This window comes from Mus musculus, chromosome 14 (assembly GCF_000001635.26).
Source record: "Mus musculus strain C57BL/6J chromosome 14, GRCm38.p6 C57BL/6J".
In the NCBI taxonomy this organism is placed as follows: Eukaryota; Metazoa; Chordata; class Mammalia; order Rodentia; family Muridae; genus Mus; species Mus musculus.
In genome coordinates, this window is record NC_000080.6 from 37,066,726 (window position 1) to 37,210,904 (window position 144,179).

The 144,179-nt window shown below is 42.7% G+C and overlaps 4 protein-coding genes and 1 pseudogene across 9 annotated transcripts in view; 1 reads left to right on the forward strand and 4 right to left on the reverse strand.

Annotated features, from left to right (window-relative positions):
• Positions 1-7,018, forward strand: part of Lrit2 (leucine-rich repeat, immunoglobulin-like and transmembrane domains 2) — a 9,311-nt gene extending 2,293 nt beyond the window's left edge. The window contains exons 2-5 of one of the 4 annotated variants that reach the window (XM_030247792.1): positions 1,156-1,329; positions 1,751-1,817; positions 1,930-2,532; positions 5,148-6,108. In XM_030247792.1, the coding sequence (XP_030103652.1) occupies positions 2,217-2,532; positions 5,148-5,905 (1,074 nt within the window). In that variant the 5' untranslated portion in view covers positions 1,156-1,329; positions 1,751-1,817; positions 1,930-2,216 and the 3' untranslated portion in view covers positions 5,906-6,108. Of the gene's footprint in view, positions 1-1,155; positions 1,460-1,750; positions 2,533-5,147 lie in introns of those variants that run through there. The other 3 variants (XM_030247791.1, NM_001360134.1, NM_173418.4) reach the window with 3 other exon arrangements.
• Positions 7,019-11,123: 4,105 nt separating this feature from the next.
• Cdhr1 (cadherin-related family member 1) lies at positions 11,124-31,622 on the reverse strand. The gene is made up of 17 exons (NM_130878.3): positions 31,364-31,622; positions 30,537-30,632; positions 29,472-29,617; positions 28,330-28,380; positions 27,277-27,366; positions 25,218-25,304; positions 23,858-23,974; positions 22,642-22,785; positions 22,213-22,291; positions 20,652-20,752; positions 18,787-18,990; positions 18,199-18,351; positions 16,039-16,203; positions 15,419-15,486; positions 14,608-14,836; positions 13,737-13,994; positions 11,124-13,216 (listed from the first exon to the last, which is right to left on the reverse strand). Exons 1-17 carry the CDS (start codon positions 31,416-31,418, stop codon positions 12,680-12,682), a joined length of 2,580 nt encoding a protein of 859 aa, NP_570948.1. The 5' UTR covers positions 31,419-31,622; the 3' UTR covers positions 11,124-12,679.
• Positions 31,623-35,414: 3,792 nt separating this feature from the next.
• 2610528A11Rik (RIKEN cDNA 2610528A11 gene) lies at positions 35,415-43,376 on the reverse strand. Its single transcript, NM_001206684.1, has 3 exons — positions 43,254-43,376; positions 40,649-40,729; positions 35,415-35,966 (listed from the first exon to the last, which is right to left on the reverse strand). Exons 1-3 carry the CDS (start codon positions 43,321-43,323, stop codon positions 35,881-35,883), a joined length of 237 nt encoding a protein of 78 aa, NP_001193613.1. The 5' UTR covers positions 43,324-43,376; the 3' UTR covers positions 35,415-35,880.
• A 10,342-nt stretch (positions 43,377-53,718) lies between these two features.
• Positions 53,719-68,597, reverse strand: Ghitm (growth hormone inducible transmembrane protein). Of its 3 annotated transcripts, none has more exons than NM_078478.5 (9): positions 68,470-68,597; positions 66,908-67,078; positions 66,446-66,545; positions 64,813-64,924; positions 63,911-64,052; positions 60,862-60,970; positions 59,177-59,365; positions 58,435-58,606; positions 53,719-55,501 (listed from the first exon to the last, which is right to left on the reverse strand). In NM_078478.5, the coding sequence occupies exons 2-9, from the start codon at positions 67,037-67,039 to the stop codon at positions 55,417-55,419; spliced, it is 1,041 nt and encodes a 346-aa protein (NP_510963.1). In that variant the 5' UTR covers positions 67,040-67,078; positions 68,470-68,597; the 3' UTR covers positions 53,719-55,416. The 3 variants fall into 3 exon arrangements, with proteins under 3 accessions (NP_510963.1, NP_001346831.1, NP_001186051.1); NM_001359902.1 differs by having other exon boundaries at positions 68,062-68,529; NM_001199122.1 differs by lacking the exon at positions 68,470-68,597 and adding an exon at positions 68,240-68,414.
• Gm18834 (predicted gene, 18834) lies at positions 115,513-116,291 on the reverse strand (annotated as a pseudogene).

Consider the following 144,179-nt stretch of genomic DNA (forward strand, 5'->3'; position numbering starts at 1 on the left):
GCACATTCCTTGTTTGATTTATTTTTTTACCTTGAAAGTAACTGCAAAGATCTATCCAAATGTCGAGTTAGATTGCCTAGGAATGCCAGAAAGTACATCTGGTATGAGTGGGAAGCCTGGGATGTAAGCAGCTTAGCTGGTGACCCATTTCTGCCTTGCTGGTTAGCTACTAAGCAGATTTTTTTTTTCACTGAAGCCTTTTGTGGGGTATAATGTATATCATGAATCGTATGAGAACTCATAGAATTTTGGCATTTTCTTGATATGCTCTCATTTAATAAGAAAGGTGGCACTTCAGCTCATCTAGACTCTGTCACTTAGAGGGGATGAATTGTGGGGCACCTATTGTCCTAGGCACTGTGCATTAATTAATCTAAACATTTCCTGTCCAAAGCATGAAGTGTTTGCTGATGATTCTTGTTCTGTAGAAGAGACACAACGGCTTACACACTAGAAGATATCCCCCAAACAGCCAGACTCAGAAGCAGAAGCACAAGGAAGACTGAATGAGGAAATATCTATAGAGTTTATTTTCTTACCACTGTTGTGCCTAGAAAACATGACTTACAGTGAACAAACAATAAATAGTGACATGTGAAGAGAAATAGAGAAGTATCTTGTCACAGATGACATTCACAAGCCTGACATTTTGCTCTTTATGGTGTGATGCAGTGTTTTAGAAAAGTCAGGGAAAAGTCAGACCATTAAGCTACTTGCCCCAGACTGTAAAGCTTTGTCCTTATGTTTTTAAGCTTCCATATTGGAAGGACACCATGATGTTTCTCCAATTCTAGTGATATGGATTGTAGAAGCATTAGTCTTAATGCAGTAGAAGTATGACTAAACACATCACCCATGGTGCGGTGCTGGCAGACCGCAAGCAAGGAAAACAATCCCAGGGTTGTTTTGTTGCTCATCATCTGCTTTCCCTTCAAGAAAATAATTGGAAACTGGCATTTCAGGATTCCTTTGTGAACTGTAAAGTATTAGATGCATTCTGGCCAAATCCCGAGCTATGGTACTCAGGCTTGCAACACCTGATTGTTTCCCTGGCTTCTTTGTAAGAAGCTGAGAGACGGTAGAAACAGAATGGAGCTTGATGTCTGATGTATATTCGCCTTTGCAACCTTAAGAACCACAGCCTTTTCATTTTAGTTAAGAGACACAACTTCTCGACATGGACTTTTCCTGAGCCTGGGAGCTGGGCTGTAACAGACCTCGGGGCATTCAGTGCTTTAGTGCTGCTGTGCTGACCTACATCTTTATGGATTACCAATAATAGGATTTGCTACTCAGAAGCTGAGACCATACCTACCCAAACCACACAAGGTATTTGCCTACAGATAAATATGGCTTTTGTTTTTTACTGTTTCTTGCAAGTTCTGGTCTCTTGGGTTATACATGCAGTGCAGCCGTTCTGTCTGCCAGAGTGTACCTGTTCAGAGGAGAGTTTTGGCAGGTGTGCTATGCTGACAGGATTCCAGAGGGTGATGTGGGGGTGGAGGAGACTTTCTTTAAAAATGATATGGAGTGACACAGGCTTAGAGTTTGTGGGAAATCAGCTAAATCCCATGGGATTCATTTTAGTTGGTTCTGGAGTTTATGGAGCAGAACATTTCTACCAAAAGCCATCTCTTTTATTTTAAATTCATTATTTTTCATTTAATCTCCATGTCTAGTGACAGGACTCACAAAATACCAGTTATAGGTTCCTTGAGGCTTATTGAAGTTTTTCTGCTTTCTTATACAGGAGCCTTCAGTGCATGTCTATGTCTTTGGGAAAGATTCCAGACAACTTTCCCGAAGAACTCAAGCAAGTGAGAATTGAAAACTCACCCTTATTTGAACTTTCCCAGGGGTTTTTCACCAACATGAGCAGTTTGGAATACCTTTGGCTCAACTTTAACAATGTCACTGTGATCCACCTAGGCGCCCTGGAGGACCTGCCAGAGCTGAGAGAGCTGAGACTAGAGGGGAACAAACTCCGTTCAGTACCATGGACAGCGTTCCGCGCCACCCCTCTCCTGCGGGTTTTGGATCTCAAACACAACCGGATTGATTCTGTCCCAGAACTGGCTCTTCAGTTCCTAACCAACCTGATATACCTTGACATATCCTCCAACAGGTTGACAGTTGTATCCAAGGGTGTCTTCTTGAACTGGCCAGCCTATCAGAAACGGCAACAGCTTGGTTGTGGAGCTGAGTTTCTTTCCAATATGGTATTGTCGCTGCACAATAATCCTTGGTTGTGCGACTGCCGATTAAGGGGACTTGCTCAGTTTGTCAAGTCCGTTGGTCCCCCTTTCATACTGGTGAATTCGTACCTGGTATGCCAGGGTCCTGTCTCTAAGGCAGGGCAGCTTTTACATGAGACTGAGCTCGGAGTTTGTATGAAGCCAACTATTTCAACCCCTAGTGTCAATGTCACTATCCAGGTAGGAAAGAACGTGACTCTGCAATGTTTTGCACAAGCCAGTCCCTCACCAACCATTGCATGGAAGTATCCCCTGAGCACGTGGAGAGAATTTGATGGTAAGCCATTTGTACTCTCTGTATATATATGGGGGCAGTGTAGAGGTCTGTTAGGACTCTGCCTCAATATAGAGGTGTAAACGGTGCCTGTCATAAAGGATGGGTGCAGGTAAGATGGACATATATATGGATTAACTCCATAGAACAGAAAAGAGTTCAAGGTAGCATTCCACTATCAGCATTGTTTAAAGTGGGTACATGCAGATCTCATATATAAATAGATATATTGGATCTGATCATCTCTTATAGTATATAAATGTTAATAGACTTACAATGGGCAAATACATTGTTTGAGGACCTTCTGGGTGAAAAGCATAATACTAAAATTTTAGAATCCTAAAATTTCTGGCTAGAACTTATTATAGTAAGTGTTATTTATCTCCTAGACTTGCCTCACCAGAATTACATGGGGTGCTTATTGAAATATGATTTATAAGGCCCCACTCCAGAGATTTGAACTCAGTCAGTGCAGGGCCAACAATATGTATTGTTACATATGTATTTCTGTTGTGTTGCCCTGAGTGATCCCCTTAAGATAAGAATAGCAAGTCCTACATATCAACTGAATATTTATTACTGAATATTACTTCAAATTATTGTGTTAACCAGACAACATTAGCTCAAAATTATAGGGCCTAGAGAGATTAAATGACTTCCAGAGACCCAGAACTGGCACCTCCTTCCTTGGAGTAGGTCTTACCATTTCCCAAAGCCATGCAAGGGCTCCCAGGAGCATGTTGGATCTGGAAAGACAGCTGTAGGGTCTTAACTTGTCCTCTGTCTAAAACACCTGAAATGCAATAATATTTGGGGGATTCAACAAAGCCAGTTTTCATAGATAATGATGAGCCTCTAGGAGGTTTAAAAAAATATACAACTGACTGAAGTTTTTACTTTTCCCTTTATTTTTAAATCTTACTGTATTGGCAAGGTGTTAAATGCTAACAGCCGAGAGAGACAGGATTCATCATTCTAGTTTTCTTTTAAAATCAAGAAGAAGAAGAAGAAGAAGAAGAAGAAGAAGAAGAAGAAGAAGAAGAAGAAGAAGAAGAGGAGGAGGAGGAGGAGGAGGAGGAGGAGGAGGAGGAGGAGGAGGAGGAGGAGGAGGAGGAGGAGGAGGAGGAAGAGGAGGAGGAGGGAGGAAGGGAGCAAGGGAGGGAAGAAGGGAGGTAGAGAGAGGCAAGAAAGATTGGTGTCCAGTGATGCTCTATCATCACTATTTTCAAAAATGTTTTATTTATATATTTTATGTGTATGGTGTCTTACCCAGTGTTACTATTGCTGTGATAACACACTATGATCGAATAACTTGGGGAGGAAAGGGTTTTATTTGGCTTATGCTTCATCATCACTGTATTGTTTATCATTGAATGGAGTCAGGACAGGAACCTCAAGGCAGAAGCTAATTGATGGAGGTACGCTGCTTACTGACTTGGTCCACAGAGCTGTTGAGCCTGCTTCCTTAAAGAAACCAGGACAATCATCTTAGCGGTGGCCCCACCCCTCATCAATCACTAATTAAGATAACATGCTATAGGCTTGCCTACAGCCTGATCTTATGAAAATATGTTCTTAGTTGAGGCTGTCTCCTCTCCAATGACTCTAGCTGTGTCATGCTGCCATAAAACTGGCCTGCCCAATGAGTGTTTTACCTTCATGTATGTTTGTGCATCCCATACATGCCTCATGCCTGCTGTGGCCAGAAAAGTGTATTGGATTTCCTGAAGCTAGAGTGCTACCATGTGGGTGATAGGAGTCAAACCTGGATCATTTGTAAGAACGACCAGTATCATTAACTGCTGAGATATCTTGCTAGCCCACAATAATCACTCTTGATACTGTGTTATATCTAGAAATAATTACAGGTAAAGCTTTCTATAAAACTTGTAGAGTGTATGTTATTTAATTTTCTTGACAAGGAGATTGAGGCTAAGAGAACTTAAGTTTTTTCCCAGTATGGTGTATTTGAAAGAAGTGGGAGCCCAGTTATTTGATTTCTAGGTTCTGAGGAACTGCACATCTGTGAAGTTTGAGCTCCTTTGGTGCTCACAATATCTCTTTGTTTGTTTGTTTGTTTGGGTTTTTTGTTTTTGTTTTTGTTTTTGTTTTTTGTTTTTTGTTTTTGAGACAGGGTTTCTCTTTATAGTCCTGGCTGTCCTGGAACTCACTTTGTAGACCAGGCTGGTCTCGAACTGCCTCTGCCTCACAAGTGCTGGGATTAAAGGCATGAGCCACCACCACCCGGCTCACAATATCTCTTAATCACACCATTTTGAAGTCTCCTTAAGACATGGTATCAGGCTCAGTAAGGCCAAAGTGGGCACAACAAATGCTAAAAGAATATGGTCTCCTTAGATAAAAGAATGGGCTCCACATAATTGCTACCTCTAAACAAGCATGAATAAGTTAATCACCTGCTCCAACTCTCAGCATCTTATAGCAAATTAAATGTTTACTCTATAACACTTCAAGAAAGATAACCCCTGACACAGGAACATACTTAATAAATAATAACCATCCCTTAAACATAAGACCTAGCACTAGACTGAGAACTTTCCAGCTGTCTATCACAGAAATGCACACCTGTTTTGTTTTGTTTTGTTTTTTTCACCCAGTGTTGGCCTCGCCAATTGCAGAAGGTATCATTCTGTCTCAGCTTGTCATCCCAGCAGCTCAACTGGTAGATGGCGGTAATTATACCTGCATGGCCTTCAACTCCATCGGCAGGAGCTCCCTTGTCATCTTACTCTATGTCCAGCCTGCACAGGCCATGCCTGGATTGCATTTCCTTTCCACCTCTTCAGAGGTCAGTGCCTATGTTGACCTACGAGTGGTCAAGCAGACAGTGCATGGCATCTTGCTGCAGTGGCTCACAGTGACCAACCTTGCTGAGGAACAATGGTTCACCCTCTATATTACATCTGATGAAGCTCTCAGGAAGAAGGTGGTCCACATAGGCCCTGGAATCAACACATACGCCGTGGATGACCTTCTCCCTGCTACAAAATATAAAGCATGTCTCAGCCTGAGGAATCAGCCTCCAAGCCAGGGCCAGTGTGTGGTCTTTGTGACAGGCAAAGACAGTGGTGGGCTAGAGGGTCGTGAGCACCTCTTGCATGTCACTGTAGTCTTGTGTGCTGTGCTCCTGGCACTGCCTGTGGGTGCTTATGTCTGGGTATCCCAGGGTCCATACAACTTCAGTGAGTGGTGTTGGCGCCGTTGTCCTCTTCACAGGAAAACCCTAAGATGCCCACAAGCAGTACCACAGTGCAAGGATAACTCTTTCAAAGACCCTTCAGGTGTCTATGAGGATGGTGAGAGTCACAGAGTCATGGAGGAGGATGAGGAGGTAGAAAAGGAGGGTATCAGTTAACAACCCACCATGGCATGGAAATGAATAGACCTCTAGTTCCTGAATCCAACTTCCCATGACAGCACAACTTGGTTCCATCCATTTATCAAGCAAGGATTTCTTGAGCAGCCACTGTGTTCTAATTAAGGTATTTGATGAAGAGAATTCAGAAATAAGAAAGGGGACACAGTATTTATCTTCATAAAGCTAAAGCCAATAGAGCTCTGACCTATTAAACTATGCCTGATAGTGGCTAGAAAATAACAAATATTACTCTTATATATGCCTAGCCCTATAAGGTTTACACAGAACATCTCATATGCATTATCCTGCAAAGTATAAGATTTATTGTAGATAAAGAAACTTGATCTCATAAAGGTCTATCAAGTTTCTGTCCATCACTTATCTAGCCAGTGGCAGGGCACTGGTCTACAGAGGATGGATTCTGCTGTTTTACAAATAAGCCAACAACTGGCCTTACTACAAGCACTGTGCTCATGTGGATGCATTGAGAATCAATGACAGTTGAAATAACATTTTAAAAATTGGTGGCAACACTCATATTGAAATTAATCACCCTTCATTACTTTGGGTTCTTATATTTTTTTCTTCAAGGAAAAAGAATTAAACCTTTTAAAATGGAAATTCCCTGTGTGTGCTGGACAGTTTTATTTCAAGTCGACACAAGCCGAAGTCATATGATAGGAGGAAAAAAAAACTTCAATCAAAACTGCCTTCACAAGATTGGGGCTGTAGGACATTTTTTAAATTAGTTATTGAGGGGGGGTTGGCCCTGCCCACTGTGGGTGGTGCCATTCCCGGGCTGGTGGTCCTAGGTTCTATAAGAAAGCAGACTGAGCAAGCCATTTTGCAGCACCCCTCCATGGCCTCTGCATCAGTTCCTGGCTCCAGGTTCCTTCCCTGTTCGAGTTTCTGTCCTAGCTTCTTTCAACAATGTATTGTGACACAGAAGTGTAGGCCAAATAAACCCTTTCCCTTCCAACTTCCTTTTTAGTCATGGTGTTTCAGCATAGCAATGAAAATCTAATTAAGTCACTATTGTACCAAAAGTAGAAAAAAATTACATTCCTCCCCTCTGATAACTTCAATAAATTTTAGCATTTTCTAGTCTTATTTTGTCTGATCCTTTACATACATATTGTGTGTAAATGTATATGTTTGTATATTTGTAGATAGATAGATAAATAGATAGATAGATAGATACATACATACATACATACATACATACATACATACATACATACAAAGATTGCACTTTAAAGCTAATTCAAAGCTTCTCATTAGATTACCTGGAATACTTTACTGTTTCACAGAAGATGTTTAAAACAATATAACCACAAGATGATTGTCACTCCTTAAAATCCTATATTTTTATACGTATATTTAGATGTGTGCATATATAACAACACACACATAATATAGTAAAAATTTATTAATGAGAAATGTTCGATGGTACATTTTTTTAAAGCAAGCATCTGGAGAGAGGGGAAACCATGCTGCTCTTGGCCTGTTTATGATTCCATCTGTAGGAGTAAGAAAAGTTGGTATGTGAGATGTGGAGGATGCAATCATCACAAAGGGGCCTAGCACAGAGTGAGAGAAGATATAATGACCGTGGTGATGGCTTGGAAGAGAAAGCCGGGAAGAAGGAAGGGCCATGGAAAGAGAGAAAGCTGAGGAGTGTGTCAGGAGCATGTTGGTGAGATGTTTGCGGAGAAAGAGTGTGGTTTAGATAGGACTTCTTGAAATAGGGTATTTTTAAAGACTCTTCAGCTACCCCTTGGAAAGTCCCAAAAATTCACATTACATGTGATCATAGACTTATGGTTTTAGTTAACAGTTTTCAACATCAGATTTGTACAAAAGCAATACACATCTAGTAGAGATAAAATTGAATTTGAACATTGGGTTTCCCCCCCCCACCCCCGGGTTCGTGATATATACTGTGATTCTCCCTAGACATGCTGGGAATCCCAGGCAATGACTGCAAGAGAATCAGCTGAGATCACAGTATTCTGTGTTGCTAGGGTTGTTTGGTTGCTGTGCTTTGTTAAGTAAAGGGTATCAAAAACAGCTTTAGCTTAGAATTTTTAGTATATTTGTCAACATATGATGTTTTATTGGGACTGTAATCTCAGTGTAAGTCCAGAAGCATCTGCATATGTGATGTCATGATATCTATGCTGATCTCCTCCACTTCTTTTGCTTAATCCCTGTGTAAAGAATTCTTATAGCCTTATGTCTCATTGTCGTATTTGGGACATGTTATACTCAAAACAATTTCTAATTTGGACCATGTATCTTAGTTACTGTTCTATTGCTGTGAAGAGACAAACCATGACCACACCAACTTATAGAAGAAAACATTTAATCCAGGGCTTGCTTTCAGCTTCAAAATGTTAGTCCATTATTATCATTGTGGAAAGCATATAGGCATGGTGCTAGAGCTGTAGCTTTAAGCTTTACATCCTGATTTGCAGGCATCAGGTAGAGAAAGTGAGAGAGAAAATGAGAGGCGGCAGGGGTGGTGGTGGTGAGGTAGCAAGGAGACTGGGCCTGGCATGGATTTTTGAAAACCTCAAGCCCACACCCAGTGATATACTTCCTTCAACAAGACTATGCCTCTTAACTCTTCCTATACAGTTCACCAATTGTGGACTGAACATGCAAATACATGAGCCCGTGAGGGGCCATTCTCACTGAAACCACCACACCATGTAAGTGTACATGTGTGTGTGTGTTGGGAATAAAATATGAGGCCTTACCTCACACATGCTAGACAGGAACAATAAAACTGAGATGTAGATCAAGTTCCAGACCATGCAATTTTTAAGTAATTTTTAGGAGGAAGCCATCTTTAGTTCTAGAAAATCCAAGGATATTTTTTTCTTCTTCTATCTTGTTGGAGGCTATCTACCTCACAGACAGAGAACAGTCTGGCATGGATGATAGACTCTAAACATGTATGAGCACAAGTGTGACTGAATACATTATTGCACAGTGACAAGTGACTAAACCTCATTCAGCCAAAGAGATCCATTAGTATGGTTTCATAAAGGCATGCAAGCATCTCCAACACCCCATCTCTTAGTTATTTCTGACCCTCCAAAAGGGAACTCTGTGTGTCCATATACCTGGCAGATAGCCTTTGATCTTATGTAGCACCTTCCCTCTCATCTCAGCCTGTTTGTCCATCGCTCGAGTCTTTATAACCATCAGAGAAGAGTCAGCTTGCCAACTGATTCCTGCATCCATGGCAGGTTAGCTGCATTTTCTCAAAGCTTCCATTGTGACGAGCATAGAATCTATAGTCACAACTACTTGGAAAGCTGAGACAGGAGGATTATTAGAGTCCATGAGTTCAGGGCTACGTTAATTAGCACAGCAAGATCCTGCCTCAACAATACATCAACAACAAAGCACCTTTGTGTATGTAGACAGAATCCTTAGAGGTCCTGAGAAACAGGGACAGTAATCTCATTTGCACCTTTTGACGCATTTGCCAGCTTGGCTCTGAGGGAGAGCAACTGCAGGACAAAGTCCCACCAACTCTTTGGTGATATCTTGTCAGTTACTCCTTAGAGTGAAGATTATGCCAAAGCATGTTTCAGACAAATGATATGGTGTCTGCCTGTTTTCCTCCAATTCTTTCCACCTGCCCTTAACCCTTCTAGGAGGACCATCCATGTGTTAGGCTGCATACAAAGGTCCTTTACTTCAGGACACGTGCTCTCATATATGGGCCACAGAAAGTCATCTTCAAATGTATCCTATACAACCAAGAATAGCAACTGAACTTCTATCCGTAGCTACAAAGCAGACACTAGGTGTTGGCATACATTAGTTCTTGCTGTTCTTAGAGCAATAAGCCTTTGCACCATAGTACTGATGAGAAAAGTGAGACCCACATAGCCTTGGTCTTTTGCACAAAGTCACACTTAAGTAGTAAAACCTGAGTTCAAGTTACAACACTGTCAAACTGTGAAAACACCTTATTAGTTCATAAAATTAGAACACCTCATTAGTTCATAAAATTAGAACACCTAAGCTTAGAGGTTGCTGGAAGATAGCTGAGACAGTAAAGTGCTTGCTATGCAAGCATGAAGACCTAACTTTGATCTCCAGGACCACAATTTAAAAATCAGGCTGGCATGATGGAGCATGCTTGTAATCCCAGAAAGTCACACATAAGATGATCACTAGAGCTTGCAGGCCAGCTAGTCTAGTGGAATGGGCAAACTTCAGGTAAAAGCAAGAGGCCCTATTTTGATAAACAAGGAGTATAGTAATTGAAAGAGACATCTGCAGTTGACCACTGACCTCCTCATGTACATGGGTACCACCCCTCCCATGTTATACCTGCATACACACACAAGAATACACACATACATGAGCACACACATGTATGTAAGTTCAAGCTCACAGGGAAGGAGATATGGTTCCAGATCACTTAGAATCACTCCTATGGGCTGGTCATAGGGCTCCAATTGTAGACTTTACAAAGGGGAGGCCATTCCTACCTGCTGTTGCTGCCTTCTTCCTACCTACTAGGAAACCTAATATCAAGCTAGACTGTAGGTCTGGGCCTATCTCAGTGTACTAGAGTAGGTTGCCCTTCAGCTTGGCATATCCTAACGCTGTGAAACATGGCAGGCCTCACTCCATTGATTGGGTCTTCTCCAGTACTGACCACATTTACTGATCTTATTGGTTGGTCTGTTCTCCTTTTCCTCAGTAGGCGCATGTTTCCTACTAGGCCCTTTCCCCTTCCATGGTCAGTGGTTTTCCTTGGATCAAGTTCTTGAGTTTGTCCATAAAGCCCCACCATCCTGCTAAGGACTACAGTGCTGAGCGGAATTTCCAGTCCAGAGGTCTTCACTCCCCGTTCCCAAAGATGAACTGCTTTTCTGGCTGTCGCACACACTCAAGGCCTTACAAATCCTATTCCTGCTGGATTTTCCTACGAGTCATTAGTCCATGCTCCAGACCTATTTCTTCCTCCAAGCAATCGCAACTGGACTCTTCTTGATTGGGGGGAAAAAGTAGAATTTAAGTCCTGAACAAACAAGGTCTGCAATGGTACAGTAATGAAGATGTAGGCAGACAATTTAGACAAAATGTTGCAAAATCCCTCAGTGTCAGAATGGAGGTCAGGAGCAACATCACCCACTGAATGAGCTGTAAGTCAAGGATACATAAATACAAGAGGACCGGGAGGTCAGTTTATCCTTTGAATAATAGATTTTATTTACCATTTACAGAAGAGGTTAACAGCATGCATATTATAGGATGCTGAACTCCCTGTGGTGGCAAACATGATCCAGCTCAGCACTTTCCAGGCTGGACTTTAGCAGGTTAGGTCCTGTCCCTCAATACTACGTGGGCCAGAGACTACAGACCTCCAGATGAGGACTCTGAATGCTCGTATGTCTATGTAACGCCTCCAAACACAGACTGGGGGCGGTAAGGGGGGTGAGCAAGAAAACCACATGTTCATACAATCTGACCACATCAGTAACTCTGGAATTCTAGAGGGCTTCATAGAGTATACATATGATATCCTTAATGTTTTCTCAAAAGAACACCAAAATCCTCTGCTTTGCAGGATATCCCTCCTCAAGATTATTACATATGAACAAGATAAATCCCAAGAAGAGAAAAACAGTCAACAGTGTGGAATGGGGGGCTCTCAGACCAGATCCCTGCCACCAATTCACTGCATGCATGGAGTCAATAACCCTAGAGAGTCATTTCCCTGTCTCAGCCAAACAGACTTGGACTGGAGCTTACTGCCTGACTCTGGTTCTTTGTGACAATGACATACATGGTGGAGAGTGGCGAACAGAAGAAAACTTATGTGAGTTGAGGGAAAGCCATTATCAGGCTGGCTGTTCCCAACCTCATCATAGTCCTTCCTGGGTGCTAACACTTTCTGAATGAGATGGAGCCAGATTACTGGCTTCCAACAAATACTTTGTAATCCTAATGCTTTGCACTTGCTTAAAACCCCCAGACTCACCATTTTCCTGGGGTTTTCTTTCTTCATCTTACAGACAAGGAAGAAGACAATACGATGTTAACAGTATCTCCAAGAACACGTGATATGAGAAGAGCTGGATCAGAATGGGAGCCTTCCCTAAGCTCAAGCTTGATATCCACCTCGCCTTGTCTCTTCAAGGGAGGCTGGAGATTTCTGCTCTCTGTCTAGGAAGAGGTCACCTTACACCTACCATCAGGAGCATAGTCTTATCTAGATGCTAATTCTATAGCTCAGTGGCTTTGGGCACAGTCAACATGAGCTTTCAGAGCATTTTGGCCCTTTTCTTACCTGTTTGTATCGCTACATCCTACAAAGCTCACTGACTTTCAACTTCAGCTGAGAACAAACCTCCATTAACCTGTTGGTTGGCTGAAGCTTGGGGATCCAGATTCTTGCCACTCTTGTTACTTGTGGCCAGGGGCCCTACTTCTCAACTAAAGATGACAAGGCCCCAGGAGGACTCCAGTGATTGTGGGGTCTAGAGTTGGTGGGTAGAAATACACAGACTTGACTCCTTGTGGACTTCTATTCTCTGAAGAATAGAGAGCATTATAGATGTGTCAAGGATTTGGGCAGTGGGTATGTATTTGCCAACTGCATCTCACAGTCTGAGGCATCTCTTGCCCAAAGCCCTTTGTAGAGTCCTGCATATAGTGTTACAACATTATACAAAATAGGGGTGACCTTGAGGGTCAGAATTGGGGGAAGAGAAGAGAAAAATCATGGGACACACTCTAGATATAGGCCTTGTTGTCTAAACTCTTCTTCTCAAACTTTTGCTTGAGCTCAGACACCAAAGAAGACTGAACGGGGCCTCCCAGGGTCTTGGGTGTGGGTAACTGTGGGGATGGCTGTGGGGTGAGGGATCCAGAGACAGTAGGCACTGTCTGTTGGGCCACCATACTGGATGCCATTTTAGGGGGTGGTGGGAGAGCTGGAGCTCTTGGGGGCACCATGACTCCCACTCTGCTGTTATTGCAGTTCTCATTGGGAGAATCCTCTTTGAGTATAAACTTGGTAGCAGCCTTGGCCCTCCTGAATTTGAGCCACTCTATTCGAACTGTGTGGGGAGCAGGGCTGGGCCTTCTACGGAGCACACGCCGCACAGGCAGGACCTTGTTAGACTTCTTGTTACGCCAGAAGGTAGCCGTGGAGATGAGGACAGTTATGGCCACAACAATTGCCATGACACCAGCCAGTACACCTACGGCTTTCATGGGATTGTCCTTGGTCTGAATCAGGAAGGCAGCCATGGAACCTCTGGATAGCCTCTGGAAGAGAAAGCCAACCACTATGTTCAACTGCTTCCTCCTATCCCCTGGAGAGTAGTGGTTATGTGAGCTTCCCTACACCTGACAGAGTAAACATCCTTCCCCAAGGCACTGCTTTGAGAACCTCAGGTAAACTAAACTACAATAGACCACAATAGCCTCCTTCAGATTCCAAACTCCTATTTCCATGGAGTGTTCTCTTTAAGTAGCAGAATATTGCTCGTCTTTTGTTACAGGGAGACCCATAAACCTAAATGAACTAGGGACCTCATACGTGAAAAATTTCTAACAGATACTGAGCTGAGAACTACACACAATGAGTGATTTTACTCCTATCTTTCAACACGGAAAAGGTAATGGAGACTTAGATAGCCCAGAGTCACACCATTAGGTAACATTGTGACTAGAATTTTAACTTGATTCCCAGTCCTAGGGTTTGATTTCACAGTTGGTAGAACTCAATATCCTTTGACAGAAGTTGCTCTCTGCCCCTTTTTCCTGACCACAGCATAGTACTCACCTCTGTATCTGTGATGTCGATCTTGAGTAAGGCTGTTGTACTGAAAGATGGGGAGCCTCGGTCCTTGGCCTGCACCTGTAGGGACCATGAGTAGTCCCCACTGGGTGTGATGTTGTGTAGGGCCTCCAAGGAGCGGATGGAATTCTTGAGCCTAATTTCCCCTGTGTGTGCATCAATGTCAAACACGTTGACTGGCTCTGCACGGGTAATGGAGTAGTCTACCAAGTTGTTAGGCTCCTCTGCATCCTGGTCTGTTGCCTGAGAGGGAAAGAGAGGGGGAGCACACTTGGAATGATATCTGTGTGCATTGGCTAAATCAGTATATATAGTGGGGCTTTCTGAGTTGATGGGAAAGGATTCAGATCCTATTTGCAGTGGATGGAGTTGGGGAAGGAGAAAGCATGTGCTACTCTGAGCCATGGTCCATGTTAGGCCCTACTCTGTTACGTGGCTTCACTCCCAGAATAAGGCTATGGAGTGGGTGTTGGTGGCTCATTATAAATGCTAGGATGAAAGCTTGGATGCCAAATGGCTGGTCCAGGATGAGATGGAAAGGGGATAGCTGTTATTCAAAGTGAGTCTTCTGGGACTCAGAATGCATGCCTTTTCTGCATAGAGAAGATAGTGTACTGTGGGAATAGCACACTTTGAAGGCAGGCAGATCAGTTCTATTAATTTAGGCAAGTTCAACATTCAAGCCCTCTGAACCTTAGATATTTCATTGCTGATGTTTTCATTATTAGATGAATTTTCCAGCTGGGGTGGAGAAGAAGCTAAATAAAATGTCATGTAGTCTATTGCCCTTAGCAGAATATGTTGAAGTTAAATTCTTACGGCCCAGCAGGGGTGCTCAGCTGCCTCTAATACCTACCTCAATTTTCAGTGGGGTCCCCAGTACCATTGTCTTTTCCTGGACGCTCTGTACAAACTGGGGGTAGTGGTCATTGACATCCAAGAGAGTGACAAACACCTCAGCCAGGCTGTACCTTCCATCCATGTCTTCTGCCTTCACATAAAAGTTGTACCTCGAAGTACCCTCAGCATCCAGGCTGGCCCAGGGCTGAGTGTAGATAAGCCCAGTGGATGGGTGAATTAAGAACCTGTCAGGCATAGGAAGGAGAAAACACAGGAACGCATACACACTTGTACATTCATGCTCATGCTTCTACACACATATATGCACGCACACACACATATGAATGCCTACAGTAATAAGATGTACCCAAAAGTCCTTAAGGAGACATCGTGCAAGTTCTCCAAGGATCCCACTTGCTCCTCCCCATCCTTAATATCTGACTCTAAGAGGCAGAACTAGTTGTTGACTATTGAGGTCAACAACCCACACCTCAGTCTGTACTCCTTTACCCCTGACTTGCCACCTCTCCCCAAGACCCATGCTATTCCTGATCCCAGAAAACACTGAGACTTCAACATATAGTCCAGGCTATGACCACAACCTTCCCCTGTTCCAGTCACCTCAGTAGCATATTCCTTATCTTTACCTCAGGCTCTCCATGGCTTCCTTCCATTCCTCACCCCTCTACCCTGTAATCTTGGATGTTTACCTCCCTAATTTAGCTTTTATCCTCTACATCCTTCCAGCCATAAGCAAAGACTCCCTTCACCCAGAGCCTCATAAGCTCCTTGCTTGCATCTTTGTCTGGGATGCTGGATCTACTTACAGGTCTGACCCGGTCCCATAGATGGAATAGTGGACTTTGCCCCATGGTCCTGTATCTGGATCCACAGCCTGTAAGACAGAAAGCTCCTAATAGTTTTGGCACTGTGGTGAGGCAAATGGTAGTTCCTGTAGCTTAAGGCAGCTTGCAATGGAAAGCTGGCAGAGTCTGGGTGTATGTCCAGCCAGGGAAGAAGTAGCCTGAAGACTGCTCTGTACCCAGTTTTCTTCAGGGAGGTATCAAATGCGAGAGAACCCAGGAGCTTCATATCCAGAAGACAGTTATTCTTCTTTCATAAATGATGGGAAGAGGGGGATGGGCTTCAGGCCTTGTACTTGGAGTTTTCACATACATCCCAATTATCACCAGCAGTTATAGAAGCCTACTCATTTCTATAACTCATGGCAAAGGTGAGGAGATAGATACTCCTTCATGAATAGATTATGAGACTGTAACTTCTGCCACAATATAATACCCTTCTCTCATCTGGACCCTGCTGCAGAAGTAGTGAGGGAAGACACAGACTATCATTAGATGATGAATCAGAGACTAAGAGGGGGTGAAGAGCCTGTTCAAGATCACACCTAACGACTGTAGACCATGTTAGCCACTCCCCAACCTACTGTGACAGCCACCACGTTGGAGCCTCCTGGAGCATTCTCTGGGATCCTGGCAATGTAGTAGTGCGAGGTGAACTTGGGGACATTATCATTGGTGTCCAGAAGCTGGATCACAATGTCTGCTGTGGAACTGAACTTCTCTGGGGTGTTCACTTCAATGGCCAGGAGCTGGAGAAAGATCCAAAACACACTTGTCTGGGTGGGCAGTTACCCCACCAAGAGCCCCCTACCACCTGTCACCTTGTGACCATGTGCTCATCTGCTCATCCCTCCATCTTTTGTTGCCTTTTTGTTTTTTGAGTCCAGGTCTTACAAATACTCCAGCCTGAAATTTATAATCCTTCTTTCTCAGACTCCTGAGTGCTGAGATTGTAGGCTCATACCACCATACCAAATTTGCAATGTTTTCTTCTTCTGGCTCCTGGTGGGCTATCCCTGCCACATCTCCACAGTCTTCTGGTTCCTGATGGGCCATCCCTGCCACATTTCCACAGTCTTGCATCATCTCTCCTTGGATAGTCTCAATGCTAGCATTCTTATCACTCCCATTTCTACTTGGGCTTGGTGTCACCATTGTTTTCTTGACTTACAGACCTACGTATTCCATTATAATTCAAATTCCAGCTGTTCTTATAAATTTCTCCAGATACAAACTAGTATGATTTTATCACGTTTTCTCACCAAAGGAAATTCTAGGTAAGAGCTAACTTGGCTTGGCTAGCCATGGTAACACATGCCTATTATCCCATGACTCAAGATACAGAGATAGGAGGATTGTGAGTTTGAGGTCAGACTGGGCTACACAGTGAGCTCCCGGTCAGCCTCGGCTATATGACTAAGCTCTGTCAGAAAGACAATAACAACAACAACAAAACCAAAACAAAAAACCCACAAGCAAAACCAGCAAGGAAAAAGCATGAATTAATTGGATGGCATTAAAGTCTTCAATAACTTAGGGAGGATTTGCATTTTAAGGCCAGGGACAGCTTTCTATTCTTGGCTTCCTTAGATTCCTCTGTGAAAGCTTGCAGTTTTCATTAAGTTTTGCATCGTTTTCCTTAGGGTTAGTCCTAAGAATGTTGTAGTTCGTTTTGCAGAAATGTCTTTTATCCCATCATAGTCACATTCCCTGCCCCCTCCTCCCACTCCCCGCCCATTCCTTCCACTCCTCACTCCCTCCTCTCACTGCCTGCCACATGATCTCACTTTCCATCCCTTCCTCTCACTCCCCACCCCCTCCTCCCACTCCTCATCCCCTCCTCCCACTCCATAAGAAAACTGCTGGGTTTAGTGCTCTGACTCTGAGCTGTGATTTTGCTTTAGTTATGAGTCTTTCAATAGTTTCTATTTGATTTGTCTTAAGAAAACAGTCACGTGATTTCTAACAAGACAACAATACTACTTTCATCTCCTCTCTTCTAACATTTGCAGCTCTTATTTCCTCTAGCTGAATATGATGTCATTCTGAGCATTGAGCTAAATCGTCTTGGTGACAGCAGTCATTCGTGTTTATCCCAACTTCAGACAAAGGTTTTAGTATCTCACTTCTTACCGTGATGCTGGCTATGTACCCTGTGAGTATATAGAATTTTAAGTAATGATGAGTTAAATAATATTGTTGAAGTACTTTTTTTTCCCTTTTCATGAATATATTACTTCCATGTTAATATATGGTAGGCATTATTTATATATATTCATAGTTTTACATAATTATAAATGACATCAAAGGAGTATCATTCCTTACTTCTGTTCAGGTTGTTATTGAAACAGATGACAAATGCAAGTTCACATGAGAAACCCTATGTTTTGATAGCCACACAGTTTCTCTCTCTCTATCTATGATCATGGCACACTATATTGGTCGTGTACCCTTGACTCCCCAGTCCTTACATTCCTGAGCCAGTGGTGATTTAGAAGCTCAGAAAGGGCGTGGCCATGAGTGCTTTGCAGAAGCTGGATGTGAGGGTATCTCCACTCCCACCCTCAACCTACCTCCTATTGTTCACATGCCCATTGGATGGGCAGAGACTCTGGGGGCAGGGTAAGTAGCACTATTCAAGGATGGAGATGACAATGGTACCCCACTTTGAATTCAGAAAGTAGTGTGAACTATCCTTCTCCCAGCCCAACTTGCCAATCAGGGCAGTGCAAAACATAACCTACCTTGAAGGTCAACAACTTAGACTTTTCAAAGTCAATGGCAGCTGAGTTTTCCACTATGATGGTCACTTGGGCTTCATTCAGGACGGTCTGTGGCACCACTCGGAAGATGCCTCCAGGTCCCACCAGCCGTAAGTTGAATTTGGCATTGGCTCCCTGAGCAATAGAGTTTGAAGAGAGGAAATCGAAGATAAAGGAGAATTGGCGTGCGTTATGTATTTGGGCTAGATGTAGAACCCTTACACGCCCTTTACCCTATATACAATGTGTAATCTTTCTCTGTAAAGGTGATTTAGCAGGCCATGACAATTAATCAAGGTAAGAAATTAATAAGACCCGGTTCTGTGTTGAGCATAGGAGGAGGCAGAGACACTTACAGATGTGCAATTGAAAGGTCAGATGCAGAGGGCCTTTGCTTTGACTGGCTTTTACTTTGTAACTGATTACGTATGTCTAGGCAAGTAGTATGGGATTGATCCCTCTGCGAGTTACACCACACTGTGTTATTCATTCTCTGACTCGACTAGGCCCTCTCACTGAAACCTAGCATGGGAGACAGACCCAGTCACTTTCAAGGGCATGAAGACACACCTGGTCTGAGTCGTTGACAGTGATCTTGAGTCCACGGAGAATCTCCCCCTGGGGTGGGTGCTCAAACATAGAGAGCTCAAACTTGTTCTGGGGCCCACTCTCTCCATAGAAGGTTGGAGGGTGGTTGTTGAGGTCCACGATCCTGATGGTCACTGGGACTGTGGCCTGAGCAGCTGGGCTTCCTGGAGAGTTGACCTCTGTCACCTATGATGGGGACAGGTGGCTATGACTGTGTGGCAGGCACACTGTTACTGGTCCTAAGTGTGACTCTGCCGGACAACTTGCTTTTGGCTGACAGAAAAGTTAGATTACAAGAGATTGTAATTCCATTTTGCTAGCAGAAGTTCTCTTTCCCAAGGCTTTTGTGAAGCAGGCAGCTATGCTAGAGAAGCTATGGATGGGATAAGGAGCTACCTGTAACCCACAGATAACATCTACTAAGTAACTGAGTCATACCAAAAACCAAGTGAGCAGAAAGCCAGTCCTTCCCTCCCCAAGCCTTCAATGAGATACCAGCCCCAAGTATCTGATGACAGCTATGTCAATGACCTTGGAATCCAAGATCCAGCCAAGCAGGACCCAGACACTCTACTCCTGCACACTCTTATATACAAATATATATTGTCTTAAGCCACTAAATTTAGGAGATTTCTCATGAAGCATTACCTAGCTGATATAAGCTACAAAGTCAAGACTGAGTGTTCATAGGCAAGCCATGAAACTTGTGTCAAATACCCATTTTTGTGGCCTTGAGTATTCATAGGTACCCCACAAAACTTGTGACTAACATCCCTTTTCTAAGGCGTTCTTCCTGTGTTGTATAAGGATATTCTACTTCTAAGAAGATACTCTAAAGCAGTGTTCCTCAACCCTCCTAATGCTGCAACCTTCTAATTCAGTTCCTCACGCTGTGGTGATCTCCCAACCATTAAATTATTCTCACTGACACTTCGTAACTGTTACTGTTATGAATCATAATGTGAATATCTGTGGTTTCCGATGGTCTTCTGGGAGCTGTGACCCACAGGTTGAGAACTGCTGCTCTAAAGTGACCCTTCCAGACCCCATGCCACAACTGTCTGTAGCCTACTCCTCCTCAGAAGCCTCTACATGTCATTCCTCTACCCTACCCCGCTCAGGCCTCACCTGTCCCCACATAGAGTTCCCACACAGGCTTCCACACTGCATCCAGCACTATCACCTTAGTGTCAGAGGGCTCAGCACCCTAGGTTATGTGACTCAGTTCTCGGCAAGTTCTCATTGACTTCTTCAGTCCCTGCCTTTTCCTCCACCTGCTCCCCCATCCTCCTCTCCTTTAGTCTCTGATGCTCTGCAGATGTGGACTTTGCCAACATCTCCTCCCTTGACACAACTATCCTCTTGGGAGCGGGTGTGGGGTCTGGGGTGGGATATCTCGTTCCCTCACGGCTGTCCTGAATATCTTGTTCCCTCCACGCCTGTTCTACTTTTGCCTCAGTTGCTGTCACAAAAGACCCTGGCTAAAAGTAATGGGAGAGAAAGGGGTTTGTTCCTGCTCACTTTCAGGAACTGTCAATCACTGCTGAGAAGTTCCAAAGAAAGACCCTAATGAGTGTATGTGTTCATGTTGCTAGCCTGCTCCTGCTTAGGACACATGTAGCTTTCTCTTCTTGTACTGAGCCCATGACATGATTCTCCTTCTGCATTCTCAGTAACCCTGCTTGTACTCATGCTCCTCTCTGCAAGTGTCTTCTGCAGCCTGATGCAGACGCTCTTTGGAGGAACATTTCAGTCCTCCCCAGACTGAGCCCTTGCCTCTCATCACATTCACTGCTCTAGGACTGACTGGAGAGTGGTTGGGACAAACCAAACTAGTGGAGTGTCACCTGTACATGAAGTTCATACACCTCTCTTCGGAGCAGGGCAGGGCTCTGAAGGACGGAGATGGCTCCAGATGTCTCATTAATTTCAAAGATTCCGTCACTCTCTGTCACAGAAAAACATCCTATAGTTTAGCGTAAGGTCATAGGCAGGGGAGTCATACCACATAATTCTCTGGTATTTCATGCGGGAGGGAGGGTGGAGGGGAGCTTCTCATAGATTGTAATACTGTCAACTATCTGGGCCTTGCCAATGGGAAAACTGAGTCTCAGAGAGGTCAAGAAACTTATTTAAGGTCCTTCAGCCAGTAGAGAAGTACAGATCTGGATTCCAACATTTTTAATGCTCTCAGGATCTATCTCATGTCCTTTTCCTTTTCTTTTTTTTTAAACATTTATTTTAAACATTTTATGTATTTAAGTACACTGTTGTTATCTCCAGACACATCATAAGAAGGCATTGGATCCCTCAGACGATTGTGAGCCACCATGTGGTTGCTGGAAATTGAACTCAGGACCTCTGGAAGAACAGTTAGTATTCTTAACTGATAAGCCATCTCTCCAGCCCCTTGTGTCCCTTTTCTTATACAGTTGTGTGTGTGTGTGTGTGTGTGTGTGTGTGTGTGTGTGTGTGTGTATGTGTGTGTGTGTGTGTGTGTGTGTGTGTGTATGTGTGTGTGTGTGTGTGTGTGTGTGTGTAAGAAAAGGCGAACCAGAAGATCTAAGGAGAGAAAGAAATAAGAAAACAAAGATGGTGCAGAGAGGAGTGGAAGGAGACGAGAGAAGAAGACAGAAAACAGCTTGAAGAAGGTGCAGGAGATGGAGGGTGTAACAGAGAGGTGAGGATGGGGCATGGGGTGAGTGAACTGTTCCTGGGAGATGGTTTTAGGCGAGGGAAGTTGCCTGGAATAGGAGCCATGCATGAGGGATTTCTGGATGGGCATGGGCATGTTTTGATTTGAACTCCTGTGTCCTAGGAGTGTCTTCGGGAAATTAGAGCTATAAATGCATCTAGGATCTCCTGATCTCCCCAGTGTTGTAGAGCTCACCCCAGGGACATTGTTGGTGCTTAGCAACTGTCCAGTTATATTAAGAGAACATTCTAGAGTTATCTAACTTAGTAAAATCACGAATTAATCAATACCTATTAGCCCCTCTGAACCTCAGTTTTCAACATTCAGCCGTGGTGCTATAGAAATGCCACAACATCATTGTATCCAATGCATTTGATTATCTGTCCCAGTCAAAAAGAATAAGAACAAAACACATCCATTGTGAAAGTGTGAGAAATGTTACTATGCATGCCACTGGTGACTATGTCCAGGGCAAAGAGAATGCACATGGCTCTCAGGAGCCTGTGGTTCTCTCTCTCTCTCTCTCTCTCTCTCTCTCTCTCTCTCTCTCTCTCTCTCTCTCTGGATGTAATGACAAGCACAGATAAAGCAAAAGTTTGAGGGGACGGGCCCCACCCCCTGTCCCAGCTTCCTGTCATTCTCTTCTCATACGTGAGGAAACAAGGATCCAGTTGCCCAGAAAAGAGCTATGGTAGAGAATTACCCTCACTTACCATTCAAGAGCCTGTAGAGGATGTGGTTGGGTTTGCCTCGGTCTCCATCTATGGCAACCACCGTCAGCACCTCTGAGCCCTTGGAGAACAGGAACCACTCTCTGAGGCTGATGGTGACAGTGCCCCATCACGGACAGGAGGTATCATCCCACCCAGGAAAAGAGCTAGGCTTTTGGGTGCCCCCATAAGGTGACCCTGCTGTGTCCTGCTTAGGGCTCTTTGCATCTGGCCTCCCAGGGCTGAAGGAACCACCTACATGAACTTCACCACTCCCTGCCCCCAGGATCAAAGCATGAGTTTTCCAGAAACTCTTGGCCTCCTGACTAACTCCTCGCCATCTGCTCTGAGACTGTTGGCCAGTCCAGCCATCTTCAGGGTAATCCGAGGGAGTCACACAAGAAACATTGGCTAAGAGATGCAGCCACTCACAGGAAGGGTGTCTTCATACACGTAACCATAGTAGGGTGTACCCACGAAGATAGGGGCCGTGTCCTGAACATCTTCCACATTGATGGTGACGGTGGTGGTGGCTGAGAACACCATGTCAGCCCCTCGAAGCCTGCCCCCACCATCCTGGGGAAGAAGCAGTCCAGAGAAGGGGGATGAAGACAAGCTGTCCGAGGGGTGATAGACTCCACTTGAATGGGACGCCCACCTCCCCAGTTGTGAAGCCAGCTGGACCCTTTCAGTGTCTATTTGTTCTTGGGTCTCTGGAGCCCATTTCTCCTTTCTCAATGGTGTTGTGGATGCCAAAGCAATGACGCATGGAAGTTTTAAGTCAGGTGTCTGGCAGGTTTCTTTGGATACAGGATTAATTAACTCTCTGGGTACATTATGTGTGATTAGTGACTAGGAGGAAGAATCAGACCGAAATTCCTACTCCTAGCTGAAAACCAAGCCTCGGGTAATTCCCAAGAACTTTCCATATGTCCAGTCTACGCTGGGGACCACAGGATCTCAAGAGTATGACTTGGGCCTTCCTCTGTTTAAGAGTAAGGGAAGTGAGCAGCTAGCACATAGACTGGTACCCAGCCTCCTGGTACAGACTGTAGGAGAGTGACCTATAGGGAAGCAGTGATCTGAAAGAGAGCTGGTGCAGAAGAATCCAACAGGCCTAATAGGACAGCTGGGTTTTCCTTCTCCCTGGTGAAAGAGGCTTGTCTGAGACTCTGCTAACTACCAACTTCCCACCATGTGCTTCATAAACTGAAATGAGAGTCTTCAGTAAGCTTCAGCCATGGGAACATGAGGGAACAAAGTTCAGAGAAAGGAGCTGGCCACACAGCAAGAAGAGCAGCATGAGCCAGTCTGGCCAGCAGGAGAGGTGGCGGAGCTTGTGAGAGGGATGAAAATCTCTGTGTCATGGCTACCTCCTCTATGAAGTGTACCCAATATTTAAGTTTCTAAGGAGTTGTATGATCACCGCCAGAAGAAAATGTGGCCTCTCTAGCCTAACACCCCCAGCATTCCTGGAAAATGTGTTCAGACAGAAGAGATTCAAAGCAGTTGCCTCCTGGTCTCCCTTTGTCCACATTGTGTCTCTTGCTCTTGAAAATACCTGCTCCTTCATAGAACGTCACTGGGCTCCAACCTAGCAAAGGCTGACATTACCACTGGAAGTTCCTCTTATATCTTCCTTTGTTACCTTGGCAATCACAGTGATGTAATGAGCCCTCGACTTCTCATAGTCCAGTGTGGCCCCAGCCTGGAGTCTCAGCACCCCGCTGTGACGGTCCATGGAGAACTTGGAGGAGTGTAGGTTCTGTAAAGTTTGGGGAGCAGCTGAACTTAGGGAGGAAACAGGGCACACCAAGAGCTCTTGCTCTGACTACTGAAGGAGCTGTTGGTCTTCCTTGCAAAAACTCTGGCTTTCAGGCTTAGATTCCAGTTCAAGACTCCTGTTTGAACTTGCGGTTTTCCTTCATCAGTTTTGCTTGGGTTTTCTATCCCTTCAGTCAAAAGCATCTTATCCCCTCCCAGAAAATCCTACTGGATTGTAACAGGAAAAAACATTCAAAGAGTATTCTAACATGGCTGAAGCTGGAGATTAAGTGTAGTAGCAAAATAGAGAGAGCTGGGGGCTTCCAATCTACACCAGGTAACCGGCTTCGGTGATTATATGTAGTGTCTGACAGGAGATGGTTTGAGTAACCAGGCTACAAAAGCCCCTGCCTCTGGCAAAGTGCTAGGGGCCTCTTTCAATTGGGGAGGATCAGGAAATAAGATCCAGAGTGCCTAATGGGAAAGTTACATGTTTAATCCTCCTGATGGTTGACTAAGCAAACCAATGTTTCTCATTCCCATCTTAAACCTGAGAAAGCTGAATGAGAAGAGTTGAGGAATGTGTTGGAGGAGTATGAGTGGTCAGCATTGTGGGGCTCCTCTCTAGCTCCTGTGAGTTCAGAGGCTTTCTCTACCATTTGTAGGTTTAGCCATGAGGCTGTATTGCTTTGAGAATTCTGAGAGCAGTTGACCGAATATGGAAAGAAGAGGAGGAAGTGCTGCCCATAAGCAGCAGCCATGTGAGGGTGGACAGCTGTCCCTGGGAGACCAGGAGAAGGCAGAGGTACAGGGGAGAAGCCTCCATCTTTGCCAAAATAGTGAGAATGGATGGGAGTGAGGGCTGGGGCATCCCAGCTCTCTTTTTGGTGTAGTTCCTTCTCCTCCTTTTCTTATTGACTATTTCAGTCCTAAATGGACTTCTTGCATCCTTGGTGGATGCCAAATGTCCAGGATTTCTTTAAAGAAAGGAATGGGGCAACTAGAGAGCTGAGGGTTCCAGAATCCTAGAAGGGGGGCAGGGACTGGGACAACTATGCAGAAGCCAAGATGGGCCTATGGGAGGAAGAGGTCTTCTATTTCTTTCGGCTCTTTGAACCTGTGGAGTACCCTGGAGAACAGAAACTCTAGCAGGCATATGGGGGTTAGCTGGTGAAGGAGTGGAAGACACCCAGATGCCCTCTCCATCTCAAGGCCCTGGATGCATCCTTTGTGCCCCATCTTACCTGAAGGGAGTAGGTGACACTGCCTCCAGAGCCTGTGTCCTTGTCCTCTGCCTGGACCTTAAAGATGCTGCTCCCAGCAGGTATGTTCTGAGGGGTCACAGACAGAGAAGTGTCAGTGTCAGTGACAAGATGGTGGGAGAGGCAGAGGCATGGGGGCCATGGAACTGAGGGGTCATGACTGACTAAAGAATAGTGAGGAGCAGTGACAAACAAATCACCCAGCAAGAATGGAGAGGGACAGGGACAGTGGGCCTGAGGCAAAGGAGGCAAGGTAAGAAGTCAGAGGATGTCCTCAAGGAGAGAATGAGAAGGAAAAGCTAGGCCCCTAAGAGCTAAAGGATTTAAAAGAAAATATTAATTTATAAACAAAGACAAAGCTCATATTCAGGATTATAAATATAGACATATTTAGGGTCATCAGAGAACACAAACACAGTTAACAGCAAGAATGGAGTATCTTCCACCACTGACTTCTGACTTGACTTAGAAAACATGTTTTCTGAGGAGTGCTTATGTGCGCCTATGCGTGTGTGTCTTCTGTTCATATGTGTGTGTGTGTGTGCGCGCGCGCGTTTGTGTGTGTGTATGTCCACAGCACTTATATGCAGGTCAGAGGAAACTTGCAGGAACTGACTCTCTCTTTCTGCCTTGTGGGTCTCGGGGATCAAACCCAGATCATAGGACTTGTTGGCAGATGCCTACCCGCTAATCTATGTGAATGCCCCCTTTGTAAACACTAGAAAGGAGGCAATTATTCTCTTGCATCTTAGAGCAGAGGACAAACAAGGTGACCTTTTAGTCTTTTTCTTTTGGAAGCATAATAAATGAGTGACTCCTTCCAGAGGATCTGGGTTCAATTCTCAGCGCCCATATGGGGTGCTCACAGTCATCTGTAACAATGGCCTTTGGGGTCCTGTGCACATGTGGTACACAGATATACATTCAGGCAAAACACTATGCACATAAAAAATAATGATAAATTTTAAAAAGCATTTATGTTAAGTTACTCAGTACAGTAATTCAATTTTTTTACTCTATCTTAAGAATTCTTTTTGTACTAGGGGGCAAACAGAGTCTCAAGCATTGCTGGCTAGTTTTATGTCACTGGACTTTTACCGCCCAGTCTGGAGACAAAATGATCTTGAGTGGAGACTGGAGGACCAGAATTCAAGGCCATCCTTGCTACATAGTGAAGCTGTCTGTAAAACAAAAAGCCAAAAATCTTTTTGGTTTTGTTGACACCTTTTGGTGACCCTCTTGATTCTCAAGAAATAACACTACAGATGTGTACCACCACATCCAGCTTGGAAGCATTCAAAATTAAAGAGGGAAAACATGTCTGTATTCAGCTAGAAAAACAGCTCAGTGGGTTAGAGCATTAGGTCTTGCAAAGCACCAGGATTTAGTTCCCAACATCCACATGACAGCCAAGAGTCACCTCTAAGTCCAGTTTCAGGAGACTTGACCCTTCTTCTGGCATGTGACGGCACTGTATCTATGTGGTACACATATGGTCACATGCACATACAATAATAAGTAAATATTTCTAAAAGCTGTGCTTAAAGGTTGATCTTTTTATGGAAGTAGACATTTAAAGCTTAAGTAGAGAAGTCTAAGGGAATTCTTGGTTCTCTCTGTGTCTGATGGGCTGCTCACTTGACCGAAGCTATGAAAATGATGATGATGACCTAACTGTGACCCTGGAGGAATGGAATGCTCCTGTTATAGGGGAATGAAAAACAGGATACAGAAAGCATGTCTTTAGAATCACAATTATGTCAAACAAAAGGAGTAAAAACCACATATAGAAAAATACTAAAAGGAAGTACATCCAAATTTAGAGAGGTCTCAAAGTAGAGGGCTTTAAAAAACACATTTAACATTTCTTCAGTAACTGTGCATTTACAATTATAGTGATATTAGCAAGTGGGTGTAGTGAGTAATGGACAGGTGTGCTACACTCAGGGCTTTGTCCCCTGCACAAGTCACAGGGCAGCCTTGGGGTCAGGACTTGGACCCACCCGGGAGCTTTGTCCCTTCCAGGGGCTCTCTCACTTACCTCTGGAACCCGGATGATGTAAGGCTCCTGGATGAACCTGGGTGCTTCATCATTGGCATCTGTCACCAGTATCACGACTTTCTCTGCCACCTGTGAGGTAGAAGGGTCAGAGGTTGAGGCAGGGAGAACTTCTTGGGAGTAGAATAATGGCCTCTAATGCATCCAGATGCATGTATGTAGAGATAGCATTTAGAATGACAATGCAATGTATGAATTCTGAGAGCAATGCCCTAAAGAGAACCACTGGAGACAGTCTGTGCCGATAGCCTGTGCCAACATGTCCTTCATCCCAAATGCTATACCCACGGGCACTGCAGGGAGCCTGAATTGTGGTGGTGGACAACTGGGAGCCTGTGGGATAGGAGGTGTCAATCCTGCAGGGACTTTGCTAGGGTGAAGAGGCAGAAGCGAGCCAGGAAGACATGGTCAATGTGCAGAGCTGAGAGGAGAGAGACACAGAGAGAGTTCAAGTACGGGAGATGCTGGATGGCTGGATGGCAGGATGGATGGGGAGAAGGGTTGGGAGAAGCAGATGGTACCTGACAGGGAGGCAGTGTAGGGTGACTTGGATTTCATCCTGGGGGAGGTGAGGTCCAGCTGTCAGTGCTGGAGAGCCTCCAGGCTTATGTTCCGCAGTGAATGCTGTGACAGCACTTTAAACGCAGATTGGGTGGTCACGGAACCCCGTGGGGACTATTGTGATCATGTCAACCCTGAAGTGGCTGCCCGAAAGTAGTGGATGTGGGAGTGGGGGTGGGGGAGTGAGGAAGAACACCTGGCACTCAGGGGCCATGAGGCAGTGGCAGACAGTGGCAGACAGGGAATCAGTGGGTTTAAGAGGATGCATGGTGAAGTGAAATGAAGCCCAGCAGTCATGATCTCTACTTGTCTCTTGCCTTCCTTCGCCTATGGTCTCACTATGCCTCTCAGACGTGGGTGCTTTGGAGTAAGCCTTCACTCTCCTGGCCTTGCTTTGATCAGGGAGTCACACAGCCGGAAGGGGGAACCATGCACCATTCAGGCCAGAACACTGGATGAGGAGGACCGACTCACCAGGTTCAGGCCATCGGAAATGCTGATGATGGCTTCAATCTCATCTTCCCTCTGTGAGGCAAAGGCATGGAGTGAGCATCGAGATTCTGAAAAGCCGAGAGCAGCTCAGACTTGAGGCTGTGCTAAGCTGTAGCCCCATCAGAGAAGACTGCTTTAAGAAACCCAGGAGCTGAACAAGGTAGTGAGAGCATGCAAGGCCTACGAAGCCCCTTCTTGCCAGGCTTGAGAGCTTATCTGGGAAAGCTCTGTGTGTCCAGAGTCCTCACAGAACCAGAGGGTTGCTTGTGCCTCCAACGGATGTTTCCCTGCTAGAGAAATGGGAGGTGCAACCCCGCTGGACCCAAGAGAGGAGTCCTCCTTACTTCTCTTCTCCTCTCCCCTCCCATATCTCTCCACACCTCTCCACACTCCAGGATTTGGCAACAGTCCATGTTCTTGATGTCACAAGTGTTTCCTAGGACTCGGTGGGATCTCGGGAGGTTGCTAGATCCACACATATTCAGGGCACTGTGCTGGCAGCCCTCTGCCTTCACCACAAAGTCCTTACCACAGTGCTGAGCACTTTCTTTCCCCACAGCCTCTCTCCTGTTCACTCCACTGATCTGTGGTTAGTTGGTTTTACTATAGAACCAGAAACAGCAGTAGCTCCACAGCTGGGGTGGAGTTATGTTTGCAAGTGAAGGGAAAGGAAACCCAAGCCCCACCATTCCAGGGACTCAGGAATGCCCAGAATCAGGCTTGTTTTCCAAAGTCAGATGCATCCATCCTTTCAGCTCCTCTCTAGCCGGGGCAGTGGTGCTCCCTGTGGTTTGTGGGTGCTCCTCCAAGGTCACGCGTTAAAAACCCACTCTAATGAGCGCTATTTCAGAAACTTTTAAATGCAGGTTGTTTCTGTTTTGTTTTTTTAGTTAAACATGTTTAAAGATAAGCAAAGCTAACAGGTGCCATTGAAAGGATTATCACTGTTCACACCAGAAGAATAACGAAGTCTTTGCTAATGTGAAACCATCTAGGGGCAGAGCTGCAGTATGGGGATCACCCCCTCCCCCTCCCTTACACCCTCTTCCACAGGGAGCAGCACGGCGGTGGTGTCTGAACACTATCAAGCACTGGCCCAATTTCCCCCCTCTTCTTATGTATACTTCTCTGTCCAGCTCTTCCACCAGAGTGATGTTTCCAAAATTGGGATCAACAGAAAAGACACTTCTAGTGCTGGGGTCAAAGCTGATGTGGTAGGAGATAGGGTCTCCCTCAGGGTCTGTCCCATTTAGGGTGTACACATGAGAACCTGGAAGGAGATAAAGGAAGGGTTATCTGGAACCAGGGACCCAACTTTTCCTGATAATTATGATGCTCAGAGATAAGAGTCAACTATTAATATTCAGTGCCCAGGAGACAAGCCCCCAGCCGGCCTCACCCCTGCTGTCTGTTTCCTACTTATCCTTTTTCCTCAAAGTCATCAGATGTTCTCATCAGCCACTTTACAGATTGTGATCTGTAATGCAACCTATGGAGGAGGTGTCTAACACTATCGACTTTCCCTCTGCTTGGAATGAGCTCTCTCCCAAAACTTGAAGCTAGAGGGGTGCCTGGGATCGGGAGCTAAGTGGAGTGAGACATAGACACTCTGAGGAGGGGTCTGAGGAGGGTGTCAGCTGCCTCTCAGTGAGGGGACTGGCTCTTCAGGGATTTCTGAATGCAAGCATCTCTGTTCTGCTCTCGTCCCAGGAGCTAGACAAACAGTGACAAGGTAAAGTTCAGAGTATGAGCCGTCCCTCTCAACTCCCCACCCCTCTGCGAATCTCAGCTGCTTGGAAGTTCTTGGCTGGTTCTAAATCCTGGGTACAGTAGGCTTGTGGAGGCAAATATGTTTGCTTGGTCAAGGTCACCCTCTGAGGAGCACCAAGTTTCTGAGGAAGCCAGCCAACACCCATCTTTGGAAGACCCCATCCCAGTCTCGACAAGGGGTCCAATTTAGGTCACCATGGCAGCAGTGGCTTCCTGCCTTGCCATTACCCTAGGGCCTCAGAGCACAAACAGGGTACCCACGGGAGCCAACACCATGTGGCATGCGCATGCCATAGGCTCCGGAGGAGGAGTCACGAGTGAGTGGTGTCACTGAGTTCTGGGGAGGTGAGTTTGCCCTCTGGGGGCAACTCCCTCTGGGAGACCTGGAATGGCTGCTATGGCCAAAGCTACTTTCTTACCTACAGGAGTGTCTTCTGGGAGGCTGAACAGGGCCATGTTCCCGTTGGTGCTGCCCACTCCATTGTCAAAGAAGTGAGGGGCAAAGTTGGCCTGGGCTAGGAAAAGAATGAAGACAGAAGGACAGACAGACACCCAGAGGGAGTTTGACACCAGCAAAGTCGCCTATCTGGGCCCAACTAAAAAAGAGGAGCTTGTCTCCCTGCAAGGAGCTCCTCTGTGGGGACCTGGGCAATATACATGGTCTGAGCTCGAGCTTTTCAGGGACACATTTTATGGCAGTCACATAGAAACAAGCTGAAAGACAATCCCACCCCATCAAAGAGCTCAGAGAGAGAGAGAGAGAGAGAGAGAGAGAGAGAGAGAGAGAGAGAGAGGCGGTGTATCAGCTGGCTAAGGTCGTACTCTTTTAAAAATATTTATTTATTTATTTATTAAGATTTATTTGTCTCTGTCTTCAGATATCTGGCAGATGGCATTACAGATGGTTGGGAGTCACCATGTGGTTGCTAGGAATTGAACTCAGGACCTCTGGAAGAGCAGTCAGTGCTCTTAACCTCTGAGCCATCTCTCCAACCCCAATTTCCTTCTTCTTGCCTTGCCTCAGGCATCCAGGAGAGCAGAAGTTTGAAGGAGCCAAAGCTTCTAGTGGCAGAGCCAGGAGACTGCCGGGATGGTGGCTCTAAGTCTCTGGAGAAGTGCCCATCTTCCTGCCTCGCGGCAGGAAGCCTGCCACCTTCCCGAAGTCTGCAACTGGACAGTGCAGCCTCTGTCCCCTCATTCCCCTAGGGAGCACAGACACCCACCCTCCAGGGCCCTTGCTACTCACCTAGGTAAATGCGCAGCAGCCCCAGGACCAGGGCGACCCGTGGGCCACGCCTCATGTCTCCGCGGAAGGGTCGAAAGCCTGGCCACTGCCGAGGCCGGGTGCTGGACCTCGGAGCATGCCCTGGGCGCTGGATGAGAGCAGAGGGAACGTTGTGGGTGACTGCGGCGGCGGCGGTGGCGGAAGGGAGGGAGAGCGGGTGGTGCGAGGGCGTTAAGCGGATGACAGCGCTCACAGATCCTCACAGCTGGATGGCTCCGGTCAGGTTACTAATGAGACCAATTACTGGGACCAGCTTATAGCGGCGGGTGGGAGGGCGTGACAAGACTACCTCTCTCCTACCACGCCCAGTCTGCCCTAGCAACCCAGGAGCACCAGGTGCAGAGGTGGAGCTCTGCACAGAGAAACAAATAGGCATCCCCAGACTACTTTTGAGCAAGCCACCAGAAATTCGGGATTTGCTGTGGTTTGGTGTGGCTCAGGCTGCGCAGGGATTTTCCTGATTTGTTTAACTTGTTTTGTGGCTTTCACGGGTGCCAAGACCTCTCTGATCAAAGTACTCCTGGAAATAAAACAATGAGCAGAAAAACAGCTCTCTCAGGATGGAGGGGAAGACATTGGGAGAAAAGAAAGCGGCATTGCCTTGCCAATTCAAATACGTTCTTTAGTTTTGAGTCAGACCAAAAGAACAAGGGTAGAGAGTGATGTCCGAAATGGTGTAGGAACGCAGGAAAAGTCCAAGGCTCTTCCTGGCTTGAATCCTCCTTCTTCTCTAACACTGGAATGTGGGCGGAGATATCCCTTGTACCCTACTCCTTTTGGGCCATTCATCAATTGGGATGAGGTATTCCCCCCAACTTGAGTAATAACTTGAACCCAGGTTGCTTTCAAAGTTGCCCCTGTGATGCTGTGCCCTTAGACAAAGGAGACCCTCTGTAAGTTCCCTGGAGGTCCCAGAATCCTCTCTTCCTGGGGTACCTCAAGGAAGCAGAGCACCTATACCCCTTGATCCAAGCCTCCCAGATCAACTCTTAGCTTGAATTCAGACAGCAATTGGAGGAGCCGAATTGGTACACCAAGAAAGTGTGTTAAGTTGGGTATTTTGACCAAAAGCCTGTGTAAGGATTCTGCTGGGTCTTTGGCTGAGAATGTGTACAGGAAACCACACAAGCATTTCTGCATCTTTGCTTTTCAAGATGTTAGGACAAAGCCAGGCCCTACACAGAGAGTGGGAGACAGGTTTGCTGGGGATTACTCGGACTTAAGGGTTCCTGAAGCAGGTCTCTTGCTAGCGTGCTGAGAAGACCTGGTTCTCTCTGCATCTTTCCCACCATCGCTTCTCTAAGAGGCTGCTTCAGGCCTTTGACTTCTCTGCTCTCAGTTCATTCTACCAATGCACTTGCACCAGAGAGGGACAGAGATGTGTTGGACACACACTTTGTGAGTGTGTGTGTGTGTGTGAGTGTGTGCGTTTGTGTACTCACTCTCAACCACGTATCTCATTTAGCCTGCACAGTTTTCCTGGAATGATTCCCCACTCTTTACAGGGTAAACCTTCAAAGCCAAGTCACTTTCCTAGGCTCACCCAGCCAATGAGGGGCAGGAGTTGGAGTTTCACTGGATTTTAGCTGGCTTTCGAATTGAAACTCTCTGTGGTTTAGGTCCGTAGTCACATAGCTATGGAAGCTTTAGACTGATCGCTCTTCAGTCTATAGCTGTAATTTCATACTTACACTTTTTTTTTCTTTAAAGAGCCCGGCCTGCCCATAAATGTACAAAAATGTATAATAATGTGCTCTGTCAGAGGGTCTGCCAATCATCTGCATTTGTCTATGACTCAGGGGCTCTCAGGAAAACAAGACTGTCAATACTAACATCAAGCAAGTTTCAGGTAACTGGTATTGGTAGGTGACTGTCCTAACACCAGCTCTTCCTGGTGGTTCTGTTTATGGACCATAAACTTTTTTTTTTTTTAAGTTTTTGTTTTGTTTTGAGACAGGGATTCACTGGGTAGCCCTGGCTGTCCTGGAACTCATTCTGTAGACAAAGGATGGCCTTGAACTCACAGAAATCCACCTGCCTCTGCCTCCCAAGTGCCGGGATTAAAGGCACGCTCCACTGTCACCTGGTTTATGTACCATAATCGTGACCTTACAGTCTAGAGTGTTTGGAGGCTCCCTGGATAACTTGGTTTGATGTCTCTGACAGGAGAATCATCTGCCATGGAACTCAAGGATTGGTCCTTACCCTGGTTCGTGGGCAGCTTCACAACCCACAGATAAAGAACCGTTGTGCATGAGTTTGTTAAACCACAGTCTCTTTTCCTCATACATTTCTACAGTTATCTACAACACGAACATGAATTCGACTCCTGTTTGTAGACCCATTTGTATACATACATACATACATACACAAACATCACATTCATGAACATACATACCATCTGCATGTAAATATGCTCATCTACATGAGATATTTTTGGTTTTTGTTTGTTTTGTTTGTTTGTTTGAGACAGGGCATACTTTCTCTAATGACCTACTCCATCTTCTAAGTATGCCTAGGTTCTTCAAGGAGCTAACAATGGCAATATAAAACTTGTGGTCTCATTACTTTACAATTGTTTCTATATGCTTGGGTTTTCTCCCTAAGCGTGAGTAGCCACGTTCATTAATTTCCATCAGCCCTTCATGAGCAAAGTTCTTCACTGCATCTAAAATCTCATGGTGCTGATGCTGGAAGCCAGTGAAAGAGGAAGGAGATGCTTGGTCTTCATGGGGATCAGCATCCATCTCCTGGAATGATGGGCAAAGCCTGACACTGAGCTGAGTTGCTCCTGGAAACCAGATTTGGGATTTATTTTATTCTTTAGGGAAAGGGCAAGTGTGGGGTGGTGGTAGGCGGTAAGGAGCAAGTAGGTGCCAGATCTTAGCTCCTTTTGAGTTCTTATGACCTGAGCTGCCCTGGACCTGGTGGCCCTGGAAGGCTGATCTCCACCCTTTTCCAGGAAGTAGCTTTGAGCTGGCACACTGCAATCACTGCCACCCCCTGCCCTAGGAGCTGCTCCCCTTCTCTAAGGACCAGCTGTGCCCGACTATTACTTACTCATATTAACTCTCTTGTCCCCTCCCCTCAGGGATACTGGGGCTTCCATCATGTGCTTTTCATGTTGTGCCCATTTCCAGGATGGGATGGGCTTTGTCCTTAGACTCTCATCTTTCCTTCTCTAGCAGACGCAAGCACATATACAAACTCTAACTAACGTGCACGTGTTTCTTTCTGCAAGGGAGAATAGAGTAGAGATGAGGATGCGAGGTAGAAGCTACCATCCCTCTTGTTGCCAATAAGTCTGGTCACTGTTCTCCCTGGGAATGCATAGGGGAAGGAGTGAATGAATGAACGAGTGAGTGGGAATGCATAGGGGAAGGAGTGAATGAATGAATGAGCGAGTGAACAGCTATGAAAGGGAGGTGGAAAGTTGGTCCACGAGAAGATACAGGCTCGGATTTGCCTGAGAATGGCTGTCTCAAAGGATGCTCTGCCTATGAGCCTTGTACTTCATGGTCCTGGTGTTCTCACTCAGGCCTGGGAGTAATGCAGGAATGGCTGCTTCTCACCTTGCCGGGAGGATCGGAGGATCAGATTAGAGGGAGCTTTACTGAGACAAACCTCTTAGAGCTGAGCCACCTGTCTCCTCTGAGCTCCGTGCTCACTGTGGATATAAACACTACTTTAAGTTGAGACATTTCCTGGGCCTTTCTGAGCCTAGCACTCTGCAAGAACCTGTCTGTTTGCTCCTAAGTAGAGTCTTCCTGTCATTTCTATTTTATAGAAAATTGAACTGTCAAGCCTAAGTTATACAGAAAATCCTGGGCAGGACTAGGCTTTGTGTCCTGCTGTGTGGGACCCAAACACTTAAGTACTGTCCCTTTTCCTTACTGGTCAGGTTATTCTGTGATGAAGGGGTAGGCTTCAAGTTTTTACAGATGCTTTCCTTTTAGCATAACTGTATCTTAGGCCACATTACTAACTTTCTCAGACAAGGATGCTCCAGGCATAGTGTGTATGCTGATTTATGGTTTATTTCTTTTGGTATCCTCCTGATGATTTCATTAGGAAGTTACAGGTGTTGGTTTGGAGACCAGTGGTTAAGTGTTAGGGGTTTGGGGCTGACTGAGGGTTCCCAAGATGCTGTAGTCTCGGCTGATCACACTGAGGTCTTGCTTCTCTGCACTCTAGTCAGCTTGAAAGTCTCTGGATCTGTAGCTCCCACAGGTGGAATCTTGGACTTTTACTCTGGAGGAGCCATGGTGACTTGTGGGCTGAGCCTGGACCTTAGTGACTCTGAAGGTTGGTGACACCTTTGGAATGAGGACTTGGAATTCTGCAATCCATCCGCCCTGATGTCTGAAGTGAAGCATTCCAGTGTCACAGCTCATTGGCAAGGGGCAAGGCAACATAGTGTGTATGCTTCTGGTGTCTCCACATCTGGGCATCAACGCTTCATCTGGGCGGAGGAGGCCCTATATCTGTGGGAGAGCCCCAGGCACCACCCATGACTTGACTGGTAGCTTGTTTCTGCAGAGTCTGCAGGGCCTTGTGTGGTTTCCTGGGTATGAGTGACAACAGACACAAAGAAGAAGTAAGGGAAGGCAAAGTGAAGAGGGTAGAACACGGGATGTGGGGAGTGGGGAGAGGAGGAAGACATGATTAAGATTCATACTTACACCTAAAAATCTAAAAAAAAAAAAAAAAATCAAATAGAGGAATCTTACAGCCCACTCTGGAACCTAAGTGGGCCTTTCCCAGCATCAATTAAAATAACACTGAGCAAGTGCTTTCTGAGTGAGAGTGGAAAGGGTAATAAGTAATGGTGATACAATTATTCTTCTCTATGTCTCAAGTTTATCCCTATCTGCACTGTGACATGGAAATTAATGGCATGGAAACAGGAGCTGAATTGCTTGGATTCAAACCTATAGCACAATCTAGCCTTCAACTGACTACACCTTCAGCAAGTTTCTCTAACTTAATTTCTCTGCTGTTTGGCCCTGCATCCTAAAAACAACAACAACAACAACAACAACAACAACAACAACAACAACAACAACAACAACAACAGTAATAGTATTTAATTTTCAGGATACTGCAAGTGTTAATGGATGTAAATACTTATGTAAAGCAATACTTATTTATCCTCAACCACATGCAGTCATCACCAATTAGACGCGATCACCCTATCACAAACATGCAAACAAACAAATAAACGAACAAATGGATGTGATTGGCTAGGATGAAAGACAGAGCTATCTGATATGCAAACTATACTTACTGCTTTGGGTTACCCAGGGTGAGGATAGCTTACGTTGTAGACAAGGCTAATGAATAGAATTACAAGGATCAGGAGACATGGATTGTTTCCTCTGGTTGGACTCCTGGGCAGTAAGACTGCCAGCTCTGGCTGCCACCTCCTTTCTAGTGGTTATTGTTCTGGGTCTGCATGTTATACATCTACCCTGGTGTTGCTATCTTGAAACCCTCAAGTGACCCCTCTTTCTCAATGGGTAATCTTTATGACTTCAGTTAAGCCCCTTGTAAAGACAGAGGCAGCTGCATGGTAAGGGAATGGGCTCTGCAGCCTTCCACCATAAGTCTGGCCTATGCATGAACTCATTTTGTTGAGCTTTGAAACAGAGAGTGTGGTCCAAATCCTTAGGACCTAGGCTTGTCTCAGGTATCAAAAGTCTTTCTACCTGGCCTCCCAAGAGCTTCCCCTGGTGATCTTGTAAGATCACATGGGGTGAAGATGATCTGACAAAGGCTAATAACTTTGATCTGGTAGGATCTACGAAGCTATGAGTCTGACTTAGGCCAGTGTTGAGACCCCTCAATAGACAACTGTGTCAGTGTATTGAGTGTTCTTTTCAAAATTGCTGCCTGGACAGTATTGCTATGCAGCAGATCTCCCTACAATTATAAAACCGCTTTAAGAAAACTCTATCCTACTCCTTCCAGTAAACTGCTAAATGCAGTCACTGCAGTCAGCTATTCACTTATCATGTCAATTTTCAAAAGTGGTTTTGTTACTTTGGCACAGAATGCCAAGTCTTGCACATTGTGTCATTCCATGGTCTTAGCTCAGCAAGCAGACACAAAGCAGAGCTTGGGAAAGGTTTTAGGATGAGCGGCAGTCACTCTGAGGGCCTAATTCACCATCCTGCAGACAGTGGAGCAGGCACTTCTGCCTGTGAACCCCAACAGGAGACTAGATGACAGGAACATGAAACAACTCTGAAACTCTGCAGTTGGTTGCCCAATTCCCTGTTTCATCTTCTCATTCCTTCTCTCTGGATCTCAGGTCTGTCCTGGAAGATGTTGGGTGGTAGCACCAAGCCCGGGCAAGCATGTGCTCCGGATTAGTGTTGCATAATCAACAGCAGTGAAGAGTCAAGAGAGATAAGAGAAGTTGGAGGAAGGAGAGGTATACACACACACACACACACACACACACACACACACATACACACACACACACATACACACACACTCACACACATGCATGCACATACACACATGAATGCATACTTTCTCTCTTTCTCTCTCTCTCTCCCTCTCTCTCTCTTTCTCTCTCTCTCTCTCTCTCTCTCTCTCTCTCTCTCTCTCACACACACACACACACACATACCACATATACACAAACAAACACATGTACATAGAAACATATACAAATACCACATACTCAGTGCCTATGCGCTATGTAACTCCATACACAAAGATACACAATACACATGGCTTCTGAGTGAGCACTGCAGCCCTGGAAACCTAGCCTCCTCCACTGTGACGGGAAGACGGGTTCACAGGGTGTCATAGACTTGGCCTGATGCCGAGTGTTCTGTGGACATAACCCTACTGATTTCTGCACAGCAGCAAGCTGGATCCTGCAGTCACACACTTTCTACAGAGAAGGGAAATGCTAAGGAGACAAAGCCAGAACGTGTTGGAGCTCAGACCCCACCCTGAGGGCACTTTCCTTCCAGAAAGTTTCATCCTGACATTCTGTGGGAAACTTCCCACCAGAGATGAAGCAGCCAGTCATAGTGCAAAAACCCCACAGAGCCTGGTGTTTACATGGAAAGGGTCTGGTAAAGATGCTTGCTTCAGGCTTCTTGTTCTAAGTTGCTCATGAGTTCTGTCATGGAATTTTTGAAACATATGCTCAAAAGGAAATCCTGTCTCAACATTGGATCAGTGACTTAGGTCATTCTCCTATAGTATCGTATGCTCAACAAAAGACTGCACTTTTCCTGGATGTAATGAATGTATCTAGCCACATTCCACATGTGCAGAGTGCGATGTGTGTGTTTATCCATCCCTGTCTGCACATGTGTATTTATGTGCCCAAGTCTGTGTGTGTCAAGTAGCTATACGTTTGTGTATATGTGATGTGCATATCTGTATGTGGTTTTATATGTGTGTGTACATGCATGAATTTGTATGTCTGTATGTGTATAATGTTGTGTCTACATATGTAATAGGTAGTATATATTATGCGTTTGTGTGTCTGTAAGCCTAAATGTGTGATATTTATGTGTGTCTATAATGTGGTGTGTGCAGGCTTGGGTGTGTAATGTGAATGCTTTTGTGTAATTATGTGGTGTGCATGTGTGTCTGCATGCACGTACTTGCCTATGCATCTGTGTGGTTGTGCAGGTATGTGGGTATGTGTGGTGTGTGCGTGCACACTCCTCCTTCCCTCAGTTTCTCTTTTCTCTTCTGCCTTTGTGCATCTGTGCAGGGAGGGGCTAGAGGCGAGGACAGGTTCCAGCGAGCCCTCAGTAGGGAGCTGGCACCTCTCTCCCCTACATTTGCACTTTACTTCCCAGGCCGCTGTGGGAGCAGAGTTGCTGGCAGCTGGTGCTCATCCCCCACCTTCCCTAGGCGGGTGCCTCACACTTGGTTATCCACGAGATATGTGTGAGAGAAGCAGTTATTTTTACCCGGCCCTGACAGGGTGTGATGGCAGTATGGAGGAGGGGCTATCAGCCTTTCAGGGGTACTGAGGTTGGAGCTGTCCTGTCTTCCTCATTTTGTTTTCCAATTCATCTACATCATTGTTTCCTCTTGGAAGCCAGGACTCTTGGTAACCGGTCATGGGCTTCAGGTGCCATAGCCTGGAGGAGCGAGGGGAGCTGTAGTTTTGGACTCGAAAGAATTTGCATTGGGTCTTCAGAGAGCTAAGACACAGGTCCTAAGTTGAAGTTGGACTTCTCTGTCTTGAGTTCTGCAGCCTTTCCACAGCACTCTGCCTGTCCTAAGCTCTAGGACTCTGTACAAAAAATCACAGAAGTCCAGCATCCACCCGGGGACAGCAACTCAGAGCATCAGCCTGCTGCTGTCCTGGTGCTGCAATCTGTGTGCTTTGGGTCTGGACCTGGGCCTGTCTACCTCACTACTCACTCTCTCCCAGGTTTGGAGGAGGATAGCTTGGCTCTTGCAGGCTCATGATGATCATAGATCACAGCCTGATGTCAAGGCTGAGCCTCAGAGTCCCTGTCTACATCTTTGGGTGCAGCCTTGTCTTCTACCAAGCTGTTGTTCTCTGCATGCACATACCCACCCCCCCCCCACTGGCTGGAGACCCACTTACAGGTTCTGCTTCAGGTCTGTAGGTGGGCTATGGTTTGCAGGTACTCTGGACCCCTCTGTCATGTAGCTCCCCTGTCTCTGCTCCTTCTGCTTGCTCACACCAGACCTTCATGCTTGCTGTTTCCCCTGATCTCTTTTCTTTTCTATTCTCTCTCTCTCTCTCTCTCTCTCTCTCTCTCTCTCTCTCTCTCTCTCTCTCTCTCTCTCTCTCTCTCCCTCCCTCCCTCCCTCTCTCTCTCTCTCTCTCTCTCTCTCTCTCTCTTTCTTTTTGCTTCCAATGGAGACTAAACTCAGGGCTCTGAGCTTTCTAGGAAAGCACTCTCTTCCACTGAGTGAGCCACATACCCAGCCCCTGAGCCATAAATTCACTGGCTAGCTGGTCTCAAGAGTCACATTCATCTTGTGTTAACCTCTCTAATTCTGGGATTACTATGTACCACCATGCTTGGCCCCTATACCTACTTTTTCTTGACAGAAAGTGTCCATCTTTAAATGATTAAATTATTGCCTCTTCAGGGGACTCTAAACTCTATGTGCCTGAGATTGAAGGTGGTCCCTCTGTACTAGCACTTGAAACCAGGTGTCAACTGGCTGGTCCCCTGGCCATCCTCCCACTTCTAGCCCAGACAGGATGAGGTCACTTACCTTTCCAGGTTGTCAGCTTGGATCTAGGAGATAGGTGACAGCAGCGCCTGAGTTTCAAGGACTTGGCAGGATGTCTTCTCCCTGAGAAGAAAAGGAATATAGAGCCTTTTTTAGTGGGCCAGGACCAGCATGGGGCCAGTCTGTATAAGGATGACTTGGGGGAGCTTCTACTCCCAAGATTCAGAGTTTACAAATATTCATTACGTGGTGGTGCACACCTTTAATCCGAGCACTTGGGAGGCAGAGGCAGGTGGATTTCTGAGTTCGAGGCCAGCCTGGTCTACAAAGTGAGTTCCAGGACAACCAGGGCTACACAGAGAAACCCTGTCTCAAAAAAACAAAACAAAACCAAAAACAAACAAACAAACAAAAAAAAGCTCAGCAACGGTAGCACATGTCTTTATCTCTTTAGTTCCAGCACTCAAGAGGCAGAGGAGGTGGATCTGTGAGTTTGAAGCCACCCTGGTCTACAGAGGAAGTTCTAGGATTAGGCAGGATTACACAAAGAAATCCTGTGCTAAAAAAATCAAAACAAACCACCACAACAAAAAAAGAATATTTGTTAAAAAACAAACAACCACCTCCAACGACAACAAAATCAGGATGAGGTTGTCGAGGGGAGGCAAGAGGTAGCCTATGCTGTGTGGCTTTCCAGAGACAAAATAAATCTTGGAGGTCACTGTGCCCTCTGAGTATTTCTTTTCTCATGATGCTTTGAAAACACCTTAGCCCTGTGGAGAAATGTCTTTGTGCTTAGACGTTAATTCTGACTGATAACCCAGATCTGTAGTCTAAGAAAAACATCCTAAATCCAGGAAACATCGTAGTGTTACACAAAGCTTTTGCGACTGCATACTTAATATAGTGTGTGTGTGTATGTATGTATGTATGTGTGTGAGCACATGAATTCATGAATGAACACTCATAGGATGTCAAGTTGTGCACATACATATCTGTTGAGGAATGCTATACCCTGATGCTGCAGGATACAATCCTAAATGGGGGGAAAGGTTTAAGGTCAAAGGCACCATACCCATTGGATTTCCACTAGACTCAAATTGGTGACCTTGAAATTGTCCCAATATAAGGCTCTGTTAAATGGCAATGCTGTGGGCTGTGTTGAAGAAACTAGTCATTGTTTTCTTTATAGAAGTTGCATTTTCACTGTAGAAACTTGAGCAACAACAACCAATCAAACAACCAAAACTAAAAGCAAATGCTTTCCGTAACCCAACTACTCAGGGAGGATCCTGTACAGGACTGAAGTCAACCATCACTATTGTGAGTGATTAAGTAATATTGTGAGGGGAGTTTTTTTTTATTTTAATCTTTTATGTTCACTAAGAGTTAAAATCATAAGTATCGATATGAAAAAAGGAAATAGAGGATTAAGTAGGAAAAATACTCCAATACGCAGCTTTTAGAATGAACAAAGGCAGTAGGGGCATGGGGAGGTGACTCAGGCTTGAAGAGCGATTGCTGTTCTTCCAGAGGACCCAAGTCTGGTTCCAAGAACTCAAGTCCAGTGGCTCATAACCACCTGTAACTCCACAGCAGGAAGTCTAGCACCCACTTCTGGCCTTTGAGGGCATCCGCTCACATGTGGCATATCCGCATACAGTCACATCAATAAAATAATGAATCTTAAAGGCAGCAGGTATAAATATTCTTCTCTACAGGGATGAAAAGACCATGTATGTTCCCACACATATATCCCCCTATTGTACATAACTTCATTCCTTCTGCATGTGGAGCATTCTGTGCAGGATTTGAAATCCTCAAGTTTAAATGGCCAATTGTTCATTTACACTGTTACAAATGCAACACTGTATGCAACTTTATATAGTTGTCAGGTCCAAGGGAAACTCCACTCTCCCAAAAGCTGGCACTTGTTTTCCTCAACCAAAGCAGCCATTTCCTTATTACTTTCAGAAGAGACAAATGGCTGTCTGTGGAGCCTGCTAGGACACCAAAGTGCATACAGGCTCCAGGACTTCTCAGGGTAACAACTTCTGGCTCGTCTCAATTCTTCTCATCCTGTCCCTCTAGTCTCAATTTCTCCAAACCACGGGATTCTCTTCCCCAACTTTTCATTCCCACGTAAGCATGACATTTCAGCCATGCGTGCTGTCTATTGTCTTCCTCTCTTGGCCCTCTCCTTCTTGGCTTCCTTAGCCTAAATTCTCTGTCTTCCTCCTCTCTTGCCCTTCCTCTTCCCTTTTTCTCTCACGATCAAGTTCTGTCTGCTGGCTATGTTTAGTGTACTACTTCCTCTCTCTGCTCCAGACTCTTCCAGATGCCTCTGGCTGTACTTACCTTGTATCTACCGTAAGCACCTTCCCTTTTACTGTACCTTGGAACTGCAACGTCTTCCGTTTACACATCTGGTGCCAAAATTCTGTTTACACAGTAGGCCTGTAGCATCTTTGGGAACGGGAGATGCACATAAAAGCTATAAAGTCTGAAGTTCCCAAGCTATTCGTTAGGCACTGTTGTGAACAAAATATCTGCACAATTCACAGGACTGTCTGCTGGAACCTATGCCCCACTAGTTTCTGTTCAAAACCTTCCCAGACCACGGAGTCAATGCCCAGGGGCAGGTTACCTTCTGAGGAGAAAATGCAGAAACAGAGGAGCAGCATGCAGAGCAGACCGGAAAGGGCTAGAAGTCTCATAGTGAAGGAGCCGGAGTCTCACGCCTAGGGAGGAAGCTGTGCCACGAAAGACCTCCCTTTGGCCTCTGAAGACATTTATAAGGTGGCAGAAAGAGGCGTTTCCCCATAGGCAAGGCATCCCAGCCCTAGAAGTCGCATAAGTGCAGAGGGCCCCTCCCAACAGGATAATAAACCAGCTCTTCAAGAAGTCAGGAGGATTAGGTGACTTGCTGCACGTAGTGCTGAATGTCTAGCCCTGGAAGCTGTTCTGTGTTGGCCTCGGTGGTTAGAAAAAGAAACTCTTGTGTAGCGAAAAGGGTTAAAGGTTAACTTTTAGAGTGAGCAATAACTCCACCGAATGCAGATCTTCCTGCCCTCTTGTAAATGTGGCTGGGGAAGGGGCCATAAAAGCAAAGGCAAAGGCTCAGGGGGAGCCAAATGGCCTGGGTTGGAATCCTTTCCCTGACATTTATCAGCAGTGTTATCTTGAACTTGTCATCATTAATTGTCTCTGAGTCTGCTGTCCATCTGTAAAGTGGACACAGAGCGGCCTGAGGACATGTTCCAAGAAGTCATCTGTGCCAAGCTGGGTACTTATGCCATTGTTAAAGTATGTGGGGACTGAAGCTAGTCCTTGGGGAACAACTGTCAAAGTGATTAAATAAAAAGGGTCCTACATGCCAGCCTGAGCCAGGCATGGCATCTGGGAGAATCCCACTGGAGGAGTAAGGGAGTGTTTCCCAGCCACAGGAAGCTAGATCGCTCATCCCTTAGACATGCTCTGGACTGAGATGTGATACTGTGACTGACCTCAGAGACTGCTGTGCAAAGAGAGATGACTGCTACATTACATAGAACCATGCCAAATACCCATAAAAGATAATGTACAGCCAATTGGAGAAGGAAGGAGAGAAGGCTACCCAGAGATGGAGTAGATAAGGTTCGGTAGGACAGTGGGCCAGTATGGTGAGTCAGGTTGTGGTGGACTTCCTGGACCACAGATGAAAAAGGTAGGCCTGGTGTCTTTTGGCCGTGTAGGTAGATGCTGGACACTTAGGGCTCTTTTTTCTCCTAGGAATGGTCTGTGGTCTCTAAGACCACATGGCCAAAGCATAGGGATTGAATGGAAGACAGCTCCCTGTGGGACAGGGCAAGCACAATACTGTCTTTGTTAGGGGTTAACTGCTGGGAATAGACACCATGACCTAAGGCAACCCTTATAAGGACAACATTTAATTGGGACTGGCTTACAGGTTCAGACATTCAGTCTATCATCAAGGCAGGAGCATGACAATGTCCAGGCAGGCATGGTGCAGGGGGAGCTGAGAATACTACATCTTCATCTGAAGACAACTAGGAGATTGACTTCCAGGCAGCTAGGATGAGGGTCTTCAAGCTCACACCCATAGTGGCACACTTACCCCAACAAGGGCACACCTATTCCAACAAAGCCACTCCTCTTAATAGTGGCATTCTCTCTGCCAAGCATATTCAAACCACCACAGTGCCTTAGCAAGTGCCAGCCTCTGGTCTTGAGGGTTAGATGAGTCAGGGAATCTCCAGCCTGTGTGGGATAGATAGTATGTGGGCAATTGCCACACACTCTACTGAGCCTTTGCTCAGCTCTGCTCAAACTCTCAGCTCCTGACATAGCTCTTGTTCTTCTTCCAGACCAAGTTCACAACTATTCCCTCCCAAGCTTTCTCAGCACCTGGTGTGGTTGATGGATAGCTCTCAGACTTCTCTTTCCTCCCAGCAGCAAAGGTCTGGGAGACAAATCCATGAACCCGGAAAGCAAGAGGAGGGTAAGGCAGACACTAGGCCTGTGGCATCATTACAGTTCCGCTGTGAGTGCCACAGAGCTCTGTAATGCCTAGGTTGTGCTAAGAGTCTAAGGCACCCGTCACCTGTGCCCAGGTCAGGCTGTCATTCTGGAGATGGTTGACAATAAGGTGCTAATTCTGAGAGTCGCTGGAGAAAAACCAATTCCATCATTTTGAGCCAAATTTAAAGCAAACTCTATTAAATATTAAGCACTGACCAAGAGATGGACTTTGGTTAGGACCATTCCCCGGGATTTCTCAGCTGAATGGCTCCCGAGACAATTGCAGGGGTTCATAAAGACTGACTTATAGGCCACTGTACTTTCCCATGAGGCTTTGTTATTTTCTAAAAACTACAACTTCCAGCATCCCAAGGAGTTAACTGGTCACTGAGCAGATGGGGCTTACAGCTTACTTTTTGAGTATTACAAAAGCTTGAGCAAGAGGAGGTGAATTAAGAGAGGAAGAACTGGGTACATTACATACACCCATATTGGAACCTAAGGAAGGAGAGATTGAGGAGCTTGCAAATGTTCTTCAGCTGAGAGAGCGCAAGGACCGTGTGTGGGAGGGGTCTCCACAGGAAAGCAGTTGACTCTGACTTAAGAAATATGGAGTGTTGGAAGGTAGGCCAGCCTCCAGGAACTCCCCTCGGAAATCAGAAAGGTTTCTAGAGCCTTCATGTATGTGAAGTTCCTGTGTGAACACACATGGAATTTGAGATTGTCCTTACGGCAGGATGGTAACTGTCCTTTGCCTTGATAGGCTTACAATTCTTGGAATCAAGGAATGGATGGCTGGATCCTAACCTAGCAGATTCCATAGGGTGTCACATTCTACCCAACTCTCCAGGGTCCTGGCAGACAAGTCAGACATCTCTTGCTGCTGGAGACTGGCCCATGGAACGTACTCGTTCCTTGAGGCCCTGTTTGCTGCCTGTTAGAGAAGCAGTTTAGGCTCAGGCCCAAGATGGTTCAGTAAGAAAACCAATGGCCAGGGGACATTTTAACCAGTAGTCTGTGCTTTTTATAGATGTGAAAAAACTTTACAATTAGTTTACCCGAAGAAACTAGTTCCAGTTCCTTGTCTGTAGGACTGAAGGTCATGCCCTACATTCTGCCTGCTAAATTGTTCTTTCCTCTCTAATGCCACCGTAAGAAAAGACACAGCTTTGTTCCAACAGTGGCTGCCCCATCTCTCTCTTGGGCACCAGCCAGCTCTGGAGTTGTTCCTGAGCTCAGATCGCTCAGTGGGTACAGAAAGTAGGGTAGTACTGCCTAGATCTTTTGACCTACTAGGCCAGTCTCCGGTCATTCTCCCGGGATTTCGCAGCGCCCAACCATGGAACTGGAAATAGGCTTTTGACTCCTCGCACAGACTGTTCTTCAGTTCAGGGAAAAGCCACAAGGACACTGTTCAGTTAAGGGTGGTAGGAATCAGCTATCTTGGGGGCTTTTCCTGACACACACACAAGCCAGAATTCTCATATCTGCAGGTTTTGCTGGGGTTTCAGAGGAAGAACATATTTCTATGTTGGGATTCTGTTTCCTTTTTAAATGTTCACAAAAATATATTGAAGTAAATTAAAATAGTTTAGGGAGGGTATATAAGATAAACCCAGAGCACAGCCTCATTCCCAGGGGCAATGGCTGTTCTCGGATTTCCACATTTCCACTTTTTTTTTTTTTAAAGATAACTGTCAACCTCTTATTTTATTTTATTTTTTTTTTAAAGGAAGAAACACCTCTGGCTCTTCAGAATATTCAGAATCTCATGTTGAGCTGAAAGAGGTGAAAGTGAGAAGCATTTTAATGGGCACACCTGTTAATCTTAAACATATGCGGTTTTAGTATGGGGAAAAAAAAAAAAGAAATAACCCAGATTTGAGTGGTTTCCAAAGATGATTTTGAAAACCTGGCAGCCATCCTGAGGAGAAAGTCTTCGGAGACACACCTAAAACAAAGGGGATTTCAAATCAAGGGACGTTTCAAATCAAGTTTGTCATTTCTCAGAGCAGCAGTGAGGAAGAAGCGGTCCAAAGCTTCTCCACCCTACTTGCTCACTTTCTGGCCTGAGTCCCACACCTCAGGCAGTACTTACCTCTTCTTTATAGACCTCATGGTTGATCAGAAATGACTCTCCCTCCGGTGTATTTGGCAAGAGGCAACTAATGGAGGGTGACAGCAGGTCTCAGACCATAGCCTTCCTTTATTGTGACATCACATTCCCTCCCTCACTTGACCCTGGGCAGAATGTAAGAAGTCCTGGCCTGGAAGACATGAGGGTCTCCCCAGTGGAACTACGTTTGCCAGACTCCAAAGCTGTTGTTCTCACCAGAGTTCCAGGGTGTATGCACAGGGGAAGCCCAGCAAGAGGGTTTTAACAGTTCACAGCTAACTCGAGTGGAACTTCCTCAGATTCCTTCATTCTGTCCACATGGTCTTGAGTGCTTGAGGCATTATACTGCTGTGGGCAAGGCTGGTGTGTGCACTGGGGTTCTGGGGATGTTCCCTCAATCCCTGCTCTTGAAGAGGGCCTAGCCTCTGCTCTCACTGCTGTGGTGAAGCCTCCTGCTGGTACCTCCTATCTCCCTGCTGCCAGAGAGTTCTCCCACAGTCTTGGTTGTGGGACTACCCTGTCTTTCCATGGAGGCAGCAGTTGGTATTGGGGTTTCCTCTAATGATAAAGTTCCTGAATATTGTGTTCTCTACCAGCCCACAAAGGCTTGCAGGGAAATTTTTATTTTTTCCTTTCTCTGCTCTTCTATGGGCACTGAAGACTGGTGTTGAAGTGAGGATGCCAGTCTCCATGCTCTTGATGGAAACAGCCCACCTCCATTCGCTGCTTCGAGTTTAGTGGCTTTAGAGTTCACATATGAGCACATATCCCTTTTGTTTCTTTGCCTGCCTTGTTTTGCATTCAACACAATCCTCAGGTTGTTGTTTTTAAGGATTTGCCTTTTCAAAGTTTAGTAGGATTTCGTTGGATGTTCATTTCCCGCTCAGCCACTGATGCTCACTCAGGTTGATTTTCTACCTTGGCTATTGTCAACAGTGCTAGCATGGACATGAGTGTGCAAATATCTTTCAACATTCTGATTCCACTTTCTTAATTTGTATACCCCTAAATAGAATGACTAGCTCTTTCTATTCCAATAACAACCTGTCTCCAAACAGTATCCAAACACTGTGTTAAAAGACATCTGACGCTTCTTTAATAGGAACCTTCTTCTCTTGTGTGATGGTTTGTATACTCTTGGGCCAGGGAGTGGCATCATTTGGAGGATTGGCCTTGTTGGACTGAGTGTGACCTGGTTGGAGTAGGTGTGCCACTGTGGGTGTGGGTTTAAAATCCTCACCCTAGTTGCCTGGAAGTCAGTCTTCCACTAGCAGCCTTTGGATGAAGAGGTAGAACTCTTAGCTCTGCCTGCGCCATGCCTGCCTGGATGCTGCCATGCTCCCACCTTGATGATAATGGACTGAACCTCTGAACCTGTAAGCCAGCCCCAACTAAATGTTGTTTTTATAAAACTTGCCTTGGTCATGGTGTCTGTTCACAGCAGTAAAAACCCAACTAAGACATCTTGCTACACGAGGGATACGCTGCACACACATTTAGGTCTTCAAAGTTATAACAAGACAATACTTGCACATGTCGATTTTGGTAGATGAGAACAAGTAGAGCCCATGTGAGCCTTGGCAGGAAGGAGGGTAGTGACAGAACTGGAGAGGCAAAAGATTCTGCTTAAGACTCAAGAAGAGCAGGAAGGCAGGCTCAGGATGGATCTGGTTGGCATCTACCCTGTCCCTTGCTACTCGGCAGCAGCCTTTCCAGAAGAGGTGTTGCCTTGCTTCCCCAGAACTAGAAGCCCTAAGATAGAATGAAGGCTTGTGTGGTCTTGCGCGCGCTCGACTGGCCAGGAAGAACGACGCTGCAACAGGATCCTTCTGCACACGTTTATTGGGAGAGCTTGATTGTAGAGGCGAAAAGACCTCGAGCCCAGAACTGGTGCTGCTTTTATAGGCCTAGGAGGGGCGTGTCTCACACCCGGATTGGTTATGCACTAAGCCTCATTTGCATGTTCCTCATCTGATTGGCTACTCTCTCTCAGTACCTTACAGAACCTCATTATCATACCTCATTTGCATGTCTCACATCTGATTGGTTATACTCTCAGTAAGTACCTTACAGAACCTCATTATCATACCTCATTTGCATGTCTCACATCTGATTGGTTATACTCTCAGTACCTTACAGAACCTCATTATCATGCCTGGGCCAGGCAGTGTCTTTGCAAAAAACTTTACTGCATATGTACACATTGGTTGTTTGTCCAAACTTATACGTGGTGGCCAGCAGTAGTCAGTGCCACTCTGCAATGGCACATGTGGCTTCCCACAGTGTGGAACTTCTGGAGATGGGCAATCCTGGGGTAAAGTCAACTCAGCTGGAGGAGTAAAGGTTACAGACAAGGCATGCTGGGCCATGGGCGTTTGAAGGCATAAGGTTAGTGGGTCTTTCTGACCCATCTCCCAAGGAGCTTTTCTATCAAGTGTTTCAGTGTTCTTATTCTCCTAATGGACTCCCCATGTTTCTTTCCCATGGTGTATCAGTTAAGGGTGTTGGCTGCCCTTCCAGAGTACTCACAGTTGGCTTCCATATTAACTCCAAAGAGGGCACCGGGCACACCCAGGAGACACATATATACATGCAGGCAGAACACTCATGTACATAAAATACTACCCAGGGGCAATTATAATACACCAAAAAATATCAAACTCTGTTTCATTACCAAATGACTTTCTTTCCTGTCACTCAATTTACTAATGAAAAAAAAAACAACCTTAATTTCTGCAGTTCAGTATTTTTGTTACTTTTGTGCCTATGTGTGTGCACATAAACACACGCATGTACTTATGTGTGAGCTATGCCTGTGTGAGGATGATATTCTCACCTTCGACCATAAGGGTCCTAGGCTTGGGTGCCTTTACCCACCAAGTCATCCTGACAGTCTCCTCCCACCCCCACTTCAGCTTTAGGAAGCATCATTCTACTTACACGATTCAGCTGATTATTCTTAGTTTTTGAGATACCTACAGCGGCATTACTTGACTGCCAGTACAAGACAAAGTAGAGTCCTGAAGACTTTAGTTTGCATAACCACCATACAGAATTTGGTTAGGGTCCTGCAGTGAGCATAGTGGAGCTGAGTTCTTTAAGTAGGTCAACAGTCCCCTCACCCGCTGCCTGTAGAGATGAAGCTAGACTTTCTTGTTTTCAGCAGAGTACCAACACTTCTCAGAACTTGTTAAAACTACTTTCGATAATCCTTTTTATTCTCTGGGTGATCTTGAGTCACTTAAGTGTTACTTCCCATGATCTGTTACTTAAGAATATCTAATGGATACAGCAATTCCCTGAAAGTCATTTATGAGTCACTTGGGCGTGCTGATATCTGGAGTGACTCGAGCTGTTGAAGACCCAGAGTGTTGTCAACACTTCTTAACATTGCTTTCCTCCAGCAAGGTCTCTGCCTTAAGCACGGTGTGGTACAGGCCCAGTGTCTTCTTTCAAAACCAGTAGATCGCTCCTGGTTACTGGCAATCAGTTGTAGTGTTCAGAGTGACATGTCTTTCATTCTTTCTTTCCACAGTGGGTACCGAGATTTCCTTCAAGGACTCTCAAATTTCAGTCTTGAAAAGAGATCAAATTAACCTGTAAAGCCCTTAACTTCCATTCATTATCCAGTCTCTATCACTCTGCATTGCTAAGATCAACCTACTCAATGTGCTTTGACCTGTTCATGCTCTCCTCCAATGCTCTCTGAATCCTCATTGCCTTAAAATAACACACGAGTGGCACATATGAAAGTCAGAAGATAACATGTAGAAGTCTGTTTTCTCCTTCCACTATGTGAATTCCTGAGACCCAACTCAGGTCACCAGGCTTCGTGGCATGTTACCAGCTGAGTCATCTCACTATCCTACATTAAAAATAGGTAAAGGCAATTATGGATGCACAAGTAGCTCTCTCTCTGCAGTAGGATGTAACGCTTTGTTGGTATATGCTCAGGAGTGATACAACTGGGTCATGGTAATTCCATTTCTAGCTTTTGAGAAGCCTCCAGATTGATTTCCAGAGTGGCTCTCCTAGTTTACACTCAAGTGTCCAAAGATTCCCATTACTCAGAGCCAAGAAAGCCTTTGTCATTGATATCCTGATCTTGGCAGTTCTGAATGAGGCCTGATTCACAATAGCTAGGAAATGGCATCAAGATGTCTATCAACTGCTGAATAAGGAAAATAGTTCTCAGTAGTATAGAAAAATTATGAAATGTGCAGGTAAATGAACTAGAAAAAACTTAATAAAGTGGTTCCCCAGAGAAAAACAAAAGCCATATTTTCTCTCTTATGTGGATCCTAACTTTGAATTTTTTTGTTTAACCTGGAGTACATGTGCAAACCAGGAAGCTGGACTTGAGCCATTGGACTGGCTGCCTTAAGGGAGGGGATAGTAACACATAGGTAGACAGGGGCTACTGGGGGAAATGTTCAAGAAAGGAGGGGGCAGGGAAGGAGGAAATATGGTTGGCAAGAAGGCTCCTCAATGTGAAGGTGGCATGGCAGACATATGTGGCTGTATGGAAACCCAGGATTTTCTAATCAAAGGGAAAAAAGCCCCATTAGAGGGGACAGTAGAATTCAGGTTACAGGTAAAGAGGGAGGATAGGATTCTTGGGCATAAGTGAGCATACAGTGAAGTCTGTAAGGAGCATGTAGAGCGAGTTCTAGCCAGAAACTGAAGAAGCCTTATGGAAACCAACAAGTTTGTAACTGAATATATATGAAAGGAGTTTGAACAGTGCTGCTCCCCGTAACAAGCTGAGGATCCTTGAGCTGTTGGTCTGGAATGCCAGGGAGGCACCCCAAACAAGCTGTTGCCATTGCTCTTGGTTGCCCACCAAAACTAGATGGCATAAGACACGAGATGACATTGCACGAGACATACAAAAGCCAACTTTGAAATGGCTAGAATATACAAGTTGGCTGACTTACACAGTGTCAGAAAGTGATGTGCAGGCTGCTCCTCTTCTTTTATGCTGGACCCTGAATGCAACAATACTGAACATGGGCAAGATGTGGCCATTGGAGCAAAGACGGGGAAGAAGGTTTTGAAGGTAACCAAGGGCTTTCTGATTGAATATGAGGCCTGTGCCACGAGAGGGATTTCATACTTGGTACTAAAATCCTAGGTAGATGCTTTTAACTTGGAAGATCATAGACTACAGGGGATAATATTTGCTGTTTTTCTAAAATGTCAAGCTAACTCCCAAATATGTAATACACACAGACTACTGCAGCTTTCAATTTTGATCAGATAAGCTTCTTTTTGCGGTGGGTAGTGGTTAATGCTGATTCAAAAACAAAACAAAAACAAAAAAACCCACTGATTCCAAATGGCTAAAGCATTGAGTGTAACTGAGTGCTCAGCTGTGCACAGGTCATCTATAGCAATCTCCAACTATCCAAGGCTCAGGGAACTTCACAGGCTGCGCAAAGAAATGCCGGACAAAGTGCTGTGGACACGGCTAGTATATGCATCAACTCATAGCATGTGATTACCTGCACAAGATCCAACCAGTCAAAATTCCAGTATAAATGGAGGGACTTCTGAGGTCCCACCCTCCTAGAAGTTGTTGGTAGCCCAGGGTAGCTAAGGGAGAGTCCACTCTCCACCAGGGACATGGTTGTTGCTGAGTTACTCATGCCTCTGTGGGTGGTCACATAACCACATACACATGTGCAGCAGCAACTGAACTCTGAGTTATTAGTAACTATAAAGGGGACCAAGTGAGAGTACACAAAGGTGTGGGGCACTAGGAAGAATGAATGGCTAGTTATGACAAATGTGTAAAACTTTCCAAGATTGAACAAACAAAAAAGAATCCCCAAGCACAGAACAAAGGTGTTTGCCACTGATTGAAGAAACTGAATGTATATACCACTTTGACATTTGCATGCCTACAGGACTTGCCAAATGAACTGCAAAAACAAAACCCTTCTTTGCCTATGATATCAAATGATCAAATACTTCCAGTCTTGCCTAAAAAACTATCGTTTTGCGTGTGAACTTTATTCTGCGAGGGAAATAAAATCACACGCTCACCCAGTATATGTAATCAAGATTTAAGAAACCAGGTTTTCCCATTATCGTTTCAGAACCACTACCCAACTAAGTACATTTTATATAACTCATTTTATAGTCTTTATTGTTCCAGCAATGACGCTAGACACTGTAAAATACTACCATTAAAATAAAGCAACAGCCCACAGCAGGCAAACTGGCTCAGTGGGTAAAAGGTGCTTGCTACTCTGAGCTCAACAATCTGAGCTGAAAACTTGAGATCCATTGGTGGGAAGTTGTCCCCCAGGATACCATGACATGTGTGTACCCACAAATGTAAAAGAAGCCTCGATTTTATTAATTTCTACCCAACACCACTGTTGAAATCATACTTGTTTTATAACTATACAAAAATGAATGATTAAATGTTGGGTTTTAAACTGTTACTGAAAACAATAGGTCTTTTAAGTTTTCAATTTGACAGTGAAACTTTATGGAGACTAAAGACAGAAATTAGACACTTAGAGTTTTTTTTACTGCAGGGGAAAACAAAAACAAAAACCGAACAGCAACAGCTAAAATTCACACAATGCCCAGTCATGTCTGCATTCACTCCACAGGAGGATGTTGTCTCCATCTTACAGGTGAGGGAAGGTTAGGTCATTTGTCTAGGATCATATAAGAATCAGTCAAGATGCAAATGGAGGCCGGCCATCTAGTCACTGGTCTCCTGTCTTAGCAGACTGCAGGAATGCAGGCACAGGAAAAGCTCAAGCTGCTTTCGTATCCGAGACTCTGCTGAGATGGACTGGACGTATCAGGGAGAAAAAAGTACAGCAATAGCCACTTAGCTGAAACTTTTATTTCAGAAATTAGCATTCAGTGTACTTTAAAGTGATTAAAAGAATTACTTATGGATTACTGTAATAAATACTTCTCAAAAATAGTTATTTTGTAAATACATACAGACTTCAATGAAGAACCCCTCACCACAAACAAGTGATCTGTATTAAAATCTTATGTCACAAGGAAGCTGAGCACCTCCCCATTCCAGTTTTCATTCAAATACTTCCCAAGGTCAACTAAGTTTGCTTTGTTCATGCTTAAGCTGAGAGGGAACGGAGGAAGCCAACAGTTTTAGAAGAAAAACCAATCCTAATCTTAGCATAAGCCACAAAGAGGCTTTTCTGACAGCTGTCAAAGCTGTGATGAGAAAGCAAGCATGCTTTCAATTAGACACTGAGAAAAATATCAAAATAAAACAAAACCAAAAACCAAAACCTAAATCCTGTCCAACTGCATATACACCACACATCTGACAGCAAAGGAGTCTTGAGCTTTGGAGTAGTACATCATACCGAGCATAGCGGGTAGTGTTTGTTGTTGTTTGTTTGCTTGTATTAGAGACAGGTCCTTGTCTGGCTTGGAACTCACTTTGTAGACCTGGCTGGCCTTGAATTTAGAGATCTGCTTGCCTCTGCCTCCCAGATGATGGGACTAAAGGTGTGCGCCACCACCAACCTGCTTGTTCTAAAGACTTCATAGTAAAACACAGACATAATTCCAGCAGAGATTCTCTGTATGGTTAACACTCTGGACTGTCCTGACAATGAGCAGTCAACCTCAAGGACATTAAGAGCACAGAAGAAACATCCGTGTCTTTGTTAACCCCACATTTGGTGGTCCCTTGTTCCACATCTCTGATGTCTTTCACTGGCTCACCACAATCAGTGTTGTCCTGGGCATTCAAACTGACTGCAGGTGCCTTTTATCTCTCTGACCTCTATACAAAAACTTGTCACTCATGATGCCACTGAAATATTCTGCAGGCTTCCACAATATGAAGACACGCAAATTTGCTAAATTTTACTTATCCAATACATAAAACAATACTTGAAATCTTCTAAAATATATTTGTTCACACATTCATCAAAGCAGTTTTAAAGTATGAAAGCATAAGAGATGAAAATATATTTGGAAGACATCTATTGCATTTATTTTCTAAAAGAAAAGGCATGCCTGAAGGGTCGCATTACTGCACATTTTAAACATGGTGACAGGCTATCTTCTAAACCTCAAGGAATTCTGCTGATGCAAACTGTAATGACTATCTGCTCCTATTAAACAAGCAAGACATCAGTGAGCGGAGACATCACAAGCGGTTACTTCATTTCTTTCTGTTGCTTCCAGTTGCTAGCATAGTTGCAACTCGCATAAATATATTTAATGTATCCATGTAGATTGTCAACATCCTAGAAAAAATATTACAGATAGATATGATTCTAATAATAATGACAATATAGTTATATAGTTATATAGTTCAATATAAAGGAAAAACACTCGTTATTCCTATTGTTAGTTATTAAATGGAAATTAAAAATACAATGTTTAAGGTTAGTTAAAGTCCTAAACTAGATAACATTCAGACTTCCTTCTTGTAGAACCAATCACCTTTTAGATATGGACACAATTTTTAAAGGACTATCTGTTCTCTGACATCCTGCTGTGACTATCAAACCTGGGTGTCAGACAATGGAATAACCAAAAAAGTTCAAAGAAACACACCTTTAAAAAACTTGCAAACACAGTCTGGCATTTTCAAGTAGGATAAATATACCCACTTTACCCCCTTTAAGAAAGCTGCTACAAAACTACAAGTGTTATATTAACATTTAAAAAAGCGATTACATTATTTTTAGGTAAAGGAAAACGTTACTAAAAATGTGAGAGACACTCTGAAACTCTAGGCAGAATCCAAGAAAAAAGAAAGAACACTATTTTATATTATTGAATGTCAACACGAGTTGAGTCCGTCTAAAACACGCACAAGGAGAAGTGTCTTCAGGGCTGTTTTCCTTCCTTACACATTCCAGTTAATTATGTGCATTCCAACAGGTCGGACACGTAACTGACCCCTAAATGCTCTAGTCAGCTGCATTGTACTCAGTTTTCTACTGTCTACTCCAACAGAAGTAGCAAGATTTGACCTGCTGGAGGGACACCCAGTACTAGTCCTATTTGCTTATTTGGAAGTATGGTATTCAAAGATATAATTACAATGTAATTTGGAATGACATTATACTAGAATATGTCTGGTGGCCTTATTAAAAGACAGATATACAACATAGGGAGTGTCAGGAGCCATAATGGGACAAGCTAATAACTAGCAGGTGATCATCCTGAAGTGGCCTGCCTTGGATTATATAACCTGCAACTGGTGAGCTCTCATTAAGCAAGGCTGTGAGGGACTCATTTCAGGAAAGATTCCTGCTATCAATATGCTTTTCCTGTTATTATTACACACATATAACTGTCACTTAGTAGCACATCCCTTTGGAGCAGGTCTCTGCAGATCCACAGAGATGTGCTGTCTTGTAGTGATGCTATAGAGACAAATAGATGACTTAAATCTTAATGATGATCCTATAAGAATTCCTAAAATTCTATCTGTGATTATTAAGCTTTTTTATAATGGGACTTCTATTAGGTCCTTTTCTGATAGTCAAAGCTGCAATGAGAACTCTGCCAGTCTCTCAAGTGTCACCAGTTAGCTGCTCTTAGATGGTAACCAGACTTTCTCATACTCAGAGCACATTCCAAGAGGTTGTAAAACAATTAACCAAAGGTCATACAAAGGGAAATAATGGTTTATTATAGATGCTAGGACAGAAGATAAAATATTGACTGGGTTTATCTATGCCAAACTTCTCTTAACTTAGTTATAGTTTTAAACCTTTGGTGAATCTGTGGAGCTGAGACAAGTGATGAATCACTCCTAATGGATACGCATGTAAATATTCTCTGCTGTAAACTTCTATTTCAATTTATGATTTGATTTTCTGTGTGAATTTTGATGAACATTTTAACACGTGATCATGTATTCTGAATGATGTTTAAGAGCTGAGGACAAAGAGAAGAGTCAGAGCTGAGGGGCTGGGGTGAGAGGAACGGAGGTGAGAAGAACTGAGCTGAGAGAGCAACTGAGCTGAGGAGTTTTTAGACAGAACACTTTTTAGATTAGAAGGAGAATGCAGAGTGGAGTAACTTAGAAATTATAGGTAACATAAAATACTAAGAGAGCAATGTGCAGAATGCAGAGAGAAAGAGAAAAAAGATGATGTTGCAGAGAGAAGCAGGCAGGCTTCTCCTTAACCATAAGGCAGGTTTAGTCTTACTAAAAAGAAACAAAGCTTGTTTTCTTACAAGCATGGGTTTGATTCATTTAGCATTAAAAAGGTAGAAGCCTTTTCTTTCTCTATGTAATAAAGATTGGAGCGCATTTTTCATCCAAAATGAGTGAGTTCTTTCTGCACCAGTGCTTGGTCTTTTGCTCCATGTGTCTGTGGCAGTATGTAATTGTGAGAATGAATACGTGTGTGTTTGTGTGTAATTGTGAGAATGCATGCAAGCTGGGCCCAACTGGGTTTGAATGAAAATGAATAAATGAGCATGAATGAAGCTGAATATGAATTTATGTGACATTATGCATATTTGTTTATGTAAAAGTTTTTCCTTCTGCGAGTGTTATTCTCTTCTCCTGGTTCAATAGAAGTTTATTGCTCCAAACTTCCCTCTAGCCTGACAAGCAAGAGGCATCTGGGCAATAGGGAAAAGGCTCTAGCAATTAATCCTTTACTTAATCTCTTGCTGTTTTAGGATGGGGTACTAAGTGCCTGAGACTGCAGTTTCTGGCCTCAGAGAAACACAGAAGGCAGGTCAGCTACAACAGCATAGTAACTTAGACTTAGATAAGTAAACTTTTTATTATATAGCAACCTTAAATTTCTTGTAAGACAAAGTCTTACCCCAGAAACTCGTAAGACAAAGTCTTACCCTCCGCCTACCCTCTTCCCCCTCTGCAGCCTCAAGAAGAACTGACAAGAAAGAAGAAACACCACATGCTGGGGCTGGACCCTGGCAAGGAAGAATGGCAGATGAAGGTCGAGGTGGCTATCTACTAGCCAAGGATCACCAGCACTCATAAGCAGCTGAGAGACAGAGGACAGATTCTCTCTCAGAGCCTTCAGAGCTCCCCATCCTGCCTAATACTCTAGCCTCAGAAACTGAAGAGAATAAATTCTAAGCCACCTGTCTTATGCTACTGTGTTATGGTGGTACCCTGTGAAACTAATACACACAATACAAAACACCATGGAACACAGTAGTAACAATAAGGATTACTTACGAATTGATGGGATCATACTTTTGAGCTCCATACATGGGTGTTATTTCTGCACGTTTGATTACTTTCTGAGTATCATACAGAAGGAACATGCTGAAAAGAACTAATCCACCATACATTGCCACTGAGTACAGAGTGGCACCAGCCACAGAGGTAGGGGGAAGAAACATAGACCCTGAAACAAGAAAAAAATTACATATATATATATATATACATACACACACACATATATATATTTTATAAAAAGGAATCTCCTGGGCTAGAGAGATGGCTCAGCGGTTAAAAGCACTGACTATTCTTCCAGACGTTCTGAGTTCAATTCCCAGCAACCATATGGTGGCTCACAACAATTTGTAATGGGAGCCGATGTCTTCTTCTGGTGTGCCTGAAGACAGTTACAGTGTGCTATTCTACATAAAATAAATAATCTTAAAAAAAAATTCTCCTACAACTGGATTTATAGTTTCCATTATTTAAGGCTACCTTTGTATTTCTTGACATTTGAGTAGGTACTTATACATTTTATGGGTAGTCATTTCTCCAATGGGTTACTTGTGAACATTAGAGCAATTTCCAAGTCAGCTTGATCATTTCCAAGTAATTTAATAAAAAGAATAGTTAACTATAAGCCAAGATTTTATGATGCATTGAAATAATCAAACCCCAATCAAATCTTTTAAATAGCTTTAAAAACTAAATCTTAATTCTTCAGAGTACCTGAACCCTTTAAGGCATAGCAGCTTACCCAGAGAAGACGCAAAGACAAGACCCAGGCCCACTCCCAGGGGTGCTCCCATGTTCAGAAACTTCTCACTAGGCGCACACATGGCCACAGTAGAGAGGCCTCCCACAATACCAGCGGTGTACCATGCGGCTCTCAGGAGAAGAGGCCCCCCTAAGATCGTCAGAGGAGCCACAACTGCACCCATCACACCTGGGGAGACAACAAAGTCTTATTGAATATCTACTAAATGATCATCAAGGAGAAGATCTCACTGTGAAGGTGATCCTTATGCTAAGCAATGTAAACACAACAAATTTTACATTTAGGTAGTTCTATATTACCATCTAAATTATACAATTAATATATATGACTATACAAACTCTCTACCACATCAATACTGGGTCACAATTCCAACAGTAGCCTGCATTTTTAGTAAGTTTGTAAAAGTTACTAAAGGCCACTATTTTGATCTTAGACCACTACTGGATTTCACAATTATTAAGACAGAACTCACACAAAGCAGACAGCTGAAGGTCAGACCTGCTGCTCAAAGGGAAGAACTGAAAGGGAAGTGTGTGGTGGAACTGAAATGTAGACAGGCAGACACTGAATTTGCCTCACCTAATAAGGAACACAGCTCTTTTCAACCTTTAAGAAGAAAGCTCAGTTGTCAGGATTTACAAAAATCTTCCTTACGGATTACAGGGTAGGCAGGCATAGTGGTACCTGTCTTTAATCACAGCACTAGGAAAGCAGAAGCAGGCGGATCTCTTTGAGTTGGAGGCCAGCCTGTTCTACATAGTGAGCTCCAGGACAGCCAGAGCTACATAGTGAGACCCTGTCTTGAAAAAACAAAACAGCAAAATATTACAGTGGCATATTATTTCCAATTACCAAACATCAACAAAATCTCCCCAACTGGACGATCCTACATTACAAAATTATTTCAACAGAGGAATAATGTAAAGTTGTTCCTTTAGTTTTCATGATGCCAGGAATCAGGCGATAAGTGTGTGCAGCAAGCCTAATAGCACTGAGCTACATACCCTGCACCTGTCTTTTGGGAGAGGGTCCAGTGTTACTAGGCTGTCTTTAATTTCCCTGACTCATCCTTGTAAGTAGCTATAACTAGAGGCCTATACTACCAGACCTGGCTCTTGTTTTAAGTTACTGCTGTAAAAGCATTTGTGCATAGAGTGTATGGAGAAATACATGTAATGCTGTGGAGGTCAGAGGACAGCGCTGTAGGGCTACTTCTCTTCTATCTTTATGTGGGGACCCCACCAGGGGTTGAACACAGGTCGCCAGGCTTGCACAGCAAATGCCTTTATCTGCTGAGCTACCTTGCTGGCATCTCAGCTCTTTTCTTATACATAGTTTATCTCACAGCATAACCTCAGAGCTATCTTCATACCAACCTTCAATACCAATACTTTTAAAGTGAAGGCCTGGCAATAATGTACCAGCAGTGACTGTATGAAATTGTGTTTTCCAAAAATGAGGTTTAGTAAGTCATTTAAAACTGAAGAGCCACTCAAAAAGGCCACTATTTAAAAGTCTGCTGTGTCAAGAGACTAACACAGGAAGGTAGGAAGATGCAGGGCAGTCTGGCATACCTCAAAAACTGAAAAGGAAAATAAGTCAGACAAATAACAGGAAAGTGAATAATATACAAGACAATTTAATAAGAATTTAACAGAACATACCAGAATGCAGCATCCAAGCCAGATGCTTTGGGCCTGGGCTCTGCTCATATGATATTGAGTGTACAAGCATTCCAGCTCCAATCATGGCTGCAAAGGTCGCACCAATTGTCTGGAAGACACACATAAGAGAAACAGATCCTTAAATGAGAGGACCACACATTCAAGTACAGCTAATCACTTTGAAGAATACTAAACTGAATCCCGTGAGTTTATCCAGCACAGTTTGGCTTCTGTTTCTAGATCCTTTCAGCATTGACTACATTAGCAAGAGCGCCCTCTACTGCCACAGACACATCATTTCCAACCTGACAGGAAAATAAAACAGCTGGGTTTTATGGAAGACAAAAACCAAAACAAACTGATGCTGAAAAACATAAAGGATTCTACCTCACTGTTTTCTAATGGAGAAACAATGACTAAAAACTGCTTCCCACACCGTTTGTTCATAGAAATTCCTAGTTGTATATCTCAATTGTATATTTTTCTTTCAAGATCCTAGTATTTTGCTTTTTATCTTTCTACATTCTACATTAGTGATACTGAATGGGTAGGATTAGAAAAATACTCCCAAACCTCACACTTCCTTAACTGTATCCACTGTGCTTCTAAGAAGTCACTGTGGGGCTAGAGAGATGGCTCAGTGCTTAAGAGTACTGAGAGAGTACTGAGAGAGTACGTCAGCCAGGAGGGCTCAGTGCCAGGTGGGAACTGAGAGATGTAGGGAGAACCTGGTGGTCTGGTCTATTTTGATATGTTAAATAGACACCTCAGCCATTTGTTCCAGGTTTGAGACCTAACATCTTGAAGTGCCATTAGGATGGGACAGATCTGTCACTATTGCGCAAAGAGCCTACCCGAAAAGCTCCTGCAATAAGTCATTCGGTCAGGTAGAAAGGAAGGGTATGAATGTGTCTCTGCGCATTTATGATATGTATATACAGTAATGGCTTGCATGTGGAGGTGAGAGCACAGCTTTATGAAAACTGGTTCTCTTCTTCCTGTTGTGGATTCTGAGATGAACACAAGACCTCAGGTTTGCATTTGGAGCTCAGTTAGAAATTTATCTGCTGACCTATCTCACTGCTCTGCCAGGATGTTTTTTGTTTGTTGGTTTGATTTATTTTTCTTTTGTTTGTTTTATGTTTATTTAGTTGGTTGGTTTTTGAGAACAAGGTCTTCTATCAACCCTCACTGTCAAAGAACTCAGTTTGTAGCAAGGCTGGCAGTAGTTTTCTTGAGTCAAGTTCCTGGATATCCTAGAACATAGTATGTAGATCACAAAGACCTTGAATTTAGAGATCCATCTGCCTTTGTCTTCCAACTCCTAGAATTAAAAGTGTGCCCCACAACGAATTCTCTTTTAAAAAAATATTATTTATTTATTTTTATTTATATGAGTACACTATAGCTGTCTTGAGACACATACCAGTAGAGTGTTTAGGATCTCATTACTAATGGTTGTGAGCCACCATGTGGTTGCTGGGAATAGAACTCAGGACCTTCAGAAGAGCAGTCAGTGCTCTTACCTCCTGAGCTATCTCCCCAGCACCCCATGATTCTTGTCTTAAGAGTTCAAGGCACAGGAAATATGATTCCAAACTCATAGTTCTGGGTTCCCAACTACAGGAAACAAGTGTTTGATTTCCATCTCGTGCCTTGCTCACAATCACTGCAGCACACATTAGACTGACTGTTCTGATCAGTCATTTTGACGCGCAGAGGCATGGCACAGCTGGTGCACCTGCTTATGAGTCTCTCTCTCACATTCGTTCTTAACACTCAACAGAACCACATTTTCCCCAGCCACCCCACTCTCTACAAGTGCTCTCTGTTTATGTACTTTGCCTCAGCTTGGAAATGAAAGATACCCTTTCTAACCACAACCTCTCACCCTTTAGACCTCACAAGCCTTGGCATTTCCCTCAAATGGACTATAAAGCACTTTTCCCATTCGGTCTGCCTAGCTCTTCTCCTTTGCTCAGCTGCTTGGTCAGCCTGGACTGACTCTGTCCTCTTTTGCAATCAAACATGTTAGCCAGCACCAACCCTGAAGAACCAAGTCTCCTCCACAGAACTGCCCTGATGCTCCAAGGCAGTTTTTCAAGCTGACTTTCTACTTCATTTTCAAATGTCTATTTCTTACTGCACATACTACACAGTGCACTCTGGATCTCCACCAGAGCAGCACAACCCGCATCTGAAATCATACAATGCTAGTTAGTGGTAAAGAGCTGGCCTAGAATGCTCACAGTCAGTCATCTATTGGATGGAACACAGGGCCCCCAATGGAGAAGCTAGAGAAAGCACCCAAGGAGCTGAAGGGGTCTGCAATCCTATAGGTGGAACAACAATATGAACTAGCCAGTACCCCCAGAGCTCGTGTCTCTAGCTGCATATGTAGCAGAAGATGGCCTAGTCGGCTATCCTTGGAAAGAGAGGCCCATTGGTCTTGCAAACTTTATATGCCTCAGTATGGGGGAACAGCAGGGCCAAGAAGTGGGAGTAGGTGGGTAGGGGAGCAGGGCAGGGGGAGGGTATAGGGGACTTTTGGGACAGCATTTGAAATGTAAATAAAGAAAATAATATAATAATAATGATAAAAGAGCTGGCCTAGAATGCACTGAGCTACATAGGTTCAGTTCTTGATAGAGGGAAGAAAAATATATTGCTAAATATATTATAAGAAAGGAAGAGGCCATTAAATGGAAGAACACTGCATCATTTTTAAGTACATGTTTCAATAGGATTATGAGTTGGAAACTGAACTTAGAGGGACTCTTCCTAATTAGCAGCAGATAGAAAACAACTTCTATTTTGTACCCACTTGCTGAAAAATAAAGTAAATGCAAAATCACCTTGCAGATCAGTGTGCAATTCCTGTCCCCAAAGCCCAAGCTTTCTGCACTGTTACAAGAAATTAATATAGTGCTGCTGAAATATACTAATGACCCTATTTAAGAAATCTTTTGATCTTCATACAAAAAAGCAACTAAAGCAACCAAACATCCAGGATCACCTTCCCCACAAAGACAGCAAGTAGCTAACTTACCACCCAAGAGCCTGTCATCATGAAGTTCATGAGAGCAGGTGTTCTGGCTACTGCCAAGGCAGACAAAGCTGTTAAACCAATACTTCCTGCTAAGTACATGTAAGTAGAATGAATTCTATCCTTTACATACTGAGGCCAAATTCTGCAAGAAATGTGACAAGGTTAGTTCACAGAAGTATGGGTATAATTTCTGATTAAATCATTCATTAGATACAAAAGGCTCTGGGATAAATCACTTTAATGGTTTCAACCTTATTTACGATGGCAATAGTAATTAATGGTGGTGGTAGTGGTGATGGTGATGATGGGCATCTCTATGTAGTCCTGCCTGGACTCTACCGCCCAAGTGCTGGGATTAAAGGCATGCATTACCATGCTCGTCTATGACGGAAATAAGTATGGACTTCTTAGAGCTGTTGAAGATTAAATGACATAAACCATACATTACATATAAAAACACATAAAACTAGGGGCTAGAGAGATGGCTCTGCAGTTAAGAGCCCTGGCTGCTCTTTCAGAGGTCCTGAGTTCAATTCCCAGCAACCACATGGCGGCTAATAACCATCTGTAATGGGATCAATGCCCTCTTCTGGCACATGGGTGTATATGAGATAGAGTACTCATAAAATAAAAATTAAAAAAAAAAAAAAAACCACATAAAAACCAAAACACATAAAAACCAATACATTTTCTTCTTGTCTGAATATATAACCTTGGTAAAAGATTCTTATTTAGGCTTAAATAAATCTATGACTAATGAACAAGAGACTGTATACATTCTTGCATATTTACAAATGAAAACCAGACAATGCATTCCAAAAGTGACTAGAGACGGAATGGGAAGGAAACAGGAGCGTTTATTTGAAGGAAAGGTTTTGGTTGTTTGGGAACACTTTACTTACACAGCCTTTTCGATAGCTCCAATCTCATTAGACATTCCCAAGCCATAGTAGCAGAGCGCTCCAAGACCAACAGCTGCTCCTCCAGCAACAAACCACCTTCCCATTTGATCGACTGCAAGCACAGCAAGAAACACAGGCTAGAATCAGCACAATTCAAGTAAATTAAAGTGCTGGGGTAATGAGTCAAAATAGTCAGGAGGGGAACAAATTATAACTATTTCTTCATGGTAGTCACCTTGGGGATACAGATAGTTCTCAACCTGAGCAGACCAGAAGGACACTTCCGAAACAAATGTACAACAGTCACTACAAAGAACAAAGGAGCAGTTTGATAAAGAGGTCCACACAACTGTTAAAGCACTTGGGAGACTCAGCAAAAGATCATGAGTTTCAGCCTGGCAACTGGATTTACACAGCAAGAACATATCTCGGATGAATAAATACTCAACAAACAGTAAAGAAAAGGAAAAATGCGAGAGAAATGGCATCAGTCATTCCATATTGTGCCTAAGGTATTAACCCAGGTGAAGCTTTATGTGACTCTAGAGAACCAACAAACAAAAACACTACTGTTTATGTACCAACAAAGGGGCAGATAGTCTTGCTTTAAAATATTGAAAATGAGCTGGGCAGTGGTGGCGCACGCCTTTAATCCCAGCACATGGGAGGCAGAGGCAGGAGGATTTCTGAGTTCGAGGCCAGCCTGGTCTACAGAGTGAGTTCCAGGACAGCCAGCGCTACACAGAGAAACCCTGGTCTCGGAATATAAATCAATCAATAAATAAATAAAAATAAAAATGAAAATGTATCAACTCTACTGAGGCAGGTGCTCATAAAGACCACACCTTACTCTCTTCAACTTAAATTTGTTCATTAAAAATGTTACTGGAAAATCTTGATTTCTTCTCTGTGGTCAAGACTTTTATCAAAAAGCAATGCTTTTCATGATACTGATAGGGTTCTCCTCAGTATATAATACAGTGACACTTCGAAAACTATTAAGTACAGTGCTTCTGTTTAAATAGTGTAGGCAAGATTAGCAACCTGGCAGTCTGGTTTCAGAATCTTCAAAGTTAAAATCCAAACTATGAATCAAAATGGCTTCATTAAGGTAATACCCTCCAAGGGGCTGCAGATATGGCTCTGTAGTTAAGAGCCCTTTGCAACTCTTTCAGTTCCGTTCCCAGCATTTACTTCAGATGGCATACAATCACCTATAACCCTAGTCCCAGGTGATTAGATACCTTCTTCTAGCCTCTGTTGGCCTCAGCACACACCTGGCACAGTCACACAGACATACACATGACTAAATAGAAATTGACATTCACAAACATGTGCTTGAATGAAGATTCTAAATAACTTGAAATAAACTCCCTAAACAGGCTCTACCATTTTAGATAATAGGATGATAATAAATTTGGTTTTTCTAAAACCAGTAAATCTTAATATAACCAGGAACCATGAAACCCAATGCAAAGCACCAATCTCTTTTGGGTTATTGGATCCCCAAAAACAGAAGTACGACTTTTCTTGCAGAAAATACATATATACATGTTTGAATGTATTTTCAGGAGGCTGTTTGTGGACTAAACACATGCACAGGCTTCACATTAAATACTTAACTTCCACCTACTTTTAAAGATTTTTTCCATTGATGGTTCCAAGGCTGCCTCTTTCAGTTCTTGTCCAGTTTTCCCACGGTGAGTCCTAATTCTTGTCTTGGTAGCATATTCCTGACATAGACAAAAAAAGACATATCACCCAGAGCTACAATAAAACATAGGATCTTTTTAAACTAATGTAGTATGGACATAAAAGTTATCTAATATATTAGATATGGGAAAGGTGCAGGACCCCTCTTAAAGCATTTGTGATAAGGAGGGACTGGAATGATGTGAAGTGGCAAGGACAAAGCTCACTGGAAACTTTACTGTCACTTTAGAAAAATCACTGTTACAGTAACTAACTAAAGAGTAAGCTACTCCCAAGCAGTGAAACTCACAGAACAGCCCACTAATCAACCACCATTACCACCAAATTCTAAAACAGAAAATCTGAATGGGGCGGAAATCCATACTGGAAAAGCATGCTTTACCCTGCTGGGTGTTACGAGCCATTGGTTCTTTGTGATGGAATTCTTCACAAGTGGAGAGGCCTTGGTGATGAAAGTGGGCTGGAAAACCCTGGAAGGTAGTGTCCGGAGACACACAAGCCTTGCAGCCAACATGGTGGGCGATACACCGGTTTACTAAGCAGATCTGAAATGCTAGTTAGAAAGGTAGAGGGGGGAAAAATTTAGTTAATTAAGAAGGAAACATAGTAGCCAAAATCAGAAGAAACTTAATTTAAATAGAAGAAAAAAATCAGAACAGTGGCCTCATTAATTTTTAATGCTGTATCCTTCCCTTGTTCCTTCTGACTCAACAAATCTAGTTTAGAATGGGCAGCCAATGATATAAATCCAAGTTTGACCAGATATATGTAATACAGAATCAATGTTATTATGTTGACACAATCACAGATTTTACAAACATAGCTTGGCCTGATATTTACTCCATCATTCAATGAGTAAAAGTAAAAGAATCTGTGTGACATTTCAGCACAAGAAAAACATCATCCAGAGAAAAGATAACTAAACCACTCGAGACTAAAAACCATGAACAAAAGCCAGGCATGCAAATGTCTACCAAGTAGGTCAGATGTTACTTCCCTTTAAGATACGACAGATACATTCAAATTAAATTATTCCACTACATAACATTCAATCAAAATAAACAAAATTGCCCTGCTAGGTTTCCCTGTTAAAACACCTTCTGGTATTCTTAATAGGGTAACCCCTGCCCCCAACATTCTAAAATTGAATTGTCTCAGTTCCAGTTAGACTATATCGATAAATAGTTAAGTACACGCCTTTCTGCGATGCTAAAGGCACATTTCTGGTCAATGAGTTGTGATGAATTTTAGGCAAGTGATTTGTATTTCCGCTTTCTCCCCATTTGTAAAATATTTAAATACAAGAAAACTTGGCCAAAATGGGACTTTGAAATCGCCCATGAATTACCCTAAAACTATAGGAATGTAAAGAAGTTTTAACTAGCACCTCCAAAGTTAAGAATTTCCGGAACTACGAAGTGCACACAGCTCTAGGCATCTGACCTTGCGGAAAAAACCCGGAGCCCTTTTGGTACTTTCATGCCATTACATCATCTCAACCTATGGCTTCAGCTTACTGACCCGAACAGAGCCTACCTAGTCTGCGTGGCCTTATGTCGTGGAACAGCCAAGAGGGTTATCTGCCATATATTTAAGTGCAGATTCTGGACGTCTGAAACCGGCTCCTGGGCTGGGTCTCTACGAACTAGTGGCGACCCTTCCTAACGCTTCCTTGAGCTTGAGTGTTCGGATGCGCCCGGTCCTCCCCTCTCACCGCTAGCCCGCTGCCTCCGCGTCCACGCACCACCCCCACGGCACCCGATCGCCGACAGCTAGGGCCCCCGCGCGGGTCCCCGAGCGGCTGACTCAGCATCCCTCTGCCCAGGGAGATGAAGAGCGAGGACGAGCCCGGCCTTCCCGCCCCGCCCGTAGCAGCCAGCCCAGATCCCGCTGTGCCGACGCCCGTCACAAGGACTGGAATTCTCAGGCCTCGCGAGGCAGTACCTCAGCTCCGGTCACCTCTACCACGGGGCTCCCTTCCGGGTCACCGAAACTCAGAGTGTGCGACCTCCCTCTGCCCGCTCCTCCGCAACCGCGCGACTCACAGCGTCACGCAATATCCGGACAAAAGGTAAATAGTACAAGCAGCCAATCGAGAGCAGGCTTCTAACGGAAGGGCGGGCGCAGTGGCGAAGGCGGGGCTTGGTTTGGAGACCGGACCAATGGAAGTTTGTGTTTCGAAAACGTCACAGTCAGCGTCCTTTCTGGGTCCGAGTAAGGAAGCCGACACTGGCAAACGCTTTGGGCATCTGCGTTGTGCGTTGTGCGCACTCGCTGCCAATAGGTGTGGGGGCGAAAAAGGGAGTTGGACTGGTTGGCAGCGCACTCCTTAAGTCCCACTTTTTGGGGAGGCAGGTAGATCGCTGTGAGCTCTAGGCCAGCTTAGAATTACTTTTGTTATTGGATTTAGGTTTAACAATGAATTTTCACATTTAAATTGGATTTTGTTCTATTTAAGAGTCATTCTTAAAACACGTTTTACGCCGAGAGTAATTAGTTTGGGTTAATCGTCTAGTCGCGTTGGCTGGCACGAAATTAACTAACCCTTAGAGGTATAATTTAGTCAGACTTTCGTTAACTGCTTAATTTTTATCACTGCTGGGGCTGTGGCTAGGCAGGGTGTCTTGAGCTATGTGAGAGGTACTTGACGCGCTCTCCTTTTCATTCATTATGCAAATGTTAAGGGATTTGATACTGGTTTAGTGAGTTCTGCATATATTAATTTACTTTGAATTAATTATAAGGCCAGGACCAAATCTTTTGTATTTATGGAATGACAGAACCCACCTAGGCATTTTCACTACTTTGCTTTAGCTATTATGCTACATGAACTCATGTATGAACATATCAATACACAAAATTAACTTGAGCATTTTAATAAAGTTTATGTTTTTATAACTTATGATCAATTTTTTTTTTGTATGTACTGAAAACTAAGCCTTAATTTTAGGAACTTTTAGAAGTTAGATGGATAGTTAAACAATCATTGGTTGAGTTTCTTGTTTTGGGCGTTTAGCCAGAAAATAACGCCAATGGTCTATATAGTAGTGAGTTTCAGAATGGCCAGAGTAAGACAGACCTAGTCTGCGGCAGGGGCTGGGGGTGGGGCATAGTGTCAAAATTGAATAACACATTTTTTCTAATTGCCATAAAAACATTCCTACCAAATGTGGCATTTTTTTTTTTTTTAAATTAGAGCCAACCTGCTTCTTGAGTGTACTACTGATGGTGAGATCTAGAGGGGTTTATTTCCGAGTTTTTCTTTCCTTTCCTTTCCTTTCCTTTCCTTTCCTTTCCTTTTCTCTTTTTTTTCTTTTTTCTTTTCTCTTCTTTCTTTCTTTCTTTTTCTTTTTTACCTTTTGACTTTTCAATGACATTTTTGTTTGTTTGTTGTCAAGCTTCAGGCTCCACTTGAGTAACAGAATACATACAAACCACTCTTCTTGTGAAGGTTTTTATTTATTTTATTTTATTTTATTTTATTTTATTGTGTGTGTGTGTGTGTGTGAAGGCTACTGAAATGCCTCAGTGGAAAATAATTTATTACAATAAGAGACATGTCTCTTTTATTTTTGGTTAGGAGCCTGACCTTTAGTGCTTGAGCCATCTTTTCAGCCCAAGAGGTTATTTCTTGGTATCCATGAAAGAGCACCCTCCTACAACTTTTGATAGAATCAAACCAAGAATACTTCCAGTGTTGCACAAAGGAATACACAAGCAAAGTGAAAGTAGATCGGTATAGCAAACTATTTTTGTTAATAAATAAAAAAGTATGTGTGATGGTTTATATGTGTTTGTTCCAGGGAGTGGTACTATTAGGAGGTGTAGCCTTGTTCGAATAGATGTGTCACCGTGGGCATGGGCTTTGATACCCTAGTCCTAGCTGCCTGGAAGTCAGTATTCTGCTGCTGCCTTTAGATGAAGATGTAGAACTCTCAGCTCCTCCTGCACCATGCCGGCCTGTATGGTGCCATGCTCTCACTTTGATGCTAATGGACTGAACCTCTGAACCTGTAAGCCAGCCCCAATTAAATGTTGTCCTTATAAAAGTTGCCTTGGTCATGGTGTCAGTTCACAGAAGTAAAACCCTAACTAAGTGTGCAACAACCTAAAGCAGGATATCGAGCATATCTGGCAGGAAGTTCACTTGCTTTTTACTCACACCAGGATGACTCTCTCTGTTCCCCATTGACTGGGGAGCCACCTTACAACCTTTATGATTAACTAGTTTTAAAAGAATTTGTGCAAAGAAATGGAGAAAAATGAGAAGGTAACAGCCTTTTAATTCACCCAAATTCTTGATTACTTCAGGGCTTTTGCATAAACAACAGTTTTATCCAGTGGTGTGATGGTGAGGCATTAAAACATTTGCCTAAAGGTATTACAAGAAATGTGAGTGGGAGCCTGATAAAAACGTTTGCATCAAAGTCTTACAAGGTGGACTGGAGAGATGGCTCACAGGTTAAGAGCACTGTCTGCTTTTCCAGAGGTTCTGAGTTCAATTCCCAGCAACCACATGGTGGCTCACAGTCATCTGTAATGAGATATGGTGCCCTCTTTTGGCCTGCAGGCATACATGCAGGCAGAACGCTGTATACACAGTAAATCTTTTTTTTTTTTAAGTCTTACTGAAAGGAAATAAAACTGTAATTCATGTAATGTATGTTAAATAGCCCAAAGAGTTGTTTCTGAGCTTTGAAACCTGGGGCTGAGAACATAGCAGAACAGACCAGGACATGCCCGGGCAAGCCCATCGCCTCCCTAGCTCCCACCCCTCTGACCTAAGTTAAATGTTACAGGCTGCTGATGTTTAAATGGACCAATCATGTGGAACTGTGCCAATTCCTCCCCCAGCCCCACTCCTTTTCTATAAAAACCCCTAGCTTCCAAGCCTCGTGGTCGAATCCACTGTCTCCTGTTATGTGAGATACGTTTCGACCCGGAGCTCCGCCATTAAAAAACCTCTTGTTGTTACATCAAGGTGTTGTGTTCTATTCTTGGGTGCACGCCGAATCGGGAGCTGAGTGGGGGTTTCCCCACTGAGTTCTTTCATTACAAGGTGAGGAGATAAAAAGATTTGAATCCCTTGTCATAAAACTTTTACACTATTTGACAGAAAAGACTAATTAATAGGTCGTATTAACCGTGAAACCAATATTTACTGGGTGTTCATTTTGAACCATGTACTGTAATAAGGATGACTAGTAACTGAAACATATGCCTTTAGGCACTTATTTTCTGGTGGAGACAGAAAACACACAAGCATAATGTTAGGTGGTAAAAAGTACTAAGAAGAAGGAGGAGAGGAGGAGGAAGAAGAGGAGGAGAGGAGGAGTTGAGCCCTAGAGGTCTAGAAAATAGACTATAAATAGGATAATTACCATGTAAAATGTATTTTGAACCTTTATTATCTTCTAAGGAATGGTTTATTGTCATTTATGATCATCTAACTAGATAAATCTTGACAGACATAATGCTTTGCTGTTATATGGGTAAGAAAATAGTTTGACAGCATCCGAGGTCTTATCGCTTCCCTCTGCAAATGGCAGGAAAAGTCTAGAGAAGCTGTTACTGAAGAGATTAACTATATGGAACATGGATGGAGGATGGGCACTTTAATCTTCAGACACCCGATTTGAGTAGCTCACAAACAGGATCTCTGTTTAGCTCCTTCAATCTTTCCTACAGCCTTTGTTACAGCAGAGAAGGAATTTACAGCACAGTAATTGAACCTTATTCTTTGTAAAGAAAGTAGGGCTTTGTTTTTATTCCCTATTTTCCTTTCTCACTTTTGTGGCTTCTATTATCATATTAGTTATTTTGAAACAGGGAATTAAACAGCTCACATTATGAAGAAGATAGGCTTTTTTTTTTTTTTGTGGGGCCAGTGGACCGTGCCATCAGACAGAAGACCCGATAAGGTTGAATAGGCCCAAACCCTGGGGAATCTCAGAATTGAGAACAGTGCGCAGGCGTGGTGGAGTCAAATCCCTGCCAAGCTCTACTTCTGCTGGGACGCCTAATTGTGACACCCTACTGAGAGGGCCATGACAATCAGTCACATAGGGACAACACCTGAAGTCTTTTCCCATGAAAATAGAGCACTCTTAACATCTCAAGCAGGGCCAATGGGAAGCATGAGTTATCTCACCGAGATGGACTGAGAGAGGCTGTTTTGTTGAGCTGCAACACTCTGGGGGAGGGTTTTCTTTCCTGAAGCATTTGCTGCTGGACTTTGGATTCACCCAGCAGGCAGGTGATTCATGCCCCTGCTGACCTGTCACCACTGCTGCCAATGACATTGGCACTGCTATGGTATCAAGAGTCCCCGGCTACATACCCTGCAAGGTCTTCTTTTCAAAGAGCTGTAACACTTTGGCCATTTGGGCAGGCTAGAGAACCTGAGGAAGCCGAGGACTCTTTTGTTCTGGCCAGGCCAGAGATCCTTGGAAATTATCCCTTGGTTCCACCAAGAGTAACACCTAGAGACCCTTATTATGGGCTGTGCTCTGCCTCCCCTGCGTGGCCACAACACTCCCAGAGGCAAGGCAGACTCTTGCCATTGTGGAGAGGTTCAAGGTGTAAACAAATGACAGAAAGGAAGGAAGGAAGGAAGGAAGGAAGGAAGGAAGGAAGGAAGGAAGGAAGGAAGAAAGAAAGAAAGAAAGAAAGAAAGAGAGAAAGAAAGAAAGAGGAAGAAAGAAAGAGGAAGAAAGAAAGAAAAATAAATAACTAATAATGCAAACAAAAGCTGATGAAGGCTAGAATTGGGGTAACAGAGGTGCTTTGATCATAAAAAGAGAAAGAGATATAAGAAATGTTCTGGTGGGGTGTGGGGGAAAGGGATGTCTTGGCAGGCCCATGCCTTCCCCCTGAGGGACCAGCCACATGACAGTATAGTATAGAATAGAGTTTGTTTAGGGCATGGGGAGGGGAGTTAAGAGAGTAGTAGAGGCAGAGAAAGGCAGAGAGAAGGAGAGAGTAGAGAAGTGGAGGCCGGCCATGACCGCGTGGAGAGAGGGAAGAAAAGAATGGGGGGAGGGGGGAGCAAGGGGCAAAAGGCAAAAGTATGAGAGTAAGAGAGGCAAGAGAGAGAGAGGAGGGGGCAAGCAGCCCCATTTATATTGGGCCAGGCCTACCTGGCTGTTGCCAGATAACTGTGGGGGTGGAGTCCAGACAGAATACCAACATTCCCCCATTTTGGTTTAGTTAAAAAAGAAAAAATTAGAAAGAAGTGATGGTGAAGCAGGAATAGGGTCCTCGTGATATCTGACTGCTTCATGCTGACATGGGGGCAGCATGTCTCTGGGGAACCCAGAGAGACATGGGTATGGGGGATGTTTGTCCATTCTTAGGAGAGTTGGCTGTTTCCTTGCTATCCAGGGTCTGTGGAGTCATCCCAGGATAAGTCAGAAGGAACAGATCCAGTAGGAGAGTATGTGTCTGTGAGAGGAGATTGGAGCCTCTGGAGGTTGCTTCTCTGGAGCTGTCCTGGGGGTAGTAAGCGCCCAGACTTGACAAGATGTTGAAATACATTATTATAGGCAGAGAATAGGATTAAGTACATTTGGGAGAAAGAAAAAATTTTTCTTAAGATGTACAATTGAAACTCAGAGGAATCCCACCCTTTGGAATAGGTAGCAAGTGGGAACTCTGGGCAGATGTACTTATCTAGATGGAGGCTTTTTGGTCCATGAGAGGTAGGTGAGTGGGTTTCCTGTAGCTTATAAGTTTATAAAAGAGATAATATGAGTTAGCAACATTAGTCTTTAAGATGAGCCCTTTGTGGAGCAGAAGGAACAAGTTTAAAAAGTTGGATTGTATAGTGGAATGTCTTATAAGAGTTAGGCAAATTTATAGGAACTCAGATAATATTAGGACAGTGGCATAGCAAGAAGAGGAAATATGAAGCATTTAATGAATGGAAACAGAGTTAGGTAAGGAGATAACAGATTATATCTGTGAAAGATTTCTTCTAGCTGTCAATGAACTCAGAAGTCTGAGAAAGAATAAACAGTAGTCTCTCAGTTATATATCAGTTGTATATTATTTTTTTAAAAATGACAGAGTCCACTAGCTAACAGTTCTCTGTGGTCTGCATGGTCTCTTTGGTAACTTGGGCAATCAGTCTGGGTTTCAAGTGCAGAAGACGCAGGGCGTTTTCTCTGTGGAACAGATACAAGTGACATGAGAAATGGCTTACCTTGGTTTTAGCTAAGTCATTTGACTCAGAGTATCCAGTGTTGTCCACAGTGTATTTCAGTGATTATCATATCACAATCTAGGCAGCATCCTGTAGCTTTGTCTACATCTTCTGAGACTTCATGGGAGAAACTGTTAGAGGCTTTTGGGAATTCTGTCTGTCATGAACTTAAAAATTAAACTTCTGACAGGATTGAGCACTATGGTTATAACTGAATAGAATTTAATAGCAGTAGTCAAGACAGGATAGGAAAGAGAATCTTAGGTAACTTTGACAGGTTGTGTAGGTAGAGAGAAGTATATTTTTGTATTAGCAAAGAAATATTCGGCTAGGACTAGAATAAGAAAGCTGGCAGCAGTGTCATAAGATCGTGGTGACAGAGTTTGTCCTATAACACAAACTGAGTACGCAGGCCGTGAGAACAGGCCAAGGCTGTGGGAACATAGGTAAGCACTTGTGCCCTTTCGACTGTATAGCACACATAGCCGATGCTGGGTGGCAGCAGCTCTTGCTGGTGGACTTGTGGCCCTCAAGGCCAATGTGTCAGGGCAGAACCGTGCTATGGGTCAGCTGTAGGCAGGGACTTCATACCAGCAGCCAGAAGTCACGGCCCAGTGCCCAGAGTCTCCAGTGGGCAGGGAAAAGTAAAGGCCCAAAGATGCATGTTTCCTATCCTAGCAACACGTATATGGCTGCACAGCACCCAAGTCTCACGCAGAGAGGCAGAGAGTGAGGGAAAGAAGAAGGGAGGAAGAGGCTCTCTTTCATAGTGGGCTAGGCCTATCTGGCTGTTGCCAAGTAACTGTGGGGCAGAGCATACATGGCTGCTGCAGGGTACCTGTGGGGGTGGAGTCCAGACATGGCTGCTGCAGGGTACCTGTGGGGGTAGAGTCCAGACATGGCTGCTGCTGGGTACCTGTGGGGGTGGAGTCCAGACAGAATACCAACAAGAGAAACAGAGAGTTTAATGACAAATACATTGCTAATAACTGAATAAACTGGATAAGTGTATGTGTGTGGAGGGAGTTACACTGAGTAATCACTGTGTTCTGAATGCAGTGAATTGATGTGGGTGATTATACTATTAGTTTAGAGAAAGGATACAGAAAAAATGGTACAGATGACAGGGGACTACATAAATACAAAATGAGTTCATTGCTTCTTAGTGCTAAGGCAGATGAGAAGACTTGAATTATGAATTCCAATACTAGTATACAACCTAATTTTTATTATAGGCTACTACTTGGTTCTTTTTTTTTCCCTAAAGATTTATTTATTTATTATATGTAAATATACTGTAGCTATCTTCAGAAAACCCAGAAGAGGGCATCAGATCTCATTATGGGTGGTTGTGAGCCAACATGTGGTTGCTGGGATTTGAAGTCAGGACCTCTGGAAGAGCAGTCAGTGCTCTCAACTGCTGAGCCATCTTTCCAGCCCTACTACTTGGTTCTTTAGGGTAGAATAAAACCCCATTTTTTGTATACCACATATTCATTAACCATTCATCTGTAGATAGACAAGTAAGCTGATTCTGTAATTTGCTATTGTGAGTAGTGCTACAGAAAACACAGATACAGTAGTATCTTTCTTGCGGCGTGTTGCCTTAGAATCCTTAACCATAGCCATTCTGACTGGGGTCCTAGACTCCTTACAGGTTGGAAAAACACAACAGGAGGCTGTGGAAACGCAACTGCTTGTCTGTCCCTTTGAAAGGCTATTCGTTTGTGTTTTTAAAGAAGTGGAAAAACGGGCTGGTGAGATGGCTCAGTGGGTAAGAGCACCCGACTGCTCTTCCAAAGGTCCAGAGTTCAAATCCCAGCAACCACATGGTGGCTTACAACCATCCTTAATGAGATCTGACTCCCTCTTCTGGAGTGGCTGAAGACAGCTACAATGTACTTACATATAATAAATAAATAAATCTTAGGGCTGGTGAGATGGCTCAGTGGGTAAGAGCACCCGACTGCTCTTCCGAAGGTCTGGAGTTCAAATCCCAGCAACCACATGGTGGCTCACAACCACCCGTAATGAGTTCTGATGCCCTCTTCTGGTGTGTCTGAAGACAGCTACAGTGAACTTACATATAATAAATAAATAAATAAATAAATAAATAAATAATAAATCTAAAAAAAAAAAAAAGTGGAAAAACACTAGGTTGTTGGGCTTAGACTAGGTTGGAGACCTCTCCCCTTAAAGAGAGCCTTAACAGGGAGGATAGTACATCTTGTGCAAAGGGCAAGGTGGGTGTACTGGAAAAAGAATAGAGAAAAGGTGGTTTGAATCTTTGATCACTGCGGCTTTTGTTGAGGTAAACACAGAAACTCTGCTCTTTATGATGTGACCTTGGGTATGAAAGCTGTGCTTCTCCTCTTCCCAGGCCAACTGAGGAAGAAATAAATTTCACATCCTATTACTTTAGCTTTAGCTTCATACTCAGTTAAAGGCTTTGAGGGTTGTCCCCTGCCTCTACCACCACAGGACAGGTGAGGTTTCCTCTTTTCTTTCCCCTTCCTTCCTTCCTTCCTTCCTTCCTTCCTTCCTTCCTTCCTTCCTTCCTTCCTTCTCCTTCTCCTCCTTCTCCTTTGCCGTCTCCTTCTTTCCTTTCCTTTCCTTTCCTTTCCTTTCCTTTCCTTTCCTTTCCTTTCCTTTCCTTTCCTTTCCTTTCCTTTCCTTTCCTTTCCTTTCCTTTCCTTTCCTTCTCTCTTTTGTTCTGCTGAGAAAAGATCTGCTATGGCTGAGAATGACTTTGAACCATTTGAAAGAACCTTCCAGCTCTCTAGTGCAGAGGTTATAGGTTTGCATCACCACACCCAGGCTATTCCCTAGTAGGGATCAAACCCAGCACTTTCCTGTAGGCTAGGCAAATATTCTATCAACTGGGAACTCAATAATCAAAGGTGGGGTAGAAACCTTGGACTGGGATTTAAATAATTTCTACAATAAATGACCTCAAAACTTGCCCCCACAGTGACACACTTTCTCCAATAAGGCCGCACCTCTTGCTTTTACTTTTAGAAACATGCCACCTCCTTTCTAGGGAGCCACTGAGTCATCAACCCCTCCCAGCTCCTTTGGCTCACTTTTGCTCCATCCGGCTTAGTTCTGGCATCAGTTGCAACCATCCCCCCAACCTGGCTTCTCTCTCTCTGCCTGCCATTGCTCAGGGATTAAAAAAAACAAAACAAAAACAAACAAACAAACAAACAAAAAAACATCAGACATCTTTATAACCTTAGAACTTGCCTGCGAGCACAATTGTTGGCTCTCTCTTTATTTACTTCTCATTTTTTTTAACTCCCAGGAAAGGCAGTAGCATGCTTCTAAATCTATACACATGAAACAGAAGACGTTCACTTGGTAGGTGAGAATCCACTATTAGTTTAGGTATTCACATTGATCACACACACTTCAGTAGTCTAGGAAGAGGGGAATTTTGGTTTCTCAGTGAAAGGAATGAGCCACAAGGTGGCTCCAGCAGGAACCTTAAACAAAGAAACTCAGGGGAGCCTCAGCACTGAAGCTGGAATCCCCTGCTGTGAACTTGAGGAAGACAGAGAGAAAGCTGATGCCTCCAACAAGCAGATACAGGGTAGATTGAATGAAGAAATACTTTAGGAAGATTTATAGAAGTCTTGCAGGATTACTCAAATTCTTTGAATATGGGCTCCACAGGAATTCTGGGTTAAATATTCCTGGCATGACGAATTAGAAGAAGCCTGAGAATAGGCTTATACAGTTGAAAGAACCTAGTGGGGAAACCCCCACTCAATTCCTGATTCGGTGTGCACCCAAGGAATCACAAGAGAACATCTTGATGCAAACACACAAGGCAGTTTAATGATGGAGCTCCAGGACGACATGTATCTCACACAGGAGACAGCAGTTGTCGGCCACGAGGCTCAAAAGCTAGGGGTTTTTAAATAAAAGAGTCTGGGGCTGTTGGAGGAATTTGCGCGGTTTCACACGATTGGTTCATTTAAACATACACATCAGAAAAGGAGTACGTGCAGGTCAGGGCATCAGGAATTCTGAGGGCCGGGTGCTTATCTAAGTCAGCAGAGCATCTGGTTAACATTTAACAGGTCAGAAGGGCGGGAGATAGGGAGGCGCCAGGCCAGTCTGGACATTCTTGTATGTCTTCCCTATCTTTATGGCTAGCAAGGTTCCTGGGATGACTTTACAGCCTTTGTTCTATGCTCTAGGCCGAAAAAGCCTTCCTAACTAGCAAGCCGCATGAGTCATGGACCTTGATTTTTAATTTTCTTTCATTCCCCTCTTCTTCTACTAAGTAATTCTAATCTTAGAATGTTACAAATCTATATCTCTATGTGGAGAATAGAAATCATATTCTTTTCTATCTTAACTATAGGTTGGTATTGAGCAGAGGACCATAAACTGTACTGTATTTACTCTATCTTTAACATGGGCCAAAGGTTAAGAACAAAAACAGAATAAGAAAGAAGAGTAAACATGACTAGGCAGGGACCCTTTTAGTGAGGCTTGAGGGTCTGGGCATGATGCAGGTGTACGTAGATTAGATCTCCGACTGGAACTGGTGAGATGTCTTTGGGGTACCTGGCTCATTTGCTGTAGCCAGTTTTGACCAGACTTCTTTCTGCACCACCTGCAAGCCTTTTAACTTAGCATACAGATCATTATTATAACAAAATATGGGTTCAAACACATCATTTAAGACAGTTATGGGCATGGGAGCTCCATAAAGAATCACAAAAAGAGTAAGGCTGAATTAAGAGGGAGTATTTTCAGTTCTAAATAGGGCAAGGGGAAGGAGCACCAAGTCTGTGCCAGTCTCTATGGTTAATTTTGTCAGAGCCTCTTTTAGAGCTCTATTCATCCTCTCTACCTGTCCTGAGCTTTGGGGCCTGTATGTACAATGTAACTTCTAATCAATCTCTAATATCTTGGCCAGTCCCTGACTTACCTGGGCAACAAAGGCAGGTCCGTTAACCACACCTTTTAATTTTTTTTGGCCCCCAAGCTCAAACAAGGAGCATAATTTCATCCTTAACTAGTTTGTCCTGCTGGGACTCCCCATATCATGGATTCCAGGTCGTCTTGCCTCTTTCAACCTTTCAGACAGATCCAGTCAGAACTTCAGTCAAGCCCTGAACCTTTTAAGCATATAGAGACTGGATAATAGTTGCTGAAGTCAGTTTTCTAAGTCTAACCGAAATTTCTAATTTTCCTATCCCTTTAAAGAATTTTTCATTGACCCTGTTCAGCTGGAAGAAGTTATGGAGAGTTGCCAGCCCAATTTCCTGGGTTTGGGGGGTCTGGTAATGGTTATTTTACAAATTATAGAAAAGTTGTTGTTGAAGGGAATTTGGGAATGGTTCTAAATTTGAACAGGGAGGAAATAGGTGGAATTGATTGTACAGCCGTAATTTTAATTGATAGAAATCTTTATAATTTATGCAAAGTTGAAGTTATATTTTTACATTGGTAGAGTGCTGCAGACTGGCCTCAGTTGGCCCCCCCATAATCTGCGGAAGAATTAGGATCCCAGTACAGGTGAGCAGGAGTCAGCAGAAAAGGTTACAAACAGAAGCAAATACAAGGGAGTGTTGTATCTGAATGTAATATCTCAAAGTGAGCATCAAACTTATTTTTTTAATTTATTAGGTATTTTCCTCATTTACATTTCCAATGCTATCCCAAAAGTCACCCATAGCCTCCCCCCACTCCCCTACCCACGCACTCCCACTTCTTGGCCCTGGCATTCCCCTTTAATGAGGCATATAAAGTTTGCACGACCAATGGGCCTCTCTTTCCACTGATGGCCGGCTAGGCCATCTTCTGATACTTATGCAACTAGAGACATGAGCTCCAGGGGGTACTGGTTAGTTCATATTGTTGTTCCACCTATAGGGTTGCAGATACCTTTAGCTCCATGGATACTTTCTCTAGCTCCTCCATTTGGGGCCCTGTGATCCATCCAATAGCTGACTGTGAGCATCCACTTCTGTGTTTACTAGGCCCCGGCATAGTCTCACAAGAGACAGCTATATCAGGGTCCTTTCAGCAAATTCTTGCAAGTGTATGCAATGGTGTCTGCGTTTGGTGGCTGATTATGGGGTGGATCCCTGGATATGGCGGTCTCTAGATGATCCATCCTTTTGTCTCAGCTCCAAACTTTGTCTCTGTTACTCCTTCCATGGGTGTTTTGTTCCCAATTCTAAGAAGGGGCAAAGTGTCCACACTTTGGTCTTCGTTCTTCTTGAGTTTCATGTGCTTTGTATCTTGGGTATTCTAAGTTTCTGGGCTAATATCCACTTATCAGTGAGTACATATCATGTGAATTCTTTTGTGATTGGGTTACCTCACTCAGGATGATGCCCTTCAGGTCTATCCATTTGCCTAGGAATTTCATAAATTCATTCTTTTTAATATCTGAGTAGTACTCCATTGTGTAAATGTACCATATTTTCTGAATCCATTCCTCTGTTGAGGGGCATCTGGGTTCTTTCCAGCTTCTGGCTATTATAAATATGGCTGCTGTGAACATAGTGGAGCATGTGTCTTTCTTATCAGTTGGAACATCTTCTGGATATATGCCCAGGAGAGGTATTGCAGGATTCTCCAGTAGTACTATATCCAATTTTCTGAGGAACCACCAGACTGATTTCCAGAGTGGTTGTACAAGCTTGCAATCCCACCAACAATGAAGGAGTGTTCCTCTTTCTCCACATCCTCGACAGCATCTGCTATAACCTGAATTTTTGATCTTAGCCATTCTGACTGGTGTGAGATGGAATCTCAGGGCTGTTTTAATTTGCATTTCCCTGATGATTAAGGATGCTGATCATTTTTTCAGGTGCTTCTCAGCCATTCGGTATTCCTCAGGTGAGAATTCTTTGTTTAGCTCTGAGCCCCATTTTTTAACGGGGTTATCTGATTTTCTGGAGTCCACCTTCTTGAGTTCTTTATATATATTAGATATTAGTCCCCTATCTGATTTAGGTTAGGTAAAGATCCTTTCCCAGTCTGTTGGTGGCCTTTTTGTCTTATTGACAGTGTCCTTTGCCTTACAGAAGCTTTGCAATTTTATGAGGTCCCATTTGTCAATTCTTGATCTTACAGCACAAGCCATTGCTGTTCTATTCAGTAATTTTTCCCCTGTGCCCATATCTTCGAGGCTTTCCCCCACTTTCTCCTCTATAAGTTTCAGTGTCTCTGGTTTTATGTGGAGTTCCTTGATCCACTTATATTTGACCTTAGTACAAAGAGATAGGAATGGATCAATTTGCATTCTTCTACATGTTAACCACCAGTTGTGCCAGCACCATTTGTTGAAAATGCTGTCTTTTTTCCATGGGATGGTTTTAGCTCCCTTGTCAAAGATCAAGTGACCATAGGTGTGTGGGTTCATTTCTGGGTCTTCAATTCTGTTCCATTGGTCTACTTGTCTGTCTCTATACCAGTACCATGCAGTTTTTATCACAATTACTCTGTAGTACAGCTTTAGGTCAGGCACGGTGATTCCACCAGAGGTTCTTTTATCCTTGAGAAGAGTTTTCGCTATCCTAGGTTTTTTGTTATTCCAGTTGAATTTGCAGACTGCTCTTTCTAATTCGTTGAAGAATTGAGTTGGAATTTTGATGGGGATTGGATTGAATGTGTAGATTGCTTTTGGCAAGATAGCCATTTTTACTATATTGAACCTGCCAATCCATGATCATGGGAGAGCTTTCCATCTTCTGAGATCTTCTTTAATTTATTTCTTCAGAGACTTGAAGTTCTTTCATACAGATCTTTCACTTCCTTAGTTAGAGTCACGCCAAGGTATTTTTATATTATTTGTGACTATTGAGAAGGGTGTTGTATCCCTAATTTCTTTCTCAGCCTGTTTATTCTTTGTGTATAGAAAGGCCATTGAGTTGTTTGAGTTAATTTTATATCCAGCCACTTCAAAGAAGCCTTTTATCAGGTTTAGGAGTTCTCTGGTGGAATTTTTAGGGTCACTTATATGTACTATCATATCATCTGCAAAAAGTGATCTTTTGACTTCTTCCTTTCCAATTTGTATCCCCTTGATCTCCTTTTGTTCTCAAATTGCTCTGGCTAGGACTTCAAGTACAATGTTGAATAGGTAGGGAGAAAGTGGGCAGCCTTGTCTAGTCCCTGATTTTAGTGTGATTGCTTCCAGCTTCTCACTATTTCCTTTGATATTGGCTACTGGTTTGCTGTAGATTCCTTTTTATCATGTTTAGGTATGGGCCTTGAATTCCTGATCTTTCCAAGTCTTTTGCCATGAATGAGTGTTGGATTTTGTAAATTGCTTACTACATTTCTAACGAGATGATCATGTGGTTTTTGTCTTTGAGTTTGTTTATATAATGGATTATAAATTGATGGATTTCCATATATTAAACCATCCCTGCTTCCCTGGAATAAAACCTACTTGGTCAGGATGGATGATTGTTTTAATGTGTTCTTGGATTTGGTTAGCGTGAATTTTATTGAGTATTTTTGCATCAATATTCATAAGGGAAATTGGTCTGAAGTTCTCTATCTTTGTTGGATCTTTCTGTGGTTTAGAATGAATTGGGTAGAGTAACTTCTGCTTCTATTTTGTGCAATAGTTTGTGCAGAACTGGAATTAGATCTTCTTTGAAGGTCTGATAGAACTCTGCACTAAACCCATCTGGTCCTGGGCTTTTTTTGGTTGGGAGACTATTAATGACTGTTCCTATTTCTTTAGGGGAAATGTGCCTGTTTAGATCATTAACTTGATCCTGATTTAACTTTGGTACCTGGTATCTGTCTATTTGTCCATTTCATCCAGGTTCTCCAGTTTTGTTGAGTATAGCCTTTTGTAGAAGCATCTGATGGTGTTTTGGATTTCTTCAGGATCTGTTGTTATGTCTCCCTTTTCATTTCTGATTTTGTTAATTAGGATGCTGTCCCTGTGCCCTCTAGTGAGTCTGGCTAAAGGTTTATCTATCTTGTTGATTTTCTCAAAGAACCAGCTCCTCGTTTGGTTGATTCTTTGAATAGTTCTTCTTGTTTCCACTTGGTTGATTTCGGCCCTGAGTTTGATTATTTCCTGCCATCTACTCCTCTTGGGTGAATTTGCTTCCTTTTGTTCTAGAGCTTTTAGGTGTGTTGTCAAGCTGCTAGTGTGTGCTCTCTCTAGTTTTTTTTTTTTTTTGGAGGCACTCAGAGCTATAAGTTTTCCTCTTAGATATGCTTTCATTTTGTCCCATAAGATTGGATATGCTGTGGCTCCATTTTCATTAAATTCTAAAAAGTCTTTAATTTTTTTCTTTATTCCTTCCTTGACAAAGGTATCATTGAGAAGAGTGTTGTTCAGTTTCCACGTAAATTTTGGCTTTCTATTATTTATGTTGTTATTGAAGATCAGCCTTAGTCCATTGTGATCTGATTGGATGCATGGGATAATTTCAATATTTTTGTATCTGTTGAGGCCTGTTTTGTGACCAATTATGTTGTCAGTTTTGGAGAAGGTATCATGAGGTGCTGAGAAGAAGGTATATCCTTTTGTTTTAGGATAAAATGTTCTGTAAATATCTGTTAAATCTGTTTGTTTCATAACTTCTGTTAGTTTCACTGTGTCCCTGTTTAGTTTCTGTTTTCACGATCTGTTGATTGATGAAAGTGGTGTGTTGAAATCTCCCACTATTATTGTGTGAGGTGCAATGTGTGCTTTGAGCTTTACTAAAGTTTCTTTAATGAATGTGGCTGCCCTTGCATTTGGAGCATAGATGTTCAGAATTGAGCGTTCCTCTTGGAGGATTTTACCTTTGATGAGTATCAAGTGTCCCTCTTTGTCTTTTTTTATAACTTTGGGTTGGAAGTTGATTTTATTCAATATTAGAATGGCTACTCCAGCTTGTTTCTTCAGACCATTTGCTTGGAAAATTGTTTTCCAGCCTTTCACTCTGAGGTAGTGTCTGTCTTTTTCCCTGAGATGGGTTTCATGTAAGCAGCAGAATGTTGGGTCCTTTTTGTGTAGCCAGTCTGTTAGTATATGTCTTTTTATTGGGGAATTGAGTCCATTGATATTAAGAGATATTAAGGAAAAGTAATTGTTGCTTCCCATTATTTTTGCTGTTAGAGTTGGCAGTCTGTTCTTGTGGTTGTCTTCTTTTTGGTTTGTTGAAGGATTACTTTCTTGTTTTTTCTAGGGCGTGGTTTCCGTCCTTGTATTGGTTTTTTTCTGTTATTATCCTTTGAATGGCTAGATTTGTGGAAAGATAATGTGTGAATTTGGTTTTGTCGTGGAATACTTTGGTTTCTCCATCTATAGTAATTGAAAGTTTGGCTGGGTATAGTAGCCTGGGCTGGCATTTGTGTTCTCTTTATGTCTGTATAATATCTGTTCAGGATCTTCTGGCTTTCATAGTCTCTGGTGAAAAGTCTGGTGTAATTCTGATAGGCCTGCCTTTATATGTTCCCTTACCTTTTTCCCTTACTGCTTTTTATATTCTATCTTTATTTAGTACACTTGTTGTTTTGATTATTATGTGTCGGGAGGAATTTCTTTTCTGGTCCAGTCTATTTGGAGTTCTGTAGGCTTTTTGTATGTTCATGGGCATCTCTTTCTTTAGGTTTGGGAAGTTTTCTTATATAATTTTGTTGAAGATATTTGCTGGCCCTTTAAGTTGAAAATCTTTATTCTCTTCTACTCCTATTATCCTTAGGAGGGCATCATTCTGAGTGAGGTAACCCAATTACAAAAGAACTCACATGATATGTATTCACTGATAAGTGGATATTAGCCCAGAGACTTAGAATACCCAAGATATAAGATACAATTTGCGGAACACACGAAACTCAAGAAGAACGAAGACCAAAGTGTTAGTTATGGCTATTAAATGTGCCCACAGCAATTCTTTGGCAAGTGAAACCATTAATGTAAAATCATCTTTCTTCATCTCAAAGTAAAGTTTTAACATCCTATTATAAGACTGCTGTGGTGGTAATAAAGAATTGTAAGATAAATTCATATATTTTCGAAAACCTATAACAAAAAATTGTGTCTTAAAAACCTGACAAAATGTCTGTCCCTTGTTCCAAACAGCATTTAAATTGGTTATTGCAGAATATTGAAATTTGGCCTATTGCATACCATCATTTCAAATACAATTGATAATCACTATCCTAAAGAGAAGTTAAAAATTGTTTTTATGCATGCTTGTGTATCTTCTATAAATTTATGCATGCATGCATCCCATTTACTGTATTTAAAAACAGCCCTTCTATGGGAGAAAAGTTTATGTGAAGTAGATCACATGTTTATTCTTTTGAGTTTCCTCCTGCTTCAGCACAGATAATTAAATTGCGTGCTATAGATGGTGTTTTAAAATGTTCAATAATCAAGCTTTAATTTGTATATTAATAGTCTCTCTCTCCCTCTCTCTCTCTCTCTCTCTCTCTCTCTCTATATATATATATATATATATATATATATATATATATATATATATGTATGTATATGTATCAGAGCTTACAATTGCTTAAAATTGTTCGTCTAGATTGCCTGGACAAGACCTCTTAAGGCAATGCCATGCTAGATTTATATCCCAGCCAGATTACAGGCCTTACACAAAAATAATTGGCCCTATATTTGCGTTCTTTACACCATCAAAATAGTAATGGCTTTAACAGTCACATATTTGAGATGTTCTGTCAACAATTTAATGTTATTCATGTTACTGAGACTTTTTATAGTTTTCAAAGATAAGGTATTGTGGAACTTTAAAAACTATATCTTTTAAAAAACAAAGAAGGGGAGTAATTATATCCCCGTGCACATTATTTAAATAACATTTTTATTTTAAAAAGTTTAAAATTTGGATGTCAAAGAACTTAATAAATGCCTTATAGTATCTTAAAACTAGACATAATCATGTCTAGGTGAGATGAAAAGGATCTACTTATTGGCATATGGCTTGATCCTGAACAGCTACCCTATATTGGCAAAGAGGGAAAGCTTAGGTTTTCTCCACAGAATGTTGCAGGAGCATGGCAACTGCCAGAATGATTCATGTGACAGGCTGACCTGTGAATTTGCTGTGTGCCCTGACTGTGGTGACAAGAAAGCTGATTTGAGTATATGTTTTTGACCCACCTTTGCTTGCCTTTGTCCCAGATTGGACAAGCTAAGATGCCTTGCTTTAGGCTTTTTAACCTTATGGGACAGAGAACATTAGAGACCGTGGACTCTGACTTGAAAAAATTAGTCATAAGAAGGAGTTATAATGATTCTTCTCTTTCTTTTAATGTGACCAGTTATTCTAACCCAATCTTGGACTGGTCTAGTAATAATTCCAATATTAGAGATTCTTATTGAAGATAGCTAAATATCTTTATTATCTAGCAGAGTGAACTTGGAACTTAGCCTATTTACATGAGAAACAGACTTCCTGTTGATTCTCAAAGTTACTTCCCCCACACCAGGAGGCCAGAGTTTGAGCTTGATTATTGCTAATTTGCAACTGAATAGAGTACCTGGACTTCCCCAAAGAAGCTTTTATACAGTTGCTTTTCAACTGTCTAGACTTTGTTTTTCAAGCAGGTCAGTCAACACCCTACAGCCTATCTTCAGCATGCATGCAGCCTCACCTCCAGCAAGTGCAGGTGGCAGAAATTTATCAATATGAAGAAACATATTGAATACATATATTGTGGCATTGGTCTGATTGGAACAAGGTATGCTATGAGGGCCAGTAAGTCAATGACGGGCAACCAGATTTCGGAACTATATCAATCAAAGACAGAGGTATATGCCAAGAGGCCGTGGTTTATTAATAATACACCACGGAGCCATGTTTGTGCAAAATAAACACAAACAAGCTGCATATATTCTCCTTGACAGATAACAATAGTTTTCGAAAATCTGAGTCCCCAAGCCAGGCACGGCCGCCAGCCACCATAACTCCCAGGCAGGACTATGGAGCATAAATTAATTTTATGCCTCAGTACAGCTAATTTTTATTATACATTTAGGGAGGAATTGTAGCCTCCCTCAGCCTTCATGCAGGCTGATTCAGACTTTACTGACACTGAATATGTGATCACCTGGGGTGTAGCCCTCTGACTTAGATGGCTCTATTGTTATGTCAACTATGTTGCTCTTCTCTGAGACTCTGCTACCTGCTGAGAGACCCCTGAGACATTCTGGAGTCAGCATTGGGCAGATCTGCCTACAGGCTGGCAACAGGCACCAAGAATGGATTGGGGGGGGGTTGGGCCTCCCTCTTTATAAGCACAGACTCTTAGTAAACTTTGGGGGCCTTGAACAGAAACATGTCTTGGCCTCCATTATTTCTCTTGCCGTTTCCTTCCATACAGCTCCGGCCTCCCACTCAGGAATCCAGTTAGTGTGGCCGCAGGCGGCTACAGGTGGCTTTCAGAAGTTATGTGATACATTAAGGTCATCCAAGGTACATTGAAGTTATCTGATGCAAAATGACTTTTACAACAAAATAGATGAATGCATACATAAAAGCTAACAGGAACCAACTGGAATAAAATTCAACGTTAACAACTGGGATCAAAAGCAGCCCCACCTAAGGTCAGCTTAATCTTAGAAGCCAAGGGCAAGGACTTCATGCCCTTGCCGTAGTTCCAATTTTAGTCTATTGTATAGTCCACCTTCCCCCTAGACCATTGTAAATTCTGGTGCATGGGAGTGACTCAGCTGTTGCTCTAAGTATTTACTCTAGTTCCTTCTTAGACCACAACTTTCCTTCTTCCTAGGTCATTGTAAATTCCTGTGTGTGGGAGTGACTCTGCTGTTGTTCTAAGTATACTATGTAGACTAGCCCTGAGATTACTAGCTCTATTCTAGTAGAATGTAATGCCTGATTTCTATCACTATCAACACTGGAGGCATTTTCATCTGAATGAGTAACAGTCTTACAAAGATCGAAGCCCAAGTTTGGCTCAACAATTTCCTAGGATATTGGAACACTGGTGAATGCCAATTTAACTTAGCTATATGTCAAAATCAATCCTTAGAGGCACTTATAATAAAACAATATTGAAGGAAATCACACAGATCCATTCACCGCCTAAAGCAAGGACAAATTTGGAACATTCATTTTACAGGATGCCAAGGTGGTTCCAGGAGACTAAGTTTCCCTGTACTTTTCAGCTCAGGACTGCATCCAAGCTTTTGGGCCTGACGAGTCACTACTAGAGTGGGTGTGGCAGTACAGAATTTATTTTGATACAGATTTAAGGTTTTCATTGGTATGAATTTCTTTCATTGATCCAAAAGTTGGGGCGAATATTGTTACTATTAAAGGCATTGTGCCTAGGCAACTCATTCATAAATACAAAGCTTAGACACAGTCCTTCTATGACTGCTATTACAAACTGTTTTCAGATGATCAAGCAATAAGAGTTAAGGGCCAGATAGCACACTCATAGTTCTGAGTTAATTATAAAAGGACATTTCAAGATATTTCCATTAGAAATAGCTGAGAGTAGTCAATTTTTAACAGTTCAGATTACACACACACACACACACACACACACACACACACTCTTCAAAAATGTCAGAAATCCATAGAATGTGACATTTAATGTTAATCATTTGACCGTGAGACATACCTGCTCTGGACAGCACCTTCTTGGTTCACCTCCAGGCAAGTTTGCTTATTGTGGTAAAGCAGCCACTGGGCAGAAATTGCCCATTTCATCTGCAGACACATTTTGCAGAATAGTTGATTGTTGGCTTAGCTGAGACATGGCCATCTTGGTCCTTCAGATAATTTTGCTTTACGAGTCTGTTAAATAGATGTCCCTTGGCCAGAAGGCTAAAGACAGATGCTCTTAGGTTTTGAAGAATAGTGGGCTGGCTAAGTAGTTAGCTGTCCCTACAGATGTTTGAGAAACTATGTCTGGTTCTTCCTATAAGCCCAGGTAATGTTTAAGTCATTCTCAGATTCTGATGGGGTTGAAAACTAGTTTTAGTCTTATAATCAAACTCAAGTTGTTTAACATTGAGAGAGTTTGTAGAGTGGATGACATGGTTTTCTGGTGGCATTACAGCTAAAATCTAAACATAATTCAGGGATAAAAATCATAATTCAGTTAGGAAATATGGTAGAGTACATTGTCTAATTGACAAATTGATGGACTGGATTTCATGTGTACCTCATACTGTATAATTTACTTAATTGCTATGGTTTTGTTCAATTTATATCTGGGAGAATTTTTTTTTTAATTGGACAGAAAAGGTGAAGTGTAAGGGGAGGTGCTGATACTAGCTTTAGTTTCCTAATTGGTTCTTGATTTTGTCAATAAAGAAGGCCTGGTGCCAATTGCTGGATGGAAGGTACAGACGTGACTTCTGGGACCCAGGAAGAAAAGACAGACACAGGGAAAGAGAGAGGGCTTTTCTACCATGCTTTGGAACAAGGAGCCTGCAGCAATCATGTAATATCGCAGGGCATCCAGGGCTGGCAGCTCTGCTGCAGGCAGGTTGCCAGAGATGTCTGGCAGGGGTTAGTTGGGACAAGTCATTAAGCTTAGGGCAGAAGGAGAGACAGAGATAATAAATTGCTAAGGATATGCATTTCCAGGTGGGAAGTATTTGCACCCAGCAATTGTGCCACGTATTGCAAATTATAAAGTGACAAACTGAGCATGTGTCCTTTACCTGAAGATTCAAAGGTCTTGGGTAGGGCTGGTAATGAGACCCTTCCCAGAGCAAGGGTCTTGGGAATGGGGAGGTTGACTATGGAACAAGACAGGGAGAGAGAAAGAGAGAGAGAGAGAGAGAGAGAGAGGGAGAGAGAGAGAGAGAGAGAGAGACTGGGTCAATGTTTCCAGCATTTATCTAGCTAAGCCAGGTGGAACAAAAGGGAGCCGGGGGTGGGCTGGTAGCTTAACATCTCCTGGAAAAGGTGATATTGTGCTTTTAAAACTATAGTGACAGACAAGTAGACCAATGGAACAGAATTGAAGACCCAGAGATGAACCCACACACCTATGGTCACTTGATCTTTGACAAGGGAGCTAAAATCATCCAGTGGAAAAAAGACAGCATTTTCAACAAATGGTGCTGGCACAACTGGCGGTTATCATGTAGAAGAATGCGAATTGATCCATTTCTATCTCCTTGTACTAAGGTCAAATCTATGTGGATTAAGGAACTCCACATAAAACCAGAGATACTGAAACTTATAGAGGAGAAAGTAGGGAAAAGCCTCGAAGATATGGGTACAGGGGAAAAATTCTTGAATAGAACAGCAATGGCTTGTGCTGTAAGATCAAGAATCGATAAATGGGACCTCATAAAATTGCAAAGCTTCTGCAAAGCAAAAGACACCGTCAATAAGATAAAAAGGCCACCAACAGATTGGGAAAGGATCTTTACCTATCCCAAATCGGATAGGGGACTAATATCCAGTATATATAAAGAACTCAAGAAGGTGGACTCCAGAAAATCAAATAACCCCATTAAAAAATGGGGCTCAGAGCTGAACAAAGAATTCTCACCTGAGGAATACCGAATGGCAGAGAAGCACCTGAAAAAATGTTCAACATCCTTAATCATCAGGGAAATGCAAATCAAAACAACACTGAGATTCCACTTCACTCCAGTCAGAATGGCAAAAATCAAAAACTCAGGTGACAGCAGATGCTGGCGAGGATGTGGAGAAAGGGGAACATTCCTCCATTGTTGGTGGGATTGCAAGCTTGTACAACCACTCTGGAAATCAGTCTGGCGGTTCCTCAGAAAATTGGACATAGTACTACCGGAGGATCCCGCAATACCTCTCCTGGGCATATATCCAGAAGATGTCCCAACCGGTAAGAAGAACACATGCTCCACTATGTTCATAGCAGCCTTGTTTATAATAACCAGAAGCTGGAAAGAACCCAGATGCCCCTCAACAGAGGAATGGATACAGAAAATGTGGTACATTTACACAATGGAATTTACTCAGCTATTTAAAAAAATGGATTTATGAAATTCCTAGGCAAATGGATGGACCTGGAGTGTATCATCCTGAGTGAAGTAACCCAATCACAAAGGAACTCCCACAATATGTACTCACTGATAAGTGGATATTAGCCCAGAAACTTAGGATACCCAAGATATAAGATACAACTTGCCAAATGCATGAAATTCAAAAAGAACGAAGACCAAAGTGTGGACAGTTTACCCTTTTTTAGAAATGGGAACAAAACACCCATAGAAGGAGTTACAGAGACAAAATTTGGAGCTGTGATGAAGGAATGGACCATCTAGTGATTGCCATATGCAGGGATCCATCCCATAATCAGCTTCCAAATGCTGACACCATTGCATACACTAGCAAGATTTTGCTGAAAGGACCCAGATATAGCTCTCTCTTGTGAGACTATGCCGGGGCCTAGCAAACACACAAGTGGATGATCACAGTCAGCTATTGGATGGGTCACACGGCCCCTAATGGAGGAGCTAGAGAAATTACCCAAGGAGCTAAAGGGAACTGCAACCCTATAGGTGGAACAACAATATGAACTAACCAGTACCCGGGAGCTCTTGTCTTTAGCTGCATATGTATCAAAAGATGGCCTAGTTGGCCATCACTGCAAAGAGAGGCCCAATGGACTTGCAAACTTTATATGCCCCAGTACAGGGGAACGCCAGGGCCAAAAAGGGGGAGTGGGTGGGTAGGGAATTGGGGGGGTGGATATGGGGGACCTTTGGGATAGCATTGAAAATGTAAACGAGGAAAATACCTTAAAAAAAAAAAACTACATGCAACACACACCTATGCCAACAAGGCCCCACCTCTAATAATGCCACTCCCTACGTGCCTATGGGGGCTATTTGCCTTCAAGCCACCACAGTATAATGAGGTTGTAATTTGCTAGTCATTTAGATTGTGTAATTTTAAATCCAGGAACAGTGAGACTACTGTTTAGGCAAGTGAGATGGGAAGATTGCTTGATCCCAGGAGGGGGCCAGCCTTAGCAACATACTAAAAAATCCCCTTAAAAACATTCTATAATTTTATTAATTACACAAAGTAGGCGAAAAAAGTTTGATAATAGCTACAGAGAGTTGAGTTTTTGTGGAGGACATTCACGAGTCTTGTCTGTCCCCTGTAGAACACACATTTGAAAGAGTTTAAATAGCTTAATTCGATTTAACATAGGACACAGCTCCAGATGAGCATGAAAAAGGGCAAAGTTATTGAGGGTTTTCATGGGAGAGATTATAATGATATACTGGTGATCCGGTCTGGGTCAAGATGGAGGCTGAGTAGGAAGGGAGAAAATGTGGGGATTAGAGGGCTATGAGTCTACACGATTTTAGAGCCAAGTGTGGTGGTATACCTTTTAATCTAAGGGTGTGGGCAGAAGCTGGAGGACCTCAAGGTTAAGGCCGACTTAGCCTAGATATTGAATGAAAATGAGTACTAGGTAGAGTTGAAGAGAAGGTTTTTATTGTAGATATGAGTGAGAGGACAGCCAGAGGCATCTGGAAGGGTCCAGACCGAACTGTGCTGAGAGAGGAGAGAGAGAGGGAGAGAAGAGGGCAAAAGGATGAAGATGAGAGGATAGGCTGACTCTAATGTTGGTATTCTGTCTGGACTCCACCCCCACAGTTACCTGGCAACAGCCAGGTATGCTCCTCCCCACAGTTACCTGGTACCTTAGTTAGGGTTTTACTGCCGTGAACAGACACCATGACCAAAGCAAGTCTTATTAAAAAAAAATGTTTAATTGGAGCTGGCTTACAGATTCAGAGGTTCAGTCCATTACCATCAAGGTGGGAGCATGGCAGCATCTAGGCAGGCATGGTGCAGGAGGAGCTGAGAGTTCTATGTCTTCATCCAAAGGCTGCTAGTGGAAGACTGACTTCCAGGCAACTAGGGTGAGGGTCTTAAGCCCACACCCACAGTGACACACCTATTCCATCTAGGTCACACTTATTCTAACAAGACCACACCTACAAATAGTGCCATTTCCTAGTCCAAGAATATACAAACCATGACACCTGGGAACCACCAGATAGGCCTGACCCACTATAAAAGGGGCTGCTTGCCCCCTCCTTGCTCTCTTGCCTCTCTTTTCTCTCTTGCCTCTCTTGTTCTCTTACTCTCTTGCCTCTTGCTCCCGTGCTTGTCCTCTCCCCCTATTCCCTCCCCCAGCTCTACGTGGTCATGGCTGGCCTCCACTTTTTTACTATCCCCTTCTCTCTGCTGTTCTCTGCCTCTACTACTACTCTCTTAACTTTCCTCCCCATGCCCTAACTGGGGCACCCCCTTCTCCCATGCCTCACTGAGCCCCTGTGGAACATATCTTGATGTTTCTTTACCTTTTTATGATCACAGCATCCTTTACAGGCTTCAAATTGGCAGTTCAGGAGACTAGGCCTAGATCTCTGTTTCCAAGAATTGGGCAAATCCAGGCAAGTCAGTTTCTGGAAAAAAAAACCCAGGCCTTGGGCAGCCAATCAGAAAGTGCCCCTCCATCTGTAGCTGCCCCACCTGAAGCAAGGAAGGACAATGGGTCAGCAACAGTTTCTGGAATGTCCCTAGATATAGCACCAACCAATTAAAATAAAGGTCACCTACCCCTCCCTAGAATTTCCCTTAATGCACTTTAAATTGGGCCTGAAAGCTCACTTGGGCATCTCCATCCTGGTGAATGGAAGACCCCAACACTCTGGACTTCTGCAGAATAAAACACTCTTTGCTTTTTCATACTATTTAAATCCAGGGTATCATTCTTCATGGGCCCTTACAAAGAGAGGTTCTGGAGCCAAGACAATGCACAGCCAAAATAGCTGGATTTTATATAGGGAAAGAAAAGCTGGGGAAAGGGAAGGGAAGCTCAGGGGCTGCAGAGGTTTAGAGTGGGGTTGGGAGTGGTGGGGTTGGGGTAGGGGCAGAGGAGTGTTGTAGTTTTGTGGAACCAGGGCTCTGTAACAGGTGAGAGTTGAGAGCCTGCTTTGATATGTTAAAAAAAGGCCCCTCAGTTAACCACTGAGTTAACCAGGTTTCTTTGAGAACTAACAGATGTCTCTCAAAAGAAAACAACAGTAGCAAAAGGTGCTCAGAGCTGGTGATTTCAATAAAATGAAGTTGTAATTCAAAGCAAAGTATATTTGAAGTCATATTTTAGAGGAAGTGATTATTGGTTATAATTGTAACCTCAGGGTAGGTGATGTTGGTATCATAGAATTTTGTAGATGACTTGGAGGTCTCAGTACTGGATGAATGACGAAGTAGAGAATGGTAACAAAGAGTGGGCATTGTAGGTACAATTGTAACACCTTGAAAATTTTCATGTTACAATTACCAGAATCTGTGGTTCTGTGTGTTCTGCCTCACTCTTGGGGTGTAGGAACTCCACTGGGTAGATGAAATGGGAGACACTAGATGGTATTTACCCTATGCCCACTGTCAGGTAACGGGAACCCCTGATACACTGCTCAGGGAGTGGGAGAACATAGCCTTGTGTGGGGACCTCAGCCTGAGTGAGAAATGACATAGACTGAGGCCGAAGCTGGGGTTCCCTGACTCCTGAGAATCCAGACGCCACCGGAAGCTGACTAGAGAAGTTGGGAATGGCAGGAACCAACAGACCTTCAAGGAGGTCTGGGCTGGAAATTACAGGACATCCAGATGCTGCAGGATCAAGGGAAGTTGGCGATTGTCCTTATCTTAGCAGCAATTGCCAGGACCTTGGAAAGGCCTTCTGCGGAAGACTTAGGTTCTGCTGTTCTGTAGATGGAGGCTTCCTTCATGATCCCCACAGCAGTTGATGAAAAAGACAGACCTTGGTTTCAAACAATTTATTGTTTGTTCATCGTGAAAAATGGCTGCATACCACCTCCTCAAGGTGAACCAGAGATTAAATACCTTTTGCAGGAAGGAATGACCAAGAAGAGAAACTTATTGCCTTAACTCTCAGGGCATCTAGATACTTCATGACCATAGGTCACATTCCTATGTGGGGTGGTCACGTGACAGGGGCCTGGTCGGAAGCAGGTGAAGCTCCTACCATCCTCTCAGAGTTCCAGGCCTTCCAACCACTCAACCTTACCAAGTTTCCTGGCATGGTACATTGTGTCACAAGAACCTGCGAGTATTATCTTCACTCGCCCTTGTGATTATGTGAGAAGTCATTGCATGCTCATCCTAGATTGCATACAAAGAGGTGTGTGTGTGTGTGTGTGTGTGTGTGTGTGTGTGTAATTTTTTTTTTTTTCTTATTTCAGAGCTCAGTTCTAGGAAGGATTGTGTTCCTTCCCCTGTATGACAGGAAGGTAGCCCCACAGAGTGCATTTCACAGGCTCCAGTTCTCCTGACTGCTGATTAGGTTCAAACAGTGGGGATACAGTAGGAATGAAGAGTCATTCCTGTGCCTTTAGTGGGATCCAAAGGTCCTGATGTCTTTTCTGTTCTACTTTTTTCTACGTGACATGGTTCAGGTTGGGGATCTAGCAACATCTATAGAAATATACTCTAAATTCTAGATTTCTTGAGTATAGAAACACACAAAAAGAATTTGGGAGGAAAGGGTACACCTAGCCTCAAAAAGCAAGGTGGGTGGGGTGGGGAGATTCAATTCACAGAGGCAGTACAAATAGCGTCTAGAATAAAGGTCATCTGACAGGTCAGAGGCATACACATTCCATCTTAGAACACCAATCTAGAAGTCTCTAAAAGGCAATTAAATCTTGTTTCCGTAGTAAAAGCCATGGAAGAGCTCAAGTTATTGTGATTTAAATTTGAAGAAAAGGAAATAAGCCATGACTTTTAAACCCAATTGTTGGAGTGCACCAGAACCCATTTCACTCAGAGGAAAGGATTGTCCTCTTCATGGTCCAGGAACTGACACTCAAATGGCAAAAAGGAGAACATAATCCTTGTTTTGTACTTAGCCTTGTGGTGAAAAATAGTGCTGTGTTAACATAAATGTGGTTTATTGGAGTTTAACTTTTAAAATCAACTGAGTATGAAGAGCAGCAGTCTTGATTTAGGCTGCCACAGAGACTGTGTTGCCAGCCTTAGTGCTGCGGAAGGAAAATGAAGTTACAGAAAGGGTGGAGAGAGTGGAAAGGAGGACTAGGGTGGATGCTCCTCATTTGCAAAGGGAAGAATGAACCCAGGAACATTGATGGAGTAAGGATGCTATTGGATTATCCAAAATTACTGAGGAAGCAGGAGTAGAGTTCAAAACAACTTATAGTTTGCGGACACTGAGGCAAAGTGTGCAGTCAGTGTGTGTTGAGAAGATAAGACGAGGGGGTTGGAACTTCTGAAAGAGGTTGCCAGGGGCAGGGAAGGGTGGAGATCAGGGCTGGGGCAGCTTGGTTTTCGTTAACTCCTCTACAGTCTTTAACATGTTGCTGCTGGTTACTGTAAACACAGAGATGTCATAATATACTGCAATAACCCTGGCCATGCTGGCATCTGAAAAGCTCATCTGTATTTTCACTATTCCCTCTCTCCCTTTTTTTGAGAATGTTTTAATTTTTTTTCATGTAGGAGATAATTTAAATTCAAACTCCTTACAATAACAGGAGGCAATATAGAGTAGTGGGTAGGAGCAAGCTTCAAACCTATGCGATGAGAAAAGATGAAACTTTGCTGTGTTTCTGTTTCTGTTTCTTAACCATAAAACTGAGGCAGTAAGTACTGGGTGAAGCCTGGAGAGATGGCTAAGTGGTTAAGAGCACTGACTGCTCTTCCAGAGGTCCTGAGTTCAATTCCCAACAACCAAATGGTGGCTCACAACCATTTGTAATGGGATCTGATGCCCTCTTCTGGTGTGTCTGAAGACAACTACAGTGTACTCATATACATTAAATAAATCTTAAAAAATAAAGCATTGGGATGATTCTCTGCTGTTCTGAGGATGATGGGAGTCAGACTATGAGAACTATGTAGGTCAGTGTTCAGGGTCCTACAAACATTCTCAGGTGTTTTTGTATCACTTTGCGTCTAAGAGTCTTTATAATCTGGCTGCAGGACAACTCCCCAGGTACGTCTGTCTTCACTTGCAGTTTGAACGGTTTGCTTTATTTACAAACTGTATACCTTTCCCCATTTTGTTACCATCTATCACAGCCAGACTCCTTCAAAGTCAAGCTCCCATGTGACTTCTCTAGGTTGCTGCTTCTGATGTGCCACACTGGACACACCTCTGATCTCTCCACAGCACACCTTCTTCCAGAGCCTCAAGAATCTCCCTTACAACCACAGACCTTCTATTCAAGACTTTAATTAGCAATGAATTGTTCACCAGTCAGACAGGATTCCCAGGCAGAATTTTGAGTCACTTTGGGCTGCCTTGTGGCTGGGCAACATTTATAGACAAAGGGAAGTGACAGTGACAGCAAGCAAGAGAACTGAGGTCTACAGATAGTGGGGTTCGGGAAAGCTGACAGCTGCTTTCTTTGATCTGGTTTGCACTGATGGCTGCCTTTGAGTCCTTGAAATTCATCTGCCTCTGATTCCCCAAGTCTCCTTTACTTGTTCTTGGGATAAGATACATGTTGTTGATACATCAAATTGTGGTGCAGTTTGCACCTACAAGGAGTCTTTAGGGCAAGTTTACAATATATTCAGAGGCATCTTTAGGCCATACTTAGCCCTGTAACAACTCCAACATTGCATTCTTTTGTTTGTGGATTTTTCCACTCTGATCAGATGTTCCTGGAGGAAGGAATATTTTGCTTTCAAGTACTTGTAGCTGTTCCTTGAATATTTAAAATTGTAAACAAACCAGCTAATGAAGAAACGCAAAAACAACAGAAGACTTGATGATATACCTTCTCTGGCAAGCTGTTAAGCTTTCTTCTCTGGTTTTTCTCTTGTAACTTAGAAGTGGCATTGATAATAAATCATGTTTTCCATTTCCAGTAAATCTCTTGCAGCTTATTGCTGAGGCTCATTAGGCTCTGTTCCCTTTGTTTACTGAACAAAGACCAGAATTTCCCACCAAAATGCTGACTCATTTCTTTGTGACATTTGCTCCAATTCAGTTGCTGCACAGCCTGTTTGTGACAGGCAGCAGCCTTGCTTCCTGTTCCTATAGGTGGCACTAGCTGAGCATGTAAATCCACAAAGTGGACTGAAAATTAACCTTGTCTGGAAAAAAAGTGAATGTCCATTTGCTTCACATTCTTTCTCCCAAGGTTTTTTCTTCATTGTATTTATTTTCCCGTAGAGAATATCTCCAATCAATGTTCTAGAAATACTGGACACAGAGAAATACTGTCTTGGAAAACCAAATCAAAACCAAAACCAAAACCAAAACCAAAACCAAAACCAAAATCAAATACAACCAACCAACCCCCAAAATAAATAAATAGTCATGGTTTGCCAACATGATTCTCTCTTCAGTGTTTTTGATAATTCCTCTTTAAAGAAAACCAAATATTAAATAAAACTCTCACATTATTGATAGTGATTCTGAATCTATTATGCTGCAAGATTAGTTGAAAGAAATCATGTGCTAATCACACCTGGATAGACACAGGATACTAATTATTAGTATATGGAGCTATGTCTATTTCAGTATTTCATATTTTAATTTACTTATCTAACTCCCTACAGCCTTTTCACTATATCTGGCATTCCATCATTTATATTTTCAATATTATTTTTATATTTCAAGTGCAAGTTTTTCGGTATTATTATGCTTTGGGCAGTAGTTTATGTTCAGCAAATAATTCATAGAAAGATTGAAGGTAAGGATCTTGAGCTTTGGTCTAAACAAAACTAGCAGTGAGGGATAGAGAAAAGGTTTAGCCAGTGAAGTGCTTTCGTCACAATTGTGAACACTGGAATTTGGATGGCTAAAACCCATACAAAATGTCATGTATGGGCTCAGTGGGTAAGAGTTCTCTTTCCTCCTTCAGAGAACCTGAGTTCTGTTTCCAGCACCCAAGTCAGGTGATTCATAGCAGTTTGATACCCCAGCTCTGTGAGACCTACGCAGGTACCCACATGTAACTCCATGCATGTACACACACACACACACACACACACACACACACACACACACCATAAGAGATCTTAAAAAAAAGAAAAAAGCCAGGCATGGTGGCACATGCTTATAATAATAGCAAAGGGGAGACCGGAAGATCCCTGGAAAACCAATGAATTAACTAGCTTGGCTTACATGGCACAGTTTCAGGATAGTGAAAAATCCTCTTAAAGAAAAGGTAGGATAGGTGTGTTGGGATTGACATCTGAAGTGATATTCCAACATCCCACATTACCCCCCCCTCCCCCACTACATAAACATAAGCTCAATGAGACAGTAAATGCGCCACTATTTATTTTATTTTTATTTTTTAATTTTCTTTCCTTTTCTTTATTTTCTTTCCCTTTCTTCTTTCTTTCTTTCTTTCTTTCTTTCTTTCTTTCTTTCTTTCTTTCTTTCTTTCTTTCTCTTTTTATTTTATTTTTTAATTTTTAAAGGTATTTTTTAATTAGATATATTCTTCATTTACATTTCAAATGCTATCCCCAAAGCCTCCTATATCCTCCCCCCGCCCTGCTCCCCAACCCACCCACTCCCACTTCCTGGCCCTGGCATTCTCCTGTACTGGGGCACATGATCTTCGCAATACCAAGGGCCTCTTCTCCCATTGATGGCTGACTAGGCCATCCTCTGCTACATATGCAACTAGAGACACTAGTTGCTCTGGGGGGTGGTGGGGTGGGGAGTACTGGTTAGTTCATATTGTTGTTCCTCCTATAGGGTTGCAGACCCCTTTAGCTCCTTGAGTACTTCATTAGGGGCCCTGTGTTCCATCCAATAGACGACTGTGAGCATCCACTTTTGTACTTGTCAGGCATTGGCATGGCCTCACAAGAGAGAGCTATGTCAGGGTCCTGTCAGCAAAATCTTTCTAAGCCACTATTTTCTACTCCCTTAAAAAAAATAAAAACCCATTCCCCAGAGTTCTTGAGACACATATCTGCTTGCATACATTCATGTACATGCATTGTCTATATGAAAGAAGTGATCAGTGTATCACATTGAATATATAGAGAAAATTATAACCAGTATATGGCATATGACATTAATTTTTTGGAACCTGAGTAACATATCTGTGAGAAGGGGAAGTGTTCATGGAAATGGGAACTGTTTGCTTAGATATCTGTGCTTGGGAAGTGTTCTATTTTTGCTGTCTTGGAATTCTTGATCACTTATTATTTTCTTGTTTGTACCTGGCCTTACAAAATATGTGTCTGGTCCTGTTTGGGGACTGACTGAGTTTAAAAGCAAGTGGCAATGTCAGAGTCGAGAATTGAATAAATTCCATTCTCTCTGTGACTGTCTCTGGGGTCTTGAGATTGGATAAAATGGGGATTCAATAAAAACTTCCCGAGAATGGCCCTTGCACAGGATCACTGCCCGCGGCTCACAGAATCTCAGTAGAAGGCAACTAAAAATGCACTGCTAGCTTTGCTCACCAAATTTCAACATGCACACTCAGCATGCTCAGGCTGAAGACTTTTTCAATTAAATATTTCTGACACTATTCCAGCAATACTCTTATTACTTCCCCCTGTATTCATTTCTTGAGAGGCTGTCATATGGAATGCATTTTCTGGAAGGCAGAATATATTTCCTTCAGGTTCTTCTAAGTGAGACAATAGGTAAAGATAGAATTAAGCCACTTAGGGTATTTATCCAGGAGCAAGGGCAATGACTTAGCATTGCAGTATAAAAGCAGGCTGGGTGTTGAAATTTGAAGCTGAAATGTATAACTATATCCCAGGCATCCTATACACAGAGAAAGGGTGGTATCAGCTGTTCACATGTCTGTGCTCATCAGCAGAAAATACATGAGCCTGTGCTCATTACATATTTCCTTGGAGTGAGCCTGCCGTCAAGTCTTTAAAATTAGATCTAGGGAAAACTCTCTGAACCAGTGATGGCTTTGTTTCCTGCTGTGTATCCTAGGTGCCTTTTCTGGTGTATTGTACAGGGTTCCAGGCACTCATGGTTGCAATTATTTAATACTATCATTTATTTAATGAGAATTCTTTGTTCTAGAATTTATAACACACATTTTAATAGGGGCTCTTAAAGACAACACCCTTATCACCACAGACTTGGCTCAGTAAGGATTCTGAGAATAAGTCCAGATACTTAATGGGATGGAATCCTTGAATTTAGAGTAAACAGAATGAGATTTAGATTCAAATTCATTTGTGTAGAAGTATTTGTGTTCTACTTCTCTTCTTCTCTCAAAGAAGCTCCCACTTTGAGAGGCTCAAATCCTCCAACATGCTGCTTTTAAGGAAGAGAGTTACCTACTTGATTGTGAACAATTTCTAGAGGAGAGTCAATCATGAACCTTGTATGAGACTGGTTGGACTTTATCATAGCAATTTTGTGTCTGGTCCTGGCTTTGAATTGCAGGGTATTCCACTATGCTCTCCAGCATCCTGGGAAGAAAAGCTTTCTTTTGGATTACAGTCCTTCCTGGCCCTACAAACACTTTTCTGCTCTTCTCTCTTCTAGTAGCTCTTTTTCTCACTTGAGGAAGTTTTCTCTTCTGATACTTCAAGTTGCTATTAAAAAAATGCATAAAGAAGCCTCTGTCAGAAAGAGAGAAAGAAAGCTAAATAGATTCATTTGACGCTCTTCTTTTCTTTCTTTCATTCCTTTTTGTTTTTCTTTTTTCTTTTCTTTCTTTCTTTCTTTTTTTTTTGACACAGGGTCTCTTTGTGTAGCACTGGATGTTCTGCAACTCACTTTGTAGACCAGGCTGGGATGGAACTTAGAGATCATTCAGCCTCTGTCTCCAGAATGCTGGGATTAAAGGTGTGCACCACCACTGCCTGCCTCATTTTCTTTTAAAGTTTTATTTTTAGTTTTACATGTATGAATGTTTGCCTGTATGTATATATGTACATCACACACATGAGTGTCTTCAGAGACCAGGTGAGGGTGTCAGAGTCCCCAGAACTTGAGTTAAAGATGGGTGCAAGCTGCCATGTGGATACTCAAACTTAAATCCAGGTCCTCTGCAAGAGTAGCCAGTGCTCTTAACTACTGAACCATCTCTCCAGCCCTTCCACATTTCTTTTATTTGAGAACCCCTGGTCACATTTATTTGTCTGTATTCATCCTGCTCTTTTCTAAAGTATCAGCTTATAAAGCTTTCAAGAGAGGACCTGGGAGCCCAAAGTCAATAGGACTCAAAGAATTGTCAATACTTATACAAAGAGAAATGAACCAGTCTCAGTCAACTCAAATGAGCAGGGTTAACATTTGTCTGTAAAGAAAAGCTGCTTCAACTGTTTGCCAAGGCAGAATTCTATAAGCCATTTTATTTGCCATCTTCACCAATACAATGTTATTAAACTCATTCACCTTCTGGGAATATTTTCAAGAAAATGTATTCCTACACTGGAAATTATATAAAATGTAGGGTGACACATTTTAACTACTGAATATTAATGCAACTTTTTCTAACTGCTAATAAGGAGCGAGGGAATAAGCCAAGGGAGGAAGTATCTTATGAAGAAGGGAATGGACACTGGCAGCCCAGAGGTAAGAAAGGCCAAATCTCTGTGAATAGTTTAAGGATGTGGGTAAGGATATCTCACATATGCATCTGCAGTTTTCTTACTGTGATGTATATTTTTGTATGTGTCAGAATTTCAACAGAATTGCAATGAGACAAGGAAGAGCAGAATTGTGCACGTTGTGAATGTACAGAAAGGTGCCCATCATGGACATTTGAGATGAGTGTGTTCAGAGCCCCACATTCTGTTTTGTGATATATACCATTACAGGGTGTTACAACCTGACACATGTTTTTATTTATTTTTTACTCACAATATTTATTTTACTTATTCTCTTTTTTTGTATTGGTTTTGACAGCATCTCACTATGTAGCTATGGCTAGCCCTCGCTATGTAGACCAGGGTGGCCTTGAGGTCACAGAAATCTGTCAGCCTATGCCTCTAAAAGTGCTGAGATTAGAGTCATGAACTCTCATGCCCAGGCAGAAGTTTTGATTAAAATCTTATTAAAATGAGTAGACTACTTTGAATTGTCTATGATATGTCATATGTTGAATGTTATACATTAGGAAATTGATCCTGTAGTCAGTCTCTCTCTCTCTCTCTCTCTCTCTGGTATATAGGGGAGGGAACACGCCTAAATATGGGATAATGGAACTAGTAGGATGGTTATGTGGGCCCAGGTGCTTGACTGAATGCTGATGAGCTGAGTTTCATCTCAGAACACACTTGGTAGAAGGAGAGAGCTGACTCCCACATGTTATCCTCTGATCTACACACATGGACCATGACACACTCCTTACAAATAAATGAAACAACAACAACAACAACAACAACAACAACAACAACAACAGCAGTAGCAGCAGCAGCAGCAGCAGCAACATTAACACCCAGGAGTAATGTAGTATGTAGTACAGGCTAAATCATGATCCTCTTGCTTCAGCTTCCTAAATACTAGGCTCAAGATGTGTGTACTAATTGCACTTGCGTAGTGATTTTTCTATTCCTAGTACCCCATACATATTTGTTAATTGGGGTTCTTGTAAGGAAGAGTCATTATATCATTTTGAGGACTGATAGGACTACTATGATGCTAATATGGATGGTAGAGTGAAAGGAAGGAAGCAGGTGGCAGAAAGACCTCAGAAGTGGAAATTGCACCAGTTGAGAGATCAAAGTTTTTGGGTTCAGTTTCCATCTTATAAAACTTGACCTAAGTTTAAACTCAAGTAAACTAACAGGCAGGTACCTAGTTCCAGTTTCTAGGTTACCCCCAAGAAAACCTGAGTCTCCTCCAGTTTCCAGGTTTCCCCCCAACAAACCCAGTGTCTAGCACCAGTCTCCAGATTATTCCCCAACAAATCGGCACCCCTAGGTTACAAGCCCGCCCCTGACACTTCACTTCCTAACAACCACCAATCAGGAGGAAAACAGAAGTTAAATTTGCGGTTTGGCTCCCAGCACCAGCCAATAATGCTAAAGGCGACAGTAGCCCTTCAAATAGATGATTGCCAGGCTGAAAACACTCACCCCTCACTTGCCATTTTTTGTAAAACCTTGTCCGGATGAATGTTCGAGGCTTTTCTCCACCAGAACTGCCCTGTGGCTCGGTGTTAAGCCTGAGTTTGAGCTTGTAAATAAAGAGCCTGGTGTGATTGCATTGCACCGGCTCCTGATTGGTCTTTTGGGGTTCATGAACACTTCCTTGGCACTATCGGGCTTGAACATTGCTGTCACAATAAAGATGTAGGTAATCAGTATGAGAAGCAGTTAAAGAGTAGACTCGAGAATTTGGGGGTCACATAAGGAAAGGGAGAGATGTAAGATGGTATCGAGATTTGTCTTGAGGACACGGATTCCTGGAATGAGGGTTTTTTTGAAGCTAAAGTAAATGTAGTTGCAGATATCCAAGTTTGAGGTGACCATGGAGGCATCCAGGGAGGATTGCCTGAGAACGGTCTAGCAGAGAGACCTACTATAAAGTAACACATCTTTAAGTTACGAATTGCTAAGTGGCAGCTGGAATCACGGAAATGAGAAAGATCCTAGCAAGGTAAGGGAAGCCAACATTTAGACAAGGAGAGGACAAGTCACACAGCGAGAGACTGGAGGCCGAAAATGTAGCAATCGTCTCATGGAGGATAGGATACACACTGGGTTCCAGCATTTCATAAAATTCCACACAGGAGAGGCCAATCTGGGCAGTATGGCAGCTGTGAACTCCCTGTACTTTTTAGGTTAGCTGCTTACCCCTTCTGAGAAGGTTGAACCCTCAAGCATGTTGCTTTTAAATTGTGAACAATTTCGAGAGGACAGCCAATCATCAGGTTGTGTGTGGTTGCTGTGAATCTTTCTGCTCTGGTAATTTTGTGACTAGTTCTGTCTGTGGCTGCAGACTGTCCTGCAGTACTCTCCTATGGGGATAAGAAGAGAAACTGTGTACAGACAGTCTTTTTAATGCATCTGAAGAAATGGGAAAAGGATAGAGGGCTAGGATAAAATAATGGTCTCTCATTTCATCCTCTCTCAATTCATACCCATAGACTAAGGCTGTAGGTGTAATGTTTATACTTCAGACATTAGCAGAGCTAACTCTCTATATAGCTCCTCATGCTACCATCAGTGCCTATGTTTGCTTGTCTGGTCCAGAACTACTTCCAAGCATTTCATTTCAGCGTTACATCTCAATTTAGCTTCTTTGGATGGAGCATTTGGCCAAGGGCTCAGTGTGTACAGTGAACAGGTTGGTTCATTTTGTATGATCAGGGGAAGTGGGAAGCTTAGCACCCAGACTCACAAATACTTCATCATCAGCTGAATGGAGAGCAGGGTGAAAGGAGAGAGGATAGCTCAGCTCAAATCTATCCCCATGAGGGGAAAAGTAATTCAGAACATATGCCTTGCTCTCAAAGGAGCAAGGATATTGCCAATGTATAACATTTCTCAATGTGGAGGTCAGATTTTCCTTCAGAAACAAAATTGCTTCCTTTGTTCAACCTAGAGAAAAATATTTGCTTCTATAATATCATCTGAGTATGAGAAACTATACCTGGATTTTGAGCTGTTTGATCTAAAAGCACATGATACTCTGACAGAAGAGTTTGGACTTGTAACTCTATATTTATAAAGGGTTTCATTTCTTTATAAAGCAGTGTAGGTGATTGTGCAGAAATTAGAAAACAAAACTACCTCTAATCCTATTAACATAGGTACTATTCTTTTTGAATATTCTCCCATATATTTCTTCATGAATCTATATTTTTACATAATTACAATTATGTGGAATATATTGCTCATTTTTGGGCTTTCCATTTGGCTCATGAGCATTCTTTTGAATTGTGATGTTGTGTTTTTAATTATTCTTTTAAATGACTGAATAATATTCAATGACATGGATATGCAGTATGTTAATTAAACATTTTTATATCATAGGACATTCAGTTTGCTTCTGGTTTATCACTGTAATAAATAGGATTGTATTGGAAAAATGTTAATGTTGTATTCATTCCCTTATACTCTGAATTTCTCTCTCTCTCTCTCTCTCTCTGTCTCTCTGTCTCTGTCTCTGTCTCTCTCTCTCTCTCTCTCTCTCTCTCTCTCTCTCTCTCTCTCTCTCTCTTCCTCCCTCCCGGTCCCTCTGTCTCTCTGATTTTTATCCCATTTTTGTTTGTTTCTGAGACAGGGCCTAGCTTTGGAGCACTGGCTTGCCTGCAACTTGCTAAGTGTCTCCTACTAGCATTCAATTTGCTGTCCTCTGCCTCCTGGGTGCTGGGATTACACACACTGCCTGGCCAGGCTTATTTTCACTGACTCATAGGGAATTGTATTTCATGGAGTATTAGAGTTCCCTCCAAGCTAAGGTGCAATACTTTGTCACAGCAGGTGACACTCTTTTGGTAGTTGGTGAGTTTAGAAGGTGGCCCTAAACACATTGAGGACGTGTATCATTGTGGCAGATCCTTGTATAGTGTGTCACTAGTCTTTCTGTCTTTGCTTTCTAACTGCTTCAATGTGAATAGTTCTGTACTATATGTTGCCACTGTCTCACCATGGACCCAGAACCAACAGAGTCACATGATCAAGGACTGAACCCCCTGAAATGATGAGCCAAGATATGTCCTTCCTCCCTTAAGTTATTTCTGTCAAATATTTTGTCACAGCAATATGACGTTATCTAATGTTAGGTTAAACGTCTAAATTATGTTTATCCCCCTCCGACCCCCCTTCCACCCAGCTGTCATACACACTTATTCACATTGACTTTTAAAAGAATGTATTGATTATAATGTCAAATCTAAGGTGTCTGAGCAGTATGGAGTGGGCTGGATCTTTCCACATGGGAAGAGTCAAACGGGAAACACAGTGCTGTCGAGGCATCTGCTGACAAAACTTAGTGAACCTAAAATTCTGCTCCAAACTCAAGCTTTAGGGGGACTTTTGAGCAGAAGCACAGAAGAAAGTAAAAATTAGAAAGAAAAGGCTCAAAGTCAGGTAGACACTTAAAAGAATAAAGAAGCGCTGGAGACAGAGGTATGAAGTGCAGGACAACTTTAGCCATGCGTATTAGTTATAGGATACATACGTGTGGAGTGAAAACTCCAGGTGTTCCTAACATGGACACTGGGCAAGGCAATATTTAAATGCACGAGCTTTCTACTATATATTGGTCACTCTCTTAAGTGTCTCATGGACTTCTTGCATCCCAACACTAGGAGGTGCTATTGTTCCTCCCATTTTCATCAAAGACCACCAAGGCTTAGAGATAATTGGTCAAGTGACTTTCCCAGGACTCATCATTGTGCTCTGCTCTAAGGCCAAGTATCCTCACACCAGAGTTGTCCTTACTGGTCCCTGCTTTTCCTGAGCAGTCTCATTTTGTGAGTGGAATGAGGAGAAAAGTATGCCTCATTCTTAATTTAATTTATATTTCTCTGTTTCCTAGTGTTCCTTTGATACTTGAATATGACACTTTTTTTTTTAAAAAAAAGAAAACTCTATTTATTTATTTTTATGTATATGAGTACACTGTCTCTCTCTTCAGACACACCAGAAGAGAGCATTAGATCCCATTACAGATGGTTGTGAGCCACCATGTGGTTGCTGGGAATTGAACTCAACACCTCTGGGAGAGCAGTTAGTGTCCTTAACCACTGAACCATCTCTCTAGCCCAAATATGACACTTTTAAATTTTAGCACATTAATGATAGTTTCATTTACATATCTGAAAAATGTACATACTACTGAATGCAAGTATCCATTTTTATTTTTATTTTCTTATGCTTGGGATACAACACAGGGTCTTGTGCATACTAAGCAATAGCTGTAAAATTGAGGTAAGTGCTCAGTCTTCATTTGTTTTCTAAACAAGGTTTCTCTGTGTAGCCCTGCCTGGTCTGGAACTCACTCTGTAAATCAGGCTGGCATCAAACTCACAGAGCTACACGTGTGTCTGCCTCCTGCATGTTGGGATTAAAGCCAAGTGGCACCACCACCCAGCTTTCAATTTTTAAATTAAAAAATGTTTTGCCTAACACACTTCCTAGGATTTGGTTACCTATTTATTGTAAATATTCTGTCTTAGGTAATAAAGAAACGTAATATGGCCTACTATTTTAGTGTGTCTACCATGTTGTTCATGAAGTCAATTTTCTTCAAATATAATCATTGTAAAAAATATTGTCTTTGCGGGGCAATGGTGGTACATGTCTTTAATGCCAGCACTCACGAGGCAGTAGCAGGTGAATTTCTGAGTTCAAGGCCAGCTGGGTCTCCAGATCGATTTCCAGCATAGCTAGCACTAATAGAGAAATCCTGTAGGGCATATTCTTAATTAGAGAGCGACAGGGGTAAGTCCAGCCCATTGTGGGTGGTGACATCCCTCGGTTGGTGGTCCTGGGTTCTGTAAGGAAGCAGGCTGAGCAAACCATGATGAGCAATCCAGTAAGCAACACTCCTCCATGGCCTTTTGTAGGCTTAGATAGTTTTAAAACCTACTTTTAATAAGGATTCTCAAATGCTTTGACTCCCCCTTGTAGCCCACTGTCCAAAGGTAGTGGAGAAAAGATGGTAAATAGAACAAGGAGATGTGCACTTGTTTAGAAGAAGTTCCTTGGGGCGACTCCAATCTCTGCCAGGCTACCAGCAGTCCAGTTCAATAGTGTCAGGACAGCAAACACGAAGCAGCAGCAGTGCTGGCTTTATCCAGCAGAAACCACCAGGGTTCCACCTAGTCTGCATGAGTCAACAGGAGCAATCAGGACCAACCTGGGACACCGGGGAATATTCTTTGCCTAGCCTCTCGCCAAGAAGTGAAGATCAGTGAGGAGGACGATGAAGACTTAAGACCAATGGAGTAGTGTTGCTAAGCTAGCTATGCAATGCAAGTGCACGCATCACTGTCCACGAGTCCTATTTATACACTGTGGGATCTCCTATGTATCTTGCCTCAGAAAAACACCATGTGAGTCTGTATTAGCAAAACCCTATCATTTTATATATCCAGAAACTTCCATTTCAGCCTCTGCATCGGCTTGTGGCTCCAGGATCCAGACCGGTTTGAGTTCCTGCTCTGGCTTTTTTTTTTTTTTTTTTTTTTTTTTTTTTTTTTGATGATGTACAATGTGGATGTGTAAATCAAATACACTCTTTTCTCCACAACTTGCTTACTAGTCGTGGTGTTTCATCACAGCAGTAGAGAACACTAAGGAAGGAAGGGGAAGTATGAGCTGGGGATAAAATCAGGCCCTTCTGCTGGAAGGATGGCTAAGGATAAGAACGCCTCTGGATTTTATGTGCTTCTGTAGCTTACACAGTCTTTGGTTTTGAAATGCAGGGAGGATTTATTTGTTCTGGTTTTGTACTCACTGTCCTCCTGTCTCAGCCTTATAAGTTCTGGGATATAGAGGTATGTGTCACTATACCTGGCTAGTTTTCATTTCATCAAGGGCTTTCAATACAACTTTTGTGTTTGGGCTAACATTGAAAAGACCTCTTATTTCATGTAAATACAATTATATAACTGTATAAAAACTATATATATGTACAAATATGTATTATATATGTATAAATACATATAAATATGAATAAATATGTTCATATGCAGTATACATATATTCATATGCTATGTCTGTGTGTCTTTTTTTTTTTTTGGAGACAGGGTTTCTCCGTGTAGCCCTGGCTGTACTGGAACTCACTCTGTAGACCAGGCTGGCCTTGAACTTAGTGATCTACCTGCTTCCACCTCCTAGTGCTGGGATTAAATGTATGTGCCACCACCACCTGGTGAGAAAGACATTTAAAAAAATTTAAAAATTGAAACAAATAAGAGAATTGAGGGATAGTTTAATAGGATACATCATGTATGTAACTGGGATATGAGGAAAAGATAGACAGCAAAAGAAATGTTGAAGCCACAGTGGCAAAACCCTGACTTTTGAAACGAGAGGATAATGAAGTATGGATCCAGGCAGTGCCAAGTATGAAACAGGTCAAAGGACCCAAGAAACCCTTGCCTACCTGTATTGTGTTTAGACTGTAGAGAATCCACACTGATTAGAATAGATAGCCTCCAGAGGGACCAGACTTCTTCTCTGAGGTAGCGTACCCTCAGAGAAGCAAGGGCATCAATTACGATGGACTCCCTTTCACAAAGCATTGTAAGCAAGAAGAAAGTGGAACATAAGGTTTGAAGCACTGGCCAGAGCCCACACCAGTTTATACTTCTACAAACAGCAAAATACTTTCTCCAGACAAGTAAAGATATTTCCTATGGCAAATAAACTGGAGGACATTGTTTCTTCCCTTCCCTTCCCTTCCCTTCCCTTCCCTTCCCTTCCCTTCCCTTCCCTTGCTTTGCCTTCCCTTGCTTTCCCTTGCCTTCCCTTGCTTTCCCTTGCCTTGCCTTCCCTTGCCTTGCCTTGCCTTCCCTTGCCTTCCCTTCCCTTGCCTTCCCTTGCTTTGCCTTCCCCTGCCTTCCCCTGCCTTCCCTTGCTTTGCCTTCCCTTCCCCTGCCTTCCCTTGCTTTGCCTTCCCTTGCTTTGCCTTCCCTTGCTTTGCCTTCCCTTGCTTTGCCTTCCCTTGCTTTGCCTTCCCTTGCTTTCCCTTGCCTTCCCTTGCTTTCCCTTGCCTTGCCTTCCCTTGCTTTCCCTTGCCTTCCCTTGCTTTCCCTTGCCTTGCCTTCCCTTGCCTTGCCTTGCCTTGCCTTGCCTTCCCTTCCCTTGCCTTCCCTTGCTTTGCCTTCCCCTGCCTTCCCCTGCCTTCCCCTGCCTTCCCTTGCTTTGCCTTCCCTTCCCCTGCCTTCCCTTGCTTTGCCTTCCCTTGCTTTGCCTTCCCTTGCTTTGCCTTCCCTTGCTTTGCCTTCCCTTGCTTTGCCTTCCCTTGCCTTGCCTTCCCTTGCCTTCCCTTGCCTTGCCTTGCCTTGCCTTGCCTTGCCTTGCCTTGCCTTGCCTTGCCTTGCCTTGCCTTGCCTTGCCTTCCCTTCCCTTCCCTTCCCTTCCCTTCCCTTCCCTTCCCTTCCCTTCCCTTCCCTTCCCTTCCCTTCCCTTCCCTTCCCTTCCCTTCCCTTCCCTTCCCTTCCCTCCCCTCCCCTCCCCTCCCCTCCCCTCCCCTCCCCTCCCCTCCCCTCCTTCCCTCTCCTTTCCTTTCTTTTTCTTTTTATTAAGAAATAGTAAAGGAGTGTTAAAACAGAAGGAAAATGATATCGGTAAAAAGCAAAAACTAAAATACACGTATCTACATAAAGCTAGGAAGAATGTTGGTAAAGGAGTAAATGAAGGCAACACAACATAGTTTTTCTTTTCTTTTGTGCTCGGTATTAACCCAAGAGCCTCATCCTAAGCAAGATCTCTACCACTGAATTATGCTCCAGGCTGTTTTCTTTAAAAACAAAACAAAATAGTATTTTACCAATTCTTTGAACATACCATATATTTATACAATGTATTTTGTTCATAACCATTTAGCACAATCTCCCTCCAACTCCTCCTAGAGCCTCCTACCCTGTCCTGTCTCCCACAAACTTCATGCCCCCTTTTTTTTTGCTATTGATACATGCTGAGTCCAATTACTGCTGCCTGTATTTCATGGATGTGAGGCCATACACTGGAGGATGTCATGTCTCTAAAGGAGAGTGGCTCTTTCTACTTTAGTGACCATCAACTATCAATGGGTCTTCCATCAAGGGTTGGTGCTAGATACAGTAGAATTGAAGTAGTAGAATTTCTACTGTCTTGAGCTTATATTGTTAGTAAAGTGCAAATAGGCAAGCCATGCCCAAAGGTCTAGACTTCATAGCTTTCCTCCCCATCCTTTAGCTCTTAATTCTTTTGCCCACTGTTGTGTGATGGTCCGCAAGTCCTGGGTGGGTGAGGTTAATATAGATAACTCATCCCCAGCTGAGCACTGACAGTTCTTTATACTTGACATTGTGAACAGTTGTGAGTCTCTACATTAATCCTTACCCAGAGCAGAAGGAAGGAAGCTTCCCTGTCAAAAATTGAGAGCAACACTAAGCTATGGCTACAAACGGAAATGTTTAGAAGGCAGTTTGACAAGGTCAGGTCCAAAAGAAGCCCAGGGCAAATGGTTAACTGTGGTGCCTGTTAACATACCAAAGTGTCTGCTGGCTTCTGGGCTCTCTCAGCATTGCAAGTACCTGTTATGGAGTCTACGTTATTCAGTATCCTGGTTCTCATCTGTTCTCACCTGAGTCCTAAAGTTCTCCAGCTCTTGGGCTTCTCTTCCTTCAACTTCTTCCTATTTCACTCTGATATTTTGTCCATGCTCTCTCTTAGCTCATGATTTTCTTTGCCCTTCGGCTCTCCTCTTGGTCCTTTCCCTTAGTTTCTTTTGTCTCTCGTTTTCTTCTCTTCCTCTTTCCTTCTCCACTTCTCTCTCCTTTCATGGTCTAGTTCAGTCTGTTGGCCATGTTTAGTCTCCTACTATATCTCCCTGTTCTGGCTTTTCCAGATGCCTCTGGCTGTCCTCGCATAATCTACAATAATAACCTCCTCAAAGTTGGGTGGTATCTCACGTCTTTAATTCTAGTGGTCAGGAGGCAGATCTCTGAGTTTGAAGCTGTCCTGGTCTACTATAGTGTACCATTAGACAACAAGATCATTTAGCAGAACAACAATAGTTTCCCTCAAAAAGATCTGTTATTTTCTTAGTCATGGAATTCTGACCAGATTTACAATACCAGGCATGTGATCCTTCCTGGGAAGCAGGCCTCAAATCCAATTGGAAAGTGGTCGGTTATTCCCATAAGTCAGTCCACTAGTTCTCCAATGTGAAAATATTGGTAAACAGGTTGGTATTGTAGTAGGCAAGATTGGTGCTGATAAGACCAATGATGGTTTTTCTCCCTCAGAAGCCAGCATAGTACTTTCTGAAAATTACTGTGTGTTCATGGTATTAAACTGAATTTTATTGTAACATTTTCATACCTGTGTATTAGTATTTTGCTTTCTTTCATGTATATTTAAACGCTACGTCTGTAGGCAAGAGAAAACATGCAGTATTTACTGTTTTGAACTTGGTCTATTTTACTTAACATGATGGTCTGTAGTCCCACTTACTCTCCTGCAAATGAAATAATTTTATTTGTCTTTATGCAAATCCTTTTGTTCTCTTTTTTTGTCATGCTAAATTAGGTTTTTAAGTTAGCATCTCTTATTCTTAGTGAAATGAGATCTGTTTTCAGTAATAATCATGACACTTACTAGGTCATTATTAGCATATGGTAATAACTATCATATATATATTACCTAATTAATAAAAATCAAGCAATTAAGGTGATAGATGTATCATAAGAGACTAGAGAGAAAGAAGGGGCTGCTGTGCTTTCAAGTGCCTGGGTCACATGTAGAGGGCACTGTGCTGTTTGAGCATAAGTTGAGATTGGTTATGGCCACTTCTATTCTCCTTTTCCCTACAAATCCAAAATGTGCTAGTGCTCAAGCCCATGATATAAAATAGCACAGTATTTGTATGCAACTTATGCTTATTCATCCTGTACCTCAACCATCTTTAGGTTACACCCAACACAATGTAAATGCTGTGGAAATAGTTGCTAATTGTATTGTTTGGTGAATAGCAAGGAAAACATCTGCATGTGTTCAGTACAGAGACAACCTTAATTCACCTAGTAAAATGTGATCCATATTTGGTTGATGCTATGGACATGAAACCCAAAGATATGGAGGTTTGACAGTATGTGTTGTATATTAGAGCAGGGTTTCTTAAATATCTCTTCTTCTTCCTCTTGTTCTTTTTTCTTCTTTGTTTGTCCTCCTCCTCTTCCTCTTCCCCCTCCTCCTCCTTTCTTCTATTTCTTACATACATATTGCTAGGTAAAAGCCAATCTAAAAGATAATATACTACATTATTTCAAATATATGGTGTTCTAGACACTTGTGAAAACCCACAGAATGTGTAGCAGAAGCAATGAACTCCATACCATAGTCAATAATATATCAGTATTGTCTGGACAATGGTGCAGGCTAGTCAATAATATATCAGTATTGTCTGGACAATGGTGCAGGTATGTAATTCCAGCACTTAGGAGAATCACCAAAATTATCAATAGCCTGGTCTTCCTAGCAAATTCCAGGCCAGCTAGATTTACTATATAATAAAGCCTTACTAAATACATAAATAAATAAAAGAAAAAAGTATTCTTTCTGCTTTACTATTTTGAAACTGCTCCTGCACCCTCATTCAAATCTGTGGGAAAAAAAGCATAGCAAAACAAACCCATTAAAACAAAATCATTTCTTAGGTATGTAAGCACTTAACAAGTCCAACATAAGGCCATCAGGAGATGCCAAAGCCATCAGGACTCAGCAGGGTATTATTAGATAGATGGATGCTGATTTGTATGTAGACTCTCAGTGTCTTGGTAGAGTCAGGAGGAGGGACTTCTGAAGATTGATGTCCAGTTATTTTTTTTTAAAGATTAGGTTTTTTTTAATGTATATGAGTACTCTATCTGCACATACACCTTATGCCTGCATGCCAGAAGAGGGCATCAGATCCCATTATAGATAGTTGTGAGCTACTATATGGTTGCTGAGGATTGAACTCAGGACTGATGGAAGAGCATACCATGCTCTTAACCACTGAGTCATCTCTCCAGCCTGATGTCCAGTTATTTCTGCCATTATAGAGAACACAGAAAGTTTCTCTTTGTTTTGTTCCATTCCCTTCAGATCAGAATAACACCTTAACATTCTCTAAGATGGTATGCATGGGAGTAGTGTGTTGTAGTTCCCTGAACAACTTCTCCCTCTTGTAAAGTTTCTCATGATCTTCTTACCGCTTTGAACACACTCAGGACCTAGCACAGTATCTTCTACTCCTCGGGAAGGGAAATCATAGCCTTGTAACAGGGAGAGATAAATCACACTTTCAAGAGTGTCTGGAACCCAGGTGTGAACCCAGCCTGACCTGTCTTCAGGGAGCAGTGTGCTGTGATGACACATCGTCTGCATCCAGAGGCGTATAGCAAAAAGGCTTCTGTAGAAGAGGAAGGAGTCCAGTCATTCACAGCCTCAGGCTTGAGAGCTTTCATAGAAACTCCTCTGTAGGTTGCAAATGTGGACTCCTGAGCTGAATTTACAGCTTCAACTATACTGCTCCCTTTTTTTTCTTCCTACTCTTATAATTTTCTTGGGGCCTGGGTCCTTTGGGGACTATCTTGGGTTTCTTGGGAACTGGCTTCATTCTGGCCTCAAGAAATGTGTTTTCTTTAGAATATGACATGATTTAGAATATGAATGTCTCTGGAGTCTCAAATAATTAATTTTCTTAATTTAATTTTCTTGCCATCTGTACTCAAGTTTTGATAATGACACCAGTTCCAAAGAGTGTTCTGGAGCACATCGTTAATAGAAGGCAGGACAGCTGGTAGAGAGGTCTCTGGTCTGGATTTTCTTGAGGGGTTGATTTGCTCAGGAGTCGGGAGAGGGGGAACTAGTGGTTTGAGACTTGTGGTTGAGAAAATGTTTGATTCTATAGAATGTTCTGTGGTGGGTTCTTCAGTAACTGGGATCAGCATTACATTCACACATTTCTGTCTCAAAGTTGTTCTTCTAGTAAGTGTTCTGGCTGGAGCGTGACATTTTCAGGCTTGAGAGGGAACAAAGGCAGCAAAGATAAGGATATCGGCAACTCACTCAAATATTTTCTTTTTATTTCTTTTAGACTGAGAAATTATTATATGACCCTGGGTATATTGGTATTTTAGACAGGTATATAAATCAAATATTTACTCATGATACATCATAATAAAATTTAAAAATAATTTTCAGTACAACTAAATATGAAAAGAAAATTTGGATAATATTTAGATGATGTTTTTGTTTATTTTTTACATGAAGAATTAAATCTTGGCTGAATATTTGCAGAATGAAGAACATCCGCATTTGGGTTTTATAATTGTCAGTGCTGAGAATACTGCTCTACATAAATATGTAGCATAATATAATAGTCACGTAAATAAATATGTGGCAGAAGTATGTTTAGGGCCATTTCAGATATTGTTCGAAATTCTGGACTAATCCCAAGCCAAAATTCATTTAACAATTTTTATGGCACTCATGTCAGCAACTTAAATGGCAGTATTTTAAATGGAAAATATATGTTTTTATACAATATATTCTGATCATGGCTCCCCTCCCCACCCACTCCCAGATCCTCCCCACATCCTCACTCATTCAACTCTACACCTTCATTCTCTTCCTTTAGAAAACAAGCAGGCAAATAGAAACTAAACAATCCAAGAATAAAGGACAACAACAGAGAAAAAGGTCTAGAAACACACACACACACACACACACACACACACACACACACACGCACACACGCACACACACAGAGACACGTTCACACACATTTATAGAAACAAAGAAAGCCCACAAAAACACAAAACTGGAAACTATAACAAGCAAAAGAGCAGGAAGGTAAAAACAAAAAACCAAAATACAAAAAAAGCCCAAACAAAGAAGTATGAAACAAAAGTTTCTCAAAATACCACTGAGTTCATTTTGTGTTGGCCATATACTTTTGAGCATGTGGCCTGCCCTTAGAGTGTGGGTTATATTCTCAGTGAGATTCCATTGGAAAAAAGGAATTTTTCCTTTGTGAGGGGTTGTCAGAGATAGCTTCTGGGTTAGGTATGGGAGCCCTTGTCCTCATCCCTCTCTCAGCACTGGCAGCCCTGGTGTGGACCTGTGCAGATCCTGTGCTCAAACAGAAATCTTAAAATCAACCCATCCAGAACAATTCAGTTGGAGATACACTCACTTGCTACTTAGATGCCGTGAGGGCTATTCTTGGTTGTTACTTTGATTATATCTGGAATTAACTAAAGTCCAAAATAGAGGGTCAATCTATGAACAATTAATTTGAAGTAGGTAGATCCTCTTCTAATCCAGACCTTTGGGGCAGGAAGACACACCTTTAATCTGGATCAAACCTTCTGTTGGAAGCCTGTGTAACATTATAGAAGAAGGAAGCTTTTTGCTCTTTGCCTGCTTGCCCTCACCTTGCTCGAAAGTCCATTCCTTCATTGGCATTAGAGCCCATGTCTTTGGGATTCCATCACATACTGAAGAGCAGCTGAGACATCCAGTCTTTGGACACAGCAACTACTAGATTTCTGGACTTTTCATTTAGGTAGCCATTATTGGATTGGCTGGACTGCACACTGAAAGTCATTCCAGTAAATCCCACCCCCTCACTATCTCTCTCTCTCTCTCTCTCTCTCCCTCTCTCTCTCTCCATATATATATCTCTCTATATATATATCTATATCTATATCATCTATATCATCTTTTATCTATCTATCTATCTATCTATCTATCTATCTATCTATCTATCTATCCATCCATCTCCTAAGTTCTGTTACTCCAGAGAGCCCTGACTAATACAGATGCCTGACTAATACAGATGCTGAGGAATCATGATAGAAAAATGTTAAGCATCTTTGTTCTCCATAATAAAACTATTATGTTTCTATTAATAGCAGAAAGCCTAACACTGCAATTTGTAATAGATAACAGTGTCAACTAGGAACTGAGGTGTTGTTTGGTCAGTGCAAAGTTCGTAGGTGTGAGCCATACCAGGGAAGTCAGATGATTCGGGGTATAGGTCAGTACCACCAGGGCATGTTGGATTCCTTCCATGCATTCCTAAATCTTCTACTGTTGTTTTATTTGTTGCAACTGTCCACATTCAGTTTCATGACCCCAAGTGGTAGTAACAACCCAGTTCCCATTTATCCTAAGAAAGCAGCCAAAAATTGTTTAAAAATATTATTGAGCTAGGGGTGGAGCAGATGCCGAGCATGTGCCAGACCCTGGGTTTGATCCTCAGCACTGGGAAATCCAAAATGTAACTTACACTCTAAGGGTCAAGATACAATTACTTCATATAAGACTACCAATTAAAAAACAGAGTGTTTTGAGGTGGGGAGAGCCAACTTAAATCTGGGCCACACCTCCTTCTGGCAGCCCATTTAAAGGATACAGAAGAAGGAAGCTTGCTTTCTCTGCCTGCTTGGTCTTGTCCTCACTAGCAAGTCCATTCCTTCCCTGACATTAGAGTCTCCTTCTTCAGGATTCCGGCACACAGAATATCAGATAAGAGATCTATGCTTGTGGGCTGAACTGCTACTTGATTCTTGGACTTTCTGTTGCTATTCATCCATTGCTGGACTAGCTGGACTATAGCACATAGGCCAGTCTAGTACATCTTCTTTTTATGTTCATTCTGTAAGTTCTGTTCCTCTTGAGAACCCTGACTAATACACGACTAACCATTTTAAATATAGGTGATTTTAACATTAAAAGAAGCCAGGTTTCAGAATGGAAGGATGAGGTAAGAAAAAAGATGGAAATATATGTTGTTTATTTAATGACAGATTCAAAGTAAATGTTTAGAAATTAGTATTAAAAGGTTGTTGAGAACATATTTTCAGGGTGCTGGGTACATAGGGCAGGAGGCAAATAACACTGGCCTTGGGCTATTCCAAAATTTTATGTGTGTGTGCGCGTGTGTGTACATGTGCGTGTGCGTGCGTGCGTGTGTGTGTGTGTGTGTGTGTGAAGAACAGTTTGTTCTGTGTAAGCCAGATGATTCAAGTTTGAGCTGTAGAACTCATGTAAATGTGAGAAGGAAAGATCCAACTCCACAAAGTTTTCTTCATCCTCTACATGCACACAGAATCAACCAAGGAAACAACAAAAAAGGGACAAACCTAACCTGAAACTCTGGAGGTGTGGTCTGGTACTTGATACTGAAGGCTCACAGGTGATTCTCATGCTCACTCAGGTATGAGGATCTCTACCATCAAGGATTCTTATGTGAGTTTGGTCATGTGTCAAATTAGGGAATTTTCCAGGGATTTGTTTTCATACATTTGTTCCTTGGTACTGCAGATGATATAGGAATGCATTGATTTTCCTAGTCAAAGTTCAACTTCCTAGGAAGATCTATGTCTGATTATCTCCAGATTCCTAAAATTCTATTTCCTAAAGGTTGGACTGGGGCAGAAACGTCCATATTAGTTAGGGCCTTTTATAAGTGGTCACTTTACCACAACCTAGACTTACTGGTTAGTCTGCATTGTAACATGATCCCTGTATTTAGGGATTTGAGTAATTAGGTAATGAAATCATTTATTAAATAGAAAGCATTGCTGAGTGTGGTTGAACATACCTATGATTCCAACATTCGGTAGGAAGAGGCAGGAGGAGCGCTGCAAGTCTGACCGGCTACACAGTTACAGACTAGTCAGGGTTACAGAGTGAGAGCTTGGTTCACAAAAAACTAAGCAGGGGCTGGAGAGATGACTCAGTGGTTAAGAGCACTGACTACTCTTCCAGAGGTCCTGAGTTCAATTCCCAGAAACCACATGGTGGCTCACAACCATCTGTTATTGGATCTGATGCTCTCTTCTATCATGCAAGCATACAAGCAAAGAGAGCACTCATATACATAAAAATAAATGTTTAAAAATTCCCAAACAACAATAACAACATCAACATCACAAGCTCCATTTATTTTTACTTTTTTCAAGAGCATTCTAGAAGGTGATCCAGACCACTTGGACCCCTGAAGGGACAATGATAAAACTTGGGAAAGAAAGTTTCCTTCTGAAGGAAGAAGGAAGCAGCTAGAGCTGAAGAGATAGTTGGGGAGACTTAGAAGAGTTTGTTACTCAAGTTTGTGTCCTAGTCTTTCCTCTCAGGATTTCATAGGAGATTTGAGCCAGTGTTTTCAGAGACACTGTGTTTTAGTCAGGATTTCTTTTTTTTTTTCAACTTTTTTTTTTATTACGTATTTTCCTCAATTACATTTCCAATGCTATCCCAAAAGTCCCCCACACCCTCCCCCCGCCCCACTCCCCTACCCACCCATTCCCATTTTTTGGCCCTGGCGTTCCCCTGTACTGGGGCATATACAGTTTGCCTGTCCAATGGGCCTCTCTTTCCAGTGATGACTGACTAGGTAATCTTTTGATACATATGCATCTAGAGTCAAGAGCTCCAGGGTACTGGTTAGTTCATAATGTTGCACCTACAGGGTTGCAGATCTCTTTAGCTCCTTGGATACTTTTTCTAGCTCCTCCATTGGGGGCCCTGTGATCCATCCAATAGTTGACTGTGAGCATCCACTTCTGTGTTTGCTAGGCCCCGGCCTAGTCTCACAAGAGACAGCTATATCACGGTCCTTGCAACAAACGCTTGCTAGTGTATGCAATGGTGTCATCGTTTGGAGGCTAATTATGGGATGGATCTCTGGATATGGCAGTCTCTAGATGGTCCATCCTTTTGTCTCAGCTCCAAACTTTGTCTCTGTAACTCCTTCCATGGGTGATTGTTTCCAATTCTAAGAAGGGGCAAAGTGTCCATACTTTGGTCTTTGTTCTTCTTCAGTTTCATGTGTTTTGCAAATTGTACCTTATATCTCGCTATACTAAGTTTCTGGGCTAATATCCACTTATCAGTGAATACATATCATTTGAGTTCTTTTGTGATTGTGTTACCTCACTCAGGATGATGCCCTCCAGGTCCAACCATTTGCCTAGGAATTTCATAAATTCATTCTTTTTAATAGCTGAGTAGTACTCCATTGTGTAAATGTACCACATTTTTTTGTATCCATTCCTCTGTTGAGGGGCATCTGGGTTCTTTCCAGCTTCTGGCTATTATAAATAAGGCTGCTATGAACATAGTGGAGCATTGTCCTTCTTACCGGTTGGGACATCTTCTTGATATATGCCCAGGAGAGGTATTGCTGGATCCTCCGGTAGTACAATGTCCAATTTTCTGAGGAACCGCCAGACTGATTTCCAGAGTGGTTGTACAAGCTTGCAATCCCACCAACAATGGAGGAGTGTTCCTCTTTCTCCACATCCTCGCCATTAGTCAGGGTTTCTATTCTTGCACTAACATCATGACCAAGAAGTAAGTTGGGGAGGAAAGGGTTTATTCAGCTTACACTTTCATACTGCTGTTCATCAACAAAGGAAGTCAGGACTGGAGCTTAAGCAGGTCAGAAAGAAAGAGCTGATGCAGAAGCCATGAAGGGATGTTCTTTACTGGCTTGCTTCCCCTGGCTTGCTCAGCCTGCTCTCTTATAGAACCAAGATTACCAGCCCAGAGATAGTCCCACCCACAAGGGGCCTTTCCCCCTTGATCACTAATTGAGAAAATGCCTTACAGTTGGATCTCATGGAGGCATTTCCTCAACTGAAGCTCCTTTCTCTGTGATAACTCCAGCTGTGTCAAGTTGACATAAAACTAGCCAGTACACATTGCTAGGCTATAACTGGGAACTCAACGGGTGGGCGAGTGTCCAGTGTGAGGGTCCAGTGGAAAATGAAAAAAAATACGTGCATATTTTATTTTTATTTATGTGTGTCTTTGAGATTGTGTTTATATTCTGTGTATGTTTCCACAGAAGCCAGAAGAGGGTTCGAATCCCTTGAAGTTAGTTACAGATGTTAGCGAGCCATCCATTTTCAGTGCTGGGTTACCACCTCAGTCCTCATGATAAAACAACAAGCACCTTTAAACTGCTGGTCCATTTCTCTAGCCCTGAAAAAGTATTATTTCAGCTCAGGTGCCCTATTGGCTCCTACCTGTAAAGGGCAGGGACGTTACTAGTCTCTTTCAAGAACAGCTTTGGGTTCTATTATTGATTATTGTTTTTAATCTTTGGTTACCCTAGATAAGAATTTAGAATGGTTCTTCTTAAAAGTCTGGGGGGGGGGATTAGCATAGTACATGCAAGGCCATGGGATGCTTCTCCATCATCATACAAACAAAGCTCTAAAAGCCAGGAAACAATGATAGTGTAGAACATGGGCCTGCCTCCCTCTGTACACATAGCCAGTTATCTATTTCTCTTCTTGATTTCCTTGATTTTTGAAAACATGAAATTCATTAGTATCTCCTTGAAGTAGATCACTGGGGTCAGTGTATTTGGTATGTTCTCTCTACCTCCTCAATTCACCTTTCTTGATAATAGAGCTTGTAATCAGCTGAACTCCAGACTACCACGGTTCTCGTCTTTTCTCTGAGACTTTACAAGTTTCCCCCTAAGAACACTGTATTTGCTCTTTAGGATTTGGGCCGTGTACTTTTATTTCCTCTGTGGAAGGACCCAGGTAAAGTTTAAATTACAGTTAATTGATAGAGGCCAACGAAGAAGATAGAAAAATTTAATTAGTTTTTGTGCAAAGTAATGTGTATTAATCTGTCTTCCTACACTAGGGACTAACATATCTTAACTTAAGGTGCACACAGAATGTTCTGTTTAAATACACAGGGTCTGAGTTCATTCTCTCAGCTTATTTTCTGTCTAGACAGAGAAGAGAATCAAATCCCTTTTAAATTATAAAATTGTTCTGTGATTAGATATCATGCCTGTCTCCCGAGGTATGCAGGGAACTTCATAAATTGTTAACGCCTGTTAATGCTTGATTTATTCAGGACACAGGGAGCAGCTGCCTCTGGTGGCTCCTGCTACAGTCTTAGCCCACCTGTTTCCAGGAATGTGTGCGGTTAGTGCTTATGCAGGGCCCCCACCCCGACTTTAAGGTCTTAAGGGTCAGGTTTTTCTGCCTTAGCAATTTCTGCAAGTGCCAGGAGCTCACCCCGACTTTAAGGTCTTAAGGGTAAGGTTTTTCTGCCTTAGCCATTTCTGCAAGTGCCAGGAGCACACCCATAGGCATCAAATGAGAAATGTAACAGCATTAGTAGCTTCACGGCAGTGAACAACTAGCTGGAGCAGGGAGTTAGTGAGGATTCTTTACTTCTGCATGAGTCTATTCTGTAGTTTGGATATTATTTAAGGATGTCTCCTAACAGTTCATGTGCTTGGACCTTCAACCCCAGGAGTGTGGTTGAAAGGTAACAAACTTTTAAGAAGTGGTCCCTGGTAAAGATGGTCTACCAAATGGTAATGTTTTTGAGACCTTGAGCTTGGGTTCTCATGAGAACAAGTTACAAGAGCAAGCACAGTCTCTGAATGGCTCTCTGGCTTCCTGTCTCAGCATGCAATTGTTTTCATGTGTGTTGCCACAGACCAAGTCTTTACTCTGGTGCTAATCATTATGACTATCTGATCTTTGTCATTCATCATCTAGAACTGAGCTAGAAATATCCTTATTTCTAATAACACTACCAAGCCTCAGGCATTTCCTTGCAGCAATGAAAACGGAAATAATACTGTCTTCTACCAAGAGTAAGTTTAATCATGTATAATTCCCATGAGCTCAGTGAAGCTCCCCCTGTTGTTTCTAGCTCACCTCCAGCCTCATTCACTGTTGTTATGGGCTTCCTGGGATCACTTTTGAACTAACTGCTTGAACCTATGGCTTGTGTTAGTCCCTGCTTGGGAGAAGCTCAAGTGAAGACAAACTGATTGTTTGTTTGCTGGGTTATACAGGTTGATCCTAAACACAAGCTCACAGTTGATTAACACTTGTCTGTGACTATTGAATAAATAGCTTGAATAGCTTCCCATGTGCTAGGCCAGGATTTTAGATATTGAGTAGGACATACAGAATCTCTAACGTTATGAATCCTCCACACATCTCATCTAATCTTTACCATAACTTCCTGTGTACACGCTACTTTTACATTCACTTCAGGGAAAGCCAATGTGCTTGAGGAGTCTCAGGTATTCAGAAATTTAAACATAAAACATATTTCCCCCCTTCTCCTAAACACTGCTAACTTTTCCTGTGGCAAGGAGTGTCTCCTTTACATTTATTTTCAATTTTATAAAATTTTAGGAGGCTGGAAAGATGGTTTAGAGGATAAGAGCACGCAAAGCTCTTCCAGAGGACCCAAGGTTAGTTACTAACACCCAAATCCGTTTGGCAATTCCCAACTGCCTATAATTCTAACTTCAGGGGGAATTGTTCTCTGCAGTTACCTGCACATAGATAATAGGCACATACTTAATACATCTATCTATCTATTTATCTATCTATCTATCTATCTATCTATCTATCTATCTATCTATCTATCTATCTATCCAATCTATCTACTAGGTCTTTCTATATAGTGAGCTCTATATAGACCAGACTGGTTTTGAACTCACAGAGATCCACTTGCCTCTGTTTCCTGAATTCTAGCACTAAAGGTGGATACCACGATGCCCAGCTAAATAAGTTTTTATTTTTATTTTTATTTTTATTTATTTTATTTTTTTTTATTTTTTTTTATTAGGTATTTAGCTCATTTACATTTCCAATGCTATACCAAAAGTCCCCCTTACCCACCCACCCCCACTCCCCTACCCACCCACTCCCCCCCTTTGGCCCTGGCGTTCCCCTGTACCGGGGCACACAAAGTCTGCGTGTCCAATGGGCCTCTCTTTCCAGTGATGGCCGACTAGGCCATCTTTTGATACATATGCAGCTAGAGTCAAGAGCTCAGGGGTACTGGTTAGTTCATAATGTTGTTCCACCTATAGGGTTGAAGATCCCTTTAGCTCCTTGGGTACTTTCTCTAGCTCCTCCATTGGGAGCCCTGTGATCCATCCATTAGCTGACTGTGAGCATCCACTTCTGTGTTTGCTAGGCCCCGGCATAGTCTCACAAGAGACAGCTACATCTGGGTCCTTTCAGTAAAATCTTGCTAGTGTATGCAATGGTGTCAGCATTTGGAAGCTGATTATGGGGTGGATCCCTGGATATGGCAGTCTCTACATGGTCCATCCTTTCATCTCAGCTCCATACTTTGTTTCTGTAACTCCTTCCATGGGTGTTTTGTTCCCACTTCTAAGGAGGGGCATAGTGTCCACACTTCAGTCTTCATTTTTCTTGAGTTTCATGTGTTTAGGAAATTGTATCTTATATCGTGGGTATCCTAGGTTTTGGGCTAGTATCCACTTATCAGTGAGTACATATTGTGTGAGTTCCTTTGTGATTGTGTTACCTCACTCAGGATGATGCTCTCCAGGTCCATCCATTTGGCTAGGAATTTCATAAATTCATTCTTTTTAATAGCTGAGTAGTACTCCATTGTGTAGATGTACCACATTTTCTGTATCCATTCCTCTGTTGAGGGGCATCTGGGTTCTTTCCAGTTTCTGGCTATTATAAATAAGGCTGCTATGAACATAGTGGAGCATGTGTCCTTCTTACCAGTTGGGGCTTCTTCTGGATATATGCCCAGGAGAGGTATTGCTGGATCCTCCGGTAGTACTATGTCCAATTTTCTGAGGAACCGCCAGACTGATTTCCAGAGTGGTTGTACAAGCCTGCAATCCCACCAACAATGGAGGAGTGTTCCTCTTTCTCCACATCCTCGCCAGCATCTGCTGTCACCTGAATTTTTGATCTTAGCCATTCTCACTGGTGTGAGGTGGAATCTCAGGGTTGTTTTGATTTGCATTTCCCTGATGATTAAGGATGTTGAACATTTTTTCAGGTGCTTCTCTGCCATTCGGTATTCCTCAGGTGAGAATTCTTTGTTCAGTTCTGAGCCCCATTTTTTAAGGGGGTTATTTGATTTTCTGAGGTCCACCTTCTTGAGTTCTTTATATATGTTGGATATTAGTCCCCTATCTGATTTAGGATAGGTAAAGATCCTTTCCCAGTCTGTTGGTGGTCTTTTTGTCTTATAGACAGTGTCTTTTGCCTTGCAGAAACTTTGGAGTTTCATTAGGTCCCATTTGTCAATTCTCGATCTTACAGCACAAGCCATTGCTGTTCTGTTCAGGAATTTTTCCCCTGTGCCCATATCTTCAAGGCTTTTCCCCACTTTCTCCTCTATAAGTTTCAGTGTCTCTGGTTTTATGTGAAGTTCCTTGATCCACTTAGATTTGACCTTAGTACAAGGAGACAAGTATGGATCGATTCGCATTCTTCTACATGATAACAACCAGTTGTGCCAGCACCAATTGTTGAAAATGCTGTCTTTCTTCCACTGAATGGTTTTGGCTCCCTTGTCGAAGATCAAGTGACCATAGGTGTGTGGGTTCATTTCTGGGTCTTCAATTCTATTCCATTGGTCCACTTGTCTGTCTCTATACCAGTACCATGCAGTTTTTATCACAATTGCTCTGTAGTCTCTGTTGGAATTTTTAGGGTCACTTATATATACTATCATATCATCTGCAAAAAGTGATATTTTGACTTCCTCTTTTCCAATTTGTATCCCCTTGATCTCCTTTTGTTGTCGAATTGCTCTGGCTAATACTTCAAGTACTATGTTGAAAAGGTAGGGAGAAAGTGGGCAGCCTTGTCTAGTCCCTGATTTTAGTGGGATTGCTTCCAGCTTCTCTCCATTTACTTTGATGTTGGCTACTGGTTTGCTGTAGATTGCTTTTATCATGTTTAGGTATTGGCCTTGAATTCCTGATCTTTCCAGAACTTTTATCATGAATGGGTGTTGGATCTTGTCAAATGCTTTTTCTGCATCTAACGAGATGATCATGTGGTTTTTGTCTTTGAGTTTGTTTATATAATGGATTACATTGATGGATTTTCGTATATTAAACCATCCCTGCATCCCTGGAATAAAACCTACTTGGTCAGGATGGATGATTGCTTTAATGTGTTCTTGGATTCGGTTAGCGAGAATTTTATTAAGAATTTTTGCATCGATGTTCATAAGAGAAATTGGTCTGAAGTTCTCTATCTTTGTTGGATCTTTCTGTGGTTTAGGTATCAGAGTAATAGTGGCTTCATAAAATGAGTTGGGTAGAATACCTTCTACTTCTATCTTGTGAAAAAGTTTGTGCAGAACTGGAGTTAGATCTTCTTTGAAGGTCTGATAGAACTCTGCACTAAACCCGTCTGGTCCTGGGCTTTTTTTGGCTGGGAGACTATTAATAACTGCTTCTATTTCTTTAGGGGATATGGGACTGTTTAGAAGGTCAACTTGATCCTGATTCAACTTTGGTACCTGGTATCTGTCCAGAAATTTGTCCATTTCGTCCAGGTTTTCCAGTTTTGTTGAGTATAGCCTTTTGTAGAAGGATCTGATTGTGTTTTGGATTTCTTCAGGATCTGTTGTTATGTCTCCCTTTTCATTTCTGATTTTGTTAATTAGGATTTTGTCCCTGTGCCCTTTAGTGAGTCTAGCTAAGGGTTTATCTATCTTGTTGATTTTCTCAAAGAACCAACTCCTCGTTTGGTTAATTCTTTGAATAGTTCTTCTTGTTTCCACTTGGTTGATTTCACCCCTGAGTTTGATTATTTCCTGCCGTCTACTCCTCTTGGGTGAATTTGCTTCCTTTTTTTCTAGAGCTTTTAGATGTGTTGTCAAGCTGCTAGTATGTGCTCTCTCCCGTTTTTTCTTGAAGGCACTCATAGCTATGAGTTTCCCTCTTAGAAATGCTTTCATTGTGTTCCAAAGGTTTGGGTACGTTGTGGCTTCATTTTCATTAAACTCTAAAAAGTCTTTAATTTCTTTCTTTATTCCTTCCTTGACCAAGGTATCATTGAGAAGAGTGTTGTTCAGTTTCCATGTGAATGTTGGCTTTCTGTTATTTATTTTGTTATTGAAGATCAGCCTTAGTGCATGGTGATCTGATAGGATACATGGGACAATTTCAATATTTTTGAATCTGTTGAGGCCTGATTTGTGACCTATTATGTGGTCAATTTTGGAGAAGGTACCATGAGGTGCTGAGAAGAAGGTATATCCTTTTGTTTTAGGATAAAATGTTCTGTAGATATCTGTCAGATCCATTTGTTTCATCACTTCTGTTAGTTTCAGTGTGTCCCTGTTTAGTTTCTGTTTCCATGATCTGTCCATTGGTGAAAGTGGTGTGTTGAAGTCTCCCACTATTATTGTGTGAGGCGCAATGTGTGCTTTGAGCTTTACTAAAGTTTCTTTAGTGAATGTGGCTGCTCTTGTATTTGGAGCATAGATATTCAGAATTGAGAGTTCCTCTTGGAGGATTTTACCTTTGATGAGAATGAAGTGTCCCTCCTTGTCCTTTTTGATGACTTTGGGTTGGAAGTCAATCTTATCAGATATTAGGATGGCTACTCCTGCTTGTTTCTTCATACCATTTGCTTGGAAAATTGTTTTCCAGCCTTTCATTCTGAGGTAGTGTCTATCTTTTTCTCTGAGATGAGTTTCCTGTAAGCAGCAAAATGTTGGGTCTTGTTTGTGTAGCCAGTTTGTTAGTCTATGTCTTTTTATTGGCGAGTTGAGACCATTGATGTTAAGAGATATTAAGGAAAAGTAATTGTTGCTTCCTGTTATTTTAGTTGTTAAAGGTGGCATTCTGTTCTTGTGGCTGTCTTCTTTTAGGTTTGTTGAGGGATTACCTTCTTGTTTTTTCTAGGGCGTTGTTCCCGTACTTGTATTGGTTTTTTTCTGTTATTATCCTTTGAAGGGCTGGATTCGTGGAGAGATAATGCGTGAATTTGGTTTTGTCGTGGAATACTTTGGTTTCTCCCTCTATGATAATTGAGAGTTTGGCTGGGTATAGTAGCCTGGGCTGCAGTTTGTGTTCTCTTAGTGTCTGTATAACATCTGTCCAGGCTCTTCTGGCTTTCATAGTCTCTGGTGAAAAATCTGGTGTAATTCTGATAGGCTTGCCTTTATATGTTACTTGACCTTTTTCCCTTACTGCTTTTAGTATTCTATCTTTATTTAGTGCATTTGATGTTCTGATTATTATGTGTCGGGAGGAATTTCTTTTCTGGTCCAGTCTATTTGGAGTTCTGTAGGCTTCTTGTATGTTCATATGCATCTCATTCTTTAGATTTGGGAAGTTTTCTTCAATAATTTTGTTGAAGATGTTTGCTGGACCTTTGAGTTGAAAATCTTCATTCTCATCCACTCCTATTATCCGTACGTTTGGTCTTCTTATTGTGTCCTGGATTTCCTGGATATTTTGAGTTAGGATCTTTTTGCATTTTCCATTTTCTTTGATTGTTGTGCCGATGTTCTCTATGGAATCTTCTGCACCTGAGATTCTCTCTTCCATCTCTTGTATTCTGTTGCTGATGCTCAAATCTATGGTTCCAGATTTCTTTCCTAGGGTTTCTATCTCTAGTGTTGCCTCGCTTTGAGTTTTCTTTATTGTGTCTACTTCCCTTTTTAGGTCTAGTATGGTTTTGTTCATTTCCATCACCTGTTTGTATGTTTTTTCCTCTTTTTCTGTAAGGACTTCTACCTGTTTGATTGTGTTTTCCTGTTTTTCTTTAAGGACTTGTAACTCTTTAGCAGTGTTCTCCTGTATTTCTTTAAGTGATTTATTAAAGTCCTTCTTGATGTCCTCTACCATCATCATGAGATATGCTTTTAAATCTAGGTCTAGGTTCTCAGGTGTGTTGGGGTTCCCTGGACTGGGCGAAGTGGGTGTGCTGGGTTCTGGTGATGGTGAGTGGTCTTGGTTCCTGTTAGTAAGATTCCTCCGTTTACCTTTCGCCATCTGGTAATCTCTGGAGTTAGTAGTTATAGTTGACTCTGTTTAGAGATTGTTCTTCTGGTGATTCTGTTACCGTCTATCAGCAGACCTGGGAGACAGATTCTCTCCTCTGAGTTTCAGTGCTCAGAGCACTCTCTGCTGGCAAGCTCTCTTACAGGGAAGGTGCGCAGATATCTTGTATTTGGACCTCCTCCTGGCCGAAGAAGAAGGCCCAAAACAGGACCTTTCTCAGACAGTGTGTTGCTTTGGCAGTTCCCAGGTGGTACAGACTCTCACCTAAGCAGACTAAATTCCTAAGTTCCTTGGAGTCCCGGGACCAAGATGGCGACCGCTGCTGCTGTGGCTTAGGCCGCCTCCCCAGCCGGGCGGGCACCTGTCCTCCGGTCCGGACGGTGGCTGGCTGTCCCCGGCCCACAAAGGGTGCTGCCTCAGCGCCTCTGTGCTTCTGCCTGTTCCAGAAGCTGTCAGGTTCTCTGGCGCACCCTCTCACCTGTTCAGACTAATTTCCTAAGTTCGGCGGGTCCCGGACCAAGATGGCGACCGCTGCTGCTGTGGCTTAGGTCGCCTCCCCAGCCGGGCGGGCACCTGTCCTCCGGTCCGGAAGGTGGCTGGCTGTCCCTGGCCCACACAGGGTGCTGCCTCAGCCCCTCTGTGCTTCTGCCTGTTCCAGAGGCTGTCAGGTTCTCTGGCGCACCCTCTCACCTGTTCAGACTAATTTCCTAAGTTCGGCGGGTCTCGGACCAAGATGGCGACCACTGCTGCTGTGGCTTAGGCTGCCTCCCCAGCCGGGCGGGCACCTGTCCTCCGGTCCGGACGGTGGCTGGCTGTCCCCGGCCCACAAAGGGTGCTGCCTCAGCGCCTCTGTGCTTCCGCCTGTTCCAGAGGCTGTCAGGTTCTCTGGCGCACCCTCTCACCTGTTCAGACTAATTTCCTAAGTTCGGCGGGTCCCGGACCAAGATGGCGACCGCTGCTGCTGTGGCTTAGGCCGCCTCCCCAGCTGGGTGGGCACCTGTCCTCCGGTCCGGAAGGTGGCCGGCTGTCCCCGGCCCACACAGGGTGCTGCCTCCGCGCCTCTGTGCTTCTGCCTGTTCCAGAAGCTGTCAGGTTCTCTGGCGCACCCTCTCACCTGTTCAGACTAATTTCCTAAGTTCGGCGGGTCCCGGACCAAGATGGCGACCGCTGCTCTATTTTTATTTTTATTTTTTGCAACTGCTTGTGATTAAGCAACCACACCTCAGGATGATAGCTAAAGTTCTTACTTATTTACTTTATATATTTATTGACACAGGATCTCTCTACAGAGCCCTGGCTGACCGGGAACTATGTAGACCAGGCTGGCCTCCCAATCACAGAGATCCCTGTCTCTTGAGTGCTGGGACTAAGGGCATGTACCAGTGTGTCCAGCCATCCAGGTAACTTTAATGTGTTGCCAGAATTGAGGGTCTGGAGCAGCTGGACCTGCCTATTCTCCACTATGTTACCTCATGTGTTTTTCCTATCCTTCCTTTGCCTCTAATACTGAAGCCTGTTTCTTTCTTCTATACTACTTACTATCATTGGTCTTCCTTGTTTCCCAATTCAGAGGGGACAGGAACCATCCAACAGGACCAGTGATATCCAACATCACCCCTACAATATGTGCCTGTGCTAAACTGTGGACCAGAAGTTCTTTGATTATCTTGCTGTTAGTTCTAATGACATCTGATTTCAGTGCCCCTGAATTCTGTGGTCTGTGGACAATGCCAAGCCTATTCTCTGTTTCTCTCACACAAACACAACTTTTATTTCCTCAGATGAAGTGTTGAGATGAGAGCTGGCTGAGTCCAGAATGTCTCCTTCTCTGTTCTATTCCTAGGCCTGGGCCTAGAAACTTTTAGCCTCCATACAACCTAATCTTCTAAGCTGACTGATTCAATCCAGCTTCTCTTGGCTTCTGACTGAATTGCTCTGCTGGGCCTCATACTAACTTTGGCAACAGGTTCTAATCTTTTGGCTCCATCTCATTCTCTGACTTTTTCTGTCTTCACCTATGTCTAGTTTGTTCTCTCTGTAACCTATCTCTGTAAAAGCGCCACACACACATACCATTTCCCAAACACCCCCCCCCCCCCGCCCTTCTTTCTGCCTCTCTTCTGCAGCCTCTCTTCTCTGCTGTTTTTGTGTGAGTTGGGAGCATCCTATCTATGACTTATTCAGTTACATCTTTCTCTGGTTTGTCACTTTGCTCCTCAATTGCACTTTCAAACATGGCTGCTTCCTTCTACAAACTAAACTTACCTTCGTTGTTAGGGATTAAAGGTCTGTACTAAAGGTGTGTCTATATCCCAGCCAGATCATACTATAATTCAGGGTATGTCTGCATACTGACTAGATCATATCTTTGGGTGGAACCCCTTGCCAGAGGAGTGATGTTGCTGAATTGAAATTCCTTTACATTCTCCCATGGCTCCGGAACTGGATAGAGGCCAGTCCAAGCTCTTTCCTGAGCTCCGTATCCTGCTAGTAGCCATGGTGTTCAGGCAGAGACCAACATATGTGGTGTAAATCTCCTCCGGAGACCTATTTTTAAAAATTATTTACTTTTTTTTTTTTTACTGTGTGTGTGCCAATGTCACAGGACAGTGGGTAGGGGTTAGTTTTCTATCACGTGTGTCTTGGGGACAGAACTCAGATCTTCAGTCTTTACAGCAAGTGGCTTTTACCACTGAGCCCTTTTGCTGGTCCCAGTCCCGAGACTCATTCACCCTGCCTACTTTTTGCAGGGCTGTCTTGGGAACCTCTCTATTCAATTTCAGAAAAAGAGACTGGTTGATTCAGGGAAAAGTTAGCTTTCTCCAAAAGCTACTGAGCCTTCCCCACATTGGATCCTTTTCTTACTTTCCTGGTGGGACATTTATTGGAGGAGGTTGGTGATCATGGAAGGCAGTTGAGGCTCAGACAGCCTCTTTCAGCAAATCCCAAGTTGGTTACTGGTTCTGGACTTTGACCTTCTGATTTAGTGATTTTGGTGCTGTTTGATGTTAGTTTAGCCAACGGTTTGAGATCCAGTTACAGAAATAAAAGATAATTCTTCCACAAAGTCCCTCATACTTTTTTCTTTTTGTAAAATTCTACCATAAGAGAAAAGCACAGCAGTGATTTGAACGCTTTAGAAACACGGTTTTCTATGCAAATGTGTGGGGAGGTGAGACCTTTGGGATGGTTGAGTTGCAAGTGTTCTGCATTCATGAATGGACTATCTTATACAGTAATGAATCCATAGATTTATGGTTTTCCCAAGGCAACCTTATTTTGAAATCAAGTTCTCTGGTGTGTCTGCTCCTTCTTGCCGTGTGCTGGTCTTTGTCCTGTTCCGATGCACAGGAAGCCCTGGTTAGATGCTGGTGCAATGCTCGTTGACCTCTCCATCTCCAGCATTGGGAGTCAAGCACACCTCCATTCTTTATAAATTACTTAGCTGGTAGTCTTGTGTTAAAGCAACATAAAATTGATGGGGGCACAGAGAACATAATGAGAGCTCTGCAGAAACCAATGATGTCAGCAGCATTTGTCCATAGAAGAACTGAAAGCTCAGCTCTGCCCCCTCTCATCTTTGTTTCTGTCTTGAGGGTGAGTGAATCTGAGGGGAAGCTGGTGTTCCTTCTTGACATACCAATTTTTGAAGGAAAAATTTTGTTTCTATATTTAAAAAACACGATTCTTAATGCAAAAAGAATATAAAATTCAGGCAATTTGGAAAACAATCATGAGGAAGTTTCTGCTTGTGACAGCTTCTATGAGTTTCACTACATGTGCCTACAGTTAGGGGAATATAAGGCTTGACCTTATTTACTGCTTTTGGTTACTACATTGCAAAAAATCTGGAAGACAGACTTTATATTATATAATTTTACATCTTTCTTAGTGCTGGGGAATGCTAGTTTATGGGCTCTTCTCTACTCCTTGGGAATGCTTCATACTTTCCCACTATTGGAGTCCAGTAAGATGGCTTGGTGGATAGTAGCATTGCCATTAGGCCTAATTGTTTGAGTTGGACCCTCAGAATTCATGTGGTAGAGCGCCATAACTGATTTCTTCAAGTTTTCTGCCTGCTTCAAATTATCCTCTGACCTCTATATTGTGGGTGTTCCTTCTCCTAAACAAACAAACAAACAAACAAACAAACAATGTAATAATAAAAATACCCACCAGTGGGATGTAACTATGTAGTACAGCACTTTTCTAACATGTACAGGGTTCTGGGTTCAAATCCCAGCACTGGAAGAGAAAGAAAAAAGACCAAAGTGAGTGTGAAAGCTGTATAAATGATGTATATGTAAATATGTGGGTTATGGTGTGGTGAAAAGCCCAGTGGGTACAGAGTAAGGCTGAACAAAAGGGAAAAGAGTATTTTCAAGTCTCTTGGACCAATGAATCCCTCACAGAGAAGTCCTATTTACTTATTTTAGATGAGTCTCTGGAATTATCATTTCATGGTAAATAAAATGTGTATGTCATTTGTATCTTTACAGTGGTAAAGGGAAGGTGAAGAAGGAGAAGACATACATACAATCTTGAACTCATTTGTTTGTATTTGTTTTTAAACACTGACACAAAACTGTATGCCTTTATGGGGATACTGTGTAACATAGTGGTACATACATGCAATGAGTAGTGATTAAAGTACTCTGCATATCCAGCATCTTGAACTTTTGTCATTTCTTTGTTTCTCTATCAGTATTTTGAAATAAACAATTGTAGTCAACCATAGATGTATTCACTTATAATCTACCTAAAAATGCATTCTTCTTTTAGTTGGCTGTTGTACAAGACTATCCATGGGTTCAGCTGTGCCTACTTGCAAAATATTAACCTAACTCAGAATCCCGATTTTTCCTCAATGAAGGAGGTTCAGAGAGGGTCATGGCACCATCACCAGAGTGTTCAGCCATCACTTTCAAAGAGTTGTATGTAGTTCTGGTCCCAGAATTAATTGTGTGTAGCCTCAGGGTCTCCCAGAGGGGCTTAAAAATAGGAATGTATTTCAAGAGAAAAAAAAAAGAGCTGAATAAAAGAGCTGAATGAAATGATATGAAAATAGAATTCAATAAAGACTGAAATGAAAAAGTCATTAAGCCAAATAAAACCTCACCAACAGAATGGATCATGTGGAAAACAGAATGTCAAGGCTGGAAGATAAAGTAAAGAAATTCAATTTCTCATTAAAAAAACCAATGTGAAACTTAAACAAATATTAGCAGAACATGGTAGAGCTTTGGTATACAATGAAAAGGCCTAACTTTTGAATTATGTGCATAGAGGAAAGAGAAAAATACCATGATAAGGTATGTAAATAATATCTTAAATAAACTCATAGAAGAACATTTCCCAAAACTAGAGAGATACATATCAAAATACAAGAGGCCTACAGAACCCAAAATAGACAGAAGTAGAAAAGAAACTCCACATGATATGTTACAGTTAAGACACTAAAAACACAGAAAGAAGATGGCTACAAGGGATAAAGACAATACCACGCCCACATAAAGGGGGTGTGGGGGAATGAGGTGGCAGAAGGCATAGTTGAATAAAACTTTTTTTTAAAAGTCAGTGTTCTATTTCTGTAAAGAGACATTGTGACCATAGCAACTCCTGTAAGAAAACATTTAAATGGGTCTAGCTTACAGTTTCAGAGGTTTAGTCAATGTCATGGTAGGATGCATGGCAGTTGTGTAGGCAGACATGGAGGAGCTGAGAATTCTAAATATGGATCCACAGGCAGCTGGAAGTGAATGTGATTCACTTCCTCAAACAAAGCCATGCCTACTCCATCAGGACCACACCTCCTGATAGTGCCACTCCCTATGGGCCTATTGGGGCCAAGTTTCTTCAAATCACCACAAGATTTATGAAGATGCTATATGGAAATTTATGATCTTCCAATCTCTCATTATTTTTTTTCTTAATTAGAGAAGATGGTAAAAACACAGGTGGCTTGAAAAGATGGGGTGATACTTCTCAGGACTAAAAGATAAAGTAGAAAGAGAGGGATTCACAAGAAGAGAGGGAAAGGAATTCAAGAGAAGAGAGGGATGGGAGCTAGTTAAGCAAAAGTAAGGATTTAAAAAATATCTCCACAAGATTGTAAGCTTATGACAAAATATAATATATAAAGAAAGTAGTTTGAGTAGAATGGTAGACAGTACTGATCCAACTTCATCATTAAGTAAAAAATCTTAGTGCCAGGCATGGAATGCCTCCTTATAAGTTGCTAGTCAGGGAAGCCTCAGAGAGACTCAACATGGTCTATTGCTCTTCGTCTTGGTTGCCCACCATAACTTTGTGGTAAGATCAGATTGATAAAGGCACCACTCATTTTTGGTGTAAGATATTGAGAAAGTAATCTTGACTGTCTAGGAAACTCTCAGTGATGGCTACCTTTTGTAGTGCCAGGAAGATTCTATGGAGGCTACTGGGGTGAGAAAAGACATCAGTACCTTCATGCTACAATAGTGGTCTGACAAGATATGCCCATTGGTGAAATAACAATATGGGAGTAATCAATCACTTTCTAATTGGAATTGAGGTCTGCTCCCTAGAAGGGATTTCAGGCCTGGTACTGTAAACCTGGTTATGGGTGGAGAGATTACAGGTCCTACATGGGGAAATCTACAGTTGTTGTTTTGTAAAATAATCATCATGCTGTGAAGCTGTCTTCTAAATAGGTATATATAATACCAATAGATTTGCATTGTTCTTAACTTTGATCAGAAGATTTATTTTGCAATGGATAGTGGTTAGTGCAGTCTGACAACCAATCAAAGTGTGCAGTCTAAGTAGCTGTGAGTGCTCAGCTATGGGTGAATCACCTGTGTGAACTATGTGAGCTGTGGGTGAATCCCCATATGATGCTTGGGGAACATCAGAAAAGTGGGTGGACAGATTGTAAGAGCTGGCAGATGAGGAGGAGTGTCGTGAGACTCTAGAGCTTCCAGACATGATACGGCCGTTACATACATCAACTGACAGCACCTGTAGCTACCTATGTAATATCTGCATTAGCGCAAGACAGCTAAAATTCCAGCATTGGTAGGTGAGGGGACCTTGAGGCTCCACCCTTAGTAGTTGATAGCTGCTGAGAAAGAAAGGTCACTATGCTGTGTTTGTGGCCACTTATATATTGCTTATACTCTAGTGGATGACCTCACATCCACAGGTACTAATGGGACTCCAGGGGCTTGCCAACAATAATAGAAAAGGAGGGCCTAAAGTTTGGAGGAAGATGGGGTAGGAAATGGTAGATAGAGTTGGATGGAGGTGCTGATGGTCAGAAGTGATCAAAACACATTGTATAAGTGCATGGAATTTTCAAAGAATAAATGAAAGATAAAAGATATGGAGAGCTGTGGGAAAACACCTGCAATCTATATCTGATGACATGCTCACATACATCCACCTATCCCCCTGCCAATATCCAATACCTATTATCCCAACTTTAGATGCTGTTTCCTATTAACTAAATCTTGGTTGTGCTCTAGTCATTAGCCAGTCCTAGTATCTTCTGTTCCTCTACATTTTGTGTGTGTGTATGTATGCTCATGCACACATGTTTGTGTATATGTACGTGCACATGTGTGCAGGTGTATATTTAAACCAAAGGCTGACCTCTTCCTCTTGCACTCTTATCTTAGGTTTTGAAGCAGGGTCTCTCACTGAACCAAGAACTGACTAGTTTGATTAGACTGGGTAGCCAATAAACATCAGAGCTCATCTTGCTTCCACACACCTAGTAATGGCATTGTAGGTGTGCACCATAGTGCCTGACTGTTTGACATGGGTGCTAGGAAAGCACTTCAGTGGCTGACACATTTCTCCAGCCCCTCAGTCATATCTGTTATTTCAACAAAGGATCTCTCTGTGCAGCTCTTGTGGGCCTTACATTTATTTCAGCTCCCATGCAGGGAATTACAGCTGTGTGATTATCATACTCATTCTCCATTTTTGTTGTTGTTGTTGCTTTCTCAGTGCCCATAACCATTTCCCTTGCCGCCACCAGGGAGCCAGGGAACTGGGAGAGAACTCTGTTCCTTTGATGTGTGTGTGTATAGGAAACAGGGCTTTACTTCTCTATTATCTTGAAGTGACTTTCAAAATATGAAAGGTACATATATCTAGGCAGACAAAATAGAAGATAAAGCAGGAAGAACTGCAATGTCCTCAAACAACCATCAAATGAGTAGCCACTTGTCAAAATTGTCATTTATAGTTCCTAATTGCCTTTGATTTATACTCTAGCATTCTTTTATAAGTTTATAAAAATACCTTGCTGGTCATTAAGCTTTGATTTAAAGTGATATTCTTTCCACCTGTATGGAGGGCTATTTCCTTCTTGGGAGGCTTGTTAGCAATTACATATGTAAATCTATGCACACTTTCTTTTGATACATTCTCTTGGGAAAAATTACACCACAAAATTATTAATGTACATGAAAACAACAGTTAAAATTCCCAGAAGATAAACGAGGCATTGAATATCTTTACATATTTTAAGGCATCCACCAATATCACTAGAAGGTGGTAGGGATGGGGAAAGAATATTAAAATAATAATTTGCCCTATTAAGCTTTTAAAGAAATGTATTCAGTGAGTATCTTTATATTATGCCAGAAGAATCCCCAACAGTACGATGGGCATAAGACTGTATTAGGATTTTATTACTGAGAAGAGATACCATGAACATGGCAACTCTTATAAAGGAAAACGTTTAACTGGGGCTGGCTTACAGTTCCATATTTTAGTCCATTTTCATCCTAGTATGAAGCACGGCAGCATCCAGGCAGATGTGGTGCTGGAGAGGAGCTGAGAATTTTTTTTTTTTCTAAGACTGGAGAGATGAGGAGAGAGATGGTAGAGAGACAAAAAGGAAGACAGAGAAGGGGAGGAGGAGGAGGAGGGAAGGAGAGGGAGAGGGAGAGGGGGAGGGGGAGGGGGAGGGGGAGGAGCTGAGAATTTTACATCTTGATCCACAGGCAGCAAGAGACTTTGTGGCACATTGGGCATGGCTTGAGCATATGAGATATCAAAGTCCTTCCTCAGTGACACACTTTCTCCAACAAGGCCACACCTCCTAATAGTGCCACTCCCTATGGGCCAAGCATTCAAACACAGGAGTCTATGGGAACACATTTATTGAAACCACCACACTACCAGAGACTCTTTGTTCTATCTGCTGTGATGCTTATGTAACACACACTTTCTTGTGTGAAGTGGGATACATAATTTATTTTTGTTTTCTTGTTTTGAAACAAATATTCACCCTTCATTTTAGTTGTTGCTGTTGTTGTTCTTCTTTCTCCCCGCTCCAATACATCTCTTCCTCTGCTCCTTCTCCTCTCCTTTCTTTTCCTTCTCCTTTTCTTCCTCCTTCTCTAGTTTTCTGAGACAGGGTCTCTCTGTGTAGTCCTGGGTGTCTTGGATCTTGCTTTGTAGATCCCACTAGCCTCAAAGTTAGAGATATGCCTGCCTCTGCCCACCAAGTACTGGGTTTAAAGGTGCAAGCAACCACAGAATCCCCCATTTTTATTACACAGCTTCAATTCTTCCTTCTCACCTATAGACATCAGGAGTGATGATCATACTTGTCTTCCTCTTCCTTCTCTTCTTTTTTTCATTCTGCTTTCTTTCTTGACATAGGAGGTAGCCTAGGCTGGATTCTCCATCTTCCTGTTTTAACCTCTTGAATTGTGAGATTACAGGCATGTGCCATTGTGTCCGTTTTACAATTTAAATTCTAAACATTAAACATTCTAAAATTCTTCTGATGGCAATTATAAAGTTAAACTAATTGATTAAATATCTTCAACCAAAACTCCTTGGTGTTAGGAGGTCTTTTCCGGAGATTGAAGGCACACAGAGGAACAGATACAGGAGGAAGGAAGAACTCAGAAAGGAGCTGAAGTACAAGATCTTAGAGTTTATAGAGGAGAAAAAATACATAATAACTATTTTTCTTGGAGAGATCAGGGAAGACTTGCTGGGATGGGAAGCTCTGCTGAGGTAGATAGATAAATAGATAGATAGATAGATAGATAGATAGATAGATAGATAGATAGATAGAGCCATTAGTGAAATTTCAATAAAAAATAGGACATTTCAAGGTTAAGTCTGTAACAGAAAAATGATTCCATTAGTAGGAAGGATTTTAAAGATAGATAATCAAGATATATGACTTGTTCTGATCCCTACTCTAAAGGATAGCCATCCTCCGAGACCCTGAAAATACATACAAAAAAAAATACCTGCCTAAGAAGCCTTCTCAGGGATCAGGCACACCTCTCTTAGATTCACATACACCCTCTTCCTGGTTGTCACACTCTGGCCTGTCTTCCACTGGCAGGAGATGGCCTTTTACTCAAAACAGACACAGTTATGACTGGGAGCAGCTGGATGGGTATATGAAATTGGCTTCTATGGCTTCATTGTGCCACAAAGCTTCTAGCAGAGGCAGATTACACCTGAGCAACAATGGATTATGGTTCAAGATGAGCGTAAATGTAGAGGTGATTATTCATCACCTTAAAAATCCCCATAGATACGGGGTTAAGAAGTGAGAACTCTGGTGCCCAGGAGGTTTCAAGCTCTTTGTTCATCTTGAAGTCACTTCTGTTCTACTCACAGTCCACAGGCTGTTGTTTCTGATCATGTTTATTGAACAGAAAGTATAAAAAATAAGATGGCTTCTGAGAAAAGCCATATATTGGAATGTGGACTGTTGCTCAGAGGATTGGGCCAGGCAGAAGCCAGGATGAATTGAGCTCTGCAGTGCACTCATCTGGGCCTGGTGTCCCCAGAGAAAACTGGCTTGAGGTTAGATTGGAAGATGAGGAAGAGAGTGGAAGGCATCTACTTTTGAAGTGAGCCTTTCCTTCCTACGTCCAACAAGGGATTTGTTTTCTCACACTAGGAGAAAGAGCAAGAACAGACTGACTTCAACAGCTCCTGACCCCTCCTGTTTCGCCTCCCTGAGGAAAGAGGGATAGGATGCTGGCTCAAGACTGCCTTGTCTACTGGTTGCTGCATTTTTCCCTCGTTAACACAATTAAAAACAAACTTGATGCCTGATATTGCATATTTTGTATTTCTTAGGTGGTTTTTTTTTTTTTTGTGGTTTTTCAAGACAGGGTTTCTCTGTATAGTCCTGGCTGTCCTAGAACCTACTTTGTAGACCAGGCTGGCCTTGAACTCAGAAATCTGCCTGCCTCTGCCTCTCGAGTGCTGGGTTTTTAGTATGTAATGATACATGTCCAATATTGTTACCATAAGAAGCATGGTCTAGCCAAAGGCTGTCAGCATAGAATTTAGTTCAGATTAACTGAAGTTTCCCAGGACAGTCAGTAGATCACAAAGGTGAGAGAAGGGTCTGGGACCTGTTTGTCTCCAGTCTTATTTTTACTGAACTACATGTGATCACATGCTTTGATTTTTCTAAACTGTCTACATGCTGTCATTGCTTTAATTATTCTCACACTTCTATCTGTTTGGAGAATACAGAAGCTGAAAGTCTAAGTCTGTACAAGCTGACATCACTTGGAAAGTTGCCATTCCAGAGGGAAATGGGAGACACTAGCAGCTTCCTTCTATGTTCTTGTTATTTCCAAATGTCTCTAGTGGTGCACATTTGTTTGAAGGAGGAGGTTTAAAAGAGAGCAGAGTATCTTCTTCAGCAGCAGTGTATTATGGCTCTCAGAATCCATCTTAGACTCTTGGCATTTCCTAGGGAGCTCTGCAAATCATTCACAGTGACCAGATATGAAAGAACCTTCCACAGTTAGCATGATCATGTTTCCCCAAGGATGTTGCACAGAGACTTGTCATGGGAAATGGTTGTAAATATATAAAGACTGAATGCTTTGTTTTGATAATAGGAGATGGGTATGATGGCACATGCCTACAAGTCTGGCACTTGAAAGGTAAAGACAGGAAGCACAGCCAAGTAGTTTCCTCAGGAGGATTCAAGACTCTGCTCTTAGCCTTGTGGGGGCATCAGTGTCTTTGGTATTTTGCTGACAGACTTATGAGAAGTCCCTCTTATGCCTGACCTCAGGTCAACAGGTATGAGCCAGAGTTCCCTCTTGTCCTCCCATTCTCCTCTGAGGGTGCAGGACTGGTGTCTTCTGTCTTAGTTAGGGTTTTTATTCCTCCACAAAACATCATGACCAAGAAGCAAGTTGGGGAGGAAAGGGTTTATTTAGCTTACACTTCCACATTGCTGTTCATCATCAAGGGAAGTCAGGACAGGAACTCACACAAGACATGAACTTGGAGGCAGGAGATGATGCAGAGGCCACAGAGGGGTGCTGCTTACTGGTGCTGCTTACAGGGGTGCTTCCCCTGGCTTGCTCAGCTTGCTCTCTTATAGAACCCAGGACTACAAGCCCGGGGATGGCACCACCTACAATGGAAATGTCTTACAGCTGCATCTCATGGAGGCGTTTCCTCAAGGGAGGCTCCTTTCTCTGTGATAATTCCAACTTGTGTTATAGGCTCTTTCCTCAACTTCTCTTCATGACCTCTTCAGTTCTGGCCTTTCATCTACCACTGGTAGATGATCAGAACCGCAATTACACCTCCTCGGAGTACACACACACACAAACACACACACACACACACACACACACACCATCTCTCACTACATCTTCAATCCAGGTGCTTTTCTCTTCTAAAAGGACTTGTATGGATATTTTCTAAACAATTTAAATTTATTGGTCTTGGAAGAGATGCTTGTCCTGTCCAGCTACACTTGTTTTTCCCTCTCCTCATGGTTAGGGTACCATATGCCCTTGTGGGGCAGTGGTTCAGGAAAACACCCCTTGCTACTCAACTTTCTGTAAATATGACCAAAATACTCAAGAGAACAATGTAGAGGGGAGGCTGGTTTCCAAAGACTGGTCATATTCTGGTGGCTATCATCTCTGAGGAAAAGCCTTTTGCTCATACTGTATGATCTGTGACCTAGGGACGTGGGTGCCATGCACATGCCATACTTTTTAGTGTCTGTGTCACCACACTAGAGCACAGGCTTTATGAAGGCAATACTTTTAGCTGAAGCCAGTACCGTGTTTTGCTTATTATGTTGATTATGTTGACTTGCTTTGGTAAGTTGAGGAATGGAGGGAACACAAGGAAAGGTGAACATTTGAAGCTTTGGTGAAGCTGGGCTGTGTGGATCATGTCCCTCATCTAGGCTTGTAAATATGCATATCCAGAGCAGCCCACACATTCTTTTATGAAAATCATGCCAGCTTTGGAACTGCAGGACAGAGCAGCTTTTAGTATGGCTGGGCAGCAACACAAGGTTTCCAATTGCTCATTTTTTCAAGGGTAATGGCAAAGCCCAGCTGCTGCACTGTGCCCAAGCTCACTGGGCATATTTTATTGCAAGGGAAGATGCCTGTGACCCTTGTTGAAAAGATATGACAAATGCAGTATAGATGTTTATGGAAGATTCAGCTCATGTGCTCTCACCAAAATGTTCAGCTGAGATAGTCAGGTCTTCACTCCTTAGCTACTTCAGGGACGATCACATTCTCAGTAGGTGCTGAGGCTTCAGTGTAAAGGGAATGCATTCACTTCAGGTATTTTATTTGTTAGTACTATTTTTGTAAGATTTATACTTTGGGATAACGTATTTTATTTTGGGATGAAAGCCTATATAGGTATCAATGTTGTATACTACCAAATCATTTTAGAAACATCTTTTATCTGATATTTTTATGCATCTAGAATATTAAAAAATGAGACTCAAAGAACCTTAACTTGAGTCAGATAATTTGACTTTAGCATCTAACCAAGAGTCCAAAAAACTCAAAGGGAGACAAGGACAAATTCCAAATTAAATTGGTGATGAATTGGAGAAATACATGGGCTTCATTCCATCTCTGCAATCAGGCCCTTAAACATGATCTAGGGCTTGAATACATGAATCCAGCTCATCTCCGAAATCAGCACCAAGTTCAGAAGCTGGAAGGATCGATGCCGTTGGAAGTGA

Coding starts and splice junctions, on each gene's coding strand:
- Ghitm (NM_078478.5), bottom strand. CDS start 67,039: ATGTTGGCTGCAAGGCTTGTGTGTCTCCGGACACTACCTTCCAGGGTT. Junction 64,925..66,445: donor AATGGAAAAAATCTTTAAAA/GTAGGTGGAAGT, acceptor CTGTGCTTGCAG/TCGATCAAATGGGAAGGTGG. Junction 60,971..63,910: donor TGATGACAGGCTCTTGGGTG/GTAAGTTAGCTA, acceptor TGTGTCTTCCAG/ACAATTGGTGCGACCTTTGC.
- Cdhr1 (NM_130878.3), bottom strand. CDS start 31,418: ATGAGGCGTGGCCCACGGGTCGCCCTGGTCCTGGGGCTGCTGCGCATT. Junction 29,618..30,536: donor CCCAGAAGACACTCCTGTAG/GTAAGAAAGTAG, acceptor ATCTCCTTCCAG/GTTCTCATGTGTACACCCTA. Junction 27,367..28,329: donor TTTCCGATGGCCTGAACCTG/GTGAGTCGGTCC, acceptor TCTACCTCACAG/GTGGCAGAGAAAGTCGTGAT.
- 2610528A11Rik (NM_001206684.1), bottom strand. CDS start 43,323: ATGAGACTTCTAGCCCTTTCCGGTCTGCTCTGCATGCTGCTCCTCTGT. Junction 40,730..43,253: donor CTGCATTTTCTCCTCAGAAG/GTAACCTGCCCC, acceptor TTTTCTTCTCAG/GGAGAAGACATCCTGCCAAG. Junction 35,967..40,648: donor CAAGCTGACAACCTGGAAAG/GTAAGTGACCTC, acceptor ACTCATACCCAG/GAAACCACACAAGGCCCTGC.